This window comes from Lepus europaeus, chromosome 3 (genome assembly GCF_033115175.1).
Source record: "Lepus europaeus isolate LE1 chromosome 3, mLepTim1.pri, whole genome shotgun sequence".
Taxonomy (NCBI): Eukaryota; Metazoa; Chordata; class Mammalia; order Lagomorpha; family Leporidae; genus Lepus; species Lepus europaeus.
Genome location: NC_084829.1, coordinates 47,093,451 through 47,237,629, shown reverse-complemented (window position 1 = coordinate 47,237,629; position 144,179 = coordinate 47,093,451). Strand labels below are relative to the sequence as shown.

At 42.3% G+C, this 144,179-nt stretch overlaps 1 protein-coding gene across 1 annotated transcript; it reads left to right on the top strand.

Moving 5' to 3' along the window:
* Positions 1-54,276: 54,276 nt before the first annotated feature.
* On the top strand, positions 54,277-131,326 carry TNFRSF21 (TNF receptor superfamily member 21). The gene is made up of 6 exons (XM_062186243.1): positions 54,277-54,808; positions 80,749-81,400; positions 82,929-83,423; positions 106,680-106,945; positions 127,574-127,802; positions 129,074-131,326. The coding sequence occupies exons 1-6, from the start codon at positions 54,713-54,715 to the stop codon at positions 129,301-129,303; spliced, it is 1,968 nt and encodes a 655-aa protein (XP_062042227.1). The 5' UTR covers positions 54,277-54,712; the 3' UTR covers positions 129,304-131,326.
* The last annotated feature ends 12,853 nt before the right edge of the window (positions 131,327-144,179 follow it).

The following is a 144,179-nucleotide window of genomic DNA, read 5'->3' as shown; positions in this document are numbered from 1 at the left end:
TTCACATTTAGGTGAGGATGGCTTTGTCAGATCAGTACTTACAGAAGATCAATCTGGGGCAACTGTAGAATGTATCAAACGTAATAGCACCTCTGTGAGCCTTTCAGACTTGTTCTCCATAAGGCCCACAGAATATCCTTACAAAACATAGCCTTAACCAAGTTAAATGCTTCTTTAGTTCTTCATTACACACATAGTAAATCAAATTTCTGAACCCTAAAATGGAAGATTGTACCTGCTGTCTATGTCTCTGCCTTTCAAAGTAAATTTTTAAAATTACATTAAAAAATAGATTGAACATACTTAGAATAATTGCATAAAAGAACAACACATAATGCATTTAAAAGATCTCTGCCTAAATGGTTAATGTAGGAAAAGGTTTTATTATTTTAGCCCTTAAACACTAACCTTCCTTAATAGTTTCAAAGAGGGGGCCGGCGCTGTGGCGCAGTGGGTTAACACCCTGGCCTGAAGCTCCGGCATCCCATGTGGGCGCCGGTTTGAGACCCGGCTGCTCCACTTCTGATCCAGCTCTCTGCTGTGGCCTGGGAAAGCAGTGGAGGATGGCCCAAGTCCTCGGGTCCCTCCACCTGCGTGGCAGACCCGGAGGAAGCTCTGGCTACTGGCTTCAGATCGGCGCAGTCCAGCCGTTGTGGCAAAATGGGGAGTGAATCATCAGACTCTCTCTCTCTCTCTCTGCCTCTCCTCTCTCTATGTAACTCTTTCTAGTAAATAAGTAAATCTTTAAAAAAAATAGTTTCAAAGTGGCATTATTTTTTAATTGTATTTTTCCATGAGCTTTTGGAAGTATACTCATATTCAGCAGAACAGGTTAGTACTAATACACTGAATGTTATATAAAAACAGAGTGAATTCCATCAAAACACAAATGAAATATTTAAAATACAAGAACATGGCAAGCCAGTGTTTGGCCCAATGTGGAAAAAAGAAAAGAAAAAAGCATAGCAGGTAATACACAGAGGTGAGAACAGATAGTTCTGATAAAGACAAACAATACAAGCCAAATTATGTTCTTTTTATTCTTCATGTCAGGTAGATGATTAAGAATAAGTGACTGAGGAGGTGCTATAAAACCCTCATCCAAGGGAAGAATCAGGGACTCACACAAGACTGCTCACTTTGTGGTTTAGCTTGTGATTAAATGTATTATTTTATATTGTGATTATATTGTGATTAAAATATCTTAATAAAATGGGCATTCAACCAAACTAGAAAAGTCTAGGTTACAGCTACCTGCACAGAGAACCCAAAGGTATGCAACTCCCAGATGTCAATTACAAATGCCAATCATGAGCATCACAGCCCCATCACCAGTCCATGCCTCTCATACTTTAGAGGTAAATGTCCCAAACCAGGTAGAAAGGCTGTCATGCTCTTTCTCAATTGGGCAGTTCCTCCCTTGAAGCATACTTTAATAAAATCTGCTTTAGTATCCTTTTTTAAAAAATGATTTTATTTATTTATTTAAAAGTTAGAGTTACAGAGAGGCGGGGGGGGGGGGAGGTCTTCCAACTGCTGGTTCACTCCCCAGATGGCCCAAAGGCTGGTTTTGAGCCAATCCGAAGCCAGGAGCCAGGAGCTCCTTCTGGATCTCCCACTTGAGTGCAGGGGCCCAAGAACTTGGGCCATCTTCTACTGCTTTCCCAGGCCATAGCAGAGAGCTGGGTTAGAAGTGGAGCAGCTGGTTCTTGAACCAGTGCCCATATGGAATGCCAGCACTGCAGGCAGCAGCTTTACTGGCTATACCACAGCTCTGGCCCTTTGTTTTACCGTCCTTACAGGGAACCATGTGCTCTTTCTACTGGCCCATTATTCCTTTGGAATGTATTCTAATAAACTTTGCTTTACCATCCTGACTTCCAGCTCTCTGAACTATAATTCATTGCTGTGTTGGCAAAAAGGAATAAGGCAAGCCAGTCACTACTGGTGACATTCATAGTGTTCATTAAAAATTATTTATGAGAGGTAGTGAAAAATGAGAGAGGGAAAGACAGAAAGAGCTCCCATCTGCTAATTCACTTCCCAAGTGCCTGTAAGGGCCACAGTCTAGGAGTCAAAGGCAGTGTTGTACCTGAGCGAGTGCAAACAAAGGAGCTCCACACATTGATAAAATTTGATGGTCCTTTATTGCCGGCGGTGGAGAGTGGGCTCATGCCCTAAAGAACTCTCGACCCTGAAGCCCAAAGCAACAGGGTTTATAAAGGCAAAAACCACAAAATCGGGAGGGGAATACATGGTTGCTAGGATCGGGGGGGAATACATGGTTACTGGGGTCAAGCTGACCTAAAACCTATGCGAAACTAGTATCAATTATAATCTTGACAATACCAGTTACAATCTTAACAATTCCAATTATAATCTTGACATTAATCCAGGTATTGGTTTTAATCATATGTTTTATCATTAACCCAGGTGTAGCCTATCCACTTCCAAGCTTGAGCGATCATGCTGGGGGTTTCTATGCTCTGCCAAGTATGATGTAGTGGACTGCTATTGTTTAACTGTTTTAGATCATAGTTTCAGACCAGAGTCTCATGGTGTGGGGGGCACCTTCCCAGAATGGAGTCTCAGGTTCTCCAAAATGGAGTCCCGACTGTCAAGGTGCTACTTCAGCAGGAGACAAGAACTTAATGCAAGTCTCTCACGTGGATGGCAGAAACATAATCACTTGAGCCATCACTGCTGCCTCACAGAGTCTCCAGGAAAGCTGGAGACAAGAGCCAGAGCCAGATATCAAACCCGTACCTTCTGAGATGTGGCACAGGTATCTTAACCAGCATCTTAACCACTAGGCCAAATACCTGTCCATAAAGTGTCTGCTGTTTACAGTAGAAACACATAGGACTTTTCATCTATGTAGAGAAAATTTAAGATGTGGTACAAACTACTTTTTTTTTTTTTAAGATTTATTTATTTATTTGAAAGTCAGAGTTACACACAGAGAGAAGGAAAGGCAGAGAGAGAGAGAGAGAGAGAGAGAGAGAGAGAGAGAGGTCTTCCATCCACTGGTTCACTCCCCAATTGGCCGCTACAGCCAGAGCTGCGCTGATCCGAAGCCAGGAACCAAAACCTTCTTCGGGTGCAGGGGCCCAAGGAGTTTGGCCATCTTCTACTGCTTTCCCAGGCCATAGCAGAGAGCTGGATCGGAAGCAGAGCAGCCAGGTATTGAACCAGCGCCCATATGAGATGCCGGCACTGCAGGCGGTGGCTTTACCTACTACACCACAGTGCTGGCCCTGATATATATTTACATCCTTCTGGCTTATAGCAGAGTCCTGGAGCATTGTCTAGAGCTCATAAGATGGGGAGCCAGATACTATGTAATAGGGCCTTTTCCCACTGCTATTAGGTGGCACTGGATGTAGAAACCAGCCTTTCTGAAGCTTACTTTTTCTTTTTTTAAAAAAAGATTTATTTATTTATTTTGAAAGGCAGAGTTACAGAGAGGCAGAAGTGGAGAGAGGTCTTCCATCCTTTGGCTCACTCCTCAGATGGCTCAACGGCCCGATCTGAGCCAATCCGAAGCCAGGAGCCAGGAGACTCCTCCAGGTCTCTCACATGGGTGCAGGGACCCAAGGACTTGGGCCATCCTCTACTGCTTTCCCAGGCCATAGCAGAGAGCTGGATCAGAAGTGGAGCAGCCGGGATTCAAACCAGTGCCCAGATGGGATGCTGGCATTGGAGTCAGCAGCTTTACCCACTATGCCACTGTGCCGGCCCCATTGAAATTTAATTTTCTTATTTTAGGTACAAGTGTCACACATCAAATGATTATTGCCTAAAAACTAAATCCCCAAATGAATCAATTATGAGGGTAAACCCTAAATACTAACTGGATACTGAAAAGTAGGGACCCCTACTGCCTACCAATGTGAGAGATTGGAGATAAGAAACTGGGGGAGGATAAAAGTCCACACTTCCAAACCGAAATCTCCAGTGCTGCTCCTATAATTAACTCCATTAATGGCAGGCTATGACACATGCTTTTAACATCTGTTCTGCTCTCACGCTGTTAAAGCAGTATCTTTTGAAAGAACTGGAAGGGGAGTGCAAGGGAATGAATACTTGAAATATGCAGCTCCTGGTCATGTGCTGGCCTTTGGGTTGAACTCATATCATAACCTAAGATGCTCCTATCACATTGTCCCCTTTGATTCCCCTCTGTGCCCATTGTCTTCGTTCTGGTCTGAAATGCCAGTCGTGCTACATTTCCTTGGTCTCCCTTTGGAACTCTCTTTCCCCAGTTATTCTCATACAGTGTACTTCACTTAAGTCTCTGATCAAAATATCCTCTCCTGGGACATTTCTGGCCTAATGATTAATATACTGGCATCCCATATCTGAGTGCCTGGGTTCATTTCCTGGCTTTGTTCCTGACTGCAGCTTCCTGATAATCCAAACCCAGAAACAGCAATGGTGGCTCAAATGATTGGGTCCTGGTCATCCGTGTGGAGACTTGCATTGAATTCCTGGTTCCTAGTTTTGGCCCCAGTTGGGGATTGTTCTTGCCTGAACGACTGTTGAAAACATAAATTTGTGTTGTTTTAAGCCACACAGTTTGTGGTCATTTGTAACAGTAGCCATGGGAAATGAATACACTCCCTTATAGGGTTTTTCCTTAGACCAATATGTGGTTTTTGACCTTGACACGGAAGTGAAGGACTTCTCTTGATTCAGCATTCAGAACAGCACACATTCTGCCTTTATGCCATTCTTTATTCACAGGCTGTGTCATCACTTTTTTATTTAAACAAAATTTGAAAATAGTTTGTTTTATTTGGAGTGGACATTTGGCACAGTTGTTGAGACCCCCTCAGGACACCCACATCCTATATCTGAGTGCCTAATTAGAGTCCTAGCTCCACTTCTGATTCAACTTTCTGCTAATGCACTACCTGGGAGACAGTAGGTGATGGCTCAAGTACTTGGGTTCTTGCCACTCATGCGTGAGATCTGAATTAAGTTCTGAGCTCCTGCTTTGGCCTGCCCTAGCCTTGCTGTTGCAGGCACTTGGGGAGTGGATGGAAGTAATTTCTTTCTGTCTCTGTTTCTTTGCTTTTCAAATAGGTAAAAATAAATAATAAACCATTAAGAAATTTAAAAACATTTTTTGAGAAGTAGACACACACACACAGAGAGAGAGAGAGAGAGAGAGAGAATGGGGTGGGGAGAGAGATGGAGAGAGCACCCATCCAAATGTACATGAAGCAGGGAGCCAGGGATTCAATCCAGGTCTCCCACACGGGAGGCAAGGACCCAAGTACTGCCTCCCAAGGTGCACTTTAGTAGGAAGCTGTAGTTAGGAGGAGAACTGACATTTGAATCCAGGCCCTCTAATAGAGGATGTAGGTGTTTCTATTTCTGGCTTAACTGAACTGCTGAATGTCTGTGCCATCACTCTCTTTGAAACTGCGCTGTACGTCCCCATGGATCCCCAAATGTTTTGTGGAAGGGTTTCCTCACCTACCTTTATAAATTCTCCAATGCTAGTGATGCTTCTAGTTTCTTTGCAAAAAGTGTATATCCAGACTGGTGCTGCAGCCCACTTGGCTAATCCTCCACCTGTGGCACCAGCACCCCGGGTTCTAGTCCTGGTCGGGGCACTGGGTTCTGTCCTGGTTGCTCCTCTTCTGTGGTCCGGGAAGGCAGTGGAGGATGGCCCAAGAGTGCTTGGGCTCTGCACCCACATGGGAGACCAGGAGGAAGCACCTGGCTCCTGGTTTTGTATTGGCACAGCACGCCGGCCTTAGTGACCATTTTGGGGGTGGACCAACGAAGGAAAGACGTTTCTCTGTCTTGCTCTCTCTCACTGTCTAACTTTGCCTGTCAAAAAAAAAAAAGTGTGTCTCCAAAGTTCCCTTCATGAGTGAAGAATGCATTATTTGCCAGGAATGGGAGCATTGAATCATATTCACCAGCTCTTGAACAGTCTGGGTTAGGAGGAAGAGCCCATCTGGCCCAGATAATTTATTCTTCTAGAAAAGTACCAAAGTATACCTCTCTAGATCCAAAGTTGTAGAGTAGTAACATTATCTCAAATGTAATCAAGTGAACCATGGCATTGGGCCAAAGTGTTAGGCTTTTCTTCTTACCTATTTGTTTTGAATAGGAATAGTTCATTCCTTAGTCCTCTGTTTGCCTAGCTGATCTATGAAATGGGTGTATAAGCACCACACCTTCCCACAGGACTATAACTTTGACGTCAGCAAGCTTCATTAGCTGCTGTTTGTCTAACCAGAGAGAACACGGGCAGGTGGAAAGTGTCTTTTAATTATCTGTCTGCCCACATGCCAGGTGCTGCTCACCCAACATTCAGACCGAGATTGGCATCATGTAAACTAGTCAAACAAGGAGGCATGGAACAGTAGAAACCAAAGGCAGAAAAGGAGTGCAAGAGAGGCTGCTGAGGTTCAGGGAAGTTTTCCTGTGTTTAAGGAAAGTGTGGTGGATACACACGTGCTTGGAAGTTAGGCAGACCCAGGTCATTTCCCAGTTTTGTCACTTATCAACTGAGGGTCATTGTAGAAGTTACTTAAATGTCAGAGCCCCATTTTGAAATTAAGACAAGGGTAATAATGCAAGGCTTCTAGGGTTGTAAGAATGAGAGACATGTACTCCAACACAAGGAAATTATATATGTCTAAAGTGGAAGATATGCTAACTTCCTTTTTCTGATCATGGCATACTGTATACATGCTTGACATGCCATACTATATCCAAAAACATATAGGATTACTACATGTCAATTAAAAATATACATTACAACACAAAGAATGAGAGGCATGTATGTTAACCACATGTGCCATTGAACCACTCAATTAATGGCAGGACTTATTGTTTCTGAGACTCTAGGGAGAAAGAGGGCCAAGCTTAATTACTACTGTTGTACCCTCAAGCAGAAGAGAAAAGACAATTTCCCCTTATATTTTAAAAGTAACCATTATTTACTTGTTGGACTAATAAGTAGATTGTGAAGGTGGAATTTTGCTTAAAAATAGTTCCTTGCCTCTTCATCCATCAATTTTGTTTTTTTTAGTGTTGTTTTTGCCCTGAAGCATCTTCTCTGCAGCTTCATCCCTGGATATAACTGACACTACTGGAAATGAATTAAAAATGAAACATAGGGGCGGGTGCTTAGCCTAGCAGTTAAGATGCCTGTTAAGATATCTGCATCCCACATCGGAGTATCTGGGTTTGACTCCAACCTCCTGCTAATATAGACCATGCACACAGCAGGTGATAATCAAAGTAATTGGGTTCCTGCTACCTGTGGGAAGACTCAAATTGCACCCCAGCTGTTAGCTTCAGCTGTGGCCCTGCTTTGACTCTTACAGGCATTTGGGAAGTGAACCAGCAGCCAGGAACTAATTCTTTCTGTCTCTCTTTCTGCCTCTATCCCTCTCTCTTCTCAAATAAATAGAAACAATTCAAAAACAAAGTATCAATTTGTAACATCCTGATGAGTTTCCACTTCTCCTGCCAGGTAAATTACTGATGATGTCTTAATTATGCTTCCTACTGTCACATCAACATTGACAATGGACACAGCTTACAGAAGGATGCCCTAGAGCTAGAATGAGCACACAAACACTTCTATTTACACTCACAGAGAGTATCTCAGCCCAGCCTCCAGCAGGTTTCTGTTCTGTGGCAACCAGAAAAACGTACAAATTCCTCTGATTCAGGACTTGAAGCTATAGGAATCTTTGGTAAGTCAAGCTGGTGTGACCTAACCTGGGAGCATTAGAGGAGCTAACATTAGAATCACAGTCCAGGTAAAAAAGAGGACTTTTACCAACACCAGAAATGGAGAACCTAAATATATAGAGTTGAAAAGTAAAGGAGAAGCAAGAAGGTCAGCTATTAATCATTAATGTAGTCAAGGTATAATCCCACATATTAGCTGGTAACCTGGGCTTATTACCTAACCCAAGTCTTATTTTACGCAACTGTAAAATTATGATAATTAATACTTACCTCAAAGGTTTATTATCATGATTAAATAAAATAATGATGGTGGAGCACCTTGCAGATTATCCAGTACTTAGCAAGTGCTCAGAAATATCAGTTACTACTACCTCCTTTCTACAAATTCTCTTTCTCGTATAGTGAAGTGTTGGAATTGGCTCAAACTAGAGCTGCATTCAATTGTGTACATCTCCCCCTTACTTCATGTACAAAGATACCATGTTTATAGCTTGGAATTTGCTATGGTGAGAGTATTTATATAGTAGAACAGACAAGTTCTATACATTAGGGCTTTCTCAGTACTCAGTTTTTGTTGTTGTTGTTGTTGTTGTTTTGTTTTGTCTTGTTTTTTGACAGGCAGAGTGGAAAGTGAGAGAGAGAGACAGACAGAGAGAAAGGTCTTGTTTTGCTGTTGGTTCACCCTCCAATGGCCGCCGCTGCTGGCACACTGCGGCGCTGATCCGAAGCCAGGAGCCAGGTGCTTCTCCTGGTCTCCCATGGGGTGCAGGGCCCAAGCACTTGGGCCATCCTCCACTGCACTCCCTGGCCACAGCAGAGAGCTGGCCTGGAAGAGGGGCAACCAGGACAGAATCCGGCGCCCCAACCGGGACTAGAACCCAGTGTGCCGGCGCCGCAAGGCGGAGGATTAGCCTATTGAGCCGCAGCGCCGGCCTCTTCTCAGTTTTATTTATTTATTTTTATTTTATTTTATTTTATTTATTTATTTTTTTGACAGGCAGAGTGGATAGTGAGAGAGAGAGACAGACAGAGAGAAAGGTCTTCCTTTTTGCCGTTGGTTCACCCTCCAATGGCCGCTGCGGCCGGCGCATCTCGCTGATCCAAAGCCGAGCCAGGTGCTTCTCCTGGTCTCCCATGCGGGTGCAGGGCCCAAGGACTTGGGCCATCCTCCACTGCCTTCCCGGGCCATAGCAGAGAGCTGGCCTGGAAGAGGGGCAACTGGAATAGAATCCGGCACCCCAACCAGGACTAGAACCCTGTGTGCCGGCGCTGCAAGGCGGAGGATTAGCCTGTTAAGCCATGGCGCCGGCCTCTTCTCAGTTTTAAACATTTCTCAGATACCACTGGATATTGATCACGGAATTTAACATCTTTGAACCTCAGTATTTTATCTTTTTTTTAAAAAAAAATTTTATTTATTTATTTGAAAGGCAGAATTAGAGAGAATGAGAGAATCTTCCATCTGCTGGTTCACTCCTCAAATGACCACAATGGCCAGGGCTGGGCCAGGCCAAAGCCAGGAGCCAGGAGCTTACGCTGGATCTCCCACATGGAGGCAGGGGCCCAAAGACTTAGGCCATCCTCTGCTGCCATCTCAGGTGCATTATCAGGGAGCTGGATAGAAATGGAGCAGCCAGAACTTGAGCCTGTGCCCATGTGGGATGTCGGTGTTGAGGTGGCGGCTTAACCTGCTGCACCACAGCACCAGCCCCTCAGTTTTTCATCTTTTAATGAGGGGCAATAAAAAAATTTTACAAGTCTCACAGAAATTTGTGTCAAACAGCAGAATGGCAAAATGGAATAATGGTTAATATTACTACTAACTAGAGAAGATACCAATAGTACATTTTTCTCAACAGAAGTGGACACAAGTCCCAGTTTTTCAGAGGAATTGGCGATGTAGAAGACCACAACCAGTTTAGCATACTTGCCTTCTAACTCATTGTACTCAATAGGCAAATATGCACTGGGAACTATGTTATATGCAAAGCTTTACCACCGATGAAGAGTTTCTGCCTTCAGGGGGCCTACACTCTAAGAGGAGACTGCTTAGTAGGCCAGAATGAGAAACCTGAGAAGTAAGTGTTGTGACAAGGGGCGCATAGGTTGCTATGGAACCATGCTGTCTAATACAGTAGTCACCAGCCATATATAGCTGCTGAGCACTTGAAACGTGACTAGACAAATTTATGCTGGAAATGTGAAATGCATAGCAGATTTTGAAGAATTCAGGCTATCTCATCCATAATTTCATTATATTATTTATGTTGAAATATTAACATTTTAGATATATTGGATTAGATAAAATATATTATTAAAATTAATTTCACTGGTTTCTCATTACTTTTGAAAATATAGCTACTAGATAATTTGAATTACATGTGTGGCTTGCGTTACATTTCTATTGGCCCTTTGTATGTCTTCTTTTAAGAAATGTCAGCCGGCGCCGTGGCTTAACAGGCTAATCCTCCGCCTTGCGGTGCCGGCACACAGGGTTCTAGTCCCGGTCAGGGCGCCGGATTCTGTCCCGGTTGCCCCTCTTCCAGGCCAGCTCTCTGCTATGGCCCGGGAAGGCAGTGGAGGATGGCCCAAGTCCTTGGGCCCTGCACCTGCATGGGAGACCAGGAGAAGCACCTGGCTCCAAGCTTTGGATCAGCGCGATGCGCCGGCCACAGCGGCCATTGTAAGGTGAACCAACGGCAAAAAGGAAGACCTTTCTCTCTGTCTCTCTCTCTCACTATCCACTCTGCCTGTCAAAAAAAAAAAAAAAAAAAAAAAAGAAAAGAAATGTCTGTCAAATTCTTTGCTCATTTTTTAGTTGGGTCACTTGTCTTTTTGTTGTGAAGTTATAAGTATTTTTGTCTGTTTTGGATACTAGATCTTAATCAAATAAACGATTTGGAAAAAACTTTCTCCCAGTCTATGGGTTATCTTTTACTTTCTTAATAGTATACCTTTAAAGATTGTTTTGGCTATTTAGAGACACTTGCATTTCCACATAAATTTTAGGATCAGCTCATCCATTTCTATAAAAAAATGTAGTTGGAATTTTGATAGGCATTACATTGAATCTGTAGATCAATGTGGGAAATATTTTCACATTAACAGTATTGTCTTCCAATATATAAACATTTACTTAGATCTTGTCTAATTTCTGTTTTCAATGTTTTATAGTTTCAATGTATATAAGGCTTAAATACTTTCCTGGGGCTGCCGCTGTGGCATAGTATTAAAGCTGCTGCCTGCAGTGCTGGCATCTCATATGGGCTCCTGTTCAGGTCCTGGCTGTTCGACTTCCAATCCAGCTCCCTGCAAATGTGCCTGGGAAAGCAGCAGAGGATAGCCCAAGTGCTTGAGTCTGTGCACCCATGTGGGAGACCTGGAAGAAACTCCTGGCTCCTGGCTTCGGTGTGGCCCAGCCATTTGAGTAGTGACGCAGCAGGTGGAAGATTCTCTCTCTCTCTCTCTCTCTCTCTCTCTCTCTCTCTCTCTCTCTCCTTTCTTTATAACGCTGCCTTTCAAATAAGTAAATAAATCTTTAAAACAATTTTCCTAAGAATTATATTTTTTATGTTATTGTAAATGGAATTGTCAAACTGGGATGATAGTAAGTTTCTCAGGACTCATTCTGACTACTGCTTGCCTTCATTTCTCAATTATGCTACTGCTTCTGCTGGTATTACATTCAGCTTGTGGACCAGTTATTCTGTTGTTCTAGTCTAGCTTATGCCCTAGATGTTAGCTTGTTCCACAATCTGATCCAATTAACTTCGGGCCCTGTGCAGAGGTAGTTTTGCAGGCAAGTCTTTGATATTTGTTCTGACTCCTGGAGGGATTTCCTTAGTTTTTCCCTCCCCTAGCTCTTTTTGGTAAACCAGTTGACCTATGGTTTAACTTGTTACTCCAGTGGAGCTACCAGCTGTCTCTTAATTGCTCACCACCAAAATCTTTGTTTTAGAGAGCTGTAGGCTTGAACTTCCCCACACCTAAATAAAGTCGATTTCTTTTATTTTTAAAGATTTATTTATTTTACTTGAAAGTCATATTTACAGAGAGAGAAAGAGAGGCAGAGAGAGAGAGAGGTCTTCCATCCACTGACTCACTCCCCAGTTGGCCACAACAGCCAGTGCTGTGCCAATCCAAAGCCAGGAGCCAGGAGCCAGGAGCTTCTTCTGGGTCTCCCACATGGGTGCAGGGGCCCAAGGACTTGGGCCATCCTCTACTGCTTTCCCAGGCCATAGCAGAGAGCTGGCTCTTCTGAAGTGGAGCAGCTGGGATTCGAACCAGCACCCGTATGGGATGCCAGCACTGCAGGCGGCGGCTTTACCTGCGATACCACAGCACCAGCCCTACAGTCAATTTCTTTAGAAAGAGTTTGGAACTTTGTATTCTAACAGATTACTTCTCTCTCTGGAAAAAGTCTCTGAACCCCTTACCTGGACCTGGAGAAGGAAACCATGGCACATTTCTCTTGGAGATATACCCCTACATAAGCCGGACCCTGGGTGTGATAACCCCTGATCTTTTTCTTGGCTTTCCTCTCCCAACATAGAACACTGCCCCATAAGCAAGCTGGGGCAGAAGCGATCAGAGCTCTGTTATTTTCAGCCTGACACATCTGGGGCCACACCTGGGCCTCTAAAAGAGTGAGACAAGTGTAGCATGGCTGCCAGCTGGGAGGACAAGGAGCTTGTTTTCTCAACCACATCCTCCCAGTGTGGAGCTACAATCATTGTACTGAGATATGAGTGAGGGAGGAAAGGACAGGTGAGGCCCCTGGTATTCTTACTGATATTTAGTAAATTTTCTCTAAGAAATATTTTTTGCTTGCTGTGTGCCCTTAGCACAATTTTTAGGGAATTTAAATTTACTGTTTTTATACAATTTCATCCATTATAGCTGTTTCCTGGGGAGAGGGTTCTCAGTGCTCCTTCTTCTGCCATTATGAAGTGGAACTAATAGTGCATTTTGAGACAAAGCTGCAAAACCATATAGAGGTAAATGTTTTGGTTTCCTGATGTGTGAAAATGAAAAGAATTTGATCAAAATAAGTAGCATACAAAAAGTTAATCAGTAAATCTCAAGTGACAGGCTGAGATAAAGTATTTACAAAGTACATTGATAATAAAATATTGAATATTATTAATTGATGCATACCTAGAATGCATATGAATTCATCTAAACCTTCAAGAAAATGATGGGCAAACAATAGAAAAATGGACAATGGATTCAGTTCACAAATGGTAGAAACTTATATCCAATAAATTCATAAAGAGAGGATTTGTTTCATTAGTAGTCACTTCAAATGTTGTTAAAAAGGAAATTTCACTGTACTCTTAACAAAAGACCAAAAATAAGTTATATGCTGTCATATGCTGAGGAAAACAGGAAACAGAAAGCCTCATGTACTACTGGTGAGAGTTTAAGATTTAAGAAATCCATCTGATATTTAGTGAAATTAGATAACATTTAGCCTATAACTCAGAAAATTTCATGCTATATTAAGTGCTAGAAAATCTTTCACAAGAAAACAACGAAGGGCCTGCCTTGTGGCATAGTGGGTTAAACCACCCCTTGTAACACCAGCATCCCATGTGGGCGCCAGTTCGAGTCCAGGCTGTTCCACTTCCAATCCAGCTCCATGCTAATGCACCTGGGAAAGCAGCAGAAGATGAGCCAACTGACTAGGCCCCTGCACCCACATGGGAGACCTGGAAGAAGCTCCTGGTTCCAGCCTGGCGCAGCCCTGGTTTGTTGTGGCCATTTGGGGAGTGAACCAGGAAGACCTCTCTCGTCAATCTCTCTCTCTCTCTCTCTCTCTCTCTCTCTCACCCTCTCTCTCTAAAGCTATGCCTTTCAAATAAATAAATAAATCTTTTTTATAAAAAAAGAAAGAAAAAAGAGAAGTGATTGACAGTGGCATTGTTGCTATTGACTGTCAGACAACCAGCCTAAATAGATGAAAATAATGTGGCACTTGCATATTATTAAGTAAAGTATATGAGTCAAGAAGAAGAAACTTGATCTACCTGTATCAAAAGAACAGTTCACAAATGTAACACAGAGTATAGAAAGTAAATAGAGGGGCCGGTGCCATGGCTCCCTTGGTTAAGCCTCCGCCTGCGGCGCCGGCATCCCATATGGCTGCCGGGTTCTAGTCCCGATTGCTCCTCTTCCAGTCCAGCTCTCTGCTGTGGCCCAGGAAGGCAGTGGAGGATGGCCCAGGTGCTTGGGCCTCTGAACCCACATGGGAGACCAGGAGGAAACACCTGGCTCCTGGCTTCGGATCAGCTCAGCACACCAGCCGTAGCAGCCATTTGGGGAGTGAACTAACAGAAGGAAGATCTTTCTCTCTGTCTCTCTCACTATCTATCTCTGCCTGTCAAATACAAAATAAAAGAAAAGAAAGTAAATAGAGCAGTGAAATGCTTAGTACAATGCAATTTATGTAAAACAAAGTAATACTTTATGTTGCTTAGTACACAAATATGTGAAGGATGATGGAAAGGCATGCATTAAATATGTGAGCATGAGATGGAAATGCATTGAGGTAGGAGATGAAGCTGACAAAAATGCATAAAATTAAATTGAGAAAGTGCTGCACAGGTAGTCCTGTCAATAATATGGCACAAACTGTGATTGGTCCTCTCAGTCAAATTCTGTGTATGGGAGCCTTACAATTTTAGTGATGATGATTAAACAAGGCAATGTACATATGCATAACTAGCAGTATACCTAGCCACTGCCAATTCTCCTTTATTTTCCGACTACCTTAGAGTGCTAGCAACAGAACTAGGAAAATAGATGAACTTTGAAAATTCCCCAAAAATTATAGTTTAAATTACTTTTGTAAAAATTACTCAAAAATTAGTTTAAAAATATTACTATTTATTTTTTAAACTGACCAATGTCTCAATCAGGTAGAGACCAACTGGGAAGGCAGGATCTTTTAAAAATTATTATTAAGTGTTTTAGAGATTTATTTATTTATTTGAAAATCAGAGTTACAGAAAGAGGGGGAAAGACAGAGAGAGAGAGAGAGAGAGAGGCCGGCGCCATGGCTCAATAGGCTAATCCTCCACCTGCGGCGCCGGCATACCAGGTTCTAGTCCCGGTTGGGGCGCTGGAATCTGTCCCAGTTGCCCCTCTTCCAGGCCAGCTCTCTGCTGTGGCCTGGGAGTGCAGTGGAGGATGGCCCAAGTGCTTGGGCCCTGCACCTGCAAGGGAGACCAGGAGGAAGCACCTGGCTCCTGGCTTCGGATCAGTGCAGCGCGCTGGCCACAGCGTGCTGGCCGCAGTGCGCCGGCTGCGGCGCGCCAGCCACGGCGGCCATTGGAGGGTGAACCAACGGCAAAAGGAAGACCTTTCTCTCTGTCTCTCTCTCTCTCACTGTCCACTCTGCCTGTCAAAAATAAATAAATAAATAAATAAATAAATAAATAAATAAATAAAGACAGAGAGAAACAGAGATCTATCTGGATTTATTTATTTATTTGAAAATCAGAGTTACAGAAAAAGGCGGAAAGACAGAGAAAGAAACAGATCTATCTGCTGGTTCACTCCTCAAGTGGCCATGATGACTGTGGCTGAGCCAGGCCAAAATCAGGAGCCGGGAGCTTCATCTGCATCTCCTACATGGGTGACAAGGGCCCAAGCACTTGGACCACCTTCTACTGATTTTCTCAGGCCATTATCAGGGAGCTGGATTAGAAGTAGTGCAGCTGGCACCCAAGCCAGCACCTATATGGGATGCTGATGTTGCATGAAGTGGCTTTACCTTCTATACCACAATTCTAGCCACTAAAAATCATTTTAAATTTTTTTGTCTTTTATATATTTAAAAAGCAGAAGGAGGGAGGGAGGGAGAGAGAGAGATGAGAACGCCTCCAACCACTGGTTTGCTCCCCAAATTCCTGCAAATAGCCAGGGCTAGCAAGGCTGAAGGGAGGAGCCAGGAACTGCATCCAGGTCTCCCATGTGAATGGCAGGAACCCAAATACTTGGGCCCTCTTCTGCTGCTTTCCCAGGGTGTGTATTAGCAGGAAGCTGGAATCAAAAGCAAAGCTGAGGCTGGCACCGTGGCTCACTTTGCTAATCCTCCACCTGTGGCGTCCATACCCCAGGTTCTAGTCCCAGTTGAGGTGCCGGATTCTGTCCCAGTTGCTCTTCTTCCAGTCCAGCTCTCTGCTGTGGTCCAGGAAGGCAGTGGAGGATGGCCCAAGTGCTTGGGCCCTGCACCTGCATGGGAGACCAGGAGGAAGCACCTGACTCCTGGCTTCAGATCGGCGCAGCGTGCCATCTGTAGTGGCCATTTGGGAAGTGAACCAACGGAGGGAAGACCATTCTCTCTCTCTCTCTCTCTCTCACTGTGTAGCTCTGCCTGTCAAAAAAAAAAAAAAGCAAAGCTGAAACTCAAACACAGGCCCTCTAATATGACATGCTGGTGTTCCAAATGGTGTCTTAAAATTCTGTGCCAAAAACCCACCCAGGGCAGTTTAAAAAGAAAATACTTCAGGACCGGTGCTATGGCGCAGCGGGTTAAAGCCCCGGCCTGAAGCGCCGGCATCCCATATGGGCGCCGGTTCTAATCCTGGCTGCTCCTCTTCCTATCCAGCTCTCTGCTATGGCCTAGGAAAGCAATGGAAGATGGCCCAAGTCCTTGGGCCCCTGCACCCACGTGGGAGACCCGGAAGAAGCTCCTGGCTCCTGGCTTCAGGTCAGCCCAGCTCCGGCTGTTGTGGCCATCTGGGGAGTGAACTGGCAGATGGAAGATCTCTCTCTCTCTCTCTCTCTCTCTCCCCCTACCTCTCCCTGTAACTCTGTCTTCAAATAAATAAAATAAATCTTAAAAAAGAAAAGAAAAGATTTCAACAGGTCAATTTTTGAGGTTCATATTAATTATACTCAGAAAATGAAAATTTTAGCCGGCGCCGCGGCTCACTAGGCTAATCCTCCGCCTTGGGGTGCCGGCACACCGGGTTCTAGTCCCGGTCGGGGCACCGATCCTGTCCCAGTTGCCCCTCTTCCAGGCCAGCTCTCTGCTGTGGCCTGGGAGTGCAGTGGAGGATGGCCCAAGTGCTTGGGCCCTGCACCCCATGGCAGACCAGGAGAAGCACCTGGCTCCTGCCATTGGATCAGCGTGGTGCGCCGGCCGCAGCGCGCTACCGCGGCGGCCATTGGAGGGTGAACCAACGGCACTGTCTCTCTCTCACTGTCCACTCTGCCTTTCAAAAAAAGAAAGAAAAAGAAAAAAAGAAAGAAAATGAAAATTTTAAATCCTGGACAGGATCGGAAATTCTTGAAATATGTTACAAGTTGTGCCATGTGCTCATAAACTCTTAGAGGGACTGTTGGAACTTTCCAGCACTGGATTTGATGGTTTCCACAAAGCTGTCTGGGCAAAATCCTGTGGTACCAAGTCATCTGGTGAATTTTCAAGGGGAGAAAGCCACTACAATACTTTCACACTCCTTGCTTTATATATTTCTGCGCAACAATTCCCAAAATAAAATGAGGATTTACCCTTATAAATCAATACTCCACACTATATTTCCTTATGGCGAATAAACATCCAGAACACACCACTTTATTACTGCCACATACCCAATTCATCACCATTCTTCAAATCTGAAGTACAGGAGAGAGTAGAATGCGAAAGGACATTGGGCAAGGACCAACCTGGGTATGAATCTAGACTCAATTTCTTACTTACTTTATGAGTTTGGACATGGTTTTAAGTCCCACTGTGCTATAACTTCCCAAGTGAAAAGGGGAAAGTAATATCTGACTCTTGAATCCTGAGAATTAAAGGAAACATTCAAACCAGTTTTTCCTGTCATGTTCCTTGACTATTCTTGTATCCAGTGATCTCTTCTGTCTTTGAACTCCCTCAACACATATAAGTGCAATTCAGTAAGTTACTGACTTGATGGTGATCTCATTTCATGATAAGGGTACTTCTTAGGGTGCTTCATAACCACACAATCTGGTTCCTACTAAGCTGAAAAGAAAGTGGAAAAGTCTGAAAATCCTCATCAGAAGAAAGGTGCTCTGTGTCAAACAAAACCAAGTGAAACGTTCATCTCCACAGAGGCTGTGACCCTAAGGAGAAGCCTCAGCAAAGGCACTAAGTCCTTTGTTTCACCCTCCACAAGCACAGGGGTGACCCAACCTCTCTTGATTCTGAGGCCACCAAGGAAAGTGCACAATTGAATTTTCCCATGACAAATCTAATGTAGTACTCCTTTTTCTCTCCAAATAGCAAGGCAGCATCCGCTGTCCAGAAGGATTCTCTTTTTCTAGCTTGTTGAAGCTCACGATCTCACATAGGCTTATAAGGATATACACTAAGTCACAAAAATAGGTCAGTTTCACCCTCCTGCATCTGATCAGAAAAAAAAAATACAGTTTAACTGATAAGAAGAGTTTTGAAAGCTAAGTTTGACATCAAATCACCAAGTCATGATGGATGATTTCCTGGGTATATAACAAGCTCATTTCCCCAAGATTCACTGGGAAAAGAGGTGTGTCTTATTTTTCTAGGTGCAGGAACTGAGAGCCTTGCATGAAGGGATTCATGTGGAGTGCCCTTTCAGCTCCCACCTCCTCATGGTCCCCAGGAAGTCAATCACTGAGGCAACCGGAGGATGTTCACACTGCTCAGGCTCTTGAGCCAAAAGCTTTTGCCCCTTCTAATGTAATACAAATTGCTATGAAGAACTTAGAGCCTTAAGGGGAACTTGGAGTTACTCTATTCTGGCTATTATACAGAGCCATTTGTTCCACACATTTAATGAGCACAGTGACATTTAGATTTATATAGTTAGCATACCAAGTGGCTGCTATGAACAAAGGACTACAACAGACCTTTAAGAACGGTCTTCTCATCAGTAGAGGAACACAGACGACCTGGGAAGTTTTTTCCCCCCTTTCTTCTTTTTAATAACTTTGTTAAGGATTAATTTACATACCATAAGCTACATCTATTTTAAGTGTGCAATTCAGGACTTTTCAATAAACTTACAGAACTGTATAAACATTGCTCCAATCCAATTTTAGAACATTTCCATCACCTCAGGAGCTTGAAAAAATATTAATTCCCAGGCTTTACCTTAGACTAAGGAAGTCAGACTTTTTGAGAGAATTTCAAGCAGCTTCTCAATTGTCTATGAAATGTAGCACATACTGAGGGTTGTGATCAAAGATACAGATGTGAGGGGCACCAAGTTCCTGCCCTTAGGGAATGTGTATGTAAGCAGGGCTTCTCAGCCTTGGCACTACTGACATTTGGGGCCAGATAATTTATTCTCATTAAGGGCTGAACTGTGCACTGTAAGATGCTTAGCAGCATCTTTTTGGCCCCCCTCCCCCAAATGTCAGTAATACCTTTCACCTACTCCTGTTTCCACCAGAACTGTAATAAGGAAAAAGGTCTGTAGTCATTGCCAAATGTCCACTGGGGGTGGAGATCACCTCCAGGTAGGAACCAGCAGTCTGCAAAAATTGTAAAACATATTATAAATAAGATGAAAACTTCGCAGAAAACTATTAATACTGTGAGATGGACAAAAACAATGGTATAGCAACTAGAAGAGTAGGAGAAGGAGGAGTAAGAGTAGACCAGGAGGAGGAGGGTGAGGAGGAAAATGTGGAGGAGGAGGAAGAGTGTGGTCTAATGACAAGATGAAAGGCTTTGAAGTAACAAAGGCTTAGATGATATCCTGGTTCTGCATTAGCTGGGTTTTATCCTGCTCGGTAAGGTTGCCAAATTTTATGAGCCATTCAATATATGTTAGAGTTATCTTTAAAATGAGGATAGTAATATATCGCTTGCTAGACCCTTGGCAGGGTAAGCAGAAACATTCTGCCAAGTATTAGTTAACACGCTAACTAATGGCCACTATGCATTTGAAAAAGCCTTACATTGATTCGGCTTTTACTCTGTTCCAAGTGATGTTGTAAGTGCATTACATAATATTCCATTTCATCCCCACACCAATCCTATAAAATAATATGTATTATCTCCATTTTATAGATGAGGAAATTGACTTGGAGAAGGTAAATGATTTACCCAAATTGTGGAGCTTGGTAAAGATGGGAATTCAAGAGGCAGATTGATCTGATTTGAAAACTGGTATACTTGACAATGCTTTTTAAATATGTTCATCATAAGGACCAACTGGTACATTGTTTTATTTTTTATTTATTTTTTTGCTACAAAAATAGGTCTTTATTCTTAGGAAAATATAGTCAGATCTAGCTTCCTTATGCTATACATAAAATCTTAACATCAGAGGCAGTACAAATAGTACAGATAGTTTTGAACTGATCTCCAAACAAGCACAAATCCACTACGTTGAAAAGAACAGTTAATTCGAGGTTTTTGGCAAAAGACAGTACTTCACACATCTAATCCAAATCAAAGAGCCTGCAGACAGTTTTCATTGAGATGAAAGGAATGAAATAAATATAAATTCTATGGATAAATAAATGTCAGACAATTTAAATAAGCTAACGGAACTAATATTTTTAAACAAAAATACTAGTCAGGTAACAAGCTTTTGTTTCTCAATATCAGACTCTAAATGTTTACCAGACTACTGTTAATATCATTAAAAACCTAATCTTTGACCCAGAGTGTTAGTAATACTGATTTGCATTTGCAAAAAGATTGTTTCTCTAACTGAATGCTTCTGGTCCTCAAAGGTATTTGAGGACCTCAAAGGTGCTAACAGAATTTAAGTCTCAAGTACTTTTTTTTAAAAAGTGACAGACTCTAAAGTCTATCTACTAATTTGCCCAGGTAAAAAATGCAAGAATTGGTTCATAAATAGCATATTTAGTGGCATGCCCTATTGAGTGGTATGGTTACTAAATAATAACTACACCTAAAACACCATCCCACTCTGTTTCTTTTATGTATTGCTACTTATTCATTAACTTCATACCCACCACTGAGTTCCTATGGTCAGGTAAAAATTTTATGGTATGCATGGAAAACTGTCATGGTGGTGGTACATTGTTTTAAATGCACATTTTAGGATTCAGAAATTCTGGGATAAGATCATGGACTTGTATTTCCACAAGCACCTCAGCCAAGTTTGGCAATGATTGCTATAATGCTTCTCATAAATACTGAATAAATATTAAATAAAACCAACCCAGCTAAAATTCCCAGTTTGGAAGGTTAGGGAAACACCTAGGATTTTGATAGGAATAGAAAGAAAGACAGCACTGCCATATGTGGGAATAAAATGAATAAAGTAAGAAGCTCAAATATATGTAATGCATTTACTATGCTGCAATAACAAGGGCTAACATTTATTTTGAGCTCACCGGGACAATACTAAGCTCACAGGTATTAGTACTAAGCATGTTTTATAGATCACCTCATTTAGCCTTTGCAAACAACTTTGTGAGGTGGCTGCTCATTTTCTTATTTATGGATGAAATTGCTGAAGTTAAAAGTGATGGAGCAACTTGTATAGGATGCCATAACAGTCAAGGCAGCTTAAGAAACAGGACAACCCGACTCCAGAGCCTGCTCCTCCTAACCCTCATGCCACATTGTGAGGGGAAACCATGGAAAGACATTGTGGAAAGGCAAACTGGGACCAAACTTGTAATATTAGATATCTATTCTGTTAGAACCACTTTCTGTGGGCCGACCTCTCTGCATGCCCTGAATCCAACTCGCATAACAACTGAATTAAAGTACTTGAAGATCAGTGAGTAGATAGAACTTGTCCAACATAGCTGCTCTGTCACAGGGATTAGATTAAAATTTTAGCTTGTTCCCAAATTCTTCTTTTAAACTATCTCTTAATTTTGTTAATCAAAATTTTGGGGAGCTTTGTAGACAGTGGCTTCATAATGACCTTATAACTATTTATTTCACACCTGTATTTCATTCAACAAGTTATTATGTATGTGCATAAGCGTGTGTGCATTAGGTCAGAGCCACAGAGCTAGCAAAAACTAAGGCATGGTTGTGTCCTGGAGGTGACCACAGTCTTGTGTGGAAACAGACTCATACACAATTAATTCTAATAGTAGGAGAGTATGAAAAATACTCCATCTAGAGAAAAGGGAGGATGAAATACTACCTGAGGAATTAGAGAGTTGGCGATGGCAGTTGAGCGGAGACTTGAACAGCTCAAGTCATACACCAGGGGTGATTGGCGATTCCTTATTTCTTCAGAGAAATCCTTAATTCTTCAGACACTAGCACACAGGTGACTGCAAAATCAACAAAGCATTTTAAGATTAGTTGATTCTGGGATGGAAGAGTGTTTGGGAGGAGATCAATTGTTAGCCTGGTGGCCTGGGAATAAGACAGGGAAGATCTTAGGCACCCATGAGATTAGGAGCAAGAGAGCAGAGAAGGAAAGTTAAGGAAAGATGGTAGAGAATGTTGTGCACAATGAACACTCAGTGATTAGATCCATCTATGTGCTTTATCCTGGAAAGGAAAATTCATAGAGGGAGAGGGCATGGGGGTATAAGTTTGAATTTTTGTAATTTACTCCCTGATCTAGTGGGTTGATTTCCTGTGCATAAAACTTTTTCTCCCCTTTCCCACACACATAAATTCTTTCATTTAGAGATATTTTAGGCCTATGTTGTTGTTTTAACAATATTTGGCTCTTCAGCATGCAGATATTTAAAACTCAAAGTCATAACTTAATGGTGCTCAAAAGGGCCGAGGCTTGATCCAGTTATGGTGTCTAGCGGGTGATGGCCTAGTGGAGGTCATTGGTCCTTGGAGATGTGCCCTCAGAAGGTGGTTCTCATGACAGGGTTGGTTATAAAACTTGAGTTGGCCTAAATGCTCTCTCTCTCTCTGCTAGTAGCAAGCCATGTGATCCTTCCTATGCACTCGTTCTGCCATTCACTTCCTTCATCAAAAGCCAAACCAGGGGCCAGCACTGTGGTGTAGTAGGTTAAGCCTCTGCCTGCAGCACTGGCATCCCACATGGGCACCAGTTCTAGTCTTGGCTGCTCCACTTCTAAACTAGCTCTCTGGTAATGGCCTGGGAAAGCAGTGGAAGATGGCCCAAGTGCTTGGGACCGTGCACCCATGTGGGAGACCCAGAAGAAGCTCCTGGCTCCTAGCTTCAGATCAGTCCAAATGCAGCTGTTGTGGCCAATTGGGGAGTGAATCAGTGGATGGAAGACCTTTTTCTTTGTCTCTCCCTAAATCTTTCTGTAGCTCTACCTCTCAAATCAACAAATAAAATCTTTAAAAAAAATGCCAGTCCAATGAGGTCTCCTGATCTGGAACTGTGACCCTCCAAAATCACAAGCAAAAATAAACCTCCTCACTTCAAAGGCAACTTGTCAGGGCATTCCAAGCTGGCAGATTAGGGAGCTATGTGCTGCACTAGGCTAGGAATAAACAGTAAGGGGGAGAATTGGAGGAAAACCACACTGGAGGTCCTACAAGAGGAAGAGGAATGCTGTGGACCTGTGTGGTGGGTGCAGACTCGCAGCACAACATGAACACAACTGCAGAAGCCAAGAGCCAGAGCAGATAGCAGTTTGGAGATGGAAGTGAGGCTGGACTGTAGCAACCCATGGTATAGCCAGAGGGAGCCCATGGTGTGAGTCTGGACTGGAGCCCTGGGGGCTGGCAGTTGCTGGTGGTTGCCCTTGGACCCAATGTAAGTAGAGGGCGCACATTCATCTCACCTCAATTTCCCCATTACAGTGCCCGCTTACTAGCTGAGAAAGGGAGAGCACCATTTTGGGTTTGGGTGTAAGCATATACAACAACTGGCTGAGAGAGGATGGCTTCTCAGCAGTACTGGTGGCAGTGGCAGGCAGGGAGCAGCATTCGACTGGTGGCACTTCTGTATGTGTGTGATCTGGAGATTCTAGAGAACAATCATAGTCCCCACTGACACTGAACCTGACTGGGAGGTGGCTGGGCAACCATGTGGGATGGTGAGGCACCTGCAGCCTCCCAGGATCAAGAGGCCTAGGCAGAGCTGTCTTGAGGAACATCTGCCTCTCTGTTGACTGGACAGGCTGGCAAGGCAGAGGGAAGCCTCTGGACCCAGTGACTTTGGGAACCTTATGTGTTGAGAGCATGGGGACCATGAGAAGGTACAGGTTGTAGCTGGGTATTGAGATCTACCACACCCAACTGGGTTGTTACCCTGGATACTTGCCCCACTGTGGAGCACTGACCAAAGCTCCCTGACCACACCCACCACACCCCTCTTGGTATTTGCTGAAAGTGCAGTCATCCCACTGAGCCACAAAGGCATAGCTCAAAGATAAAAGCCATCAGAGGAGAAAAACAAAAATCAATTCCATAAATGCCTAAAACAATCATAAAAATTCAAGAAACAAGAATAAGGAAGAGACCATGAGCGCCCCCCACCAAGGAACATAACAACATTTCAATATTAGAATGCAAAGATGAAGAGATTGAGGAAATGCTGAAAACAAGCAAATCCACAAACTAAAGAAAACCGTACATGACATGAATGAAATTTTTTTTCTTAATATTGAGATTTTAAAGAAAAATCAAAATGAAATATTAAAAATGAATCAATAGATCAAATAAAAAATGCAGCAGACTTGGCGAGGCAGAAGAAAGAATAATCGAACTAGAAGAGAAATATTTGGAAATCTTACAGTTAGACCAAAAAATAAAAATAAAAAATAAAAAGCCAAGAAGAAAATAGAAAACTTAAAAACAGTGTTGGAGGGGCCGGTGCCATGGCTTACTTGGTTAATCCTGCGGCGCTGGCATCCCATGTGGGTGCCAGGTTCTGATCCTGGTTGCTCCTCTTCCGGTCCAGCTCTCTGCTGTGGCCTGGGAAAGCAGTGGAGGATGGCCCGGGTACTTGGGCCCCTGCACCCGCATGGGAGACCAGGAGGAAGCACCTGGCTCCTGGCTTCGGAACAGCGCAGCGCAACAGCCATGGTGGCCGTTTTGGGGGTGAACCAGCGGAGGGAGGACCTTTCACTCTGTCTCTCTCTCTCACTGTCTAACTCTGCCTGTCAAATTAAAAAACAAAACAAAACATGGTGTTGGAGATTTATGGGGTACTATCAAATGACTCAACATACAGGTCTTAGGAGTTCCTGAAAGAGTGGAAAGAGAGAATGGAGTAGAAGTCCTATTTAATGAAATAATTAGAAAAAACATCCCCAATTTGGAGAAAGAAAGGGACGTCCAAGTACAGGAAGCACATAGAACTCCTAACAGACATGACCAGAAGAGATCTTCACCACAACACATTGTAGTCAAACTTTCCACAGTAAAGCATAATGAAAAGATTCTACAATGTGCATGAGAGCAATGCCACATTACTTTCAGAAGACCTCCAATTAGACTCACAGCTGACTTCTTTCAGAAACTATACAGGCTAGAAGGGAATGGTGAGATATAGTCCATGTCGTAAAAGAAAAAACCCTGTCAACCCAGCATATGAAAAAGTTATCTGTACCCCCATGTTTATTGTGGCTGAATTCACAATAGCTAAGATATGGCATCAACCCAAATGTCTGTCAGCTGAAGATCAGTTAAAGAAATTATGGGATATGTACACCATACTGCACAGTGATTAAAACAATGAAATCCTGTTGTACTCTTTTACTTACTCTTCTCATTAATTATACTAAAAATAGATCTTAGTAAAAATTAAGAGTAGGAATGAAAGAAGGAGGGAGGAAAGGGTTGGAGCATGGGTGGGAGCGAGAGTATGGGGGAAGCATCAGTGTGTTCCCAAATCTGTGTATGTGAAATATACTAAACTTGCATAACTTAAATAAAATTAAAACAAATACAAAAGACAAAGAAAAAAATGCTTCTTGTCTAATCTAGAAGCAACTAGATATATAGTCAGAGTAATGAATACCTGACATACAGGTTAGGAATTTGCCCTTTGGCAGCGCAAATGTTTTTTGAGAGCACCTGATATCTGGAAGGTAACGAATAGGAGACCAAGACAAATTTCCCCAATTTTCTAAGTTTGCTAAAGGCTTTGCTGACAACTTGTGAAAATTCTAACTTTGAGAATTTCTTATTTATTTTAATTGTACATTTTTCTGGAATACTGTGACACTTTTTTGAAGATTTATTTTAGGGGCCAACTCTGTGGCATAGCAGGTAAGCTGCCAACTGCAGTGCTGGCACCCCATATGGACACCAGTTCGAATCCCAGCTGCTCCACTTCCCATCTAGCTCCCTGCTAATGCATCCAGGAAAGTAGTAGAAAATGACCCAAATGCTTGGGACCTTACAGCTGTGTGGGAGACCCAGAAGAAGCTGCAGGTTTCTGGCTTCAGATCGGCAGAGCTCTGGCCACTGGGGCCATTTGGTGAGTGAACCAGAGGATGGAAGACCTCTCTCTCTCTCTCTGCTTCTGCCTCTGCCTCTCTGTAACTCTGCCTTTCAAAAATTTTTTTTAAAAAAAGATTTATTTTATTCATTGGCGGGGAGGGAGAGAAAGAGAAAGGAAAGTATTTTCCATCTACTGGTTTACTCCTCAGATGGCTGCTATGACTGGGGCTGGGCAAGACTAAAGCCAGGCACTCAAGTTCTTGGGCCATTTTCTACTGTTTTCCATCACATTAGCAGGGAGCCGGATGGAAAGCAGAGCTGCCAGGACTTGAACCAGTACTCTGATATGGGCTTCTGGCATGGCAGGCGCTGGTTTAACCCACTACACCATAATGACAGCCCCACACTGTGATATTTTAATACATGTACAGTATGTAATTACCAGGTAATGTTAGTTAGCATTTTCATCCATTTAAAGATTTTTTCAAAAATTTCTGATTAACACCTAATGACTATATATATTTCTGGGATACAGTGTGATATTTCAGTACATATGTACAGTGTGTAGTGATCAAATCAGGGTAGTTATCACTTCCATCTCCTTATCATCACTTTTGTTTGAAGTGCTTGAACTCCTCTCTGATAGTTATTCATATAATGTGTAGCAGGTCACTGTGACTACAGTCACCCCAGTGTGAGCAGCTCCTCTTATTATGCTATTTTCTTTTCCATGATTGCATTAAGTAATCAAGACTCAATTCTGACATTTAGGTGTTTTTAGTGTTCAGAAATAGTTACATCTTTCCCTTTCCTCTATCTTCATTTCCTCTCTTCCTCTTTTCCAACAGATTTGTTCAGAGTCAAATGTGAGTTAGACATTGACTGAGCTTTCCCTGTTCCTGAATATCTAGACTTGATTGTCTTGAACCTGCGTTCCATGCCCTATAAGATTCCAAAGGCCACCCTAAGATGACTGCATTCCCAGGAGACTCCCAGTCCTGTTTTTCTGAGTTTGATAGTTTAATTCAGCGATTGACAGAACTCTGTACCATCCCTTATTCCTGCTCAAGAGGGAGTATATATCACTCAAGCATGTGATATAATATTCACTAAAGACTAAGAGAAGCAAAGGGAGGATGTAAACTGCTGGAAGACAAATATCTTCAAAACCAAAAAGTCATCAAGCCTTACCCTTAACAGCAACTTTCCGTTGTTGTATTCTCTCACCCAGAACAGATTCCCAAGCATGCCATCTTCCTCCCCTCCCACTTAAATTCTCAAGTTCTGGGAAGACATCCAGATCCCAGCAGCCCTATGGTCTCACTGGATATCAAAATGATTCAAGTCTCAACAGAACAGTAGGAGCTCTTTAAATAACAGAATCCAGCCTTCTTAATAGAAAATTTATGTTTGTGTATAGCAGTTCTTCTCCAAAGTTCTGTGCCCCTACTGTTAGGGCATAAGTTCCCTTTAGATGTTGGTCTCTTGAAAATGAGGCCTGATAAAGATGCGTGCAAAAGGCTGAAAGGACATCCAGAAAGGAAAAAGCTGTACCCAAAAGACTTGTGGTGAATAAAGGAAAGTCCATGTATTCATCCATTCGTTATCCATGGACAAAGATTCTCTCTTTGACCAAACTCCCCTGCACTCTTTTTCCAACTAAGCCCTGACTTTTGGGCTTCTGTGTTCATTTCTGCATTTTCCAACTTCAGCAAGAATCCTGCTGAGTCAGTTTAACCAGACTCCTTACCCTTGATATCTAATAAAGTTCCTCACTCCACACCATGCCCTAGGTAATGCCTGACCACTGTGGCTTACCTTCAGAAAGAATCCTGCCAGGTTGGTTTAGCCGGAATCCTCCCTAATCCCTTATGTTTTCTCTTTGTAATTTTCCACCTACTGACCTCCACCTTGATCCCTGGCTATAAACTCTCACTTTTCCTTGTATTTGGAATTGAGCCTCATTTCTCTCCACCCCATTGTAGTAGCCCATCGTATACCAATCACAGTAATCCCATGTGAATAAAGTCTGACTTACTGTTCTTTAACAAGTGTCAGAATTAGTAATGTTTTTCTTTAACACTCTCCATCCATCCAACTAACAAACCCTGACTGAGAGCTGGCTGAGTGCCAGACACTGCTCTAGCTGTTGGATTTATAGTCATGAACAAGACAGAGTTTATCAGGGCTTATGTTCTAGCTGGTGAGAGAGTGTGACTTTTGTTCATGTCTCGAAGGAAGAAGAGGAATTCACTGTGCAGATAAGGGAATTAAGACTCTCCCAAATGGAGAGAAGAGATATACATAAAGGCACATGGAAGAAAGAGCATGAAATATACCTAAACTGCCAAGAAATGTAGTATGTTTGGCTCATATATTGTGCATTGGGAAGTCAAGGATGGCGGATATGAGGTAGAAGGGATCGTGTACCATGCACACAGCCGGTGCTTTGCTATCATCCTGTGTTGAGGGTAAGGTTTGGTACATTGTTCAAAATTTCCTGATGCTCTGTCATCTCCTGCTGCTCCACTCAGCCTGTATGCTTGATGTTCCCACCAAATGAGTCAGTGGAACTGGGAACATTAATTTATTTGAGCAGACATGTGTCAACATCATTTGGAGAAAAGGCACCAGGCCCATTACATACACTCAAATAACGTGATTAGGACTAGTTTGAAAGCAGCAAAGCTCAGCCCCTTCTAATTAAGTCTTGGCTGCTTCAGCCCACTCTACTTCTCAGCTTGTCTTCATAGCTAACCCCTTCCTCCCTATCCCCTCTTTCCTCATTGCCTTACCCCCAACACACACACACACACACCATATTTTATACTTGCTCTCCTGTCGTCTTGTTATGGCAAGTTAGAATATTCCCTAGATTTCATAACAAGGAAGGAACAGATTCTTTTATTTTTATTTTGACAGGCAGAGTTAGACAGTGAGAGAGACAGAGACAGAGAGAAAGGTCTTCCTTCCATTGGTTCACCCCCCAAATGGCTGCTACGGCCAGCGCGCTGCGCCAATCCGAAGCCAGAAGCCAGGTGCTTCCTCCTGGTCTCCCATGCGGGTGCAGGGCCCAAGCACTTGGGCCATCCTCCACTGCCTTCCCATGCCACAGCAGAGAGCTGGACTGGAAGAGGAGCGACATGGACAGAATCTGGCGCCCCAACCGGGACTAGAACCCGGTGTGCCGGCGCCGCAGGCAGAGGATTAGCCAAGTGAGCCGCGGAAGGAATAGATTCTTAAAACCTATCTCTCTTAATGTGAGCGAAGTTAAAAAACTCAAAAAACTGGATCTCATTTCTCTGTCTCTTCCCCTTATTGCCTCCCTCCCTTTTTCCCTCCTCCCTCCCTCTCTCCCATTGCCTTTCTTTTTCTTTTTCTTTTTAATATTTATTTCATTTATTTGAAAGACAGAGTTACAGAGTGAGGTAGAGACAGAGAGAGAGGTCTTCCATCCACTGATTCACTCCCCAGATGGCCACAACAGCCGGATCTGCACCGATCTGAAGCCAGGAGCCTGGAGCTTTTTCCGAGTCTCCCACACTGGTGTAGGGGCCCAAGGATTTGGGCCATCTTCCACTGCTATCCCAGGCCACAGCAGAGAGCTGAATCAGAGGAGGAGCAGCTGGGACTCGAACCGGCACCCATATGGGATGCCGGTGCTTCAGGCCAGGGTGTTAACCTGCTGCACTACAGCGCTGGCCCCTTTCTTTTTTAAAAAATATTATTTATTTACTTGAAAGAGTTACACAAAGAGAGAAGGAGAGGGAGAGAGAGAGAGAGAGAGAGAGAGAGAGAGAGAGAGAGAGATACCTCCCATCCGCGGTTTAACTCCCCAGTTGGCCACAATGGCTGGAGCTGCACCGATCCAAAGCCAGGAGTCAGGAGTTTCTTCTGGGTCTCCCACGTTGTGCAGGGGCCGAAGGACTTGGGCCATCTTCTACTGCTTTCCCTGGCCTTAGCAGAGAGCAGAATCAGAAGTGGAGCACCCGGACTCTTACCAGCGCCCATATGGGATGCCGGCGCTTCAGGTGGCGGCTTTACCTGCTATGCCACAGCACCAGCCCCTCTCTCATTGCCTTTCAAGTAAATAAATGCATATTTTAAAAAGGCAAAGAAAAAAATGTAAGACCTCATCTGTCTTTCCAATGGCATCTTCTGGCTTGGCCTTGTCTAATGATGGATTCTGCTCAAGGTTTGCTCAGCTTGTGCTCGTTGATGAGTCTGTCCTGTTTGGCCTTAACTAGGATAGAGGGATAAGTTCATTGCATTGCATAGTTTCTTCCTTTAAACAAAATTCGTCTGCTAGTCCTTCTTAAAGACCATCACCCGGCTTGGGATCAGCTCTTCTCAGAGCCGTTATCTGTGACCAGAGTGGCAGTAGTCTGCTTTCTTCAGGAGGGACTGTGGAGGTGGTGGTCACTCCTCTCCAAGTATACACTTCCATAACTAATAGCGACTAAGTGGAGAGGGACTTAATTCCAACATTCTCAATCCTAGTTTAGTGTTTTCCCTTTATGCTTGACTCACCTGGATTCTCAGAGGTTCTGAGCATTTCTTCCTCGCCAGCTTTCTGCCCCTTAGCATCTCATGAGCTGAGTAGCATCCCATGACTCTAACTGTACCATGGATCAAGTCTTTCTCCCAGATCTTGGTACTGTTGAAAAAGACCTGATCTTCCAATTATAACTGAGAATGCCATTCTATTTACATTTTAAATGATGCCTTAAGCTGAACAAATTATATCCATTATATGACATTTCAGACTATGCTAAAAAAAAATAAGAGATTTGGGAGAGAGCAAATTCCCAAGACTACTCAAATTATAGAAACAGAAACATATTCTGTATGCCAGTCAATACAGTTCCCAATCTCTTTTAAATACATCGTCTCCTCTTTCACCACCATCTTTATCTCCTGAGAAGCTAATACATTTTCTAGGCACCACATAGAATGAGGATGTTGAGACTGGCACAAATTAACACATTTTGTGCCCTAAAAAGTACCACAGAAGACACAAGGTAAATAATAGGAAAGTTTTTTTATAAAAGGAAAAATGTCCTAAAATAAGAATTTCCATCAATTGCTGCACTTAGTTGCAAACTGACTGGAGTACATTCTCCTGTATACATGGGGGATAGTCATTATGCATTAATCAGTGAGAATTACCCTAGTGCTTACCACAGACTGGGCAATATTTAAGAAATGCAGTATTGCTCAAACTGGGTCCTCTGAAGCTCGAAGCGGAGAATCTGTTTACTTGCTGTTTTCAGCTTTTGGAAGCCACCTGCATTACTGGCTTTCTGGCCATCTTCTACCTTCAGCTTCATCTTCATATCACCTTCATGTTCTTTTTATCTTTTTTCCTTCTCTTAAAAGGACTCTTGTAGTTACATTGATGGCCCACTAGGTAGCCCAAGATAATTTCACATCTCAGAATTGCTAACTTAGCCATATATACAAAATCCCTTTATCATATAAAATAATATTCACAGATTACAGCAATTAGGATATGACTATTTTGGGGACAAATTATTCATTCAACCCCAGCCATCCATGACCTGCTCCCACTTCCACACATACCCAGATAGATCCAAAATCCATCTCTGTAAGGCCTCCGTGGCATCCACCCTCAACACCCTTTGCCCTTCCCCTCCCATGGTAAGCTTCATCCCTGGGTAATCCAGCCTTGAACTACTATGTGCCTGAAACTAAGAAGCTCAGTGAGTCTGGAGTGAAACACAATTGTGTCATTGAATCCCATTTGATTTTTTTTTTTAAGATCTTAAGCAAGACCTCCGCACTAAGGCAAAGCTCTTAACATGATCCAAAGTATAAATAGGCAAGGGTGAGATATGAAATAATTCATGCTTGAAATAATCCATAATGCCTAAGAAAGATAGGAAGGGTTAGAAAGGAATAAGACAATGAATTGTGAGGAACTTTTAATCAGATTGTGAGGCGTTTTAGTGAAGGCTTTTTGGTGATGGAATTCTAAGGCATTACAAGGCAAAATGTAAGTTGTGCAGCTAAAGATAGAACAAAGAGATCTTTCCAGTTTGCTAAGAAGCTTCAGAGAAAAGGCCTTACAAGTACAGAGCTTAACTTCTTATGGGGAACACAGAAATGATAAGAAAAACACATTAAGGTAAAATATAACGCCAGGTAGAAGAAAATGAGACAGAGGTAAAACAGGGAAGTGGCTGGACAATGACAGGGATTGCTGTTTTAGGAAGGGGACATAGAGAGGTACCGTGTTCAGCAATGCCTTGCTCATGTATCACCTCCGCTCAGAAGTTCCCTTGGATGCCCTGGAAGCATAACCGATGGGCCTCCAAAATACCGCTATGGCTCTGATAGTATAAGAAGAAAAACCAAGTGCTTTTTCTACTCTCACACAATGTAGAATATTTCACCTCTGGTCACAAAAATGTGATTTGCAGGGCAGGCATTGTGGTATAGTGTGTTAGGCTGCGCTTGGGATGCCCACATCCAGTATTGGAGCACCAGTTTAAGTCCTAACCACTTGCACTTTCAATCCCAGCTCTCAATTAATGTGCCTGGGAAGCAGCAGATAAAGACTCAAGAACTTGAGTTCCTGCCACCTGCAGGGGAGACCCAGTGGAGTTTCTGGATTTTGGCTTTAGTCTGGCCTAGCTCCAACTATTGCAGCCATTTGTGGAGTGAATCAGCAGATGGAAGATATCTTTCTCTTTCTGTCTTTCACTCTCTGTCATTCTGCCTTTCCAATAAATAAATCTTGCTTTAAAAATACGATTTTCTCCCCACATACCAAAGAAGCAATTTTCCAGTTGATATCAACATGGTACCTTATATTTAAGTCCAATTCTGACACTGTCTATCTGGAGTTGGAGTCACACCCCCCAGGTTAAGGGCTGTGGCCCATAAGATTGTGCCCCAATTTCAGATGCTCATCACAAGCAAAAGGTTGTTACCTATATGTCTAGTTGACTGGCTATCACTAGGAGTTCTCATGAACTTCCCCTTGGGCTTGATCAATTTACCAGAGTAGCTCAAAAAACTCAAGGAAATACTTTACTTACACTTACTCATTTATTATATAGGGCAATACAAAAGGATATAGATAAAGAGCAAGAAGGAAGAGACATTATATGTTGGAAAAGGCACAGAGCTCCTGTACCCTCTCTGGGCACATCACCTTTCAGGCGTCTCCACATGTTTAGCCACCTGGAAACTTTCTGAGCTCTGTAGTTTGGGGTTTTAATGAAATATAGACCTCATTGATTATGTCATTGGCCATTGGCATCAACTCATTCTTCAGTCCCTCTCCCCTCCCCAGAGATCAAGGGGTAGGGCTGAAAGTTCTTGGGCAAGCATCCCTCATTTTGAGGCTATCTGGGTTCCCACCCAAAGTTGCCTCAATAAAACCAATGATGCTCCTATCACCCAGGAAATTCCAAGGGATTTAGGAACTTTGTGTCAGATGTTCTTATCACTCAGGAAGTTACAAAGGATTTAGGAGCTCTGTATCAGGGACTGGAGTCAAAGAACAAATATTGGAACAAATGATTCTCCTAGCATACCTATCTATAAAGGTAATTAGGAGCTCTGTGTCAGGACCAAAGGGTAGAATTTTCCAGTAAGTTATCACTTCCCAAGATTTTTAGCTTGAGCTTATCTTCCTCTGAGAGTTGAAATGACCCATCCCTTCCTAAGCCCTCATATCTGAGTCATCACATTTAGAGGATTTGCTTCTTCCTCTCACATTTGAAAAGAAAAATTGCTTTATTTTTCTATTATATTCTTGTGTTTATATTTCAGATGTTTGCCTTTTTACATAATGAACATTCTTGGCATTTAGGGTGAAAAGGGGCTCAAAAGTGTAGGAGGTGTCAGGATAGGGGAGAATTAGGGGAAGGTGGGAGGAGCTGTGGAGAAGTTGAGACCCTAGGACTGAGGAAGGGTAAAGACACAAAAGGGAGCAAAGAAGAGGCAGACTGACCACTCCTGGGAGTCAGCTCTCAGGCATCTGCTGCGCATGCATTCTCCATGATCCTGGCAGGCCCTTTCTTTTCTTTGTAGTGTCCTTTTCTGGCTTTGGTATCAGAGTGATGCTGGCCATGTGAGATGAGTTTGAAAGTGTTCCTTCAGTTTCACTTTTTGGAAAGAGTTTCAGGAGAATTTGGTATTAGTTTGGGGTTTTTGTTGTTGTTGTTACTATTGCTTTTATTTTAATGTTTGGTGGAAGTCAGCAGTAAGCCACCAGGTTCTGGGATTTTCTGTGATGGGATATTTTTTTTCTTATTGATTCAATTTCCTTACTTTAATGGGCTGTTAAGATTTTCTTTTCTTTTCTTTTCTGATACTTTATTTTTCATGTTAATGTAATAGTAATACAAAGAGGACAGGTTCAATGTGGTACATGGGTACAATTCTAAGAATATAATGATTTTCTGTTTCTTCCAAAGTCAGCCTTTTTTAGCATTAATATTATTTCTTTTATTAATTTTTTTAATATTGGTCATTTGGGATCCTTGCAAATTTAAAAAAAAACAAATGCAAGTTGGACACTTATGGGAAAAACAAATCACCATGATCACATTGGAGCTAAAGATTAAACTATTTCCAGATCCATCTGCCCTGACAGACATAAGTGGTTTTTCCCCTCAGAAACCCTTTATTTAATGAATACAAACTTCATACAATTCATAATTACAACTTTAGGAACTTGGTGATTCTTCCCAGCATGCCTGCCCTTCCACACAGTCTCCCACCCCTCTTCTTCCTCCCTCTCCTAGTCCCATTCTTATTTTTAACTAAGATCAATTTTCAGTTAACTTTATACACATATGATTAACTCTATTAAGACTTCAACAAATAATATGAAAAAAAAGCTGTTCCTCAACAGTCGAGACAAGACCTGTTCAAAGTCATTACATCTCTAAGTGTCAATTTCACTTCTGTAGATTACCTTTTAGGTGCTCTATTAGTTATCACAGGTCAGGGAGAACATATGGTATTTGTCCTTTTGGGACTGGCTTATTTCACTAAGTATGATTTTTCCAGTTTCATCTATTTTGTTGCAAATGACTGGATTTCCTTCTTTCTTTTTCCCTTCCTTTTTTTCTTCCTTTCTTCTTTGCTTCCTTCCTTCCTCTCTTTCTCTTTCTTTCTTTCTTTCTTTCTTTCTTTCTTTCTTTCTTTCTTTCTTTCTTTCTTTCTTTCTTTCTTTCTTTTTGTCAATTATGCTTATCTTTTCAAAAAGTCAACTTTCAGTTACATGGATCTTTTGTATTGTTGTTATAGTCTCTTTTCATTTATTTTTGCTCTTATATTTATTATTTCCTGTCTCAAATTATCTTTAGACTTAGTTTATTCTTGCTTTTATACCTCTTCAAGATGCAATGTTAGATTATTTATCTGAAATTACTTTTCTTTTTTTAGTGCAGGCATTTATTGCTATAAATGTCCTTCTTTGAACCAATATAAGAGTACCCATAGGTTTTAGTATGTTGTGTTTTCTATTTTCATGTGTCTCAAAATTTTTTAGATTTACTTTTTAATTTCTTCATTGAGTCATTGGTTGTTCAGAAGCATGTTGTTTAATTTCTATGAGTGGATTTTCCAAAGTTCTTCATATTATTGACTTCTAGTTTTTAATGGTATGATTTTCATCTTCTTAACTTTTTTTGTAAAGATTTATTTATTTATTCAAAAGGCAGAGTTACAGAGAGGCAGAGACAGAGAAAGAGAGAGAATCTTCCATCCGCTCTTTCACTCCCTAAACGGCCATGGCCTCAACTGTCAGAGCTGGGCCGATCCAAAGCCAGGAGCTTCTTCCAGGTCTCCTATGCGGGTACAGGGGCCCAAAGACTTGGGCCATTTTCTACTGCTTTCCTAGGCCATAGCAGAGAGCTGGATCAGAAGTGAAGTAGCCAGGACTCAAACCAGAGCCCATATCAGATGCCGGCACTGCAGGCATTGGCTTTACCCGCCACGCCACAGCCCCGGCCCCTCTTAACTTATTAAAGACTTATTTTGTGGCATAATGTATAATCTATCATCTGTGGTTGAGAAGGATGTGTTTTCTTCAACTGGTGGGTGGAATGTTCTCTTTATGCCTGTTAAATCCATTTGACCTAGAGTGTAGAATGTTTTTTAAAGTGCTTATTTATTTATTTGGAAGAGAGGGAGAGAGAGAGAGAGAGAGAGAGAGATCTTTCATCCATTGGTTAACTCCCCAAATTCCCACAACAGACACGGACAAGCCATGCCAAAGTCAGGAGCGTCAAAAATGCATTCGGGTCTCCCATGTGAGTGGCAGGGACCCAGGTACTTAAGCTATTATCTGCTGCCTCCAAGGGTATGCATTAGCAGGGAGCTTGGTCAGAAGCAGAGGGGCTGGGACTTGAACTGGCTTTCCAGTGTAGGATGTAGGTGTCCCAAAAAGCAGGTTAACCCACGGTGCCACAACACCTGTCCCTAGACTGTAGCTTAATTTTGATTTTTCCTTACTGTTGTTCTGTCCATTGCTGAGAGGAAACTATTGAAGTTCCCTACTATTACTATACTGCAGCCTTTATCTCCCTTCAGATCTATATATGCTTACATGCTCCAATGTTCGGTGCATGTATATTTACAATGGTTACATCCTCTTGCTGAATTGTCTCCTTTATTATTATATAATAATCTTTTTTTTTCTTGTTTTACTTTTTTTTTTGCCTCAAAGTCTATTTTATCTGTAAATATAGCTTCTTCTGCTTTCTTTTTTCCTTTGCTTGGAATATCTTTTCCTATCCCTTCACTTTAAATCTATGTGTACCTTTACAGATAGAATACCTTTTAAGTAGTTGGGTTTTTTGACAATAATTAATTATTCTTGTCGGAGGAAGATAGAGAAAGAGTCAGAGAGAGAGAGAGAGAGAGAGAGAGAGAGAGAGAGAATACTTCCATCTGGTGATTCACTCCCCACGTGCCCAGGAATCAAGAACTCAATCCAGGTCTTACACATGAGTGGCAGGTATGCAACTAGTTGAGCCATCACCTGCTGCCTCCAAGGGTGTGCATTAATAGGAAACTGGACTTGAATCCAGGCATTTTGAGCATTCCAACTGATGTCTTTACCACTGTACAAACACCTGTCCCTTGAGTCTTGCTTATTCATTCAGCCACTCTGAGTTTTGATTGAGGATTTTATAATTTGAATTAAAGGTTATTATTGATAGTTAATTGTTTTCTAGTTATTTTGTATATCCTTTATTCCTGTCTTGCTATCTTTATTTGTGGCTACGTGATTTCCTCTAGTGGTGTGTTCGGATTCTTTGCTTTTGTGTGTGTGTATGTGTGTATTTGTACAGGTTTTTGCTTTGTGGTATCCAGGAGGTTTACAAAAACATGTTATGATTATAACTTGTTACTTTAGACAAATAAGAACTTAACTTTGACTACGAAAAAAACTACGCTTTTATACCATTATCGATTTTGATGTTTTAATATTTTTCTGGCCGGCACCGCGGCTCAATAGGCTAATCTTCCCCACACCGGGTTCTAATCCCGGTCGGGGTGCCGGATTCTGTCCCGGTTGCCCCTCTTCCAGGCCAGCTCTCTGCTGTGTCCCGGGAGTGCAGTGGAGGATGGCCCAAGTCTTTGGGCCTTGCACCCCATGGGAGACCAGGGGAAGCACCTGGCTCCTGGCTTCGGATCAGCGCGATGCACCGGCTGCAGCACGCTGGCTGTGGCGGCCATTGGAGGGTGAACCAATGGCAAAGGAAGACCTTTCTCTCTGTCTCTCTCTCTCACTGTCCACTCTACCTGTCAAAAAAAAAAAATATTTCTATACCTTCATTTTCCTCTTCTCTCTCTTGAACTCCAGTGACTCATATATTTGCTCTTTTTATGCTGTCTCATTAATCTTAATCTTTTTCATCCCTTTTCATACATTTTTCCTCTACTTGTAAATTTTAAAAAACCAATCACTGAGCTCACAGATTCTTTTTTCTGCTAAATCAGCTGCACAGTTGATGTTCTGTATTGCATTTTTTTCATTATATTCTTGGTATTTTTCAGCTCCAGGATTTCAGAAATTTTTATTCATATAGTATTGCAATCTATTAAATTTTTCATTCTAGTCACATTCATTTCCTCATTTCCTTGAATTATTTTTTGTATTTTCTTGAAGTTTGCTCAGCTTCCTTAAAAATTATTTATGTTCTTTTCCAGGCAGTTTATACATCATCATTTTTTTAGGGTCAGGGACTGGCATCTTATGTTATACATTTGGTGATGTCATGTTTCCCTGGTTGTTCTTTTTTGTAAAAGATTTAATTTATTTTATTTGAAAGGTGGAGTTACAGAGAGTGAGGGAGAGACACAGAGAGAGATCTTCCAGCTCTTGTTTCACTCCCAAAATGGGGACTGGGACAAGCCAAAGCCAGGCCAGAACTCTATCCTAGTTCTACATGGGTGGCAGGAGCCCAAGTACTTGGGCCATCTTCAGTTGTCTTCCCAGGCACATTAGCCGGAAGCCAGATCAGAAATGGAGCATCAGTGGCTGGGACCAGTGTTCATATGCTGGCATCGCAGGTGGCGGCTTACCCAGCTGTACCACAATGCTTGATTCTGACCCCTGGTTGTTCATTCTTGTGCTCATGCATCAGTGTCTGCACATTTGAAGGAGTAAGTACTTCTCCTAGTTTTCCCCGACTAGAAAACCCCTGCATCAGATGCAGTGTTGGGACACACCAGGTGCTCAAGGCATCTGTGGTTAGTGTGGTACTTCTAGAAGTTTGGGCCTGCTGGGGCAGGCATGTGCTAGGATGTGCCAAAAGCCTGGAATCCACTGTAACCAGCACAGTGCTGCCAGAAGCCTGGGGCAGGTTTGATTGGTGAGCCAAAAACCCAGGGATGTTGAGGATTGTCTGTCAGGGAGGGCAGGTGAAAGCTGGGGGCCATTGAATTTGGTCCAGTGTTGGTGAGGGTCAGAGGGTGAGTCCACTGTATGAGCGTGAAGCCTGACTCTGTGTGGTCATTCCTGGCACTTGTATGGGTCTAAAGACTCAGTCCATGGATACTGGTGTGGGTCATGTGGCCATGGGGATGGTGCTGGCTTTTACTGTGGTGGGCCCAGTACTGGGATCCAAGGAAAACTTCCATGCTCATTTCCCTCTTTTCCTCTGGAGAGCATATTATCTTTCCCCATGCTGTGAAAACTCAACTGGGTGAATGGTGACATGGGTCATGTAAAACTGTCCTTCCTGCCCTCTCAATTCTATCGTTGCTTCTTATTATACAACAACCAGGTACTGTGATCTCTCACCTAGTTTCCTTAGCTCTTCTGAAGGTACTTTTTTCTTTTTTTTTTTGAGTGTGGATAGTTGTTCCAATTGATGTTTCCCAGATTGCTGGAGATTCCCATTCAACTATCTTGCCCTGTTTCTCACTGGATTCAGGTCTTGATTCTTTAATTTTGGGTATATAATTACATTTCTTCATACCTGAGTTTTGCTTTTGTGTAAATGCAGATATATCTAAAAAAGACACTTCACAAATGCATTGATTAACTAACAGAAAGTATCTACAAATTGCCTAACCTGTTGTGAATGTTTTTCTCTTACCTTTTTCCCTTCACTCCTTCCTTCCTTCCATTTATCTGTTCCTTCCTTTACCTTTTTTCTGATTTTTTTAAAGTGCTATTTTGCATTCCAAACTTATTTAGAAAGTTCAAATAAGTATAAAATAGAATTTTATGATACCAGTCATATCAAATTAGCTTTCCTCTAGTAAGTTCATTTTACATTAATAAAAACTGTATCCCCAAACACAGTTACATTTTGAGATGCCTTTTTTTCTTTTTAAAGATTTTTATTTATTTATTTGAGAGGTGAAATTACAGACAGAGAGAGGGAGAGACAGATAGGTCTTCCACCTGTGGTTCACTCCCAAAACAGCTGCAACGGCTAGAGCTGGGCAGATTCGAAGTCAGGAGCCAGGAGCTTTTTCCTGGTCTCCCACATAGGTGCAGGGGCCCAAGCACCTGGGTCCTCTTCCACTGCTTTCCCAGGCCATAAGCAGAGACCTGGATCAGAAGAGGAGCAGCCGGGACACAAACAGGTGCCCATATGGGATGTCGGCACCGCTGGTGGAGGCTTAGCCTACTATGCCACAGAGCCAGCCCCAGGGGAGTTAGCATTTCAACATATGAATTTTAAAGGGACCAATTCAATCTACAACAATATCATTATCTGTCTTATAATGAGTTCAATGAGGGTGGGATTTACTGTCTGTTTTATTATCATGTGCTCAGTATTTAGCATAATGTCTAGCACATAGCAGGTGTTTAATCAATATTTGAAATGAATGCATAGTAAAAAATGTAAAGGAAAGCAAAACAATCTTTCAATAGTGCACATAACAAAATTAGAAGGTATTTTCAGCAAGGATCTGCTGGTGAGAGAGAGATGGATTTGAGATTTTCCTGTGGTCTCAGCTGGATAAAGTCGTATTTCTCAAACTGTTTCTTTGTTTATGCCATCAACTGGTTTCATCCCAAATGCCTAGGTAGGAATTTAGCTTCATCACTTAGTTATGTGATTAGGGCCAGTTGCTTGAATCTCTGAAAATGTATTTCTTCATCTATAAAATATGATTAAGGATCTCTATCCCACAGGACTAACAGGAGATACTTGTGAAAATGTTTGCTATAATCACTCAAAGTGGAAGTTTCTGACCCATGAAATTCCAACTTATACCCTTCTCAGGCTCTGTGAGATAATACTCCATCCCTGTCCCTGGTCTTCCCCTCCTGTTCTTCACTCAGCTCACCAGATAGGAGAATTTGAAAAGGAAGTGAGGAAAATTAAGGTGCAGCTACTTTAAAAAAAATTTGTAAACATATATAATTATTTTTATTAGGGAAATAGTAATTTAATGTCTGAAAATTAATTTTCACAATTACTTCTAAGGAATAAATTCATAAAATACCAATTTAGCAGCTAATAAGTTCAATTGTAACCCTTTTTAGATTAGTAAACAGCTCTACATTAAAGGCAGTGTTTAGCTTATTTGTGGGGTAGCAATGTGCATAGGACCAGTTTTCAAGCAACACTGTTCAGAAATCAGTCTGACAAAAAGGCATCTTTAAGACACATTTGCATTGTGCTGCTCATTATGAATTCCTTATTCAATATTAAGTTTAATGTTGTGAAGAGAGATGGTTGACAACTTTGCAAAGTGACAACCACAATGCTGGCTAAATCTGAAGTTTTTAAATATTTTAGATATTCCAGTGAGCTGATTATTTCCAAATGAGCTTTAGTGTTTGTGTTACTCAAAAAGTGACTTCAGGTGCAGGCTACTTGTTATTCAGCTTAAGACATAATAGTATGTGCAGGATATCCCAAAAACCTATTGCAGTTTTCAACTTTAATTACTTCAAAAGTATATATGGTACAGGGGCTGGTGCCGTGGCTCACTTGGCTAATCCTCCGCCTGCAGCGCCGGCATCCATATGGGTGCTGGGTTCTAGTCCCGGTTGCTCCTCTTCCAGGCCAGCTCTCTGCTGTGGCCCGGGAAAGCAGTGGAGGATGGCCCAAGTGCTTGGGCCCCTGCACCTGTGTGGGAGACCAGGAGGAGGCACCTGGATCCTGGCTTTGGATTGTCGCAGCGCGCCGGCCGTAGCGGCCATTTGAGGGGTGAACCAATGGAAGGAAGACCTTTCTCTCTGTCTCTGTCTCTCTCACTGTCTATTGCTATCTGTGAAAAAAATATATATATGGTACAAACAACAATAAAAGTTCTTTGAAAGTTATTTAATTTTCTTTACTTTTATGCATTCTGATGAATTTTGTGTTCATCAATGTGTGCCATCTTTCATCAGAAAGACAAAAATCAGCATGAAATATGCATCATTCAAAAATGTAGTAACTGTTGATGGGGTTTGGGAAATAGACCCCAAAATATGACATCTTAGCATCTGAGAAAAAAGGCAGAAGCAGGAAGTTCTCTCTGACCTTCTCCTGTCACTCTCCTAGGAAGCAGACCATAAAAGAGGTCATAACATCTTTATTCCAGAGGTGCCCACCCTATACCCAGAAGCAGGGAACACCCTTATCTTTGAAGACACGGGGACACAGAGAAGAATCTGAACAAACAGGAGCATTGCTAGGTTCTCCCCAGTTTCTAACCATTAGGGTCACATCCTTTCCACAGTCATACTTCTGGATGCCTGTCTACTCTTCATCAAACCGAAGCACAGCACGCACAGGTTTTCCTGTTTCTTTAGGTATTCGTTTTTGGAGACTCTCCTGTCACATCAAAACTCTCATTCAATAAGTGTGTATGTTTTGCTTTTATTAGTCTTTCTTTTTATTATAGGTACCTCAATCAGTGGGTGAGGAAAAGACACCATGTTTTCTCCCCTACATTGTACAAAAAATTCAAAACTTAAATTTTCAAGAGTTTTTAGTAAGTTTGTAACATGCATAACTTTGAAGGTATAGAAATTTAAAATTGCACCAAGACCTTTGGGTCATCTCATGTAGAAGATTATATACAGTAAATGTTGGAGGAATAAAAATGAACAAGATTTAATCAGAAGGGAAAATTTCCTCTCAAGAAAAGAAACTCCTGGCCGGCGCCACAGCTCACTTGGCTAATTCTCTGCCTGCGGCGCCGGCACCCCGGGGTTCTAGTCCCAGTTGGGGCGCTGGTTCTGTCCCAGTTGCTCCTTTTTCAGTCCAGCTCTCTGCTGTGGCCCGGGAGGGCAGTAGAGGATGGCCCAAGTGCTTGGGCCCCTGCACCCACATGGGAGACCAGGAGGAAGCACCTGGCTCCTAGCTTCAGATCGGCGCAGCACACCAGCTGTAGCAGCCATTTGAGAGGTGAACCAACAGAAAGGGAAGACCTTTCTCTCTGTCTCTCTCTCTCACTGTCTAACTCTGCCTGTCAAAAAAAAGAAAAGAAAGGAAGGAAGGAAGGAAGGAAGGAAGGAAGGAAGGAAGGAAGGAAGGAAGGAAGGAAGGAAAGAAACTCCTTTGATCCCCCATCAGATGATACAGGCAGGGTGCCAAGAACTAGTCACCCCCCAACAAATCTAAAGATCTTCGAAAGGATGAGGCAGGGTGTCTGTGAGGGGAATAAGTTGGGGAATCAGCAGTTATACTACCTATCTTTTTGTTGGTTCAATGATACTGGATCCAGTATCTTCTTGTTAATGAAGTTGTTTCTCTGTCAGAGGCTTCAAATGTTGCCTTTCTATTTACAAAAGCTAAAGACAATGCTCTCGAGGAGCTTAGAATACCTTTTATATCCAAAGGATCTTCAGCAACAATCAACAATTGATTATTTTGAGGCAGTTCCCTTTGTATGAGACATTTCCCTGTGTATTGGCTAAGGAGGTGAGTTTGAACCCACAAGAGTTGGTTTCAAATCCTGTTTGCACTAGTGGCTGAGTAGGTGAACACAGGAAGGTTACCAAAAAATAACAAACAAGCTCTTTAAGCTTCAATTTGCCCATTAATGGAGATAATAATACCAACAATACATATTGTAGAACTTTATTGTTTGGATCAAATGACTTAATGTACAGAAAGGACTTACATGGTGCCTGGTACATAGTAAATGTTCCATGCATGTTACATGTAGTGTTACTTATGATTACAGTGTTCCAAATCCTCTCTTGGCTCTCATCATAAATGGAATCTAGTTCCTACATTTGGAGTTGGGAAAAGGAGAAAACTGCTCCTCTGTCTTTCAAAAATGCCTACTTTCTGAGACAGGTGTTTAATGCAGTGGTTAAGATACTGCTAGGGGCACCTGCATTGCATATTGGAATACTGGATTTCAGACCTGGCTCCTCTACTTCTGATCCAGCTTCCTGATAATGTACACCCTGGGAGACAGAAGATGATGGCATAAGGACCTGGGTTCCTGTCACCCATGTGGAAGACCTGGATTGCATTCTAGGCTCCTGGCTTTAACCTGGCTGAGCCCTGGCTGTTGTAGTAGGCATTTGGGAAGTGAACAACTAGAGCATCTCTCTGTCTCTTTGTCTCTATTTGCTTTTCAAACAAAGTGAATGTAAATAAACAAAAACTCAAAATGCCTAATTTCTGAAAGGCAAGGGCCATGGTTTCAACATAAAGGGAGTTAAAAGGGTCTGCAAAGCAAAGAAAAATCTGTCTTCAGTAGGATATGAACATTTTTGCCCTATGCAAAATAACTTGAAATTTTCTTGGGACAGACCCTAGAAAGGTTTGGAGAAATCTTGAGATGTGGGAAAAGGAAAGATGTGAACAAGGACTCTGTAAAGAGAATAGGCACCAGAAACAAGGTGGGAATCTTCAGGAGAGAGAAGGTTATTAGCAGGCAAATGACTTGCAGAACAATGGCGTCTAACCTAACCTTGTGTTGAGCTCATGATCCTAACCACTACACTGCCGGGTTTCTCTGCTAAAACTCTAACTCCTTCTTTAGGCTTTCCCAGGTGGGCTTCCAGATTAAATGAATTCTTACTTCATATACACTTGAATTGCATTGTTTGCACATCATATGGCACTTAATTATTCAGTCATTTAATGAGTGTGTATTATGGAATATGTGTGTCAAGCTCTAGGTCAGACATTCATTACAAAATGTAAAAAATATGAATGCATGTATATACATGGATATCTTCCCAATATTGCTAGGGTCCAAAGGCCAAAGTCACCTTTATTCACCATAGTAGGTTCATACAGCCTAGTAAGTCTTCAGTAGATGTTTTCTGAGCTGAATGGAATTAAATAAGCAAGGTGGAATAATAAGATGTGTCTTGATCGATGATTTCAACTGGTAGAGATTCCATGAAGAAAAAATGGAATAGACAAAATTACCTAGTAGGAAAATTCAAAGATTGGTGCTCTGGAAACAGTGAGAAGTTAATGTTCTTTGTAACTGAGAGTGATAGATGAATGAAATTATAAAGTAAGCTTATTTTGGTATAAAATTTTTTTGAAATCAGGCATAATTTTTTTTGTAATACATGTTTTCCATAAATTCTTTGAAGTACCCTTTCCTTGAGTACCAAATTGAGTTTTCAATTGATGGGGAGCTACCAAGGGTTCTTCAGCAGGTATGAGAAATAATCAAAGCTGTGATGTAGGAACATTAATTTCACCATGATGTTAAGGTTGTTAGAGGGGAGAAATAAGTAGCCAAGTTATGAAGCTAATGCATTCAGCTAAGCAAAGATGTTAAAAAGTTCAACTAGATTATTGGTACAAAGCAATGGAAACTAGAACCCTTGTTAAAATACTGATCTTATCAGCACAATACAGGTAGGAGGCCTGTGTGAGAGGAAAAGAAAAAGAGTGGGAAGGGTCAGGGATGATTCCAGGAACTAGGCCAGTAGATGAGGAGGAAATGCAGTGCCACTAAAAATGAACAAACAACAACAAAATAGTGACAGCAAAAAGAGCTGTTGGCTTATTTAGGAAGTGGAGAATGACTTCAGAAATGTTGAATTTGAGAACCAGTTCTACATTGAGGAAGAGGCACCATGGAAACTGCTGAAAATAAAAATGGATCTCAAGGATTAAGTGTTTGGCACAGGGATTAAGACACTGCTTTGGATGGCCACATCCCATGTTGGAATGCCTAGATTTGGGTCCTGGCTCCACTCCCAGTTCGAGCTTCCAGCTAATATGCATTGGAAGCAATGGATGATGGGTCAAGTCATTGTGTCCCTGTCACATATGTGGGGACCCAGGTAGAGTTCCAGCCTCCTGGCTTCTAGCTGGCTCAGCCCTGGTTGTTGTAGGCATTTGGGGTAGTTAACCAGCAGATGGAAGCTCTCTTGTCTATTCTTGACATCTCTGTCTTTAAAATAAAACAAACAAATAAATAAAATTTCAAAAAAAAAAAAAAAGAAAGTGGATCTTGAGTGAAAGAGCCAGAGTTGAGGAGCTGAGCATTAACAGATTATAAACAGTGCTGAAACTATAATAATTACAATTAAAAAGGAGAAAACATGGAGAGAAAAGGAAAAGAACTAAAGAAAGACATCACAGAATATCTGCATATTTACATATGAAGAAACTGAAGCAAAAAGGTTGAAACAAAGAGAAATCAGAAAGTTAGACATTTTAAGGTAATAATGTGGCATGGAAGCCACTGAATCTCTGAAAAAAAGCTAGATTCAACTGTGCATATGCTAAAGGATCTGTGGAGAGATGTGCTGGGAACAGATGGACATTGTGATTTGATGGAGAGGAAAAATCAAACAAAAGACAGATAAGAAAGTAGATATAGAAGAAGGATTTTTTTTTTTAAAAAAAGCTTTGATAACAAGAGAAAAGATCGAGTAGTAACTTGAAGTAGCAGGACCAAATGTATGGGTTTCTTTCATTTGCTTATACATATGTTTATTTAAATATCTAAGGATAAAAGGACTCAGACATCATATATACAAGAAAATGAAAAAAGATTTTTAAGAGGCAGGAGAAAAAGAGGAGGCAGGAACTGTGAACTCAAGATCCTAAAAGTAAGCATTAGCTTTGGCAAGAAGGACTGGTGCTTTGATCAGTGACATGGAAGTAAAAAAAAGAAAAGGAGAGGGAAGATAGGGAATGACTTAGACTTGTGAAAAAGGAAATGGAAGAAGCTTATAATCCATAATCATGATCCTCCAGAATATCTAATGAGACTGAAAAAGCCAAGATGCAGATAGAGGAGTTGAGAAAAACAGAATGATGTTGAAGATGTGTGATGTCACTGAGCACTGAGGACCAAGTTGAGGTTAAATGGCAAGGAACTCTTTGAGTGTGGACAGGACTTGTCCACCAATCTGACAATATAAAGGAAGGGCCATGGCAAACTGGATGGTCCTTGTAGGATGGGAATGGCAGGGTGAACACTCATAGGATGAGCCTGGCGCCAAGTGTTGTGATAAGGGGAGAAGAGATGGTGGGCTATGAGAGCAGGGAGAAGTAGATAGAGCAGAAGCCATGGTAAGCATTCAGGCCAAGCTCAGCAGGCCTGAAGGAAAGAAAAAAGAACAGAGTGTTAGGTCAGAAGGAGAAGATCTCTGACTAGAGCTTCAAATGGCAAGGGGATATTTCCCTTGTTTCTGTGCCATTGCTTGTTTGGCTTTCATAGCTCAGAAGCCTAACCATATTCTTCCAATACAAACTTTCCCCACATACAGGGAATAACACATGCAAACTTCCCCAAGTACTCTAGCCCTCAACAATCTTTTTCTTTCTCCTATACTTAAATAGCTTGGTCGATATATCTTAGTACCAAATTCCAACCTGTGTTGTATGCTTTCATGAATGTTCATCTCATCTATCAGATTTTATTGTATACTTTTGGAAGGCACAGCTTGTTTAAAATTATTCCTGCAACCCTGCCTCTTGCACAGCACCCAAAGAAAATCCCCAGTAAATACCCAGTAATTGAGCAGATAACAGAAAATCAGATATAGAGAACAAGTGAGAGGATGAAGAATACAATGACTTGCTAAGTCCCGAACTAGACAAGCAACTCCTAAACAGAAGCTAATTACATTCCATGATCCTTAGACACTTCTTGGCGTTTGCTTGGAACTCTTTTTCCCCCAATAATTCTTCCTTCAATCTTCTCTCCCTTCCTATTTCAAACAACTTATATGCCTCATAACCAGGAAAAAAACATACCATATAAGCCAATTAGTATCCTAGAATTTTGGATATAAAAAGATCACTTAGCATGTATTTATCATTTTGCATAATGATAATGAGCTTAAGAAACAGATAAATATTAAGTGCACTAACTTGTCCAAAGTCGTACAGCTGGTTAATGCCAGAGCCCAGAAACCAGGTCTCTGGGCTATTAAACTTTCCATGACACCACATCACATCATATCTAAGTTAGCAAATTTCTCTAACTTTTAATACATCTGAAGAAGTTTCAAACTTAAAAATTCAATGTGTCTTCTATAATTGGAGTAGTTTATGTAAGACTATTCTCTGAAAAAAGAATCCCAGAAAAGCAGTTGATTTATTGAGACATACTAAGGGACAAGCCCTGTGTTTAGAACTTTATAGATTTTGTCTAATTTATTTCTCATATAACCCCTACCAAACAGTTTTGAAGTATAAGTGAAGAAACACAAATAGATTAAAATACTTGCTCAAAGCTAACCAGTTAGTAAGTAGTATAATGGAGATTTGATTTAGTATCTGGGCACTTGCCCAACTCATTGTCTTCTGATTAAACAATCACATCTTCTGACTTTTAGCAAGGGGAGGGAGACGTGGAGAATGAAGTCTATTTTTTCACCACCTCTCCCTTTAAGTGAGAAGTGATTTAGGGCTGTGAGAGAGGCTTATAGCAAAATGGAAACATTGCAGGTGCCAGCTCCTAAGCACAGCTGCCAGCTTCTAAGGTGATGGACAATTCAACCTCTGCTTTTTTCATACTGCTGTAACATTTGCAGGTTCTTTCTTCAGAGAAGGAGAATAATGTAATCACCTCATTGTTGGAAGTGAGACATGGGTGTCATACCTTCAAGGGATTGGTCACCTTATTTTTCAAACCATCCATTCTTTATTATTCAAGAAGGAAGCCTTTGGAATGGTGCCTGCTTTGCAATTCTACTCCCATTTGATCTTATCCAATAGTGCTGTCATTGCAGCATGTCTCCCTGGAAACATGACCAAACTAATGCCCATGCACTTGATCTTGCAATCTGTTGCTAAATGGTTGGTATTACTTCTTAGGTCAAAGAGCACCAGGTTCTTAAATGAATTTTTTTGTTTTTAAATATTTTATTTATTTATTTGAGAGTTAGAGTTACAGACAGTGAAAGGGAGAGACAGAGAGAGGTCTTCCATCCACTGGTTCACAAACGGACGCAATGGCTGAAGCTGAGCCAATCCGAAGCCAAGAGCCAGGAGCTTCTTCCGGGTCTCCCACATTGGTGCAGGGGCCCAAGAACTTGGGCCATCTTCTACTGCTTTCCCAGGCCACAGCAGAGAACTAGATCTAAAAAGGAACAGCCGAGACTCGAACCAGTGCCCATATAGGATGCCGGCACCGTAGGCAGAGGATTAACCTACTACACCACAGCACTGGCCCCTCAAATGAATTCTTTTAATGAAACAGAACTGCAAGTAATACACAAGATTAAACTGTTATTGTTGGTATAACACAATCCAGGATGTTTGAATTAAGGCTTGGAAAAAAGAAAAGACAACATCAGATTTGTTAACTCTTCTATCACTTGTCAGACTTTTCAAGTCTGTCTCTCAGCAGATATTTATTGAGTTAGATAAATATCCCAGATCTTGACTGTGGGGATATGAAGATGATTAAGATACAGACGTTACCCTCAAAGTTTGGCCAAGGACACACGCACAGGTACACTAAATATAGTATAGTGTCATACGTTATAACTAAATCACGTGGACGGAACTAGAGGAAGGAAGAGAGGAAATCAGGAAGGCTTCTCAGCCGAAGTCTCACTGAGTTTAGTCTTCCTGGGTGGATTCATAGGAATTCAACAATCAAAGAAAAGGAAATGAAAGGAAAACAAAGGCTTGGAAATCTTGACAGGGATAAGGTAGTCAAGCAACACAGTGATTTAATGGGATTACTGTGTAGAATCTGGGATCAGGATTTGTATGGGTAACTGGAAGTGAAGGCTCTGTGTGCTACATTTGTGCGTGTTTACTCAATCTTGTACCCATGGGGAGGGTTGAATCATAAGCAGTAAACAGAATATCGATTGTTTTATTAGAGCTTTGACTTCAAGTTGAGAAGAACAAGGGAGCTTTGCTGGGTCTTGGTGAAGGAAGGACATGATCAGATTTGGATTCTAAAAGGCTCATTTTCCTTAGCAGATGAAGAAGAGATTTATTGCAGGACTAAGAGGTGAGAGGTTCAGGTAAAACTAAAGGCAGGGACACCAAGCATGAGGTTTGTGTAACCAACTGAGCAAAAGATCTAAGATTAAAGCAAGATGGATACAGGTGGGGGTCTGGAGACACAACTGGTATAGAGAGACTTAAATTAGAATTGAGATACCAATAGCAGATCTTGTTGGTACGCTGAATGAGAGGGATAATTAATAACTAAGTCCTAGTCACTGGGAAGTCTTCCCATAGGTATATATAACAGACAATCCTATCTGGCCAGAATTACAAGTCTATAGCTGGCAGTGTAGTCTTTTATTATTGGCAGTCACAAGATCAACAGAAAATAAGTAAGTATTTACCATGAGGGACAATGACAATCTCTACCACCCTTACCCATATTAGAGGGTCACCATTTTTGTCATCCTTTTGTCTTTCTCTATAGTTGAGGAAATTATGAACTCTTCACAGCCAAGATTGATTTCTTCTTATTCTATCTACAATACCCAAGAGAGCCTAATATATAATAGGAAATGAACAGTCTTGCTCTTGCTTACATGTGTCGTGTTCTCACTCCCATTGAGCTTGGTTCAGTCAACCTTTTGCTTATTCATATCCATTACTCTCAGATTCCTGCCATTCCTTCATAGATTAGCTAAGGATGTTGCCCCTACAGCAGTCACTTCTTAGAATGTGGACAAATGTATTTTCATTGTGAAAAGAGGGGGCTAAAATAGCACACACACACCCTTATAGTTTCAGTTACATGTGGTTAAAAAGCATCATCAAAACTTGATAATCTTCCTTCGGATGTATGATCACAAGGTCAACAGTAGCCTAATGCCACAACAGAATGTCTCTGTCGTTCACTTTATTTCATCACATCATTTAGGCATTGTATCATGTCACAAGAAGAGTGAACATAATTTAATAAGATATTTTGAGAGAGGATAACTTTTGCTAAGTATGTTGTTATAAATATTCTATCTTATTATTAGTATTGTCAGTCTCTTACTGTGCCTAATTTATGAATTAAATTTTTTGTATGTTTAGGAAAAAAACATAGTATATATAGCACTCAGGAACATTGGTGGTTTCAGCCATCCAATGGGCATCTTGGAATGTGTACCTACATTTTTAAAAATAAAAATTTGTTAATTTTAAAAGATTTATTTTATTTATTTGAAAGGCAGAGTAGCAGAGATAAGGGAGAGAGCGGGAGAGAGGGAGAGAGAGAAAACACAATCTTCCACTCGCTGCTTCACTCCTCAAATTGCCACAATGGCTGGGGCTGGCCAAGCAGAAGGCAGGAGTCTAGAACTCCATCAGGGTCTCCCACATGGGTAGCAGGGGTCCAGGTACACAGGCCATCCTCTGCTACTTTCCCAGGCATGTTAATGGGGAACTGGATTGGAAGTGGAGCAGCCAGACACAAGCTGCGGTTCATATGTGATGCTGGTGTTGCAGCAGCAGCTTAACATTGCCACAATGCTTCCCCACCCCCAATCAAATTTAATAGAACTTCCAAAGTGTGCAGGATAAATAAATCATGAAGGTAAAAATCAAAATGAAACTATAATATGTATCAAGCATTTTTATTACAAAGATGGAGGAAATATTTAAAAAATGAAAAACAAAAAGCATGGATTTATTTTAAATGTAATAAGGAAGATGAAAAATTAGCAATTTCCTTCTATTTAAGGAATACAAACTTCATGCATTTCATAAATACAACTTTAGGAACATAGTGATTTTTGAAGCTGAACATCTATGATAATTGTATAGTTTAGATAGAAATTTTTAAAAAGTCTGAATTTAGGATGGTGGTTGGAGACAACACAATTTCATTGCAAGAATGAGATTGGATTTACCCATTTAGGTCTTGTTTGATTTTAGGACCTCTTGATTTTAGCTATAACTGTAATTTATCAACACTTATCTTCTATTTGCTTGGACCTTGGGAATCAACTTCTTTATGCATCATGAATTTTTATCCTTTTCCAGAAAATAAACAGGTCTAAGTGAACACATTATAAATGTGACAGTGAGTTTATAAATGGTTGAAACATTTTTACAAAGTGAAATGGAAGGCATTTATATATTTTAATTCAAAACAATAAAGTTTCTTACCCCACTCGGATTTAAATTATCCATAATCTACCTACAAAGAGTGATATTTATGTAAATGTGTGTAGTAAACACTATTGAGTGAATTTTTCATCTTTCAAAATGTATATGAAAAAAAGTATATGAAATTTCTACTTAACGTAATAATGCCATACCAGAAACCAATGAAAATTGAAAGTGATGTAAAGTTCAATTTTTTTAGGCTTTAGGAAGATAAATAGTTGAGAAAGAACTCTTCACAAGTGCTAGTAACCCAGTCTCTAGGCTCACCCAATTCTATAAAGCAAACAAATCAGATATTAACTTGAGAAATACAAGTTTAGCCAGCGCCGCAGCTCAATAGGCTAATCCTCCACCTACGGCGCTGGCACGCCGGGTTCTAGTCCCGGTCGGGGTGCTGGATTCTGTCCCGGTTGCCCCTCTTCCAGGCCAGCTCTCTGCTGTGTCCCGGGAGTACAGTGGAGGATGGCCCAAGTCTTTGGGCTCTGCACCCCATGGGAGACCAGGAGAAGCACCTGGCTCCTGGCTTCGGATCAGCGCGGTGCACCGGCCGCGGCGGCCATTGGAGGTTGAACCAACGGAAAGGGAAGACCTTTCTCTCTGTCTCTCTCACTGTCCACTCTGCCTGTCAAAAAATAAAAATAAAAGAATAAAAAAAGAAATACAAGTTTAGATGGATGTAAGGCACTAAATGGACTAAAAACTTCTTCACATAGTCTCCCTTCCCATTTAACACCTATGTAACTTCCTTAAAAAAGACTTATTACAGTATTGATCAGTCATTTGAATTTCTGAAACAATGAAATTACTGTGCATGAAGACACAGCATATATACCTCACACTTCAAACTTCTGGAAATACTCATATCTAGAGAGTTTTAAGTAAAAGAATCATTCTATCCCTAAAACTCTATAATTAGTAGGAATGTATCCTAGAACTTCTTCGAATTTTTCCAGAGGTTACGTAGGATGGTGTTTTCTTTCCAATACATATGGACAATCTTTTTATGACAGCTGTTTGAAAGAATAGATAAGAATGCATTCTCATATAAATTTTTAGCTTCTTCCAAGGTGTGTACAGAGCAAAGAACCAAAGGACAACATGGTAACTATTAAGAAAACAAATAGTTGGCACTCCTGCCATTGCACGTTACCTATGAGAACACTGGGTGTTGGGTCTTGAAGCAGATAATTGAGAAAGTGTGTCTGTTTTGGAGTAGAAAGAGGCAAGGAATGCTGGAATAATTCCAGCACTCAGGACTCACTATTGTGTGGTGTGGACCAGATGGCTGGCAAGGCAACTTAAGCACAGTGTGCCCTGTGTCATCAGTACCCAGGTGCTAGACAGTCACAGGGAGGAGACTCTGCCCTCCCAGGTGAAACCAAGAAAGAGCAAGTCCTCATTCACATTCAGGTGTGAGAGATACCAAGCATCCAAGAGAAACCTCCTGGTGTTCTTAGTTCTGAGGCAGAGCTACCTCTCTTCCATACACCCATATACTACCAACGCATTTGAACTTAACTCAAAACAATTGTTCTCAGTAATATTTGGAGGGGGTGGAAGGTGTCTCTTGTGCCTGTAATAACCTGATTTAAACCTCTGGATCCCTAATTAGGAAAATTCATCCAGCAAAACATTTCAAGGAGTTCCAAGGCCTCTGGAGACTATCCACAAACCCAAGCCCAGAGACCCTGGGTTTGGAATCCTTGGTCTGGAAATCTCTACTGCTTTCATCAGCTCAGAAGGTCTCCAGTGTTACCCCATATTAAAATGAACTGGAGAACTTAAAAAAAAAAAAAAAAAACTTTCCAGGAAAATTCCTTTTCCAATTAAATCAGAATGTCTGGAGGTTGGACCCAAGAGTCAGTATGTGTGTGTGTGTTCCAAACTCTCGGAGAGTTTCAAGGTGCAGCAAAGCTTCAGAATCAGCACACAGGTCTGTGTTCGTCATGCAGTTGGTCTAAGCGCTCTGCGGTCATTGCTGTTACAAAATCATTGCGTCAAAAACAACAAGAGGACGTCTGCCACAGAAGTAATTTGCCTAGAATTATCTTACCGAAAAGAAGTAAGGTTAAGTCAGGGTGCGCGTGACTTGGCCACGCTTTCCTTAATGGACAAGCAAGTGTAATTCCTTCCGCGAACGCCAAGGGGCGCCCTCTGTCTCCTCGCCGTACCTGGAACGCCTGCCCTTTTCCGACCGCACAAAGAGCCCGGCCTCCTCCCGGGTGACATCACAAAGAGCCGGTCCCCCGCCCCTTCGGCGCCACCACGTGTGTCCCCGCGCCCGGCGGCCACTCGACTCAGTCCCTCGCCGGCGGGTCTGGGCAGAGGAGGAGGGTGGTTGGCAGTGGCTGGAAGCTTCGCTATGGGAAGTTGTTCCTTTGCTCTCTCGCGCGCAACCCTCCTCCCTGCTTCTCCGCTGCCGCTGTCGGAGGAGAGCACGGGGAGGCGCGGGCTGCATCCGCGGCTGCTTCTCCCCGCCCGGGCAGCCGCGCCGCTGGGCAGGTGCTGAGCGCCCCCAGAGCCTCCCTCGCCGCCTCCCGCCTCTGCCCGGCTGCCCGGCTGCCGCAGTGCACATGGGGTGTTGGAGGTAGATGGGCTCCCGGCCCGGGAGGCGGCGGTGGATGCGGCGCTGGGCAGAAGCAGCCGCCGATTCCAGCTGCCGTGGGGCCGCGCGCCCCGGGCGCCCCTGCGAGCCCCGGGCTCAGCCATGGGGACCTCCGCGAGCAACAGCACCACCCTCGCCCCCTGCAGCCGCGTCGCCGGCCGAACTAGAGCCACGATGATCGCGGGCTCCTTTCTCCTGGTGAGCGCTCGCGGGGACCGGGGGTGGTGGCCGCGCCGGAGGTGCTCTCCAGCAAGCGGGGCGGGTCCCTGGGCCGGGGCTGCGGGAGGTGTGGGGCCGGGCCCGCTGGGTTGGGGGTTTGCAAGGGAAAGCAACACAGCCAGAGGGCTCTCTGTAGGTCGTTTGAGGGAGTCTCAGAGCCCGGCAGTGACCCGGGAATGAAGGCGACTTGTTTTCCTTGCGCTGGAGGTGTGCGCCAGGCTTCCTGCGCATTTCAGGGCTTTCGTCCTCCTTCGGCCTACCTCCCACTGCCAACACCTACTCCCACGCCCACCCCTCACCTTCACGTCGCTCGGCCGACGCCCCGCGAGCGGTGTGGGGCCGCGGCTGCGGTGCGGGGCGCCAAGGCTCGCGGCGGCCCCGCTTTGTTGCACTGCAGTGTCATGTCGGGATGCTACCGCAGCGGGCACAGCGGCACCGGTGCGCGCCTGACGCCGGAGACCCTTCCTGAGCGGGGCGCGAGCCGCCACCGCCTTCCTCCGGCCTTCCACCATCCCCCCCCTCCCTCTTGGCTCGGGTGGGTCCCAGTCTCTGCACGCCAGAAAAGAACCCGTAGACCCACTCCCAGGCGCCTCTAAAGAGCGGGCTGCCAGCCAGCCAGCCAGCACGCTGGCACTCCCGTGGGGGGAGGGGACAAGAGCTCCGCCTAAAGAAAAATGAATTCTCTCCAGTTTTTCCTATCCCTTATGTACCTGTGACCAAGCAGGTGATCCTGCAAGGTGATGTGGGTGCTTAAGCACCCCAGCTGCATGCACATCTGGAGCCGTGCTCTGTACCTAGCCTTCCATCACTTACCTGGCCAAAGCCTGAAACCACCCTTGACCCAAAATTTAACCTCAATTTCCCCTAAATCCTTTTCTCTTATTTCTGAATGTTGGAGGGAGGGGCGCAGTTTGGTGGAAGAAAATTTGAGATCTAGCCCATGCTTTTTATCTCTGCAGAGAAGGTGAAGATTGCTAGTTAAAAACCAAGCAAAAACAGAACAAGAGCCTGTTTTCACTGCAGGGCTGTGTAAGGGAAAGGCCGGCTTGCTGTCTCTTTATCTACAGGGCTGAACGCTTGGCCAGCCAAGATCTGCTTAGATCCCAAGGCATTGCAGTTGCCATGGCCTGGGAATTCATCCTACAGACACTCTGGTTCCTTGTGTGTGTTTTAAGGGGATGAGAGAGACTAAAGAAAAGTTTGTTGCTGTTAGCATTTATAATGAGGCAAGTCCCAGTTTCCCTTTGGAGACTCTTTTCTGCCCATTTATTGTAATGGCAAAGTCAAGATTTTGTATCCTTGGAATAAGTGTGGTGGTGTAAGCAGTAGTGAGGTCTCTCTGGGACAGTGAACCCAGTTTGGCAGTCTTGGCATACAAAGAAATGCACCAGGGTACACAGAACCTTGCATCAGTGGAGTTAAATCTATCATGAGTTCCCACAGCTCTAACCCACAACATGTCTGTTCGGTGCCTCCAACTCATCTGATTGTTCTACTTTTCGTAGACCCTACTCTCAGATTAAATCTTTAGTCATTGTGCAATATTTTACCTTTTAGTGTCAGAAGGGTGCTTAAAGGAAAACCTCAATGTAACCAAACAGTAGGTTGCTTTATCTGAGAAAGGACCCAGCTCCTTATTGTAAATCATCAAACTCAGTGTATCCCAAAACTGTGCACTGGATTTGGAACTGAAGACCTGAGAATATATTTGGCTGGTTTTTTTTTTTTTAAGTGGAATTTATAATAGGGCTTAGAAGCGATGTCAATGTGATAACCAATACAGGATTCATTATTTTTCTGCTAACTCTAGTAAAAAGGCTTTGCTTAAATATAAAGAAATGCCGTGAGATTGAAGCCATCATTCTGAAAGGTGACTGAGAGAATGTGCAAGGATCATCAGGGACTATGTTGTCACCCTCCACCAGCCTGAGGAAGAAGCGCTTTTGTCTTTCCCATCCCCACTCTGCATGCCTTAGTCCTCAGAACAGGTGTTGCTAATGGGTGAAATGATGATCTGGTTGTTCGAAGCAGGATTTATCCCACTGGCACTCTTTCTTGGCCACTGCTAGGGAGTTGGTGCTGGGCACGTTGGCTAAGACTCTGTTTGGGATCCCATATCTCGCATCAGAGTGCCTGGGTTTGAGTCTTGGCTCTGCTTCAGGTTCCAGCTTCCCGCTAACATACACGCTGGGAGGCAGCAGATGATGGCTCCAGGTACTTGGGTTCTTGCCACCTACATGGGAGACTCAAAATTGGATTGAAGTTTCCTGTCTTTGGCCTGGCCTAGCACTGGCTGTTGCAGGCATTTGGAACCAGTGGCTGAAAGAATTATTTCTGCTTTCCAATAGAATAAATGAATATATATATATATATATATATATATGACAGGTACCAGGTACTAGAGTCTACATAAAACATAGTAGGATACCTTGAGCACTTTTGGGGAAAGTGGAGAGATTAGTGATGTGTCCATGTATTGTAGTCAGATTGAAAAAATGAAAATTTCAGTAAAATGCTCTGTTGATTATGGCTTTCAGTCACTTCCCTTCATCAAGTATAACCTTTTTTGTGAGACAATTTTTTGCCATCATTTTTGTGACACTCTTTTGGGTCATGATAGGCTAACTACATGAAAGACAGCTTACTGTAAGCTTCAAAATACTTATATGTCATTATTTACACAATATATATAATATATCTAGCACACATATTTGTATATATGGGGAGAGAGCACAATTTTATTATATTCTGTTTTAAATAAAATTATTATATTGCTGTGTTCTAAGTGCTTATACGTAGTACATCATTTATTCACAACATGCCAGTGAAGTAGGTGGTATCGTCTCCATTTTTGCAGATGAGAAAACTAAGGCTCCAGGAACTCCACTGGTTTGTCCTAGGTCACACAGCTTGTGCATGGTGGCACTGGGGGCTGGAACCTGGGGCCTCCTGACTTAGTTCATGTTCCCCTTCACTTCCGTGCCACAGTGCCTATTTCACAACTCCAAATTGCTTGATAACAACATGTAGAAACCAAGAAGGCTCACTGGGGGAAAGTTGAGATGGTGTTGGTTTGCTGCAGAACATAAATGAGAATTACACGAGAGCCTCTGGAAGGAGGTATTCCTGCCACTCTCACTTCTGTTTGTATTGAGTTGAAATGTCTGTGTAATATTAGCAAGTAAAACACAAACTGAAAGACAAGGTTTGTGTTCCAGGCCAAAAGTCTGGAGACAAAATCAGTGAGACCAATAAATTTATGCTAGTGTTAAGGAATGCCCTAGATGGGCTTGTTCAGTGTGACACTGGACAGTTAATTGCCTCTGGCCCTCAGAGAGCTTCCTTTGCACAGAGAGATTGCTGGCCATGGGACAGTCAGAAGAGATCGGAGCCATAATTTGTAAAGAGAGTGGGTCTGAGGTTTTAGAAACTGCTACTTTGCATGCATTATAGATTCCAAATAGACAGTGATTTGCTGTAATAGCCTGTCCAGTTTGCCTAGAAAGTGTCACTGTCATTGATACTAGATACCTAGTTCAGTGCTGCTTCCTGACTTTCACTTATCACAATTTCCTGTTGTTCTGGCATTTTGGCTATTTAACTAGGCAGTTGTGGGTGGTCTGATGGGGGCTGAAGTCCTGAATCATGTCCAGTCTTGGTGGCAAGTTCAAGTAGAAATTTTAAGTACAGCCGATATTATATCCAAAAGATTGTCTCCTTTCTAAAGCTTTATGCCTTTTCTCTATGATCTTAGAAAGTGAAAGCTGGAAGGAAGCATAAAGCTCTACTGTTTAACACCCTATATTTGTTGGTTGAGGGGAAAAAAACGTCTATATTGAGGAAGTGCCTTATTCTTCATGTTAACAAACAAATCTACATTGAGCACCCTGTCTGAGTGAGGTGCTATCCTGGGGATGAATTGGGATTTGGTTTTGCCACAAACGTTAAATTGTGTAACATATAAAATGTTGTATCAATGGTATATGATACATAAGTGGCATATAAAGTGTCCATGATCATCAGCAATACTGGTTGGTTTTTACTTGCTCTTATGGGATCAGTGGATGAATTTGTTTTCTTCAGGGTAATACACAAAATGTGGCTGATGTAAAAATCTTACCTGAAATCACTCTGAAAGTCCGAGAATGAAAACACTTCCAAGTCTCAGAACAATATACATTAGATTCCATGGAGAAAGTGACTTATGGGAAGTCGAGAATGGGGACCCAGAACCTGGACTGAAATGAAGGATTCCTGACATACCCCATGAGTCATTCCTATAGTCAAAATGTATAGAGTTGGATCAGATTTCTCATCATAATTGTTTCTTAAGGCATATGTTTGAAACTGCCTCAGGTTCAGTCTAGAACAAACAAATGAACCTCCAATGTAAATAAACTATACAAGTAAACTAAATCAGCAAGAAAAAACTTCCTTGTACTGGAATTTATACTAACTTAATTTGAGAGAAAAAAAGAAGACTAAATAGGCATAGATCCACCATCCACCAATTGCCTATGCTACACATTTTAGCATAGCTAGATGTGAACAAAGCTTATCATGCTGGACATTGTAAGCACGGTTAATGCCATATTTTTCAGGGTAGTTTGCAGACAGTTCCTTTCTCCCTGTGTGTCCTTACTGGATAGGAGCAAGCAGATGTGAACGCCTGTGTACTTTCTACCTGGTAGATCAGAATGAGGAAACAGCACATTTCAACTGTGTGCCTTCTAAGAAGATGTGCAATAAAACCTCCGGAGGCTCCATAGGCAAATTGCAAGCTGGTTTTGTGCTTGCTTAGCCAGCCCTTTGTAAAGCATGCAAACTATAATCGGCTTAGATAAAGTTGATTCACATTTCTGTTGTTGGTGGTGATGGGAAATGGTCCAGTGCATCATCAGACTATTCAGAGGTTGAAATGAAGTGAGTGACTTTTCCTAAATGACTATGTCTCTTTTCCAGTAAGCACTAATACTCTGATGGCCCTCTTCCCCAAGGCAAACCTGGCAAATTCCGGCGATGCCAGCTCACCGGCACTTCCTGGCAAACTCGGTTTCTTCTCTAATGTGACAACAGGATCCTAGGGTATCTCCATGTGCCCAGTGATCATTTGGAGCAGACGCAATCTGAACCGTTAGACACAGATATGTGTATTGGACAGAACAACAACTGAAGCCAAAATGCATCTCCAAAGTTGAATCCTTGTGTAGCATTAGGTGGAGACCAGACTTTGTTGCTGCTGCAGTAGCAGCTGCTGAGCTTTGATTCTTTAAGAATAGGGGCAAGATCATGAATAAACACTGACTTTGCCCCAGTATTTGTATTTGCCAAACACCAAAAAATCAACAGGAATCCTAAATTGGCTTGTATGCTGCCACCTGGCTTTCGTACCACCTCCCACTTCCAGCCTGATCCCAAGAGTAAGGGAGTTTGGGCAGAGGTTATAATGTAGGAGGAACCTGGCAGCTGTGCGTATGGGCAGGACTTCAGTCTGTACAGTGGGGCGCTCACAGCTATTTAGGCTGTTGATTCGGAGCTTTAGTGAACTCACTGTTCTTGAGGGGTGCTGAAGGCCACCAGGAAGATTTTCATGTCAGTGCCTCGGCATTGGAGATGACAGGTGTTTTCAGTGGTGGGGAGGTTGTGCTTGGGGGAATCTTAGGCAGTGTGTGGGCCATTATGGGTACATTATACATGGGGTTGCACTATAGATTCATCTTCTCTTTAGAATTTTGAAAATTATGCCCAAGATTTTATTATAAATGAAAACAAAGAGAAAACAGAAAAAAAAGGAGGTTTTTTGTTTTTGTTTTTTTTTTTTTGTAAGCTAAGTCATAGCAAGGCTCATTATCTAATCTTTATATAATTTTCCATTTGCTCCTCTGCTGCCAGAACTGTTGCTTGGTGCCATTTGCAGATCTATCTGCTATGGGAGAAGGACATGATCTTAATGGATTTGAGAGAGAGGAGAGAAGTGAAACCATGAATTCTAGAATCAAATGAGAGTAGCTGTGGATTTAATGGGGCTTCAGCACTGAGAGCCCAGAGGGTAGGAATAAGAAAATGGCTGTTAATATTGATTATTTATATTGATATTAACAGCTTCTTCTTATTGAGCACTTACCATTGCCACTGTGTTGAATACCTTCTACAAATGATTTCAGTAAATCTTCCAGGTCTTCAAGGTAACAGCAACAGCCCCATTTTACAGATAAAGGAATGAGATTTGAGAGTTTATTATTATACCATTGCCAACTGCTGGAGAGAGGATTCTAATCTAGGTCAGTGTGGCTTCATACCCACTGCTCTCTGCCAAGTTGTGGATAGGGAACAGGTCACCTTAATTTACCAGAATTTTATTTTATATAAAAGAAATAATTTTACCCAAAAATTGAACATTATGTTTCCTACTGATGAGCAGTTCTGCCCCATGATGGTGTCTGGAGGTTTAGCCAAAACTGTTGGTTCTAAAGTAAGAGCAACCTGTGTGTATTGAAAAGGGAGGGCATGGAGTCATTGGCAAGCATTTTCCTATGGTGTGACTGTGACGGGCAATGGGGCCATGGCTAAAATGGAAAGATACTCCTGCAAATTGAAATGTTATAAATAGGGAATGGATACTTTGCTTTCTTGGTCCTTGGGTCATTTTGAAAAATATTTGCTTAGTGAGTAACAGTGCAACATGGGTTCTGCTTAGCAATGTAGTTTCAACTCATTTATCCTGGGAACTTGAGAACCTGTTAGGGTTTTCTTTGCTACCAGCCTAATTATTTGTGTAGGGTAAGTGTATGGACATGTACCATCTATTACTAGTATTTCCTTTGTTCACTTTTCATTTCAGATTTCTTAGAAGCTGATTTCACTCTAGGATTTGAGTGGTCTCATAGGAGATGTGTTTATGTGTGTGTGGTTTATGACGATGATTGGTAGCATTCTCTTAAGCTAGCTTTTAAACATATCTCCTCATAGATTATAGACTCAGTAGACTAGAGAAAGGCAAAGGGTGAGAAAAAGGTTTCTAATCATTGGTCCTGGAAAAAATATTGGAATTCTCATCTCCCTAAGAACTTTTGGGATAAAATTATTATCACATTTCATTCTAGCTATGGCCAAGTGTGATTAACTAGAGTTAGAAGAGGCAGAAAGTTTGGGAAGCATTGAAAAAAACAAATTATGACAGCTTCTCAGAACAACTTAAATGTTTTTTATCCAATCTTTGCTCTTTCTTTATGTCCAGAAGTCCATGGGTTGTCCCTCTGTTGCATTTAAATCTTGGGTACTCATTCAAGAAAAATTACAAAATAGTTAAGATTTGTGTGTCTCCTCATTTGAAATGCTCAGGGTCAATGTTGCTATTCCAGTTCAGCCTCTCAAAGACAACAGGCAATGTTACTGTTCATCTTTGTGTTTCTGGCTCAATGCCCTGACACATAGTATTTGAGAAATAACTGACTGTTGTGTGAATTTCTGAAGAATAATACTTTAAACTAACTATTGTTCATTCTAGACAAGTTAGAGGGCAGTTGGAGCTTCAGCTACCTCTGATTACTTCGCATTATAGCTAAAGGGTAGTCAAGCTATTACGAAAGAACTTCTAGTTGGCTGACTAGAAGAATCCTGGTAGATATAGAATTCTCTTTATATGTCTTCTGTTTTAAATTATTTTTCTTGACAGCATTTATGAATGCTTAAAATTAATGTTTATGTACTTGTTTTAGTTCTGCTTTTCTTTGTGCAGATATTTTGTTATCTTACAAAGATATATTTACTGTTATCATTTAATAAAATTTATGGAACATTTATTAAATATCAGGCATTGTTAAACTCTGAGACTATGGTAGTGAAAGGTGGCTATTCATGGTCTTTCCCTCTTGGAGTTCATAGAAGAGATGATGTTGAATAAGAAGCAGCCATTGAAAGAGCAGAAGGAAGAGTATACCAGAAGGAGGGAATTGCATATGGGATGGTCCAGAAGTGGGGAAGAGCTCACATGTTCAGGGAATATGAAGTCCATTGTAGTTGGTGCTCAGTGAGTGATGCAAATGGGAGCTTGGATTGAGGTTGAAGAGCAGGCATGGGTCAGATCATGCAAGACCTTTAAAGGTATGAAGCCATCAGAATATTACTCAAGAGTATAGTGGGATGGAATGTAAAAATATGGCTTTATTTCAATTTTGAAAAAAGATCCCTCTGTGGAGACTGAATTAGAGGGAAGCATAGGAAAAGAGGGCTGTTTGGGATCTTTCATAGTAATTCAGGTAGAGATGATGGCAGTGAGGATGGGGACTACTGGATAGAGATTTTTGGGAGAGTTTACTGATGGTGAGATAGGAGGGAACAGGTGATGTTTATTGAAAGCAATTATCAAGGCTGGCTCCCGGTTTCCAAACTGAGAAATCTATGATAGTCTGATCATTTTGAAAGGGAAGGTTGGGGAAGGAGTGAATGGATTTGGGAAACTCAAAGTTTGAACATATATTGAGTAAGTTTGAGGTGCCTGTAATTCTTCAAGTCTTTATGCCTACCATTTTTAATAGCTGTATCCCCTCTGCTGGTCATGTGTTGAATCATCCTACTGTTGCTGGGTGCTTGGATAGGCTGTCATCATTCTTCCACAGCACGAAAGTAGCTGTCTCTGTACGAACCAATTATTCTTTTTCCTTTCGGGTTGTTTCCCCAGGGTGTTTTCTCCAAAGCGGAATTACCAGGTCAAAAGAAATGAATGAACAACTTTACGACTTTTGCTGCATATTGCCAGATTGTCTTCAGGAAGACTGAATTTAGAGTGCCACCAGCCATCTATAAATGTGCTTTGTGCTCCACATACCTCCAGCATTGGAGTTAATAATTTTAATTTACTAATGCTCTTTTACTATAGATATGTAAGAATCCTCAGTTGTGCAAATTTGCATTTTTAGTCATTGCCAGGGATGTCATAAATTTATGCATAAGGTGATTATCTTTGCAGTTATCATGTGGACCTGTCTCAATTATTTGGTAGAATCGTTAACCATCTTTCCATTAATTCTTTATACATTTTTTATAATAAGCTCTATTTATTTATTTTGAAAGGCAGAGGGACAGAGAAAGAGATACAGAGAGAGACACACACAGATATCTTACATTTACTGATTCATTCTCTCAATGCCCACAATAGCCAGGGCTGGGCCTAGCCAAAGTCAAAACTCGGTATCTCAATCCAGGTATCCCATGTGTGTGACAGGGACCCAAATACTTGATTCATCACCTGTAGGCTTCCAAGGTGAGTATTAGAAAGAAGCTGGATCAGAAACAAAGCTGGGACACAAACCCTGGCACTCCAGTATGGGATGTGGGCATCTTAATTGCTATTGCCACTCATTCACCCCAATTATCAGATTTTGTTAGCTGTGTATGGCATATGTTTTCCACCCTATTTTTAACATTATTTATATTTTTTAAAGATTTATTTATTTGAATGGCAAAGTTATAGAGGGAGAGACAGAGAGAGCTCTTCCATCTGCTGATTCACTCCCCAAATAGCCACAATTGCCAGAGCTGGGTGGAGTTGAAACCAGAAGCCAGGAGCTTCTTCTGAGTCTCCCAAGTGGTGCCAGGGCCCAAGGACTTGGTTCATATTCCTCTGCTTTCCCATCTGCTTTCCCAGGCACATTAGCAGGCAGCTGGATCAGAAGTGAAGCAAATGGGACTTGAACCAGCACCCATATGGGATGCTGGCATTAAAGGTGGCAGCTTTACCTATTATGTCACAGTGCCAGCCCCTATTACTATTTTTTTTTTTTAAGATTTATTTTAGGCCGGCATCTCGGCTCAATAGGCTAATCCTCCGCCTGTGGTGCTGGCACACTGGGTTCTAGTCCCGGTCGGGGCACCGGATTCTATCCCGGTTGCCCCTCTTCCTGTCCAGCTCTCTGCTGTGGCCCAGGAGTGCAGTGGAGGATGGCCCAAGTGCTTGGGCCCTGCACCTGCATGGGAGACCAGGAGAAGCACCTGGCTCCTGGCTTCGGATCAGCGTGGTGTGCCGGCCGCAGCGCGCTGGCTGCAGCGGCCATTGGAGGGTGAACCAACGGAAAAGGAAGACCTTTCTCTCTGTCTCTCTCTCTCTCACTGTCCACTCTGCCTGTCAAAAAAAAAAAAAAAAAAAAAAAGAAAAGAAAAGAAAAAAAAGATTTATTTTAATTTATTTGAAAGACAGAGTTACAGAGAGAAGTAGAGACAGAGAGGTCTTCCATCTGCTGGTTCACTCCCTAGATGGCTATAACGGCCGGAGCTGCACCGATCTGAAGCCAGGAGCCAAGAGCTTCCTCTGAGTCTCCCACGTGGGTGCAGGGGCCCAAGGATTTGGGACATCTTCCTCAGCTATCCAAGGCCATAGCAGAGAACTGGATCAAAAGAGTAGCAGCTGGGACTAGAACCGGCGCTCATATGGGATGCCGGTGCTTCAGGCCAGGGTGTTAACCACAGTGTCAGCCCGCCTATTACTATTTTTAATAACATAAATTTAGTCTTAAATATTCCAACCAATTTTCTTTTTTTGTATGAGAATATTTTTTGTTGTCCATTTTATTTTAATCTTCAGAAATTTATAGGCTAAATAAACTGTTCTGATAACTTTGACTTTTGTATTTGATCTTTTTAATGTCTGGACTTCAGTGTCATACTTGTAATTAGAACAACACCAGTGTGTTTTGTAGGATAATCATACACACTGTTTCTTTTTTTTTCTTTTTGACAGGCAGAGTTAGACAGAAAGAGAGAGAGACAGAGAGAGAGAGAGAGAGAGGTCTTCCTTCCATTGGTTCACCCCACAAATGGCCGCTACAGCCGGCGCGCTGCGCTGATCTGATGGCAGGAGCCAGGTGCTTCCTCCTGGTCGCCCATGCAGGTGCAGGGGCCCAAGCATCTGGGCCATCCTCCACTGCCTTCCTGGGCCACAGCAGAGAACTGGACTGGAAGAGGAGCAAACAGGACAGAACCCGGCACCCCAACTGGAACTAGAACCTGGGGTACTGGGGCTGCAGGCAGAGGATTAGCCTAGTAAACCACAGCACCGACCCATGCACACTGTTTCAATAAATAATTGGTTAGACACATTTAAGAGATACTGGGTTCAACATTGCTGTCAGCTCTCCTGCAGGACCTGCTGGAGTCATCAACAGGTTGATAATATTCACTGTGCCTTTCCAAAAACAGGCTATAATTAGTAGCATTTCCTAAATTTTTAGACAAGGGGCTGGTAAATTATATCTGTAAAAAGCCAGGTAGCATTTTTGGTTTTGTGGTCATGTGATCTCCAAAGAAACTTCAGTTCTGTCTTGGTGTGACAAAAACAGATCTAAGCAATACCTCAAAAGAATGGGCGTGGCTGTATCAATAAAAGTTTATTTGTGGATGCTGAAATTTGAATTTCACATAATTTTCATACGTCACAAAATATAGCATTTTGTGATTTGATTTCTTTCCAACTATTTAAAATATAAAAATTGTTATTAAATCATGGGCTATATAAAAACAGGAAGGTACTAGAGTCTTCTCACTCTTTTTTGAGACCATAGACTCAATAACATCTTATGGGACTAGATTTGCGAAATTCACTCTGGAACATGTTTGCTTCAGGACTCCAGTTTTCCAAAGTGTACTACTAATAGTAGTAAATCTGTTCTCCTCTCTTGTGTTTTCTCATTTGCTGTACACCACATTTTTTCTTTAAACCCATTTAGAAAATACCAGGTGGCCCTTGTTTCTTTTGTACTCAGCCTTTTTTTCTTTTTTAAGATTTATTTTAGGGTGGCGTTGTGATGTAGCAGGTAAAGCTGCCATCTGCAATGCCAGCATCCCATATGGGTGCTGGTTCATGTCCTGAACTGCTCCACTTCCGATCTAGCTCCCTGGTAATGGCCTGGGAAAGCAGCAGACAATGGCCCAAGTGCTTGAGCCCCTGCACCCACGTGGGAGACCCAGAGGAAGCTCTTGGCTGGCTCCTGACTTCAGCATGGTCCAGCCTCGACCTTTGCAGCCATCTGGGGGAGTGAACCAGCAGATGGAAGATCTCTGTCTCTTCTCTCTCTGTAACTCTGCCTTTAAATAAATAAATCTTTAAAAATTCTTGAAAGGCAGAGTTACATAAAAAGAGAGAGGGAAAGATGGAGAGGGAGAGTGAGGGAGAGAGAGAGAGAGAGAGAGAGAGATCTTCCATCGTGGTTTACTCCCCAAACAACAGCAATGGCAGGGGCTGGGTCAGGCCAAAGTCAAGAGCTAGGAGCTTCATCCAGGTCTCTCATGTGGATGCAAGGGCCCAAGCACTTAACCATCTTCTGCTGCTTTTCCTAGGCCATTAAAAGCGAGCTGGATTGGAAATGGAGCAGCTGGGACATGAACTGGCACCCATATGGGATGCTGGTGTCCCAGGCAGTGGCTTAACCCGCTGTGCCACCACACTGGCCCTCTTTCGTAACTCTTCACTGTGCTGAAAATATTTTTGTTTTGTTTTGTAGTATGCTGTAAATCCAAGGGGTTACACATCGGGATTACAGCTTTTATACTGTGTGTACATATGTATTTATATTTTATTTATTTTTAATTTTTTTTTATTTTTGACAGGCAGAGTGGACAGTGAGAGAGAGACAGAGAGAAAGGTCTTCCTTTTGCCGTTGGTTCACCCTCCAATGGCCGCCGCGGTAGTGCACTGCGGCCGGCGCACCGCGCTGATCCGATGGCAGGAGCCAGGTGTTTCTCCTGGTCTCCCATGGGGTGCAGGGCCCAAGCACTTGGGCCATCCTCCACTGCACTCCCTGGCCACAGCAGAGAGCTGGCCTGGAAGAGGGGCAACCGGGACAGGATCGGCGCCCCGACCGGGACTAGAACCCGGTGTGCCGGCGCCGCAAGGCGGAGGATTAGCCTAGTGAGCCGCGGCGCAGGCCTGTATTTATATTTTAAAGACAGACTGACAGGGCCGATGCCGCGGCTCACTAGGCTAATCCTCCGCCTGCGACGCCAGCACCCCGGGTTCTAGTCCCAGTTGGGGTGCAGGATTCTGTCCCGGTTACTCCTCTTCCAGTCCAGCTCTCTGCTGTGGCCCTGGAAGGCAGTGGAGGATGGCCCAAGTGCTTGTGCCCTGCACCCGCATGGGAGACCAGGAGGAAGCACCTGGCTCCTGGCTTTGGATCGGCACAGCGTGCCGACCACAGTGCACCAGCTGTAGCGGCCATTTGGAGGGTGAACCAATGGCAAAGGAAGACCTTTCTCTCTGTCTCTCTGTCTAACTCTGCCTGTCAAAGAGAGAGAGAGAGAGAGAGAGAGAGAGAGAGAGAAAGAGACAGCCTAATCCCAAGGGAGTGGAGTTAAGCTAGAGTAAAATGGTAAGTCAGTGGGAGTGATAATTAAAATAATTTACACTTATGGAATACTGACAATGTGTTAGGTGTGTTCTCTCTGCTTCCTCTGTGTCAACAATTAAGAGTAGATATTACTATTATCTTCTGTATACTATTTTGAGAACAGAAATATTTAGAAACACTCAGTGATTTTTGCCCTCACAGACCACTCAGCCCAATACTTCTGACACCAGAATGTCCAAGTGGACACCAAACTAGGTGTCTTCTAATTCAATTCACTTCTGACATTATCTGCAGACACCCAAGGCATCAGGCACCCAAGGTTAAGGGGTCCGTCCCCTGAGACTGCCCCCCATTTCAGATGCCAATGGAAACCTCAGGTTGTGCCCTGTGCTTCTGAGTGACCAACTGTACATCGAGATCCCAATCACCTCCTCCTTGGGTTTGATTAATTAGGTAGAGAGGCTCAAGGAATCCAGGGAAACACTTCCCTCATATTTACCAATTTATTCCTAAGGGACGCAGTAAAGGATAGAGATGGACAGCCGTGTGCAAGAGATGGGGAGGGTGTGGCACTTACCTGCCTCTCCCGGCACATCACCCTCCTGCCACTTCCACATGGTCAGTTATCAGGAGGCTCTCTGAGCCCTGCCCTTTTGGGGTTTTATGGAGACTTCATTGCATAGCCAGGATTGATTATATCATTGGCTACTGGGGATCAACTCAGCCTGAATTCCTCTCCCCTCCTCAGAGGTTGGGAGGTAGGGCTGCCGGTTTCAATCCTGTTACCCTGCCTTGGTCTTTCTGGTGACCAGTCCCCATTTGGAAGCCATCCAGGGGCTCCATCTACCAACAATTTCAGTAGTACTACACAAAAGATAGTCTGAAACATTTTAGGAGCTATGGCTATGAACCAGTGACAGAGACCAAATATGTATTTCTTATTATATCACAATATCATACCCAGTTGGTAGCTGGTTTGGCTGGGCCTGCTTATCTTGCTCCAGGCTAAAATAGGTTTTGCTTATAATTTCATGTTGGAGTTGTTGGTTTTTGCCTCGGTTTATATGCTCTTTGCAAATCCTTTAGCGAGTACAGAGTAGCGTTCTCCCTGTACTTAGCCTATTGTCTTGTGTGTTATGCCAGTTCATTTACTACTTCATGACTAAATAAACGGGCAGCTTGCTCTTGGCTTCTGCATGTAGGTGGAGGTCTTCAGAACAACTGTTGTGATAGAGGGAGACAAAATTTTGCGGTCCGCGGGTGGCTGAATGCACACACTCTTCGGCATTTCGGGTCACAGACAAAACAGTGTGTGGGTGAAGAGTTGCCTCCCCTACCTGCATACTCTTTTTACCTGGTGTCCCCTGAGCATGCTCCCTTCTGATCCTGTAACCAGCACTTTCTAGCTTTGGCATTCTCCATACTCGTCATCTTCTAGAACAGTCCTTGCATCTGCCCCCACGACTTTATTTTTTTTTTAAATCAGAGCAGCAAAAGCTGACCAAATTTATATAACATAACTGGACCTATTTCTGTGATTTGTGGAAGCTCTACCCTTGAAGCATTTTTCTTCACGCATGCTTTTTCTCCCTTCAAATCTTGAGAATTCCAGACAGCTAATATCTTATTATTGCAGATCTAGCCTAAAGTGAAGAAGAAATTTTGAGGGTGCCCAGCTTTGCCTCACCTTTGCCTTTTGATCTTGTTAGCGTGCTTTACAGTTAGCATCTCAGGAATGACTTGCTTGCCTCGTTATCTCTGCAGTAACTGAGCTTCCTCGCGAAAATATCACGCAGCATTAGGAAAAACTACAACAACTCACAGCAGTGTCTCTGCTTGCCCAGTGTAAACAGACAAAAGTGTGTCACCATCTTGAGTTTGTTCATTTTCCATTAATGTTTACTAGGATTTGACAGGGAAAAAGAATGACATAAATTGATAGGGAATTTGATAGGGAGGAAGAATGACATAAACATGTTGTAACCATAAGCTCCAAGGAATTTTTTGCTTGCTGGAAGGTGAGATCATGGATTAAAATTGTTAAAAAAAAGAATAGTCAACAACATTCTGACCGGTATTGGCACATTCAGGTGCTTCTTGTCTTTGGTCAATCTTTGTGCCTTAGAGAAGTTACAACAATACAGGTGTCATGTGGGTCACCCGGGTGAACTCTACGACCCTGGGAGCCTCTACAGCAGGCTACTTTGTCCTCTTTTGAAGTTTGATTTATCCTAGTTTTACCTTTAATTATGCAATAAATATTTATAGTACACCTACATCCTGTACAGTTTGGGAGGGCACATTGATAGCTCTTTTTCCCATTACTGCTGATGAAATAAGTGTTCTGGATGAATTAGATTTTCCAAATAACTAAAACTCCAGCTGAGATGGAGCATAGATAAATTTTGGAAAATCTCATCACACTACTTAAAATTCTAAACCCCAAGTTAGTATAACTTTTACATTTTTTTAAGGGGGGAATGTTTTAATTGTCAAGTACATTTGCTTGTTTGTCTTAAGCACCTTGCAGGGGAATAATTCTTTTTTTTTTGTTTGTTTTTGTTTTTGTTTTTGTTTTTTTGACAGGCAGAGTTAGACAGAAAGAGAGAGAGACAGAGAGAGAAAGGTCTTCCTTTTTCCATTGGTTCACCCCCCAAATGGCTGCTACGGCCGGCACGCTGCGCTGATTCAAAGCCAGGAGCCAGGTGCTTCCTCCTGGTCTCCCATGCCGGTGCAGGGCCCAAGCACTTGGGCCATCCTCCACTGCACTCCTGGGCCACAGCAGAGAGCTGGACTGGAAGAGGAGCAACTGGGACAGAATCCTGTGCCCCAACTGGGACTAGAACCCGGGGTGCCGGCGCTGCAGGCGGAGGGGAAATAATTCTTGAAAGCTGGACATAAGGTGATATCCTCAGGGTCTTTGCGAATTATTTGCCCTTACACAGAGAATTCCAGAAGGCTTTGTCTCTCTCTCTCTCTCTCTCTTTAAAAATTTATTTATTTATTTGAAAGGCAGAGTTATAGGGAGGCAGAGGCAGAGAGAGAGAGAGAGAAAGGTCTTCCACCCATTGGTTCACTCCCCAAATGGCCATAATGGCTGGAGCTGCGCCAATCCAAAGCCAGGAACAGGAGCTTCTTCATGAGCCTGCAGATGGTGAATTTACCTGCTATACCACAGCACCGAAGGCTTTGTCTCTTGATATATTGTGGCTACATTGTAGAGGGTTTGGGTTTTCCCATTCTTGCTTTAATATGCATGCTCATCTTCAGCAACTTCCTCCGCCACTACTCTTTAATTTGTTGCTTCTAATTAATTGTGGTCTGCAAATCCATTCACTCATGTTGTCAACGTGCACGTTGTCAGTTACACCATCAGTTGGGTCCTTGAGGGCTTGAATAGCATCACTAAAACAGACCCAGCCTTTGTCCTCGGGGAGCTTGTGGTCCAGAGGGGAAGACACAGAACAGAGAGATGTGTTAGTACAGAATTATGGTAGTCCTATATGAGAACAAAAGGTAATATAATGAAACTTGTTTTCAGTTGAGGGGTTGACAGGGATGGCTTTCCGGAAGAATCCTGTCTCTGCTAAAGATTTTGAAGCATCTCATCCTAAGTCACAAAGAGCTTTAAACACATCATGAAGGGATCAGATTTGTTGTATGACTGGAAAGGATGTCAGGAAAAATAGCCCAGAACCCAGTATTCCTTGCTGGACTCTCAGAGGAGTTCTGAGGGTTTCTCTGAGTGAGCTTTTGGTCTGTGCATTTTTTGACACTTCTGTCAATTGCTCAGCACAGGTGTCAGCAGACGTTTTCCATAAAGGGCCAGATAGTAAATATTTTAGGTTTGTGGGCCACATGGTCTTTGTTGCATCCACCCAAGTCTGCCATCCTAGCATGAAAGCAGCAACACAAATTTCTAGATTCCAGTTAACTTAGTTCGAAGAGCAGTTGGTATATAAGATATATTTTGCTGACCCTTGGCTCAGAGGATGCTTTGCTTATTATTTTTATGATCTTCATTATTGAGGTGCTTGGGGAAGGAAGGAAATGCAATTTACATGGTTGTCCCTGGCCTTGAGCTGCTTACAATCATTATGAGAAGATAAGTATATACACTTACAGGGCCATCAGTCAACATTAGGAGACAATATGTAATTAGGCACCAATATGATGAGCAGAAACAGGAAATGTGATGGAGGGACACTCATCTGCTTGGAATCTGGGTGTCTAGGAACAGTTTTTATTTTTTAAGATTTATTAATATTTATTTTTCTACAGATTTATTTTATTTCTTTGAAAGATAGAGTGACAGAGAGAGGGAGAGGCACACATACAGAGAAATCTTTCATCTGCTGATTGGCTCCCCAAATCCCACAACAGCCAGGGCTAGGACAGGCTGAAGCCAAGAGCCCAGAACTCCATACAGGTCTCCCATGTGAGCAGTGGGGACACAGTGCTTGATTCATCACCTCCTGCCTCCCATGATGCACATTAGCAGGAAGCTGGACCAGAACTGCTGAGTAGCTGGGACTCAAACCAGGCACACGGGGAGAGGGCATCCCAGGCAACAGCTTAACCTTCTGTAGCACAGCATACACCTGCAAGGAATAGTGTAATTCACAGAGAAGGCTGTATTTAATAAAATGATTACAAATGCTCAGAAGGCCAGAATGGGATACAACCTAGTTCAGCCCAATTTTAAAACTGAATAAAACAAGGTATAGCTGGTTTTAAGACAGAGCTTGGACAAGAATATAAGTCTTCTGTTCTCTAAATCTTTGCCTAAATATTCTTTCTATTCCAGGTATGGGTACCCTTGGGCTGAACATACATGTTTAGTAGATTCATATTAACAAAGGATAGGTTAGAGTGAGAGGTTCTTAGTTTGGATTACTTTGAGATTTTTGTCCCAGAAAAAAAGCCATTCTCAGAAGACTGAGGGCAGCATGGTTATATCTGTCACTTGGAATGGGATAGAGGATAGTATGGGAAGGAGGAAGGGGTAGAAAAATATAGAAAAAAAAGATAGAAAAATGCATACACTGTGATATGGACAAGGAGGTAATCTACATGGCCTCAGTAGGAAGAATCTCTAAATTAAGGCACATCCAAACTATTAAAGAGAACTTGACTGTTAGAGAGTATGAAGTAGCTCATATGTTCTGAAATAGAAAGATTTCAATGATACAGTATTAGAAGATGAACAAAGGCAAATTACAGACTAACATGTATGGCTTGTCCATCTTAGATATGTGAAACAATTCCAAAAGCAACAGTAACAGCTGTCTTACAGTATGTATGGAATGCATCATATAAAAATGCTAAGAAGAGTCTAGAAAGACACACACCAAGATTCACAGTGAGTCCCCCTGAATGAGTGGATTTGAGCAGATGCTTAACATTGTACTGTCTGTATTTCCTGATAAGTAGAATTCTCCCAAAAATGTTTGTTTTGTTGAAAAATATTAATAAAGAACACTATTCAAATTATTAAAACTTTCAGGCTGGGCAAGAGACAGAGGTAGGGACTCTTGCATTGGGACTGAGCTCTCATCAACATGTACGTCAGAATCAGAGGAGTTTAGAGACAGAGGAGCCCTGGCTTCTAGGGGGTTCAAACCTTGGTCAGGCCTTAGAGTCACTTAGAGAACTTAAAAGCAAAACAAACCAAGGCTGGTGGTGTGGTGTGGCGGGTAACACCTCTGCCTGCAAAGCCAGCATTCCATATGGGGATGCAGGTTGTTGTCCCAGCTCCTCCACTTCAAATCCAGCTCCCTATTAACAGCCTGGGAAAAGCAGCCAAGATGGCCACTGGAGCTATCTGGGGAGTGAACCAGCTGAGGGAAAAGAAAAAAGAAAACCAAAGTGTAAACAAACCAGATTCCTGGCCGTCACTACAGGAACACAGTGATCTCAGAGATGGGACCAGGAATGGGAATTTTTTAAAAAGCTTCCCAGATAATGTTCACACTGTGCATGAGATCCGAGGCTTCCGTGAACCTTAGAGATCTGAGGCTTCCGTGAACCTTAGATGTTGTGGTGGATTTGTTCTGAGAGGAGGAGCGTGGTGGGGGCAAGAGGCGCAGAGTCACCACACAGACTCTGGGAGTTGGGTGAAAGCAGGCCAGAGGCAAGCAGCCCTCAGACTCATTTATTTCAGTTGGTACAGCAGCTTATATAGCCAAGACAGCCAATCTGGTCAAGGGGCAATCTATGCCTTAGCCAATCACAGCCTGTTGCCAGGCAGTTTCCGAAGCCATCCAGTCACATCTGTTGCCAGGCAGGCTCCATTTGCCGTGTGGTTTCCAAAGCCATCCAATCACAGCCTGTTGCCAGGCAGGCTCTGTTGCCAGGTGGTTTCCCAGGGGGGTTCTGAAGCCACTCCTGAGTAACTGATGCTCGCTTGCCAGCGGCCATCTTGGCATGGCCTTCTCATTCCACCACATTTCTCATTCCACCACACTTAGATTTGGTTCATCTACCACTCTATAGCTGAGAGGATTAAGACTCTTGATCAGGTCAAGCCAGCTCCGGGTTTTCTGACTCCTGGTCTTTTGCACTTTTCAATGACTATGTCTCCTGATTCAGGTATTTTCCTGGCATCAGCATTAGGTGCCATCTCAACTTGCTTTTAATTTATAAAGGGGCCATATTTTTATTTTTCAATTTGTATGAGTCTTATAAATACAACATTTGGAACATGGTAATTCTTCCCTCCGTACCCTCCCTCTCTCCCACTCTCCCACCCTACTTCCTCTTCCCTCTCCTGTTTAGTCTAAGAAAAAGAAAGAAGAGAGAAAAATGAAATGAAATGAGATGACAAGACTAAGAAAACTGTTCCTCAACAGTCCAGACAAGGGCTGTTCAAAGTTATTGCTTCTTGAAGGTGATTTCATCTTATTTTTCCTTCCTCCTTTCCTTTCCTTTCTACCCCTTCTTTCCTTTTAGAAACTTAATTATCGGCCGGCGCCGTGGCTCAATAGGCTAATCCTCCGCCTGCTGCGCTGGCACACCAGGTTCTAGTCCCAGTTGGGGCACAGGATTCTGTCCCGGTTGCCCCTCTTCCAGTCCAGCTCTCTGCTTTGGCCCAGGAGTGAAGTGGAGGATGGCCCAAGTGCTTGGGCCCTGCACCTGCATGGGAGACCAGGAGAAGCACCTGGCTCCTGGCTTCGGGTCAGCGCAGTGCGCCGGCCACAGCAGCCATTGAAGGGTGAACCAATGGCAAAGGAAGACCTTTCTCTCTGTCTCTCTCTCTCTCACTGTCCACTCTGCCTGTCAAAAAAGAAAAAAGAAAATTATCTTTAAAGAAGAACCCAAGAGTGATAAATCTTGCGAGCTCTTAGACACAACTATAACTTATGAGACATAATAATATCTTCCACTTGAATACACTAAAAGGAAGTGATTCTTTTTTTTTTTTAAGACTTATTTATTTATTTAAAAGGCAGAGTTACAGAGAGGCAGAGGGAGAGAGAGAGAGAGAGAGAGAGAGAGAGAGAGAGAGGTCTTCCATTTGCTGATTCACTCCCCGGATGGCCACAATGGTCAGAGCTGGGCCAATCTGAAGCCAGGAACCAGGAGCTTCCTCCGGGTCTCCCACGTGGGTGCAGGGGCCCAAGGACTTGGGCCATCTTCCACTGCTTTCCCAGACCATAGCAGAGAGCTGGATCTAAAGTGGAGCAGCTAGAACCAGCACCCATATGGGATGCAGGCACTGCAGGTGGAGGCTTTACCTGTTACACTGCAGTGCCAGCCCCAAGGAAGTGATTCTTGAGAACAAGTTTTACTATTGAGTCTCATGATAGAACTCTTTGGAGACAAAGGTCCTGCATGGGAAGTTAGTTCACAGGGACTCTTGTTGTTTATTTAACAATTAAAAATCTTATGTATGATGTCAGTGATCATCCAATGTTCTTGACATGAGCTGTCTTGGCTATGGAAGCCTTTTGGATCCACTAGCTCAACAAGGCAGTGAAGTGGAAGTTTACTCCTACCTTCAGAGAAAAGTACATCCTTCTTTGGTGGAAGGGGCCATCCTTAAATGTTGTTTTTGAACTTGATCCACCTCATCCTCACTTATTGTGAATGATATTTGCTGTGTTTTAGTTTTCTTAGAAACCGAGTGGTTGCCACCAGACTTGTAGGAAAAGCTCTAGTTTTAGTTCTTGAATCTTCAGTTGACTAAGAGGCCTTAGGAAAATAGCTTCTCTTGGGTACCATCTGGGTCTCTGAAAGAAGAGAGGGAGGTCACCACCTTCTTCCCACAGCAGGGTGTCCGTCAGGAAAAAGAGCCCACAGAGCAGTTCTCCAGCTTAGTAGCACAGATGGATGGGTTTATCCATTAACCTCAGAATTGGAAGAGATCATAGCAGTCCCTCTAGCTTGGGGATCTCCAGATTTATTTTAGGAATAAACTCTCCTGCAGGTGAATCCTTACTCAGAAGCTACATTAGAAAATGGGTACAGAAGAGCTGTTGTGTTTGGGCTTTTAACCCCTCAAGCTCCTTGGCCCCAGGCACAAACTTGAGAGTGATGCTACACCCTGACTTGGGCTCTTTGGAGTCCAATTTGAAAACCATTGATTTCTTCCTCTTTACTTTTCTTTAGGTAATTATTCACCTAACCCTCAAGTCTGTCTTCTCTGGATATGGAAAACCAACACCCTAGTCCAAGTCACCACTAATTTCCACCTTGGCTTTCACCTTCCCATTGGATTTTCTTATCTACTCTCCCCTGGGCCACCTTTCAATGACCACTCTCTGGTCAGATAACCTTTTATTCATGAATGTGGTTATATGCCTCCCAACTCTTCACCATCAAGAAGGAACATAATGAGTTGTTATTGTATTTTGGATTAAGATCACAATGTGGAACTTCTGCAGATACAATGGTGGTCACTGTTGTGTCTCGTGGTAGATCTATATGCTTTTTGGTTCCTGTGCTAAGCTTCCATCTGCTTCAAACTTTTGTTTATGGATTCCCTCTGCCTAATTTATTTCTCCATTTCTCCCTGCCTGGCGCTGATTTCTGCTTCTCCATCCTTAAGAGTTTTTAAAAAATGTTTCTCCACCTCCCAGAGATAGGAAACAACTCTTTAACCCCCTCTCAAAGGACTCTATTTCTTTTTCTCAGCACTAATCTCACATTTTTAATATAGATTTACTTATTTATTTGAAGGCGTTACAGGGGAGAGGGGACAGAGAGAGAGACAGAGAGAGAGAGAGAGATCTTCCCTCTGGTGGTTAACTCTCCAGGACTGGGCCAGGCTGAAATCAGGAGCCAGGAGCATCTTCCAAGTCTCCCATGTGGATGGCAGGGAACCATGCACTTAGACCATATTCTGCTGCTTTCCCCAGGTCATTAATTGGGTGCTGGATTGGAGGTAGAGCAGCTGGGACACGAACCAGCACTCAATGATGTCAGTGTTGCAAGCAGCAGTATCTGCTATGCCATAATGCCAGCCCCAGTAATCTCAATTTTAATTGAATAGTTACACCTGCCTAAGAATGTAAGCTTCATAAGTGCTGGAACAGAGTTCTTAAAGTTCTCTCCTCAGCGCATGGCACTGTACCTTGTGGACATATGGTAGTTCTTTTGTCCAATGAATTCATAGTGTGTATTTTTTTTCACAAATCTAATTTCTAGTGTTCAGTTCAGGCAAGCACAACTTGCCTGAGACATCTGCTAACCCTGTTTGTAGAAGCTGGAATTGCTTTCTTTAGCATAAAGTAATTTAAAGGTACATCTTCAGTCTCTAAGGGACTGAAAAATTTACTTAAAGTGTTAGAAAGAGTGCAACAGGGTTTGGAGGTGAGTTTTGTGTTCTGCCAGGGAGACCTCTAGAAATTCAGTAATCAGAAGACTGATGCAGAACCTACCATCCCCTACCTAGCATTACAAGTGTGCACCTGGGGAGGTAGAGGAAGCCCAGCTCCCCATGCACACCTCAGACACACACATGCAGTGCCATTCATGATCCCCTGTGCTCATTTGGCAGAGCCAACCTCCTCAATGTGCTCCATGTGTGTGTGGCTCGTTGCCCAGCTTCCCACAGGGGTAGGGAGGTGAAGTTAGATCACAGAGCACATCAGAATGATGTTCGTCCCCCCCACCACTCCCTGGCTGGGAATCTTATTCTGTCTTCTGTTTTAAGTGTAGTAACCTGTCATTTGGGTTACTTATACATCGCTCAAACTTCTAGAACACTATAGCTAACTCAAACCCATTTTGCATGTAGATAATAAGGAACCCCAAGAAGTACAAAGCAGAGCCACTTTGCAATCTGTTGGATTGGGTCTCTTGTGTTGGAGAGATTGGGTCTCATCTTGTCCTGGGTATACTTGCCAAATGGATCTTGGGCTGCACAGGACAATTCCTTCTACCTGATGCATTTTGCTGTGCTTAGGGAAGGGTGGCTGGGGCTGATTTTGCAAATGAAGGAGCAGGGAAACGAAAGGTCAAGGCTGAAGAGAAAAGGGACGGCATTACAGAATTTATCATTATCGAGAAGAAGGTTCTTTTTCTTTGGGTCCCAAGATGAAGTTAAGCTTATTAATGAGAAAAATCATCCATATCCCTTTCTCTTTTTTCTTTTTTGCTGTCAGATTAAAGAAAAAAATGAATATATTCTCACAAGCTTATTAGTTTTCAATGCAGTATTGATGTTAAACTGCAGGCAGCTTTGGGATAGGGTAAAGGACCTCAAGGGAAATATTTTAGTTAAAATATTTAAATTTTAAGATTGGGAAGGAATGGAATCTTGGATTAAGCTTTAAGGTGCTAAGACAGAAAGTCTTATCACTTTGACACAATACTTGCTTTATTCTCTTTAATTATTGGTACAGCAACAAATTGGGAAGGAATTTGTTCTGTTGGGTAGCAGATAGTTTGTGGCAATCATTATTTTCTTTCTTTCTGTGAACTATATCTATTTATTCATTCATTCACTCATTCATTCAGAAGGGAGTGCTGGGGGTGGGGGAGAGAAATCTTCCGTCTTCTGGTTTACTCTCCAAATGCCTGCAACAGCCAGGGGTTGGGTCAGGCCAAATCCAGGGATCAGGAACTCTATCCTACAGGAACTCAGGTACTTGGACCATCATCCTCTGCTTTCCCAGGTGCTTTAGCAGGAAGCTGGGTGGGAAGCAAAGCAGATGGGACTTAAACAATTGCTCTCATATGGGATACTGCTGGTATCCCAAGTTGTGGCTTGAGCCCCTAAATTTTGTTTTCAGTTTATCTGTTTTGAAAGGAAGGGACACACACACACACACACAGAGGGAGAGGGAGTGAGAGAGACAGACAGAGACAGAGACAGAGAGATCTCCCATCTACTGGTTCACTCCCTAAATCCCAGCAATTTCCTGGGTTGAGTCAGGCTGAACTCAGGAGCCGAGAACTCCATCTGGGGCTCCCATGTGGGTAGCAGACACCCAACCACTTGAGCCATCACCTTTTTCTTCTCAGGGCATGTATTAGTAGGAAACTGGAATAGGGATGGGAGCCAGGACTCAATTCCAGGCAATCCAATATGGCATGTGGTCATCTCAAATGGAAACTTAAGGGCTATGTCAAATATTCACGCAAATCATTATTTTCTTGATACATAAAGCTACTGCATTTTGTACAATACAGTAAAAACTGTTGGAAACTCTGAATCTTTATAAAGCAGGCAAGCCTTCTTCTAATAATCTTCCTCTACTCTGCTTTCACCTCAAAGGACTGCAGGATTGAGTATCACAAATATAATTTTCCTTCTTCAACTTTCATTCTGGAAGCTACTGTAAAATCTGGTTTAGCTGATAGAAGTTTCTTCTCTGTGAATGAAATTTAAATGTGTATTGAGTCTCTTTTAGTGGACCACCTTTGTGCTTGAGTTTTTTTGGTAGCTGCAGGTCCATGCTCTATATAGCTATGGACTTCTAAGGCTGAACAAACAAGGTGTGAAACTAAAAACATCAATTGCTGATTAAAGCACATTCACAAGAATGCCAAAGGCCTCCCTCTATTTCCAAAAACAAACAAAAAATTTAGCCTCATAAAGACAAAAGATCTGAAAAAATGTTGCTGTGCGTATGGGTTAACCCCAAGTAGGCAATCTGGTGGCATGGTAGTGAATATGTGTCTCCCTGGTTCTCAGTTGCTTTTGTCCTGGTATCAAGAAATGGCAGCTTACCATTTGGATCAGGTAAAAGAAGAGAACTGATCAGCAAGTTCTTATCTTCTTGCATTAAGATTTTGTCTTCTAGCTATATAGTATTTTCAGTGCTAGCTACAAAGTGCTTTTACATACACATTCTCGTTTGATTTTTATAGTCAATCTGAGAAGTGTGTGAGCTTCATTTTACAGATGGAAAAACAAGAAGCTGAAGCAAAGGTCAGGTGGCTCAACCAAAGCTTCACAGAGGTCGATCCAGGGCTTCATTTCCTTCTACTGTGTTGCAGCAGGAGTGTCAAGAGGATACACTACCCCCAGGCCTTTAATAGATGTGTGATTGTGGTGTTGGTCCTTTCTTCTTCTCCCCTAGATAATACCTTCTTGGTTTTTGATTTCTCCCTTTCCCCTTTTATTTCTTTCAGCTTGGATTCCTTAGCACCACCACAGCTCAGCCAGAACAGAAGGCGCCAAATCTCATCGGCACTTACCGCCATGTTGACCGTGCCACTGGCCAGGTGCTAACCTGTGACAAGTGTCCAGCAGGAACCTACGTCTCTGAGCATTGTACCAACACAAGCCTGCGCGTCTGCAGCAGTTGCCCTGCGGGGACCTTTACCAGGCATGAGAATGGCATTGAGAGATGCCATGACTGTAGCCAGCCATGCCCATGGCCAATGGTTGAAAAATTACCTTGTGCTGCCTTGACTGACCGAGAATGCACTTGTCCACCTGGCATGTTCCAGTCTAATGGGACCTGCGCCCCCCATACAGTGTGTCCTGTGGGTTGGGGTGTACGGAAGAAAGGAACAGAGACTGAGGACGTCCGGTGTAAGCAGTGTGCTCGGGGTACCTTTTCTGATGTGCCTTCTAGCGTGTTGAAATGCAAAGCATACACAGACTGTCTGAGTCAGAACTTGGTGGTGATCAAGCCAGGGACCAAGGAGACAGACAATGTCTGTGGAGTGCACCTGTCCTTCTCCAGCACGACCTCACCTTCTCCTGGCACAGCCATCTTCACAAGCACTGAACACATGGAATCCCATGAAGTTCCTTCCTCCACTTATGCTCCCAAAGGTAACTTACCCTCATGAAATATTTATTTGAGGACAGCTTTGAGCCCTTGGGAGGTACCAAGAGTGGTCGCATACCAAAGATATTTCCTTCATTATGTGTATTCTAAAGCCATCCTTTTGAGAAGGGGCCTTTTTTTTTTTTTCCCTAATTAAACCTGACTTCTTGGGACCTATTAGAAACATTTAGACTGAGAATTTTTCTATTAGGAAAGATCAGATATTTAGAAACTAGGTCATATCAAGCTAGAAAATAAAAACCAAGAGAAATAAGGACAGCATGTGACCTTATATAAATCATTTAACCTCTTTAGGCCTTGATTTCAAACTCACCCATTAAATGAATGATTTAGATGTTTAACATTACTTTCAGATTAAATTTTTCCAGCGTGGAGTCAATCCTGAGTTGATACAGCCAGAAGGAAAGAAGGAAGGATAAGGGGAGAAAATCCCATTACTTCTGGATGGGAGGGATAGATAGTGAGTCTAAGGTGGAGTAAAGCAGGGAAAAGAAAGAGAGAAGCTTCAGGGTGGAAACATATTTGTATCGGGTTTAAAGTGACTAGCATTCATATCTGGGAAGCAATCATTTTATTTTTTCCAATTATTGTAATTTGATGCCCTTTAAATATCCCACTTTTCCTCAGAATCCCATTTTAACTTCAGATAAAGTAAAAAATTTATCCTTTATTTTCATATCCTTTCTGATTAAATTCAATTTCCATGAGATGATAACCAACTTGAGTTATGCTTCTAAGTGCACTGTCGTATATGATTACATTTTACCTTCATTATGACTCTATAAAGACAGCCTTCTTACAGTTTCAATTTTGAAATGAAGAAATGGGGCCAAAGAACTCAAGTGGTCACTCCATATTTTTTTAAGGGCTGAAACAGGCCATGTCCTATCTGTTGAGACTCAAAATTCTGATCTCTCATGATCATCTTAGTTATGGGAGCTTTTCTAAAAAGAAATCAACTAAGTCAACTAAACTGCTGGCCCAAATCTTGTTTAATCTCTTGGTAACCATATTTGGTTCACTGACCTGTCCCACCATACCTTTTACTCATCAAATTTGGATTTGCATTTGAACTCTTTTCTTTATTTTAATCACATTCTGAGTTTTATCAAAAGGTGGGAGAGGAGAATGAGCTTCAGCTCTACATTTGAACTAGATTTCTGAATACTAAAAATAATGAAGGGCTGACTAGAGTACTGAACATACATGTGTCTACTCAGTGCATGAAGTACAGAAGACGCTGCCGTGCGGCTCAGATGTTGGGTCCCTGATGGCTCTTGGTTTTGGTACAAGCAGTGAGTTTAGCTATTCAGTTCAGTTCTTACCTTCCACATAAAAGTGCTGTTAGAGCCTTTATAAAAATGTGCAATATAATTTTATTTTTTCTTAAGCTCCAAAGGTCATCTCTTCTTTGATTATCTGGCCCAGTTTAGAGATGACCTGAGAGAGAAGGAACATGTGGATCCCCAAATACGGAAAAGCTCTTCCCCGCCTCCTTACTCTTTTTTCTAGGCATGAACTCAACAGAATCCAACACTTCTGCCTCTGTTAGACCAAAGGTACCAAGTGGCATCCAGGAAGGGACAGTCCCTGACAATACGAGCTCAGCAAGTGGGGAGGAAGGCATGAATAAGACCCTCCCAATCCTCCAAGTAGCGAACCACCAGCAAGGCCCCCACCACAGACACATCCTGAAGCTGCTGCCATCCATGGAGGCCACTGCAGGTGAGAAGTCCAGCACACCCATCAAGAGCCCCAAGAGAGGCCATCCCAGACAGAACCTGCACAAGCATTTTGACATCAACGAACATCTGCCCTGGATGATTGTGCTTTTCCTGCTGCTGGTGCTTGTGGTGATAGTGGTATGCAGCATCCGGAAAAGCTCAAGGACTCTGAAAAAGGGGCCCCGGCAGGATCCCAGCACCATTGTAGAAAAAGCAGGGCTGAAGAAATCTGTAACTCCAACCCAGAACCGGGAGAAGTGGATCTACTACTGCAATGGCCATGGTGAGCTTTCTCTTGTTTTTCCTTACTTGCAGATCTCCCTGCCTTTTTCCCCAGTCCTTATTTTCCAAAGGACTGAGAAATTGAGCTTGTGGAATCTCTCTTGTAGGCCAAGTGCTACTTGATCTATTCTTATGGAAAATGAGATTGATGATCTTGTTAGAAATAATGCGTTCAAAAATAATAAATTCTCCTACCCTTACCCCCTTTTCCCTGGGATCTTTAAAACAGGAGAATCTTGGAGAATCAGAGACTGAGTGATCCTTCGGGAATTTGTTTGACCTTGTCATTTAACAATGAGGAAATTGAGATCAGAGAGATTTGGCTGCATTGACCCAAACAAGAGCTAGTTGTTTGTTCGTGACAGATGGGGCTAGACTACATGTCTCCTGATGGTTGGATCCCTTGCTTTTTTCTGTGTCACTAGGCAGCTAAGAAAATAGAAAGTGGCAAAATTCATCCTGTCCCAAGTTTGCCTTTTTGAATCTAACCCTTGGTTTTAAATTCTTATAACTTTCCTCACATGAACATTTATCCCTCTTAAGTTTTAAGGATTCCATTCCATCCGAATGAGAGGTCTTTTGTATGATAGATAACCCACAGCATAATATAGTGGTCATCATCTGAGCTGTGCCTCCCCCTTATCCCTTACCTAGTAGACAGTATATGTTTATACAGGCTGGAATACTTTGGAAGCCAGGAGTTATGGTTCTTACTGTTAATACAGAAAAATGCTTATACTAGGTTAAGGGGAAAAAAAGATACATACTTTATATAATAAAATCCTAGTTTGCTTAAAACCTTAAAATAAATGTGCCAAAATGCCAGTTGTTGTCCAGTGTGTTGGGATTTACTTATGGATTTTTTTCCTTCCTTTTTAGCTTCCTGTACATTGCCTAAATTTTCTGTAGTAAGGATTTGTTGCTTTTATAATAAAAATTTAGAGAAATTTTTTTAAAAACACTTCATTTTGCTTCCCCTTGAGGATCTGTGTGAATGATCAAAAGCCAAGTGAAAACCAGGCTGAAGCAAACATCCTACTGGGATGGACTTGCAGGTTTCATACCCAGCACACTAACTGTGTACTAGAAACCCAGCTCAGGAAAGTTTCAATTCCCTTTCCTCCTTTTTACAAAAGAAATCTTATTTGCACATAATCTCAAACTAAATGAAAAGTTGCAAGTATAGAACAAAGAATATCTATATACCTATGCCCAAATTGACCTTTTATTAATTTTTTGCTCTTTTGCTAACTTTTTGCTCTTTTGCTTTATCATATACTAACTCTATAAAAACAGATTTATGTATTATAAAATATGCTCAGAGTAATTTATTATATATAGTATAGTGCTATATATAAAATATATACATATGCATACATATAAATATATACAAACTTAAATACACCAAGTAATTTTTCTGGCTCAAATCAAAGCCCTTTTTCCCCTTCAGACTTCACTGTGGTTTTCCTAGCAATAAGGATATTCGGAGTACAGTACATAGTTCAGTTTTCAACTATAGTGAATCTAACATAATTTCAATACTTTGCCATCCATATTCCAGTATTTTACATTGACCTGGTAAGGCACTTGAAAGATAACACACTTTTTTGTTATTGTACAAGATTGTACTTAGGGTCAGATAGTGCATTAAATTGCCCTGTGACTAGTTAGAACACTTATTCTATTCTAGATTTACTTAATTAGTAGTAAATAATGTGAACAAAAATGTTCACAACTGACCTCTCATTTTCACTTTATTAAAGAATCAACTCCACTCCAAAAGTAATTGCATGGATTGATTAGATTATGGTCAGTTACATTTCTGAACTTTTTTTGTAGTGTCGTTTTAAATATTCGTAAGAATACAGCAAGCTAGAGAAGCAAAAACTGGTCTAGCAGCAGAAAGAAACTTAATACCATGACCTTAGTCATTTCTATGGCCACAGTAACCTTGAAAACTACTTTGCCTGTGTTCTTAAAACAATATCCTGTTTTGTAAAAAGAATGGAAGTGCCAAATCCAACAAGGCCTGATCATCCCTGTCTTGGAAGCAGTACTTCAGCAATGTGCTCTTCAAACAAAATCACAGTAGTTTCATTCAGGTGTAACCACCTTTTCCAATAGTTTCGCCTTTTCCCCCAGGATTTTGTTTTGGGATGTTTATGTTTAAACTGAAGAAGTCACTTTCATCCCTCTCCCAAAGTGATAGTCTTAAAGGTACAACCAGGTAAAATCCTACTACAAAGAGAGGTTCTGTTAAATAAAAGCCATTCCAGGTGCTGAGAGGCCAGGAGAACAATGTCTTGTTGATCTGATTGCAGTGAGTTCTGGCCAGCAGTTGGTTCTGTATAATAAGACCTTTTCCTGGCCCTTCCTCATCTGTTTCACAATGAATTGTTCATGTGGATGAGGGTGGGCTCTGTGTTACTTTCTATCTGAGATCTTCCAAGAGCTCACTTAGCCCCGCCCACCCAAAAGAGGCATGCCTTGCTCCTGAATGCCATGGAGACCAATCAGTACTCTGAAGCTAGACCACTAGCTCTCATTTATCTTGCCAAGAAGGACCTCTTTTATCAGCCATCTCCACTCATCCCTCCCTGTCTACCAGACTTACAGGTTTTAAAGTTGAACTCCACAAAACTGCAATCCTAATTTCATGGAATCCTAGGGTTGGTAACACAGGATGATGTCTTAAATGGCTAGAAGGATGGAAGACTGGAGTGCTGTGGTATTTTGTATTCTTCATTCCTTTATGAAGCCAGGAAAATTTTATGTCTGATAGATTGGGACTGGACAGTAGTTTCTTTCTTTTTTTTTTAATATTTATTTATTTATTTGAAAGAGTTACACAGAGAGGAGAGGCAGAGAGAGAGGTCTTCTATCTGATGGTTCACTCCCCAATTGGCCACAATGGCCAGAGCTGTGCCAATCCGAAGCCAGGAGCCAGGAGCTTCCTCCAGGTCTCGTACGCGGGTGCAGGGTCCCAAGGACCTGAGCCATCTTCCACTGCTGTCCCAGGCCATAGCAGAGAGCTGGATCGGAAGAGGAGCAGCCAAGTCTCGAACCGGCACCCATATGGGATGCCGGCGCTTCAGGCCAGGGTGTTACCCCGCTGAGCCACAGCGCCGGCCCCAGTAGTTTCTTTCAATATGTCTGTTTCAGCAATAGAAAGGGATTTCTTTCAAAATTTTTGCATAGAAACATCTATTTTAAGAGTGTATTACCTAGTCAAAGTCTTAACAAGATGTAGGCCAATGACTGTAAGTCTGTGGTGTTAACACTCAATTTGTCATGTTTTTGCCATTCGTGGTGGTTGTTTTAACATAGCTCCAAAGCAATGGGCTAAGTCTGGGGGGAATTCAAGAAGTTCAGTATAATTTAAAATTAAGGTTAATTTGGGGTCACATTAATTGGGAGGCTACAGAAAAAAACAGTGTTTTTTATTTGATCTATTTTGTCACATAAGGCACAAAAGTAAAAAATAGTCCCACACAATGGTTCATGTATTACACTGAGGAAGTCTCAGATGATCCAAACACAGTCACTTTGTTCACTTGCTTGTATCTCTGGAAGATACAAAATGGTTTTTCAGTCCCAGTCGAGAATGGGGTGGCTGAGAATAGGACCACGGGCTGTTCTCTCATTGCTGGTTCTAATTTGTGCCCTTGCTATGTGTTTTTCCTACCTTCCTTTCTTTCTCTCCTCTCTCCTTTCCCCACCCCAAAATCCATCCATCCCCCTTCATTTTCCTTCCCTCTTTAACTATGAGGGTATAGCAAACAGTTTGTGGAACATGAAATTACAAGGTAAACTTGTTTTGGTGCAAAATTTTTTTTGAAATCCATAGATGTGAGGTTTCTTCACTGGGTTCATTGAAAATGCATATTTTGAGCAAACCATAAATGGATCTCGAAGGGTTTTTTTGTTGCACCAAAGTAAACATATCTTTCAATTCTATTTTTCCATGAATGTTTTAAGGTTCTCTTGCTTTTGCAAAAAAGTGTGGTTGCCCTAGAAATGTTGAGGGGAAGTTTGCAGAGCAGGTGCAAAGTGGAAAGGTCCCTGAGAGTTCTCAGGAAGTATATTCTGCAAAGTGACAAGGGGAGTAAAAAAAATGGGCAGTTTCTGTCTTTACCCAAACTTCCTTTTTCTTTCAGGGTTTAGGCTGTGAAGAAAAAAATGAGAAAAAGAGGGTGAGAGACAAAGGGTTTGGACTTAACGCAGTGTAAACTGTGCTCAGTTTCTGGTTGGCACATTCTTCATGCTCTGCTTTGGAAAGATAGTAAACATTTCACAGGAAAGGTGCTCCCTCTCCATGTAGGCACTTAAGGCATATGACATAATGATAGCATCTCCTTCAGGGATTGTGAAAGCAACTGGGACACTCTTTCTCAAGCAAACTGTTTTGGATCCATAGTAGCAAAAGGGCAAAGTAGAACAAAGATGATAAGAGGCTATTTCTTAATACTTTTGGCTCTTATATTTGTCACTGTTTGTGGTTGTGTGATTTGTGTCCCCACCTATGTTGTAAGAGTTTAGAGAGCAGACCCTGGGTCTTAAGTTCCTTCCTTACCAAAAGTTCCATTGCATGGCGTTGGTCTAGAGCACCCACAAGCTAATGAACATATTTTTCTGCTTTAATGATGAAATGTTTTAAAGCCATTGCACTATTTAGCTTTTTCCCTGTTGACTCACAGTGATATTGGTGATAGAGATTTTTTTTTTTTTTTTTTTTTTTTTTTTTTTTTTTTTGACAGGCAGAGTGGACAGTGAGAGAGAGAGAGACAGAGAGAAAGGTCTTCCTTTTGCCGTTGGTTCACCCTCCAATGGCTGCTGCGGCCAGCTCATCGCGCTGATCCGAAGCCAGGAGCCAGGTGCTTCTCCTGGTCTCCCATGCGGGTGCAGGGCCCAAGGACTTGGGCCATCCTGCACTGCACTCCCGGGCCATAGCAGAGAGCTGGCCTGGAAGAGGGGCAACCGGGATAGAATCTGGCGCCCCAACCGGGACTAGAACCCGGTGTGCCGGCACTGTAAGGCGGAGGATTAGCCTGTTAAGCCACGGCGCCGGCCAAGAATTATTTTTCAGAATTAAAGGATCCTTCCATGATAGCAGTGGCTTAAAATACAGAAATAAAAACTGACCAGAAAAGATTACTTATATTCCTCATGTGATTTGCTTATTTCTAAGTGGAATAAACCCATAGACACTAGAGAACAGGATGATGTGAGAAGAGAAAATGTGCTAATTCAAAGGCCATGGCACTATCATAAATACTTAGGTGCTGTGTTTAACTAGTATGGGAATGTGTTAGTCTTGTGGGTGGCCTTAAGCGGAGAAGCAGGAGAAGCTTATGAGAGCCATGTGGTTGGGTCAGAGGTGGCATGAGGGAGGCAATGGAGGTAACGACTTTAGGGAAAGAAGCAGCGGCAAAGACTTGAAATTGTATCTGCAAACTTGGGTTCTAGAATTTTAGGTCTGGAACCTGGCATTTAGCCTAGCAACTGAAATGCTTGTGTCCCACATCAACACCTGCATCCCATATCATAGTGCCTGAGGTTGATTCCTGGCTCCAGTTCTCCACCTTCCTGATAATGCAGACCCTGCGATGCAGCAGTGATGGTTCAAGTAGTTGAATCCCTGCCATCCCATCCATGTGGAAGACCTGAATTGAGTTTCTGGCTCTCAGCTTTGGCCTGGCCCCATCCCAGTCTTTGTGGGCATCTAGATAGTGGACCTGCAGATAGGAGCTCTGTCTGTCTGTCCATATGTCTCCTTCTCAGCCTCTAAAATAAATAGACAATAAAATTATAGATTTGCCCATATGGGATTCTAGCATTGCAGGCATTGGCTTTACCTGCTACGCCACAGGGCCAGTAAGGCCTTTTACTTCTATAGGTCTGTTTATAAGCATAGAAAATTAGAAAAGGGCCTTATAATATGCAATTCAGAGCATAGACTCTGGAGTCTACCTGCACCTCGAGTAGGGAGTTAGACCAAGAGGAATGATAGACAGATGCACTTAACTGTAGTCTCCAGGTCAACCCATTTTCCTTGTAGGGAAATGGAGAGGATTGACTGAGTCACATCAAATATTCTAGCTCATTTCTCATGCAGTGTTGCTTGAGAGTTGGGAGGAATGCAAGGTATGTCCACAGGAAAAGGACATCGGCAATGCAGCTCCTTTAAAATGTATGTAATGGTTGAGCAGAGGCAGGACTTCATTCTTGGAAGGTTAGACTGTGGTCCTGAGTAGCAGTTGTGGGCCAAAGAAATTGTGTAGGGCTGGGAGAGCTGATATCCAGATCTGTTTTACTACTGAAAGGCTGGATGATCTGGGCAAGGCACTTTCTCTCTTTGGGTCTTTGCTGTCTTTGAAAATGGAGAGACACGAATCCATCACAGTGAGGTAATCAATGCGGCAATTTATTTTTGCCTTAAGTGGGTATTCCTACTACTCACACTCATGTCTGACAGGGGAAACACTGGCCCATGATGAGTCCTGCAACTAGGAGTGGAGAACAATGTGCTGCTAGTCAGAAGGAAGAGGGCAGCCTTAATCCAAACCGGGTTCCAAAGAAGGACTGTGTCCTTACTGCAGCGTGGAAGAGATTTCCCTATTTCTTTGAGCTTATGTTAGAATGAGAGCAGGGTAGAGGATGTGCAATAACTCCATGTGCATTGAAGGAGATATTTTTGTAGTCATAGATATTGAACATAGTTATTGAACAGTTGTTAAACTCATTTTAAATTGTTCAATCCCATCAAATATGCCACCAGAAATTATGCTATTCCAACATCTGCATTTATTGCAGAGGCATTGAGAAGACCTGTCTGATGGTCTTATCCATGTCTCCAGGAGTCTCAGACACTAACAGAACTTTTGACAACAGCCTTGCATTGGTTAGAGGTGGAGGCTGTGCATCTTACCCAGTAAATGCTTTATTTGCTTTGGAAAAATTGCTCCACTCTTGTACTGGCTGAGAAGTCAGTCCCTCCTATCCACCTGGAAGGAGCATCCAGCTTCTGGGATGCATGTGTCCCAGCAATATCCCCTGCCCATCTAGCTAAGTTTTAATACCCAGGTCTGACTTCAGCTGTACTGAAACTTTCTTTAATATACTCGTATCATGGCTCATTAGTGCAACCATTACTGCCCCCAGGAAAGGGATTCTTAAATTATATGTTTGCCAAGAGTAATGCACCTTTGTGCTCATCCAGAAATAAATTTTCAAGATGAGGGAAATTGTCACTCATATAAAGGTGGAAGGCTAAGCTTATAGAAAAATTTATTTCACTTTCAGAAAGGCAACACCCAACTCTAGTTTCAACTGCAGGTTATATAAGAAGGGCTGTGCCAGGAAGACAGTGACTCTCCAGGGGCCCAGGCAAAGCTCTTGTCCACAGAGTATATCTTTAACCATGACAGCTATGTGTTTCTTCAGGGAAAAGTGCTATGACAACTGTTGGGTTAGAGAAGGATTATTTTCTTAGTTACATTTTCTCTCTCTTTGTTTTGTTTTTTATTTTTTGCTGTATTATCTCTTTTTTGAGAGTTATTGTTACCTATATGTTGAATTATTTTCCTAAACAGAAATCAAGTAGTCAATCTGCATGACTCTGAATTAATTTTTCTTTGGCATAATTAAATATTTGAAGTAAACTTTCCCTGTGTAACTTATGCTATCCTACTCTGAGATGAAGAGGCAAAGTTTACGATAAATTTGTAACTAGGTTCAATTTTTTGGCAAAGCAAAGACTACAGAATTAAAAAGAAAGCAAGGACTCACTATTAAACTGCTTAACCTGTGATGTTTTTACTTAATTTTGTGTATTTGAACACCGAGTTGAAAGCTCTGTTCTGGTGCTTACTAGGCTCAGTTCTAATGCTTACTAGGCTTTAGTAACAGAAAAAGTATTTGTTTAGGTTGCAATCTGGAGAGCAATGGACATCATGAGGGCATGAGTGTGTGTGCATAAGGCATTTAGAAGTAACTTACATAGACTAGTATCATTTTTCAGAAAATGAAATTGAGGCACAGGGAAGGATGACTTGCCCAGCAGGATTAGAGGAGAGAGAAGACCTGGGTCCCCTGAACCCTGTAACAGTGCTCCTTAAAATTTCCATGGTGTCTTTCTGCTCAAATGATTGCTTGGTACACATGACTTTGTGGTTTCCAAATAAGTTACTCAAGCTCCTCGAGTGAGAAAATGGAGAGGTCATTTGCCAATATGGATCCTGGAAGCTGAGGTTGGGAAAGTAAAAGAATTTAGCTCTTTGGCCTTTCTCAGTGATGTGAGGTAGCTGAGGAAGAGGATGATGGAAGATGTGTCTTGGAGGAGGAACATCCTCTGACCTTCCTTCTGTCTGTGGTTTGCCTTGATGAGAATGGTGATGGTTCTTACATAATAATAAGTCAGAGGTCAAAGGAGTCTCCTTTTGCTGAGCACCTGAACTGGTTTATATCAGGCTCTGAGAGGTGAAAGAGCAGTGGCTATGAAATTAATTAAGAGATCTTGGCTTATGTGAAAGTAACTTGCAGAAGTTCTTAGAGAGCCTGCATTGTGATATAGCTGGTAAAGCCACCGTCTGCAATGCCAGCATCCCATGTTGATACCCGTTCAAGTCCAGCTGCTCCACTTCCTATATAGTTCCTGCTGCTGTGCCTGGGAAAGCAACAGAAAATGACCCAAGTACTTGGGTGAGATCTGCATGAAGCTCCTGGTTCCTGGCTTTGGCCTGGGAAAGCCTTGGCCTTACAGCCATTTGGGGAGTGAACCAGCAGATGGAAGCTCTCTCTCCTCTCTCTTGTTTCTCTCCGTCTCTCCTTCACTCTGTATAACTCTGCCTTTCAAGAAAATAAATAAACGTAAAAAAAGAAAGAAGGAAAATCTTAGAGCTCCTACAATCTGAATAAAGCCTTCCCACCTTTACTTTGAAGAGGCAGAGGCATTTCCCTTCATTTCTCCTTTGCTTACTTGCTCCTGCCCTGTCCCACAGAGACTCAAACACCTTTCTAACTGCTCTTTTTTTTATTTGACAGATAGAATTAGACAGTGAGACAGAGAGACAGAGAGAAAGGTCTTCCTTTGCCATTGGTTCACCCTCCAAATGGCTGCTATAGCCATAGCTATGCCTATCCGAAGCCAGGAGCCAGGTGCTTCTCCTGGTCTCCCATGCGGGTGCAGGGCCCAAGGACTTGGGCCATCCTCCACTGCCTTCCCGGGCCATAGCAGAGAGCTGGCCTGGAAGAGGAGCAATCAGGACAGAATCTGGCGCCCCAACCAGGACTAGAACTGAGGGTACCGGTGCTGCAGGCAGAGGATTAGCCTAGTAAGCCACTGCACCAGCCCCTCTAAATGCTCTTGACATTGACGTTAACTCAATTTCCTTTGATAATGTCCTTGTCCAGGATAAATATATATATTTTTTTCCTAAAGGAGGCATATTATTGATGCATTATTTTGAAGGGAGTGAGAGAAACAATAATTCATGTTATCGATGGCTTACTATGTACCAGTCACTGTCTTATGTGATTTTTGTGTTTTCTCATTTAATTCTCAGAACAGCTTTATGATATGAGACTCATTCATTTTACATATAAGAACAGAGACACAGAAAAAGCATACCCCACCAGGCAGTAGGGAGCCTGGACTAGCACTTAGACATTTGACATTGGGTTCTGAACTTCTTCTCACTCTTCTCTCTTTATCATTTTGAGATGGAGGGGTAGGTGTGGACAGACTATTGAAACCTAGACCATCACAGGTGTTTGTTATAATATACTTGTCCTTGTTTCTTTTTCTGTGAGCCAATGATGGGGACTGGGGTCTGGCAGGGAGACATATTCAAAAGATTTAGATTCAGAGAAGAAATGGGATTAGGAACTCTTAATCCTGGAAGACTGCATGGTGCAGTGAAAGGTAAGGCTGATGGGTCAGACTGACCCACATTTTGAATGCTGGCTCTAATTATGTGACCATGACAGACTATGGAACCTCTCCTCAGTTTTTGCATCTGACATGCAGACATGACTCCTAGTTCATGGGGCTATTCATGCAGATCATATGAGCTCACATGTGACATTGATAAACCTGCTGTGTAATTTCTCTGTCTCTTACAAGAAGGATGGTGAGGATAAGCCATACTGAAGCAATGATACAGAACATAAGTCCGGGCAGAGGGACTCAATATAGGATCAAATGTAGTGAGTAACATGGCCCAGGAGAAGTGTCTGCAGAGAAAATATCTGAATTGGAACACTGGCTATAAAATGTGAGAAAAAGAACTACAAAAGAAAATAATTGTTATCCATGCATTCTGATTCTAATTGTTCTAGAGGGTAGAAGAAAGGAACTTTTTCCTCTCTTGCAGTGGCAGGAGTACCTGCTGAGATAATAGATGCAGGGAAAAAGGGAGAAGCCAACACACGGTATACGTGTAAGAATGGAAGTCTGATCAGTAGCAGCTGTGTGGAGTGGGCCAGCATTGGTTCAGGGAGGGTATCTTTCCATAGGAAAGGCCTTTGGGGGTCTGATTTTGCTTACTTGTATCATGGAGACATTAAGTTCAAGTATCTATCACATCTTTCATCTTAATATCCCATATTTCAGTGATGCAAAAAATCAAAGCATGAATTTAAAAACCACCTATAAGCAAACTCATTCCATATCTGAGGACTGAAACTCAAAAGCTAACCTAAAAAGTATAAACCATTGACTTGGTGGTTAAATCTTTTATATGCATGATTTTCATCTAATCTGTATATAAATACTGCTCTTAGGAGAAATAATGCTGTTCAAGAAATAAGACTTAAATTGCTTAATGCAATTATTTTAAAAGTTCAGTCATGGAACCAAGTTATACTTTAGGCCTTGGATTTGTGATGACAATATTTTTTAAATATTTATTTATTTATTTGAAAGAGTTACACACAGAGAGAAGGAGAGACAGAGACAGAGAGAGAAAGAGGTCTTCCATCTGCTGGTTCACTCTCCAATTGGCCACAACAGCTAGAGCTGCGCCAATCCAAAGCCAGGAGCCAGGAGCTTTTTCCAGGTCTCCCACATGGGTGCAGGGGCCCAAGGACTTGGGCCATCTTCTACTGCTTTCCCAGACCATAGCGGAGAGCTGGATTGGAAGTGGAGCAGCCAGGTCTCAAACCGATGCCCATATGGGATGCCGGCACTGCAGGTAGCAGCTTAACCCACTATGCCACTGCGCCAGCCCCAGTGACATTTTTTACTTCTTCCATTCTGCTCCCAATCTATAGCTTATTGCTCAAGTAAAGCAAAATATGACATCATCCCACTATCTAGCAAACAAGCAAGAATGGTTTTTACTCAATACCAGCTTCCTATACAGTTCTAAGTCTTTATGAATCCACCAACAAGCTTAGAGAAAATGTATCCTTTCCTCCCAAAGTATGGCTTCTCCTTTAGGATTGGTCAAGGGTGATGGAATTAGTCTTTATTAGGAATTATGAAGGAATCATGTCTCCCAGACTCACATCTCTAGACTTCTCCTTTTCCTGGTTTGAGCAGTAGATTCAGCCCAGTGATGGAAGCAGATTTACAGAGCAATGCAACTGTGGGGGTAGTGTATGGGTTTCTTCTATAAATACTTCCCAGAGGTTTCAGTGGTTCAGTAACAGAGGTTGAGCAACTGGAAACTGCACCCTATATATTTTTGAACATCATCAATAAACGCTTGAATCAGCGTTCAGCAATGACTTAAGAAAACATTTTCCCTGATTATTAAACCTGCCATATGCAATGTTCACAAATGAAGAACAAATTAAGTGAGTTAGGAATTTGATACTAAGGTAGTGTTCCTCCACTTCGTTTTTGTTTAAAGTGAGTTATAGGGTGTTCGCCACCACCAAAATAAGAAAAATCGGAAGGCAATTTATGGATGCAAAGATAACATACTAAAATATGTTTCTAACATTGCAAGAAAGGTTTCTGCTACCATTAAGTTTTTGTCTACTTTAACAAAAAATTTTATCATGCATACTGAGTGACGAGTTCTGTTCTGTTTTATAAATATTAATTTTCAGAGCCCTACCATCCCCATCTTACAGCAGAGAGATCTGAGGTGAAGAGTAACTTGCTGCAGGTCACATAGCTAGGAAATGACAGTGTTAGAGTTTTTAAATTATTTTATTAAAAAATTGATTCACATTCAATTTAACTTGTACATTTGTATGAGTGACAGTATAATATTTCAACACATATATGTAATATAAACCAATCAAACTAGTCAATGAGCCTTTCCATTTCCTTATCTTTTTTTGTGTGTTTGGCTCCTGCCAGTTCTTCTTCTTCTTCAGTTCTTTATGTGGTATATAATTCATTATTGTGAATTGTGCTGTGGAACACTAGGACTTGTTGCTTCTCTTTTTAAAATTTGATTAATTTGATTTTTTAAAAAGTTTTTGCTTTATTTGAAAGGCAGAGAGAGCAAGCAAGAGAGACAGAGACAGAGGTCTTCCCTACCTACTGGTTTACTCCACAAATGCCAACAACAGTTGGGGCTGGACCAGGCGGAAACCAAGTCTCTCAAGAGAGGCAGGGATCCAAGTACATGAGCCATCATCTGCTGCCTTCCAAGGTGTGCCTTTGGAAGAAGCTGGAATAAGATCTCTGACTCAAACCAATCCCTCTGATGTGGGATGCAGGCAACCTAACCCCTGTGCCAGATGCCCACCACTAGAACTTGTTACTTCCACCTGACAGTATCTTGGTACTCATTATCCAACCTGCTTTATCCTGTCAACCCAGGTTTCGAACTCAGGCACCAAACTGATTTTAGACACTGTCTCTTGATCATCAGAATCTGGATTGCCCATCAATTACTTGGTGCTAGAAACATTTAAGCTTTTGTGGTTAATTTTTTTAAACCATACTCAATCGAGAACAAATTTTCTCCTTAGCAAAACCTAGCTTCTTCTGAGTTAAAACATCTACAAAATTGTTAACGACGACTTTTCCTCTGTAGAAGTCCCTCTAGTTTCCTAGTTTTTCATAACTTGCTTGGAATGGAAAAATTCTAAAGCCTGACTCCTAAATGACTGAAGACTGCGCAGGACTGTTAAAAAAAAAAAAAAAATCAAAAACCTAAAGCTGGCTTCAAATCAGTCAGAGGTGATGGAGTCCTGCTAATCTGAACTCACATCTGTTTAAGTTGGGGATTTTCTCAGCACCAGACAGCAGCAACAGCTGCTGCACCCAAAGACGCCCTCCCTGCTTTGCCAGGTAGACTCCTTGACTAAAAATTCCAGACACTCATCCTGTGTGTCAGACCCGATTTCCTATGGGAAGTAAACCTGAAGTATAAACACCAGGAAGCCTGGCTGGAGGGAGCCGATTATTCCATTGAGGAGGCTCCAGGGTCCTGGCGTTGTAGCTCCAGGGCTGCAAGCGACCACAGTCATTTTACAGGGCGGGAAGAGTTGGCTGTTCCACTGGCATACCCTCTGGCCCCACTGCCTTTTCCACTTCTGCTTCCAATAATGCCGTTTCCAGCAGACAGCACCTTTCTGTTTAACCTCTTTAAATGACTGAGGATTGTAAAGCACACAAAACCTTCGCAGGAGAAAAGCTATAGCAAAAGAATCATTATTTCATGCACACAGTGGCTGGAGACAAGGCCTTAGCCCTTGGGGTCCAAGACTGCTGTCCTACCCCAGCCCACCTACCGATGACCATATTCAGGGAAAATATATATTTTAAATGGCTATTTAACTCTATAGTTTAGGTACCAGCTTTTGGATATAAGTTATTCAGGATATTGAAAAGCGAATCAGCATTTTCCCCACAGAAGGCTCAGATACAGATGGGAAAAAAAAGCCCCTGAAAGTCTGTGTTCTTAAATCAACATGGTCAGGTGTTATGTCAGCAGATTTGGCAGAGGAGAAAGAATTTCTAGAATCTTGTATATCGTTCCTCATGAGTATTTTATGGTTAATGTTGCAGTGTACATACAAAATTCAGTGTGCTAGGTTTGTTGATGATATGTAAAATTTTAACGAATAGGTGGGCTCGTGTTCATAAACTGAAAGAAAATAGACTCTTGCTGTATTTCATCAAATCAAAGACAGAAATGATTGCGAAACATACTATTATTTTGAATACTGAAGAAAAATAGATCCTGCAACTAAGCTATCAAAAGGCATAGGTTAAAATATGCCTTCCATGTATTAGAATTAGTGGAATATGTCAATATGTTAGCCATAATCTCACCTTTTTTTCGTATTGCCTCACAGCACAAATCTAACTCCACTCAATTCTCAATTTTCCTCCTCTTGGCCTGTTGGCAGTGTTTGGCAATCTTGATTCCCTTCTGCTTGACACATGTTCTTCCCCAAGCCTCCAAGATACCCCACTCTCCCAATTCTTTTTTTTTTTTTTTTTTTTTTTTTGGACAGGCAGAGTTAGACAGTGAGAGAGAGAGAGAAAGTTCTTCCTTCCATTGGTTCACCCCCCCCAAATGGCTGCTACAGCCGGCGCGCTGCACTGATCTGAAGCCAGGAGCCAGGTGTTTCCTCCTGGTCTCCCACGCGGGTGCAGGGCACAAGCACTTGGGCCATCCTCCACTGCACTCCCGGGCCACAGCAGAGAGCTGGACTGGAAGAGCAGCAACCGGGACAGAATCCAGCGTCCCAACTTGGACTAGAACCCAGGGTGCCGACGCTACAGGGGGAGGATTAGCCAAGTGAGCCAAGGCGCCAGCCCCCAATTCTTCTAAGTGAACTGTTCCTTATTTGTCTCTGTGACTGGATCCTCCTCATCTCCCTGACCTCTAAACAGTACTTGTACCCCTTTTCTACCTACGTGCTGTCCCTCCCTTGGTGACTCATGGCTTTGAATATCATATACCTTCTGGGAGTCCCAGGTGCAGACTGGACTTTGAACCTGGACTCAAACTGAAACTATCCTCCTGCCTGCTTGGCAGACCTGGATTTCCAACAGGCAGCTCACACAGAAGATGTCTAATGCTGACTCCCACACCATACTTCCAAACCAGTTCCTCACTGCAGAAAGTGATCCTCCTGTCTTCCAGTTGCTTAGGACAAAATTTTTGTGAAACCCTTATTGATTCCTTTATGTCTTTCCACCTCGCATTTTATCTATTTGCAAAATCCTTCCCCCTCTACCTTCACAGCAGATGCAGAAGTCAATGACCTCCCATCACCTCCATGACTACCTCTTTGGCCAAACCACTGTCACAGCTCCTCCTGGATAAGTTGCCATGGCCTGTAACTGGTTGCTCCATTTCTGTATGTGCCCCCTTCAGTGTATGCTAGGCACAATACCTGGAATGATGCAGTTTAACATGTTAAGTCAGATTGTGTCTTTCATTTCTTCAAAGTCCCAATGCAGTCCGTACTCCTCCTCATCCTTAATTTTCTCTCTCTCAGTGACTTCCACCACTCCCCCAGCTTACTTACTGCAGCCACATCAGCCTTCCTGCTCCTTGGATGGGCCAACACCCTTCCTTCCTTTGCACCTGCTGTTCCTTCTGTCTGGAACTCCCTTCCTCCAGATAACCACACAGCTTGCTTCATTTAGGTCATGACTCCAGTGTTCCCTCAGTGATCCGCGCCCCCCATCCCCTTTCCCTCCTTAGCGCTCCTCGTGATCAAACACTTTATATGACACCTACCTTAATTAATCTTCCCACTTCCTCTCAATAAGACATAGGCTTCATGAGGAAAGGGATTTTGTCTCACTTTGCATTCATTCACTGCTGTATACCCACTGCCTAGAATAGTGTCACACACAAAGTCGGTGTTCAATAAATATTTGCTGAATGAGTCAATTCATAGCTTCAAATGCAGACTAAGACAAAGAAGAAGGAGGCATTTTTTTTAATTGTTTTTAGTTTTTCCTCTGTGGTGGAATGAAAGATTATTCATTTTCCTCACCGAATCAGTAATATTGATTCCTTCCCTTTAGAAAACTGTGTACTGTTTAGATGGTTTGTCATTGAAAAACATTCTATTAACTTCAGAGTTCATTGCAGAGTGTTTTCTGAGAATCAGCTCAGTTTGATAGTAAGTAATTGTTTCAGAAATCCTTTCAAGAAGAGTTAACATAAAGTCTAAACTATTCTTCCAACTTTTTTTTACCTCAACTGGGGAAGAGTACTTTTAACATAGGGTGTACCACGTTCCCAGCACTCATAAAGCAGTTTCCTGTGTAATGAATGCACTCAGAGTTTCCCTGGATCGTCAGATACCAATTCTTTTTTTTTTTTTATTAAACTTTTATTTAATGAATATACATTTCCAAAGTACAGCTTACGGGTTACAATGGCTTCCCCCTCCCAAAACTTCCCTCCCACCCACAACCCTCCCCTTTCCCGCTCCCTCTCCCCTTCCAATCACATTCTTAACCATCTTATGATTTGCTGGCTACTACAAAATACATGTACATGTAGGTTTGCTGCTTTTAAGAGCATTTACTCTATGTATCAAACCAGAGAGACAGTGGCTTGAATGATGGATCTTGGCAGGAGGATTCCACTGTGGTGGGGGAATCAGGGAGACTTGTCCTACTTGTGACCTCTGGTCTCAGTGGGAAGAGGATACTGGCAGAGGCAGAGGATCTTGCACAAGAATTGGGTTCCAGGAAACCCGGGTTCCACCCATTGGACATAGAATGGGATGTGGCCCTTTCTTCTCATTATTGTGAAGATCTGGCAAGTGTGTGAGGGGTCTGTGGACACTCATGTTCTCAGGGGCTTAAGTGACAGCAGCTAATGAGATGACAGATGGTGAGGAAGCTCAGACAAAAGGGCAAGGGTGACATAAAAAACCATACATTAAAAAAACACTCATACATTGATTCAAAGATACCTGTTGTATCCCTATTATGTGCTTGGCTCTGGTAGGAGCTGGTGATACTAGTAATCAAGGCAGATACAGCATCTGGACAGAAGATGGTCAGAGGGAGCATCTGAGAGGATGTGGCTATTGGATGGAGTAGAATTCTGATTCTAGGAACACTAAAGCCAATTTACTCTGATTGCTGAACTTGGCAGATGCTGATCTATACACAAATTGTATATTGTGTCCACCTTTGCCTCTGTATCCACAGTTTGAAGCCTGAAGTTACATAGGTTGTATCTACTAAGAGCATATCTTTTAAGGAGGGTCAGCTTGGTGTCTGAAGGAAGTCTTTAAGCTCATGTCTCATGTTTTTCACATGTACATCTCATGGGACCATTGTGACTGTGTGTGTGTAGAAACTAGCTAGGGGATAACTGTGGAGTCATCTGTCCTGGGAGGAGGTTGTGTATTAATTGCGTCCTTGGGAATTTCCTCATTATTTATACCTTTACCTCTCTTTCTAGAAGAATATTGAGAATTAACATACATTTGGTGAGTAGGAGAGATGTAGTGGCCTCCATTTTGTTTACTATACACTCATATTCAGTTTGGTAATTGCACTGGGGACTTTGTCATTCAGTGCAAGTGTTTTGTTCTTTCAACAAAAATACGTTATGTTATTTTATTTAATAGTTTAGCCCTGGCCTCTTTAAATTGCTATACTTGTGGGAATTGGTGAACTGCAACTTCTGGTTCATATCCACTCCTCTTTCTGGATTTGTGAAACAAGCTTTATGAGAACATAGCCATACTCACTTGTATTGTCTACGGCTGCTTTCATGCTACAACACAGTTGAAGGGTCACAGCAGAGACCATATGACATAGTCTCAAATTAAGCCCAAAATATTTACTATTGGTGCTATAGAAAGTTTACTAACCTATTCTTTTCTTAAAAAAAAAAAATTTAGGGTACTTTGTTGTTCTATTTCCTGTTAATAGTATAAACTACCTAAAGCTGGGTGGTAACTTTTTAAATTCTCATTTTTATTTAAAGATTTATTTATTTATTTATTTATTTGAGAGGCAGGGTTACAGAGAGGCCAAGGCAGAGATGGAGAGAGAAAGGGAGAGGGAGAGAGAGAAAGAGAGAGAGAGAGGTCTTCCATCTGCTGATTCACTCCCCAGATGGCCAGAGCTGGGTGAATCCAGAGCCAGGAGCCAGGAGCTTCTTCCACATCTCTCATGTATGTTCAGGAGCCCAAAGACTGGGCCATCTTCCACTGCTTTCCCAGGCACATTAACAGGAAGTTGGATGAGAAGTTGAGCAGCCAGGACTAGAACCGGCACCCCTATGGGATGCTGGCACTGCAGGTGGTGGCTTTACCCACTACACCACAGCACTGTCCCCTGGCTGGGTAACTTTATAAAGAAAGGTTTATTTAGCTCACAGTTCTGGAGGCTCAAGGACACAGTGATAGCATCTACCTGACTCAAGTGAAGGACCTCATAGCGGTGGGCATCACGAGGATGGGAGCACGAGAAAAGGAGAGATCACATGGTGACCCAGGAGGCCAGCACTGGGGCAAAGGCCAGTTTTGCAACCCACAGCTAGGCTCCACCTCTTAAAGGTCCTGTTATCTCTGAACACCACCACACTGGGGTCCACACTACCATAAATGCACCTCTGAGAGACACTTTCAAACCATCCAAACTACAAGAAGTGTGATAATTTTAAAGAAAATAAATGAACTTGTTAGCCCCAGAGAAAACTGTTCCAACATGTACGTGCTCAGTAATAACAGGCCGGGAAGAAACATACACTGCATGGCCAGCCTGAAGGGTATTTGTATATAGACTAGAGGAGCACAAGTCTAGCAAATAGTAATGTTTCCCTACCACACCGCAGTGCCTGCTAACCACAATAGAGGCACCACTGAGTGGATGACCTGGCATTGGCCATCAACCTCTGTTAACCTCTGTACCTGAGATTTCCTACCAATAAAAGTCAACACTAAAAGGTGTTTGTTTATGAAGTACATGTCCGCAGCCATGTATATATATATATATATATATATATATATATATGTGTGTGTGTGTGTGTGTGTGTGTGTGTGTGTTTTAAAATTTCATGGGTAGGGGTCGGTGCTGTGGCATAGTGGGTAAAGACCCGGCCTCCGGCGCCAGCATCCCATAAGGGTGCTGGTTCAAGTCCCAGCTGCTTCACTTTTGATCCAGTTCTCTGCTATGGCCTGGGAAAGCAGTAGAAGATGACCCAAGTTCTTGGGCCTTCTTACCTGCATGGGAGAACTGGAAGATGCTCCTGGCTCCTGGCTTCGGATCAGCTCAGCTGATGACCATTGTGGTCATTTGGGGAGTGAACCAGCAGATGGAAGACCTCTCTCTCTGGCTCTGCTTCTCTCTGTAAAACTGTCTTTCAAATAAATGAAATAAATTTTTAAAAACAAAAAATTTCATGGGAAGTGTGTATTATAAAAGAAACTATGCATGGATTTTAAAAAAAAAATCCTGTACCAAAATTCCATTTTTCATGACATTTCTGAAGTCCCTTTGTGTGTGTTACATGTATAGTTTCAAAAGGAATAATAAAACAAATATCAAATAAAGTAATAACATAAAAAGGAGAGCCATTTCACCACCGTCATCTTTGGAAATAGACCTTTGAATTCCCTTCTGTGCACAGTCCCTTTCCTCACCCAAGAGATAATTGTCTCCGTTTGATTAATTAGCTTACTACTTTTCTCTATAGTTATTTTATCTAGTTTTTTTTCTAAACAAAGTACACTTTCAAAAGCCCAGTTAATGTGTTTCCTTGTTGTTGTTTCATTTTCTTGATGGTGACCTCTTCTTATCTTAAAATCGCTTACAGTTATCAGTACAGCAAGTACAGACTGAATAAATACTCTTGAGATACTCCAATGGGTTTTTCTTTTCCCTGCCATGCTAGTGGTGGAATGGGGACACGGAGAAACAAATTCAAGAGCCAGTTTAGGCTCATCTTCTCGTCTCCTCTCGGGTTCTGTGACAGTGCTGGGATGGAAGTGTGGCTTCACTCAAGGGAGCCCTTGTCTACTCCGTGTTTGGTTCATCAGCTCCAGAATGAGAGAGGCTGTGCTAAAGAACACTGCTGACTGAGGCGGGCTGTGGAGTTGGATTCCATGTTTTCATTGTAGGGAAATCTAGATAAGTGAGAGAAAAAGATGAAATCTGATTTGCAAACCTTAAATTTAACTCCCAGTCAATTTTAGTTGAAGACAAATCTTATTGCATACTTGTGTTTTTCTTTCTACCTCCCTCCGCCCTTTATTTGTGGCTTTAAAAAGTATAAATATTGGCTTTTGGAACAAGGAGTTGTTTTTAGACCTTTTAGACTCTGTAATTACTTCTTTGAAGGCTATGTATTTGCCTCTGAAATGCATTGAACCTTAAATTTTATTACTTAGCATACGGAGCACTTATAATGATGAGAACACTTCCAAAAATAAATTAACTCTATAGAAAATGTTAATCAGCCCATCCCCAGAAACCACAGTGAGTATCTCCATTGTACAGTGAGGAAATGGACATGACAGTTAGTGGTTTGCCCAAAGCCACACTGTCATTGGCATTATGAAGATTTAAGCAAAGGTTCTACTTACAAGAAAACGCAGTCATGTTTTCATGTAAGACGCTGTGGGCCCTAGTCAAATTAACCTAAATTAAGATTCAGGGACTAACAAGCCTTTTGGTGTTTGGAAGAGTCTACACATTAACCGCAAAGAGCTGGCTCATTCCTTAAAGGTACCTACGGGGTTTTAAATAGGACTTGGGTTTTTTTTGAGGAGTCTATTTGCTTGAAATCAAAAGTTCTGTATCTGACTGGACATTGAAAACTGAAAAGCAACTAGTTCAAGTACAGCTTAGACTAGTTCAAGTACAGCCACGGAAAAGTGCATAAGAGGTATAGCAGTGTCTGTGGCATTCTTTTTTTTTTTTTTTTAGTTTTTATTTTTACATGCAATTCTACTTGCACAATTGACAAAAATGCAGTCTTCTACTAGGATCTTATTTTTTGAAAACAACTTCAGGGGATTCAGGGTGAATTTTCCCAAATCATCTGCTACAGTTGCCTGGCACCTAAAGGATAAATGTGGAAGAACTAGCAGGTCCTCCATTTTCAGAGAAACTTATGCCATTAAAACTATTCTTTGTTGCTCATGAATATCTTCCTCAACAATTGGAGAAAATAAAGTGTTATTCTCATTGTTAACTTCTAGTCAATTGAAAATTTTGCCAACTCCTAACACTGACCTCCACTTTATTCTTCCCTTTTCCTTTCTTCTCTAAACCTCTTTTGGGCACTTGACCCTATTTTTAAGTAGTGAATATTTTTAATTTCTGTTAACCATAGCAACTCCGGTATCAGGTCATGTGAATATAGCCCCATTCAAAGACTTGTTATTGATTCAGAGGACTCACTGGCCTATTGATGTAAAATACCAGAGCCCTTTTACGAAGCAGGCTATTCATATCTACCTTGTGTATAAATTCAGGCACAGACAACTTGTATTTGCAGAGAGAAGATGTATTGTTAAGTGAGAGACACCAACTGGCTACTGGGGGAGAGCCCCACCTCATAGAGGGTTTGTGCCAAGTGCTTGTCTTCGGCTTGTGGATGTTTAGCTTTGATTTTTGGCATTTTCCTCTACATTCACCAGATCTGGGAACTACACACACACACACACACACACTCACTAAATTTAAGTGACTGATGAGCCGCCAGAATGTCAATACAGTAGTCCCCTCCTTATCTGAAGTTTTGCTTTCCTCAATTTTACGTATTACCTATGGTCAGCATCAGTCTGAAACATATTAAATGGAAAATTCCAGAAATAAACAGGTCATGAGTTTTAAATGCATATTGTTCTAAGTAGTGCGAGCCATTTCACAGCTTCCCAGTGCATCTCACCTGGGATCAGAATCATCCCTTTTTACAGCAGATCCATGCTGTATATACCACCTGCCCATAGTCACTTAGAAACCATTTGCATGATCAGATTGACTGTGGACTGTGGTATCAACTGTCTTGTCACAGTGCTTCTATTCAACCAATCCTTATTTTACTTATTAATGGCCCCAGAGACAAGAGTAATGATGCTAGCAATTCAGATAAACCAAGGAGAAACCACAAAGTTCTTCCATTTAGTGCAAAATTGTAAGTTCTCAGTTTACGAAGGAAAAAACTTCATATGCTGAGAATTACTAAGACCTATGGTAAGAACAAATCCTGTCAGTGAAACTGTGAAAAAGGAAAAATAAATTTGTTCTAGTTTTGCTATTGTACCTCAAACTGCAAAGAATGGCCACAGGGTGTGCTCAGTGCTTAGTTAAGAACGAAAAGTCACTAAATTATAGAGTTCAATACTCTCTGAAGTTTCATTCACCCACTGGGGTCTCAGGATATATCCCACATGAATGGAAGGGCCTTCCATATATTAAATTATGAGGGACAGAAATACAGGAGAACCAGCCTTGGCTATTTGCTCAAGGCATTTCCTCCCTCTTGGAAAGCAGCATGTACTGACACATTTAAATGTGATTACACATGGATTTTGGTTAACAACCATGTGACTTGAGGTCAATACCCAACCCATCTACTTTTGCAATATAGAGACAGTTGCTTAACTTTTCTAAGTGTTTTTCCTCCTACCTGTGCAGTCAGAATGTTAATGTCCTATAAAGCTATTCGATGAGCTAAAGCCTTCACCTAATACCTGGAAGTTATTAGCTACTATTATTATACTGTCATTTGGCTGTAGTCTTCTTTATAACCATGCAAATAAACTTAGAAGACTGCATAATAAATAGTTCATAAAATTGCTTGTTGAGAATGGAATTAGAACAAAAGAAGTTAGACATTCTTAAGGAATGCTTCTATCAGCACATCATCAGTTGACATAAAGGAATTATTTCTAGAATCTGCAATCCTTTACTGAGAAAGTTCTGGGTAAAGTCCATTATAGTTTTAATTTGTCACTAATGTTTTTCTAAATTCCATAGTCACTGCTTTCTTAATCGGAGAGCCTCTAACTTATTGGGTATAAGTTATATTTAGTTCTAACAATGACTTCACTCTGATTACCTTGTTTGAGCTTAGCTTTCAAGACATCCTTTGGGGATGATTTATTATATTTCCTCTGTGATTCCTTCTTCTGGTCCTGCATACAGGAGGAAGTGATATTGTAGGAAGGCACCTAAAGAGTCTCCAGGACTCTTGGGCTATGTGCACCAAATGTTTACAGAAGGCAGTACATTCCTTTGGCATGGAGCAATGAGAAAACTTGCTTCCTCCAGTTCATTGAAGCAGAGTAGCCTTACATAAAGACCTTCCTTCATATGCCTTTGTTTGTTTTGTCTCTGTTGTAGGTATTGACATCCTGAAACTTGTAGCAGCCCAAGTGGGGAGCCAGTGGAAAGATATCTATCAGTTTCTATGCAATGCCAGTGAGAGGGAAGTGGCTGCCTTCTCCAACGGGTACACAGCAGACCACGAGCGGGCCTACGCCGCTCTGCAGCACTGGACCATCCGGGGCCCTGAGGCCAGCCTTGCCCAGTTGATCAGTGCCCTGCGCCAGCACCGGCGCAACGATGTTGTGGAGAAGATTCGTGGCCTGATGGAAGATACCACCCAGGTAATGTACCCTGGCTATGTGTGTTTTTTCCAGGAACCTTGTCCCTGTGCTTCAGATTTTATTGGGTATAATTTAACAAGAACACACACACACACCACACCCTTACCTTTCAGGTTAGCCATTCTCAGTAGTTGTCCATTTGAATCATTTAGGGAATGTTTTCACAACTCTGATGAAGACAGGTGTTTGGCACAGTGGTTAAGAAGCAGCTGGGAGGGGCCAGCGCTGTGGCACAGCGGGTTAAAGCCCTGGCCCGAAGTGCCGGCATCCCACATGGGTGCTGGTTCTAGTCCCAGCTGCTCCACTTCCAATCCAACTCTCTGCGATGGCCTGGGAAAGCAGTAGAGGATGGCCCAAGTCCTTAGGCCCATGCACCCACGTGGGAGACCCAGAAGAAGCTCCTGGCTCCTGGCTTCGGGATCAGTGTAGCTCCAGCCGTTGCGGCCATCTGGGGAGTGAACCAGTGGATGGAAGACCTTTCTCTCTGTCTCTATCTCTTTCTGTAATTCTGTCTTTCAAAGAAATTAAAAATTAAAAAAAGAAAAAGAAGCAGCTGGGGACTCCTGTGTCCCCCACCAGAGTACCTGGGTTTGAGTTCAGGCTCCACTTCTGCTTGTAGCTTCCTGCTAATGCACACCCTGGGAAGCAGTATGTGATGGCTCCAATACATCAAGTCCCTGCCACCCACATGGGAGACCTGGATTAAGTTCCCAGCTCAGGCATGGCAGTGGGAATTTGGGAGTGAAGCAGTAAGTGGAAGAGCTCTGTCTCTCTCTGTTATCCTCCATTTAAATGCAATGACCGCAGTGTGAATAACGGAGCCTAGGGGTAAACCATTATTGTGCTCTCTTGGACTGCTGGCTTTCAGGCAAGAACTGGACAAGCAGTGTGGGCATTTGGGCAGAGAACCAGCATATGGGCGTGCTGTGTCTCTTCCCTAAAAAATGAGTTTTTGAAATAAAAACATTTTAAAAAATATTTGGTTAATCCAAAAGAAGTGTTTAGATACTTTATAATAAGCCAGCAGATCTCTGGGGTGATGTTTATAAGATAACGTGATAGATGCAATGTTAGGATAACCAAATCGATGGTGCACCCATGAGAAAATAAGGAGGAGATTATTTATCAGGGAGAATAATTTATAGCCAAAATCAGTGACTTAGTCAATGACTAAGGAAGCAAAAAGTCACTTCTATCCCAGGTGCCAAACACCTTTCTTTGCTTCCCATATCTCCTCTTATAAAAAATATTATCAGTTCATGGTCGTTTATCGTTTGAGAAACAGTGATATCCAAGGATCCTATAGCTTCCTATTTGGTTCTGCTGTAGACAACGTGTGAGGTTGGAGGCTGAGCAGACAATACTAAGAATGAACATCAAGGTCTAGCAACATTCTGGACCCAGTTCTGACTCTTAATTTTTATAGCTAATGTGCATGGATTTCTGGCTGCTGTTTCTTAGTAATTGTACAGTATGTAACTGTCCCTGGTTCATCTCTGAGACTTGTCAAGTCAAACAAGAGAAGCAGAAGGCAGAAGGCATCATTAGACACATTCTTCCTACCTGAGGAGGGATTTGTACACTCTGTGTATCGTGGTGCCACTGAGAATTCAGGACTTTGCCTCCAGGAAATAATGAACCCTTCATGTGTAAAAAAGATAATTTTTTTTAGAATGGTTAGCATTTTTTTTTTCCTCTTCAGGAGCCTGAGAGCCCCTGTGTCATGTTCCACTTGAAGCGTTAGCCCTGGTGAGGCTGTTAGTTGCCTCTGTCCAGAACAGCTGGTCCATTGTTTCCCACAGTGGCCTATTCACCGTTTTAAAATTAAATACATCCAGAATCTGACTCTGTATCTGAGGTATGAGGTGTGTTTCTCAGCGCCCCCTTCCTTCAAGGTCAACAGCGAAACCAAACCCAGCTTCCCGGGCCCTCTGTTGTCTTCCCTTTCTGGGCATGAACGTTTGGAAGCAGCAGCAATGCACCAGGATAATAGTTGGAAGTTACTGGGATTTTCCAAAGCTATTAAAAGACCAAACAAAAAAGCACCTAACACAGCATTCCAAATTCCATGCTATCTCATTTCCCATCCCTCTTCCCCTCTGTGTCTTTTCTTAAAGAATGTGTCTTGCAAAGAACATTAACTTAACCTTTTTTTTCTTACATCTAGTCAGATACTTTTTGCCATTTAATTACGGAATTTCTCTGTAATTACATTTTTAATGTGATTACTCATATATTTTGGTTTAAATCTACCTTCTCCTTATTTCTTTCCTCTTGTCCTGTCCTTTCTCTTTTTTTCTTCTCCTCTCTTTCAGATTGAGGCTTCTTTTGGCTTAAACAAATGTTTTTTTAAAATTTTACTTATTTTAAAGACTTAGTTGTTGGAGAGGAGGGATGGGGGGCAGAGAGAAAGGAAGACAGAGAGAGAGAAACATTGTTCCCATCTGCTCGTTCACTCCCCCAAATGCCCACAAGCACTGGGACTGGGCCAGGCTGAAGCTGGAAGCCAGGAAGTCAGTCCAGATCTCCTACTTGGATAGCAGGAACCCAATTCCTTGAGCCATAATGACTGCTTCCCAAGGTCTGCATTACCAGAAAGCTGGAGTCAGGAGCTGAAACTAGGTATTGAACCCAGGTACTCTGATATGGGACATGGAGGTCGTTTATTTATTTGTTTTTTAAGATTTATTTATTTGAGGCCGGCACTGCGGCTCAATAGGCTAATCCTCTGCCTAGTGGCGCCGGCACACCGGGTTCTAGTCCCGGTCGGGGCGCTGGATTCTGTCCCGGTTGCCCCTCTTCCAGGCCAGCTCTCTGCTGTGGCCTGGGAGTGCAGTGGAGGATGGCCCAAGTGCTTGGGCCCTGCACCCCATGGGAGACCAGGATAAGTACCTGGCTCCTGCCTTTGGATCAGCGCGTTGCACCGGCCGCAGCAGCCATTGGAGGGTGAACCAATAGCAAAGGAAGACCTTTCTCTCTGTCTCTCTCTCTCACTGTCCACTCTGCCTGAAAAAAAAGAAAATTTATTTGAGCTATCACTGTGGTGTAGTGGGTAAAGCTGCCTTGTGCAGTGCCAGCATCCCCTGTGGGCGCCAGTTCAAGTCCCAGCTGCTCCACTTCTGATCTAGCTCTCTCCTATGACCTGGGAAAACAGTGGAGGATGACCCATGTCCTTGGGCCCCTACATCCACTTGGGAGACCAGGAGGAAGCGCCAAGTTCCCAGCTTCAGATCAGCCCAGCTCCAGTTACTGCAGCCATTCGGGGAGTGAACCACTGGAAGAAAGACCTCTCTCTCTCTCTCTCTCTCTCTGGAAGGAAGACCTCTCTCTCTCCCTTTGCCTCTGCCTCTCTGTGTCTCTGCCTTTCACTCCTCAGATGCCTACAACAGCCAGGGTGGGGTCAGGCAATAGCCAAGAACTAAGAGCTTCATTTGGGTCTCCCACATGGGTGTCAGAGGCCCAAACACTTGGACCATCTTCCATGGCTTTTCCCAGGCCATTAGCAGGCAGCTGAATTGGGAGTGGCGCAGCCAGGATTCGAACAGGTTCCTATATGGGATGCTGGCACCACAGGAGGTGGATTTACCTGCTAATGCCACAGCAACAGCCCTGACATGGTGTCTTAAACAGTGTCATTACCATGAGACCAAACACCCGCCCCATAAACAAACTGTTTTATTATTTAATTTTCCTTTTTTGTTAGCTTGTTAGTTTTACATTGTGTGCTTTACTTTTAATGGATACCCTAGGGATTACAACATGCATACTTAGATTGAAAGATGCATGGTATAAATGTGTACATTTTACCATTTTTCATATAGTAAAGCAGCCTTAGAAGACTTTATTCCTATTTACATTCTCCTGAATTTTGCTTTGGTGTCCTGAATTTTAATGCTACACATTTAATACCCCCAAAGGCATAGTTAACACAGTCTTATACAGGCTTTCTCTGCAAATATTGATCTTTTGTGTTGTTCTTCATACTTCCTGCATCTCGACTCTCTCCCTGGAATCATTTCTCTTTGACCTAAGAATATTTCTTGGTGTTGGTTTCCAGCAATAAACTCTATGTTTTCCTTGTGTAGAAAATCCCCAAGAAAATAAACAAATAGCACTGTTTCACCTTCGTTTTGGAAGGAAAGCTGGAACCAGACCTTTAGCTTGCTGGTTACTTTCTTTCAGTCCATTGCCTGGGTCTAAGTTTTCCCTGATAAACAGCAAAGGAGTTGATGTGATTTTATTTTTAAGTCTTGATTACATAACAAATTATGTGTGCAGCATTGTACCAGGCACTTTGTCAATGTGAAGATGAGTAAGACAAAGTTAGTGCTGTCAAGGAAGCTTACAATCCAATGAAGAAATGTATACATACTTATGTAACCTAAGGGAGTGACTCCAAGAGCTTGGAGGAGGAATGTATTAGGTATTCAACTACATAGCCATCAGGGGTTTAATTGGATCGTCAGGGTGGAGATGTGTGCCACCCTGTATGTTCGCCTTGGGGACTCCACATAAATTATCTGGGCCCCTTAGCCTCTGTTTCTTCATGAGAAAGTAGAAAAACTTGGGTTCTTGTCCTACAGTGGCTTTGAGAATTAGAGGGGATGTAATCCCCAGGGAGCACTTGGGGAATGTTTTCTAATAGTTGTAATCATTTCCAGGCTGGAGAGGCTGGAGAGATGGAAGAATGTTCCTAACCGGCTTTTCAGCTCACATAATACCAGGTCACTTAGTGTCAGGTGGGGAGGGTCTCCCAAGTCCAGGGTTGCTAAAAGTAGACGGTGGAGCAGGAAGGTTGTTCTCCAAGTTCTCAGTGCCCAGAAACAGGGAATGCTGACTAACTGTAAATATTTATTCCTTACTGCCTGAGCAAGTGTTCTCAGGCTGGCTGGGCTGAGGTGATGGTATGTGTGGGGATCCTGGGCTGCTCCCTCACAGGGCCATCTGGAGAGTGGAAACAGCTTGGAGCTGTTGAGTTTCCAGGTTTCCTTTCGGTTTGCTTTTTCATGTTTTTTTCCCCGTCCCTTTTAAGGCATCTGTATGTGCAGACGGACTCAACTAATACAGTCTAGTCCTTCTTTTTCTTTTCTTTTTCCCAGTATGGATGGGGTATGGGAAGAGGACTAGCAAACCCTGGGCAACAGGAAGTCTTTGAGATTTTCCTATTTAAAATGTGACTTCAAGGACCTGCTCTTCACACCCTGTGAGTGGTTATCAGAACTAATTGAGGTAGGGACTTGTTTAAACCAACCGTGTGACTTAGAAAAGTGAGATATTGGCCGGAGCCACGGCTCAATAGGCTAATCCTGTGCCTAGCGGCGCCAGCACCCCGGGTTCTTATCCCGGCCAGGTTGCCGGATTCTGTCCTGGTTGCCCCTCTTCCAGGCCAGCTCTCTGCTGTGGCCAGGGAGTGCAGTGGAGGATGGCCCAAGTGCTTGGGCCCTGCACCTGCATGGGAGACCAGGAGAAGCACCTGGCTCCTGGCTTCGGATCAGCGCGGTGCACCGGCCGCAGCGGCCACTGGAGGGTGAACCAACGGTAAAGGAAGACCTTTCTCTCTCTCTCTCTCTCTCTCTCTCTCACTGTCCACTCTGCCTGTCAAAAAAAAAGAAAAAAGAAAAGTGAGATATTAATGTGATGCTTAGTGGCCAGGTTCAGAAAAATTGTAATTGAGGTTTCATCATCCCTTTATTGTTCCATGTTGGAAAGGGGAAGAGAAAGAGGTTTTGTGCACACTTAAATTTGATAATATTAAAAGCAACTACGATTTAAAGTTTTATAAAATGTTACCTTAGCTGTTTTTTTGACTAGAGATTCACAAATTGGAAGGACTTGTCAGGCATACTTAAGCTTAGGTTGATTAAAAGTACTTCAGTAAGGGGGCTGGTGTTGTGGCACAGTGAGTTAAGCCACAGCCTGTAACGCCAGCATCCCATATGGACACCAGTTCTAGTCCCAGATGCTCTACTTCTGATCCAGCTCCCTACTAATGCACTTGGGAAAGCAGCGGAGCATGGCTCAAGTGTTTGAACCCCCACACCAAAATAGGAGACCCAGATGAAGCTCTTGGCTCCTGCCTTCTGCCTGGCCCACCCCCTGTTGTTGCTGCCATTTGGGAAGTGAACCAGTGGATGGAATCTCTCTTCTCTCCTTCTCCATAACTCTGCTTTTCAAATAAATAAGAAATAAACCTTTAAAAAAATTACATCAGTAATGTAACAGTCAGTGAACCCAAAGAACTGGTGGTGGTAGAAGTTGGTGGTATTGACTTGTGTGTAGTAAGATGATGCTTTGTGGTCTATCTTAGTTTTTTCTAGAACCACAAAGAAGGTTTACTATCATACTCCAAGAAGTTTGTAGAAAATGGGATAAATGGATGAGTTTATTTTTTAAATCCTTGCATGGATTTTTCATAATATGTATTTTCTATCTACTATTAAGAAAAATTTTTTTGCATCAAAAAGACTCATACTTTTCATTCTATTTTTTTTTTTTTATGAGCTTTTTAAAGTACCCTTGTGTATCTCAGGAACAGAATGGTTGTGCATTCTCTCTGTCTCTCATAGTAGGCTCTGTGTTGGAGACGGGGGGCTTTGCTCTGTGTAATCAATTCGGCAACTGGGAGACTCCTAAAGCTAGAGAAAGCACTGGGTCTTCTATTTGGGCGAGAACAGTGCTCCTGATTCTGCTGCAGAGAGGACTACAGTTACTGAATTTTTGCTTACCAGCTGCAGGACGCAGCTGTCCTTATCTATGGGTCTGAGACCAGCTATTTTCAGAAATTTAATATAGCTAGGGTGAATTGAGGCGAATACCAGCTGTACATTTAACTGTTGGCTTCTTGGCTATTCAAATCAGTCTTTATCTTTAATTTTCCAGTTTGTCGCCTCCTAGAAAAATAGGGACTATTATCTTAAGACTAAGGACGTACGACCTAAGAGGTTAACTAAAGTTGTGTGTATGTTTACTACAACATAGAGTCATTGCACTTCTGTGTTACAGCGTGGAGGGTCATTTAAGGTCAGGTTATCTAATTCGTGGGGTGTGGCTGCAGGCCCTAGAGAATTTCTGGGGTGGTTGAGAAGAGGACATCGTATTGTAAAGGCATTGCTGACACACAAGGGTGCAGGTTCATTCAGTGACGCTTGTGTTTAAGGTTGTTATTGTGCACAAAGAAGTCATGTTTGTGACTAGCCTTTTGCTTTGTAAAGAAATTTCAGGCTATTCTATTTATTATCATATTTAAAGGTCTCATTCAGTTAGTCAACAGCCTTTTGTCAACTACCAGCTGTGTTCCTGGTAATCGGTAAAGAAAAAGATGATCCCTGCTTTTCTATAGCTTATTTGCCAGGATGGAGACCAATGTACAAATAATTACAATAGAGTGGGATAAGCACGTGTCATAACAAATACGTGCATGAGGAACTATAAAATAGCATCAGGAGGAAGGAGTACTCGACTCACCAAGAATACATAGAAAAATAGAACCTATATATATTTGTCCATTGGAAAATCATTTTAAAAAACTGGATGGTGGTTGCTTTCACCATTGTATTTTAATCTTCTTCCTGAGACCTTCCCATTCAGTTTCTGCCAAGGGAACCCCATCTGTTTTTTCACTCTAGGGGTTTCCCAAACCTTTAACTCTTCAAATGACATCCATTTTCCTTACGTCTTTGTGTTTCATTTCTCAGTAGCAAGCTTTTCAGAAACCTTTGGCTTTGTCCATCTGGACTATGTTTGAAGCTTGCTTTTGTCACTCATTGTGTGACCTTGGGCAAGTCCTGTAACGTCTCCAAGTCTCAAGTTCTTTGTGGCTGCTTTGTAAAGATCTGGTGAGAACTAAAGATAAGGAACACAAGTGTCCAGTCCAGCACTTGATTAGGGGGTGGGGGCTCAGTGGGTCTTAGTGACTATTTTCTATGTTGGAATTTAAATTCGACAGTGTCCTTTCTTGACTAGCGAGCAAATGCACTCTGCTTTCAGTGTATTCACATTAAGGAGAAAATGGACCAGCATTTGATGAGTATCTGTTATGTTCTAATCACTGTCTAGGTGCTTCACATCTGTGCTGATTTAACAGACTTCACAGTCCTGAGAGGAGTAGACAGGTGTTATAATGAATATATATATATATATATATATATTACAGGAGCAGATGCTCAGCCTAGCTGTTAAGATGCTGGTGAGGATGCCGGTACCCCATAACTGAGTACCTGAGCTCAATACTTGCTCCTGACTCTAGCTTCCTGCTAATGCAGATACTGGGCTGCAGAGGTGATGACTTAGGTGGTTGGGTTCCTGCCACTCAGCCACTCATGTGGGAGACCTGGATTGTGTTCCCCACTTCCAGCTTCAGCTCCCTGGCCATGGTGGGCATTTTTGGAATGAGACAGTGAATGGCGGATCCCTCTCTGTCTCTGTCTTTCTCTGCTTATCACATGAAAAAGTAAAAAATGTAATAAAGATCTATTATTATATGTTGTTGAATCTCATTTTCAGTTGTAAGATGTAGCATTATTATACATGCCACTGAGAAAGAAATAAAAATACTGCTGATTATAGTTGTAAGAAACATCCCTATTTCAGAGATGTTAAAATGTGAAAAATGTGCTTCATAACACCAAATAAATGTGATAGTTGAGCTTGATATATACATGTTATGAGGAGAAAAGACTGGGAGACAGATTCTTGGGTCTTGATATTGATGTAATCTCCCTCTCCAACTCACATTCTGTTAATTGGCTTTGAGATTGTGAGCTGCAATTGTGGTGCTGCCGGTTAAACTTCAGCTTGCAACGCCAGCATCCCACATTGGACTGCTGATTTGAGTTCTGGCTACACCCCATCCAGCTTCCCACTAATGAGCCTGTAAAGGCAGCAGAGGATGACCTAAGTGCTTGGGGCCCCTACCACCCATGTAGGAGACCCAGATGTAGTTCTTGGCTCCTGGCCTCACCCTGACTTGACTGTTGTAACCATTTGGGGAGTGAACCAGTCAGTGAGTGGAAGATCTCTTTTTCTCTTCCTCACTGTCTCTCTCCCTCTCTCTATCACTCTGCTTTTCAAATGAATAAATAAATAAACCAATCTTTAAAATAAAAAAAGGGGTGAGATGGTTTAACACAGGTGATTTTTTAAACATTAATGGGGCACCTATTATGTATTGAGTCCTGTACTATAGGGCATTAATATATTAAATTGAAACAAACCAAACCAGGGATCATCCCTTTAGAAAAGGACAATTTTATAGGAGAGGTAAACTTATGAGTCAGGCTTTAGAATATATTCTGTGAAATTGCTACCTAGTGGAACTGAAGTTCACTCTTTATGTTTTCCTGAGACACGGCATTGCACTATTCAGAAAACAGTCTATTTGTTAATGACATTTCCACTCCTTTAATCCACACCCTAACTGGCTTTCTCAAAGACTGCATTGGGAGAAAATCAGTTACCAGTGCAACATATTTTCATCACTTTTAAAAACAAAAACACATCTCTGATAAAGCTCAGTAGCTTCCAGTTTGGGCTTTTCTTTTCCTCCCCATGTTTGTGAGACTGATCCTTGATGTGTTATAACCAAGTGTCAACAACAGGTGCACTTGCTGAAGAGGAGTTGCACCATGACCAGCAATAGGTTTTATTATACGCTTGTTAATTTCACTGTTTTAATGGATTATTTGTCACCATTTCCTTGTCACTCTGATTTTCTAATTAAAAAATTGTTACCAAAAAAACTTTCAATTTATCTACAGACTCAGTAGACAGAAGAGCCAACAATTAAAATGGTTTTTCACCAAAAAAAGTACTAGAAGAAAATATGGGGGGATTTTTTTAAAAACTCATAGCAGTAGTTAAGACTTATTCAAAGAATGATATAAAACCTAGAAACCATACAAAGAAAGATTCAACTACTTAACAAATATATAAGGCAGAAAGAACCATGTGCGAATGACAGAATAATAACTGGGGGAAATTGTTTGCAATTTATGGTTAATTTTCTTAAAAATTAAAGAGCATTTACAAGTTAATTATAGGAACAATGGACAGTCTTGTGAATAAGCCATTCCACAGAAAAGGAAATAATGAACACTTGTAAACACACACAGATTTTTTTAACCTCTCAGCCTGGCAAAGAGGAAAAAATCTACACTGTTGTTTGTAAAGGAATAAGGAAAGAACAGCATTCAAGGTGATGGGCATGTAAGGAATCCAGCTCCTGTGGCGGGCAATCTGGTAGTATCTATTGAAGTATATGCCAGTTGACCATGATTCCACCACTAGGAATGCATCCTGCACACATTCACATATATTCACAGTGATCAAGAACTGTAATATTCAATGTATGTTACTTGTAATAGCAAAAGAGTAGAAGTCACACGAATGCCCTTCACTAGAGAACTGGTTACGTAAGTTATGGAACACTCATACAGTGGAACAGTATGCGCTTCTCAAAAGGAGTGAGTCAGCTCTTTTGTGCTAATCTCAAGAGTGGTTTTCAAGATGAAAGGGCAAGGTGAAGACCAGTGTTGTCATTGTGCTACCATTTAAAAAAAACATATGTACATAAAAATATGGTTAATCAAAAGGGGGACAGGGTAGAGTATCTTTCATGGTGTGAGTACAGGCTGTGGAAGAGAATGCAAGGAATTGGTAACAACAATTACCACCAGGAAGGGGACCTAGCAGCTGAGACCTGGAAATCCGAGATATTTCTGGAATTGTCTCCCAGGTATATTACAACACTACTAGCATGAACCCATTTCTTAAGCCATGCTAACTTAATCAAATATGGGAAGTTCAAAAAACCCGAGTCATAAAGATAAACTCAAACCTTTCTACCTCAAGAATTCTGAATTTCCTACGAACTTGCCTTCCATCCTCCACTGAATCCTAAGGCAAGCTTTGAGGAAGTTTACAAACCTTTCTTATGGTCATAATTGTTTAAATGCTTTTTTGATGGGGAACACTTCCTAACAGACATTGAGTGAAGTTTAGGGAAACTCAAGTGCTCTCCAGTGGAGTGTGATCTCTCCATGCTCCAATGGCGCTGGGCTCTGAAGCTCGGTGGCATGGTCAAGCGTGAGAGGGCTCCAGCTCTGCAGAGAGCCCACTTACTCTCCTCACTTCCTTTTTTGAATCCAGGCGGTGAGTCAGCACGGGGCGGCACAGCAATACCGTTGATGTCAGCAGCCTGGACAGCTTGCAGACACACGCGCTGGCAGCTGGGTGGAGTGCTCCCTCCCATCTCCCTCCCTCCCTCCGGAGCCAGCTGGTTCATACCAGCTTTGGCAGCTTTGAGCCGCACTACTTGTAGCTTCCTGTGCCTTTCTCCCCAGTACATCCAGGAAAAAAAAAAAAAAAAAAAACTGTTCTCTTGCTTAGGGCAAGGATTTGCCAGTGACACCTGGACTTAAATTGTGGGTGGATATATAGCCTTCGGGGTTCAGTTTTGAAGTTATCGCTTAGAAATGATCAGAATTCAGAGATGACAATAACCACAAAATTACAGCCAGCTGCCTTGGTGTGGGTTTGAGGGTATATAAAGGAGAAATACACCATGGCCAGCGAACCTGGACTGACTTTGAATGTGAGGTTGCAGTTGAAACAAAAATCCTTTCATTACCCTGTGCTTGAACAGATGTAGGATCAGTGCCTTTCAAGAGATTTCCCAGTGATTTGGGCCTGTGGGACGGAGTGGACAGGTGAGAGCTGAGATTCTCCTAAAGGGAGGTGAGTTCGTTCTGCCCATCTCTGCATGGGATTCCCAGGAAAGGTGAGCTGATCACCCTGGAGTAGGGATCCTGGTCCCTGCTTTGCACTTCCTGACTGCCAGTGACCCCAGGGAGATCTGAACAGTGAGAGGTCCCCTCTGTGCACTCGCCAGTTGACAACTTAGGTTGAAGAGTTGTTGCTCTTACCTCCTTGAGTACTAGAAGCACCTCCTTGCTACGATCTCTTGTGGTCTGTCCTGGGCGGGAAAGGAAGGAAAAAGGAAAGCAAACAAGAGGCTTTGGCTAAACAGCCAGAAGCCTAGGAAGTTTGGGGAAAATTTGTCTTCAGGTTATTTAGCTCCTGGGCTTTCTTTTCAATATTTTCATAACTTTTAAAAATAAGACTTATTAAACAAAAAAAAATGCTGAAATCATGGCACAACAAGTAGTCTGTCTCTCTGTGCCTCTCAAATGAAGAAAATTTTTAAAATGCATTCATAGACCTACCATCTAGATTAATAATTACTCAGTATGTGTGTGTATTTTTGCAACCTAGAGTCTCAGTTTTTAAACTTGCCCAAATTTCTTATATCTGATCATCTTTCAAAGTCTAGGGCTCAGCATTTTCCCATTTCCCTCTTAAGTTTTTTTCTTTCTGTTTGCAAAAAAAAATGTACTGAGTATATTTGGGTTATTCTTGCCAAGACTTCTTATTCTGAGTTGGATTTAACAAGAATTCTCACTCAGAAGAATAAAGCCTTTGTCTTAGAGCAGCCATTGAGGTACAGCACGTTAAACTACAGTTTGCATCCCATATCAGAGTGCTTGTTTGAGTTCCCGGCTTCTCCTTCTTTGGCCCAACTGCCTGCTAATGTATCTTGGGAGGAAGCAAATGATGGCTTAAGTGCTTGGGTCCCTGCCACCCGTGTGGGAGACCAGGATAGAGTTCTGGGCACCTGGCTTAGGCCTGCCCACCCTGCCTGGTGCAGGCATTTAGGAGGTTAATGAGTGGATGGTAGATCTCGCTCTTTCTCTTTCTTTAGCTCTTTCTGTCGTCTCTCCCCACCCCCATCACTCTACCTTTCAAGTAGATGAAAATAAAACATTAAAAACAGTCATTGTCTCCTTTTACCTGGGATTTTCAGGAAATCTACCCATTGTTTCTTTTTTTTTTCCCCCTAAGGATGATGTATTATTTTTTAAGAGGAACTTGTTATATTTAGGTATTCTCAGAATCTGACTTTAGGTATTTGATAGATTCAAGTAAATTTTTGCAATTAGGCTGTTTGGTCTCATTATCTGAGTGCTCATTTGCTTCTGAAATTCTAGAACCATGGAGACTTTGGATAACAAAGCATTCCCTATTATCTGAATTCTTGTTCTCTACACATAGGGATGAAATAGATTCACGGAAAACCTATATGACAAGGAGGATAACACTTGTTTTCCTTCAGAACCTAATCTGTACTTACCTATGCAGACCTAGGCCCATGAAGTCTAATTTGATCTTGCCTACGTGGGCAGCTGGGGAAGCTGGGGAAATAAGCTTGAAATCATATCATAATCCTTAAACAGCTGTAATTTTATATTTATTGTGACTATAATTCCTTTGAGATGAACCTTTAGTGGAAATTGAATTTGTTTGTTTGTTTAACCGGTCACTAGTCTGTTGGGACATGAAACATTTTCAAATAGAAAACAAAATTATTGGCTACAGCTGAAGGGTCTAGTATCTGCTATGTCACTCATTTTTATCCCAGGGCAGTCATCCAGCTAAGTTTAGGTCTACCTTTGACTTCCAGGTCTTTGAGACCTGGCTTCTAACTTCTTCACTTTAACCAAGGACCAAGGTAATTGCTTGTGGTCTTGGGATTGTAATGAGTTTATAGGGTTTGTGGAGTTTTCGAAATACTGTGGGGTCCAAATGGGAAGTGGCATGGCTTAGCAAGGAGGATAACTTTGAACTAGTTATATAACTATAACTATAACTATATATAAAACAACTTTAAACTATACAGACCTGGTCTTGAATCCTGGTCTGTGACCTTGTGCAAGTTACTTAAACCTCTTAGAACTTCAATTTCTTCATCTGTAAGTGGTGCTAATACCTGAGCAAGCAAACAGATTGCAGATATGTTATGCTGAATCATGTAGCACAGTATTGTTAATGGCTTATTTCATAAAAGTCCTTTTTTTTTAAAATTGGATCTGATTAATAAGCTGGTTAAATAAAATGGAATAGCTATGTTTTCAACTAGATTTAGCAAATGGCCTTTTATTTATTTATTTTCAGATTTTTTTTTTTTATTTGAAATGCAGAGCCACAGAGAGAGGGGGAGAGGCAGATAGATCTTCTATCCATTGGTCCATTCCCAAAATGGCCTCAAGAACCAGATCTGGGCCAGGCTAAAGCCATCAGCCAGGTTGTCCACATAGGTGGCAGGGGTCCAAGTACTTGGGCAATTCTCCCCTGCCCTCACAAGCATATTAGCCAAGAGCTGGAATGGAAGCAGAGCAGTTGGAATCCAACCAGTGCTCCAGTAGGAGATGCCACTGTCACAAGTGGCTATTCAACTCACTGTGCCACAACTCTGGCCCCAACAAACGGTCTTTTAGAAAACATTACAGAGTGATAGAGATACTCACAGATGTAACAGAACTCTTCCTTCTTTCTAAGTGTTAGATAAGGCTCAGAGAGAAAGTTAAGTCGAATGGGTGAATTTTGATTATGGGAGGTTTTCTTCTTCTGGGACCCATCAGGCACATGCAGCTACATTAGGGGGCAGAAGTCCTGAGGGCATCCAGCTGGGTATTTCTAGGCACCAAGGAGTTAAGTTGGGCCATGTTAGCAGGTTGGCCAGGAGCATTCAGGCTGAGTAATTAATGCTTCATTTCAGGAGGTCACTGATGCATCAAAGTTCTTAATTAGTTTTATGAAGACAGATTGTGCAACCACAGGGAGATCGTAATTGGGTAGTAATTGAAAATAACTCAGTAGTAAACTGTAGTTGTGTGAACCAGTTGGGGGTAACTGGGAAGGAGAAAGAGAGTTGGAGTTGGGGCCATGGGATGATGATAATGAAATAGCAATCGTGAGAAAAGCAGTAAGACATAACTTGAACAGAAGGAACTTAGATATGACCTTGTATACCATTTATAGTTTAGAAATGAGGAAATAGGTCTGATGAAGGAAGTGGCTTTTCTAAAGCCATGCATCTGGTTAATGGTAAGTCTTCTTTCTTCCCTTGCAAGGATTTTTCAGGCTTTTCACAACTTTGATTTTGGGGAGTTGATTGTGGGGAACATGAAAATGCATTCTGAAAAGGTGGTTACTTAGTCTGAGTTCTGGGCTGACCCTGCTTATAGATGTACTCAAGATTGCTGCCAGGTCACAGGGAAGAACAGTAGACATCACAAAATTGTGTTTTGTTTAGAGGTCACCCCCATTGTGAGCAAAGCTCAGAAGAATTTTCCTTTACCAATGGCTCCACCATCCCCAGTGACTCGGGAAACACTGCAGTCTGCTACAATGTGTCATCTCAGACAGGGCTAGTCAACAGGGAAGTAACTTTGCAGCTTGATATTGGAAGTGGAGAATTATTAGGACGGGCACCTGATGCAATAGTGAAGAAGTCACTTGGGACACCCGTGTGTCACATCAAAATGCCTGTCTCTGCTCCCAATTCCAGCTTCCTGCTGAAGCAGATCCTGGAAGGTAGAGAGTGATGACTCAAATACTTGGGTCCCTGCCATCAGTGTGGGAGATCTGGATTGAGTTCTGAGTTCCTGACTTCCACCTGGCCCAGCCCCAGCCATTTCTGTATGGCATCTGTGGAGCCAACCAGTGGATGGAAAGTCTCTCTCAATCTGTGTGTGTATGTGTGTGTGTGTGTCCATGTTTCCATGTCTCAATCTCTATAAGTCTTTTCTCTCAAACAAGTAAAATAAATACTGTTTTTAAAAAATGGAGAATTATTTTTGAGCTTCAGTTTCCAGTTATGATTTGGATGAGTATTTAGAGTGGAAACTTTGAATTTAAATATCTGGTTGGAGTGGAAATGTAGGCCTTACAATCACACAGCTGGTGAAAGGAAAAAATGAAGGCGTGTTCATTCTGGTATAGCTCAAATACAAGTTAAACCATTGTCTCACAAATGTTGCTATGAACCTCAGTAGCCTAGAAATGTTCAAATCCTCAGATTTCAAGCAACACTCCATTTATCTAACTCATTTGCTTGGCTCTTTGTCCTCCATTCTGGCACCATGAAAGGAAAACAGGTTGTGTGAGGAGCTATAGGTGTGACACAACTGTTGAGTAGCAGGACCATTCATTTCCCTTCTCTTATCAGCTTGGGCTAATAAATATCTGGAAAGACTATGTGTACTCACATGGATACTAATCAGGAGGACATTTGGCCAAAAGAAATTGCATGCTCTTCAAGTTCACACAATAGAACTCTTCTGGCTTTGGCTACTTGGAGAGCTCTCTCCTTATTTTTGGTCTGTCTTAGCTGTCTCCACCTCATTTCTCAAGTGAGTATTCCAAGTTAGCATGATTACCTTATGGTTATAAAGCGAAGAAACCATAGTTTCCAAGTTTCTCCAAAGGGGCTCAAAGATCTGGTAGTGCATGTCCTTGACATGTCAAGTTTCCCAGAAGCCTTTCTTTTAAGTCCTACTATCTGCCTCACTCCAGTAAATTGGGGGTGTGTACTAGGACACTTTGAAAAGTTTGCCGGCGCCGTGGCTCAACGGGCTAATCCTCCACCTAGCGGCGCCAGCACCCCGGGTTCTAGTCCCGGTCGGGGTGCCGGATTCTGTCCTGGTTGCCCCTCTTCCAGGCCAGCTCTCTGCTATGGCCTGGGAGTGCAGTGGAGGATGGCCCAAGTGCTTGGGCCCTGCACCCCATGGGAGACCAGGAGAAGCACCTGGCTCCTGCCTTCGGAACAGTGCGGTGCGCCGGCTGCAGCGCGCCGGCTGCGGTGGCCATTGGAGGGTGAACCAACGGCAAAGGAAGACCTTTCTCTCTGTCTCTCTCTCTCACTGTCCACTTTGCCTGTCAAAAAGTAAAAAAATAAATAAATAAATAAAATAAAATAAAAAGAAAAGTTTGTGGAAAATGAAATTAACTGCTAAGTTTATTTTGATGCCAAAAATAAAGACGCATGGGTATATTTTTTCTTCTATAATACACATTTCCCATGAGCTTGCTGAGGACCCCTTGCATGGATTTCAAAAAAAAAAATTAAGATTTATTCTATTTATTTGAAAGGCATAGTGACAGAAAGATAGGGAGAGACAGAGAGAGAGAGAGAGAGAGAGAGAGAGAGAGAGAAATCTTCCATCCTCAGGTTCACTCCCCAGTTGGCCATTACAGGCAGGGCTGGGCCAGCAGAGAAACCAGGAGCCTGGAACTCCATCCGGGTCTTCCACATGGGTGGCAGAAGCCCAAGCACTTGGGCCATCTTCGATGCTCTGCTTTCCCAGGTGGAGTAGCAGGGAGCTGGATCAGAAATGGAACAGGGGACGGCGCTGTGGCTTAGTAGGCTAAGCCTCCGCCTGTGGTGCTGGAATCCCATATGGGCATCTAGGTTCATGTGTCCGTTGCTCTTCTGATCCAGCTCTCTCTTTATGTCCTGGGAAAGCAGTAGAAGACAGCCCAAGTGCTTGGGCCCCTACACCTGCATGGGAAACCCCAAGAAAGCTTCCGTTTGGGGAATGAACCAGCGGATGGAAGACCTTTCTCTCTGTCTCTCCCTCTCTCTGTCTGTAGTTCTGCCTCTCAAACAAATAAATAAAATCAAAAAAAGAAGTGAAGCAGCAGGATTCATACTAGCACTCTGATATGGGATGCCTGCATCGTAGGCGGCAGCTTAACCTCTGTGCCACAGTGCCAGCCCTTCAAAACATTGTTGTACCAAAATTAACCTTATCTTTTAACTCCATTTTCCGTAAGTTTTTGAAGTCAGCTCCTATGAACACTGTTGCATCCAGGACCGCTTAACACAAGTATAGAGAGGAACTCAGCCTCACCAATGATTTTCCAGTTGGCCTGTTTCTTGGCTGCCAATATAAATAAAAACTGTTGTGGCCATAACATTTTCAAATTAGCAGAGGAAGATATACTTATCAGTGGTTACTGCTTTTAAAAATAACATCTCTTGTTTTTCTAATTATAAAAGTTAAAATGTCCCCATAGAGAATTTGCAAAGCTCAAAGAAACTGAAGGGATAAATCATGTTGTTGTTCTTTGAGACTATTTGGGTAAGTTTGTACTCAAAGCTTTTGTGAGAAGATAAAACCCCCTTCTGGGGGGGAGATCGGCTTTCTTGTTTAGAGTATTTGTCCTTTCATATCTAATCTTGGGATAGATGTTCTTCATTTGCTATAAACTCAGAATACTGAACCGTGACCTTTCAGAATTAATAAAATTAAGAATTTACTTCACATAGTGTAGTGACTCAATTTTCTGATTAGAGAGAGTTCACAGGCAACACATGCCTAACACAGTCGCAGGGTAGGAAAGCAATTTTCGTGGGTATTGAAAATATTAAGGTAAAGGGTGGATGAAGTCAGCTTCTCTGAGCAACTTTTGCTTCTTTTGGGAAAAATGCAAGTAACTTTAGACACATTTGGAATGCAGCAATCTGCCATTGTACAAAGTAAGGGAGATATATACTTAATAACTGAGTAGATTTTCTAGAAAGATGATTGTCAAATGGCCTCGGGCTTTAGCTATGCTTGTAGGGGCATTTTAAATTCACTTGACTCATTGTTAATTACAGAAGACCATCAGTTCAGCATTCTCTCTTTCCAGTTTATGTTAGAAACCATGTGATATTCATTTCCACTGATAGGAAGTCAAAAAAAATTGGCTGAGTTGGGGGAGGTATTAAATATTTAGTGTTTTGAAACGTTTTGAAACAAATTCAGGAAATGCGTGGGTGGACTCCTTAGTCTGTTGGCATGTGATATGTGGGTGGGATTTTTTAAAGCAAGAACAGTACACTATACTGACTGACCACATCTTCCAGTGTAATGTCCCTGAGAACTAGAATATAGACAAGCGCACTTTGTCTGGTTGAGTGAATAAAAGTGGGTTGGCACCAATGACCATGTGCATTTTCAGGGAGGAGGGGCACATGCCAGGGTCTGCTGAATTGAAATTTTAAATGCCCACACATGAAACTTGCTGTGGATCAGAAGTGGACCCCTGGAAGAGCAAGTCTGAAACCTACACTGAAAGCAGAAGCAGGGTGTAGGTGGTAGCTCAGAGGAAAAACGCTGTTAGAACATTAGATGTGTGCAGTCCTCACTGGTCTTTCCAATCTGTAATCAGTTATAAGAATTTCTCAGGTCTTGGAAGTTGCAAATGGCAATTGTGTTTGTGCCTTATATTAGTGTTCATTGTAATACTTTGAAATGGGAGTGAGATCTTGGTGCAAGAGCTTGAAAATGTATCACTTGAAGTGCATAAGTGGAGTGATGGGCATTTCAAGGAGTAGTGATTAGCAGCCCTGGGAAGAGTGCACAGTACTGAATCCTTGAACGCTTTAAAAAATGTTTATTTATTTGAAAGGCAGAATAATAGAAAGGAGAGAGAGTGAGAGAAAGAGAGCCTCCATCCACAGGGCTACTGCTCAAATGACCACAACAGTGTGGTCTGGGTCAGGCCGAAGCCAGGAGCCTGGAACTCCATCCAGGTCTCCCGGAAGCCCAAGTACTTGGGCATCTTCCACTACTTTCCCAGGCACATTTAGCAGGGAGCTGAATCAGAGTGTCTGCCAGGGTTCTGAAGTATTTTCTCAAGTGAAAGAACCAGGTGGAGATGTTAAACAGACCTAGGCTGAGTACTGGCTTTCTCCCAGCGGTTGTGCCCACTCTGGGTCTCAGTCATTTCACCCGTAAAATGGGGTTTTAGCACCTATCACTTTCCCCAGCTCTGCACTCCCCTGGTACAAGCCAGGATCATTCCTCACTTGGCCACATAGGAGCATGGTAGCTAATCTCCTGCTTCGATTCTTGCCTCTCCAAGATCCACCCTTCACACAGCAGCCAGCATGGTGGTGAAGCTCACCATTGGCCTCTGAAATCCTCTTGCTCTCTGCCTTCCTGGTGATGACCTCTGTCCCCCAGCCTCACAGGCCCCTCGTACCCTTTGAGCTGCTCTACTGCCTCCTGCTCTCTTCCCAGCTGAGCTTGGCAACACTTTTCTCATTGTTTTTAGCAGTCCCCCCTCGCCCAGAGGTAGTTTGAAATAGGAGTCAGGAAACCCGAGGTCAAGTTTGAGTGCTGCCACTTCCTGTTGGCCCTTACTTAAGAAGTCACTTCACTTCCCACCTGTGGGGAGAACATGTACTAGTTGCCTGGAGCGGCAATAGCAGAGAACCACCAGCTGGGTTTCTTGAACAACAGAGACATATCTTCTCGACGTCCCAGAGTGAGGCAGTGTGCGAAGTGTAGATCAAGGTCTCTGTAGGATCCCTAGCCTCTGAGGCCTGCCTGGTTTGTGGATGGCTGCATTCCCTGTGTCTTCATTAGTGCCTCCCTCTGTATGTGTCTCTGCCCACCCTTAGGGCCTCAGACCTCTCCCAGCCTTCACAAACTTAAATGTCCTAAGCCGAGCATGTGTCTCCTCACACCCAGGTGCAGTTCCACCCCTGGAGTGGTGCACTAGCTTGGTGCACCTGCTTTCCTGAGTTTTAATACTCAGACATGGCCACATATGTATTTTTAAAGGGTTGGAAACTGTGTCTTTGTGTGTATCTAACAATAACATACTTATGGATAAGAGAAGTTGGAGAATTTATAAAGCACTAGATGTCCAAGAAATAATGTCAAGAATTTTCACTGTGGTCTTCCCTATATAATTTTTGATGTATGTAATATATTTATTTTGTTTTCCCTCCCACAGCTGGAAACCGACAAACTGGCTCTCCCGATGAGCCCCAGCCCGCTTAGCCCGAGCCCCATCCCCAGTCCCAACACGAAACTTGAGAATTCCACTCTCCTGATGGTGGAGCCCTCCCCCCTGGATAAGAACAAGGGCTTCTTTGTGGATGAGTCCGAGCCCCTTCTGCGCTGTGACTCCACATCCAGCGGCTCCTCAGCGCTGAGTAGGACAGGCTCCTTTATTACCAAAGGTACAGATGGCTGGGGTGGGTTCCCCAAGGCAGCTCTGGGGCTTCGCCCTGGCCAACCCTGCAGTGTGGGTGTGGTTGAGTCATTTCGATGACTTGCCCAGGGAGACCCACCTAGATAAGGCTGGCCTCAGAAGCCACGTCAACCTCAGTGAGGACATACCCAGAAAATCTTTACAGCTCTGACTGCTGCCTGGTGAGAGCTGGCATGCAGAGGTACTGGTCACCCTTTATCCAGATGATGCTATCAAATGCGTTTCAGGAAAAGTCTGATAAAATGTAGTCAGGCAGGTTTTTTGAAAATTATTTACCAGGCTTGCTTTGAATCCTAGGATTTAAGGTATAACCTATGTTGAGAGTCAAATGTTTTAATCACTTAGAGTGACTCTAAAATTACTCAGTTAAGTTAAATTGCAAATAAAAATGTTCTAAATATTATGGACTGGGTATTTTTGGGAAATAATTGACTGCTTTAAATATTATAGCAGAGGAGAGATAAGCATGCATACTATGATGATGACAGATTTTTTTTCTTTAGAAATTTTTAGTTTGAATAATCCCAGTTACATTTCTTGTAAAAGGATCACAGTTTATGTTTATAAAATATGCTAGAATTTACAAATTTGTATAAAATATGTTAGAATTTATAAATTTACACTCTACATATATGTTTCACCTATTTTTCTATTTGTATATTTATATTTTATTACATATTATATTTTAGAGAAAATGTTTTATAATTAGTAATAAAAGTTCTAGTTTCTTGCTCCACTAAGGTATGACACAAGAAGCTTTATTTTCTTACTCATGGACTTTTACTCTCTTGGTAATTTATTTTTAAAATATTGCATTGTAACCAGAAAATCAGATAAGCAGTCTGCATTCACTTGGAAGTGTCAGTCATTTGGAAAGAGATAAGCTGATTGTATGTCTTTGTTTAGGAGACACACAATGTGGATGGGCAAAGAAGTATTTTGTTTTTTTAAGTTTCTCTAAGCAATTCAAAATTCTCCGTTTTAGCAAAATTTAGAAATCACTCAAGTCTAGGCAAATGTCACATTAGTGACATCAACAATCCACCGCAGCAGAACCTTGTCTGCATTAGGAGAACTTTCTTTGCCATTTTTTGTGCAATTCAAGTAAAAAACTCTTGTGCTGTGTAAAACGCGCCAGAGGGTCACTCACTGGCTCATTTTGGTGGAGGGTAAATGTCACTCACCTGCCATTGTCGCCCCCCTCTGACTGTCCCAATCCTTTGCCTGTCTTTCCCACAGAGAAGAAGGACACAGTGTTGCGGCAGGTCCGCCTGGACCCCTGTGACTTGCAGCCTATCTTTGATGACATGCTCCACATTCTGAATCCTGAGGAGCTGCGAGTGATTGAAGAGATTCCCCAGGCTGAGGACAAACTGGATCGACTGTTTGAGATTATTGGAGTCAAGAGTCAGGAAGCCAGCCAGACCCTCCTGGACTCTGTTTATAGCCATCTTCCTGACCTATTGTAGAACCTAGGGATACTGCATTCTGGAAATTGCTCAATTTAGTGGCAGGGTGGCTCTTTTGTTTTGTTTCTGATTTTTGCTTTTTGGTGTGTGCATGTGTGTGTGTGTATGTGTGTCAGAGAGAGAGAAAGAGAGAAAGAAAATATGGCCAGTGTTTGAGTTTTTTCTCTTCTTTTTTGTTAAACTTTTCTGGGAAGTTAGTTTATAAACCTTTTCAAGGTGTAACTGTTGCAAAATACCCACCACCACTAATGTTTTTTAAGTTCCTTATTTTCTCTGTTTTGCCATCTTAGGCATTTTCTGAATTGTCCTGTGCACTTTAAATTCACTTCACTTGCTGCCGATTCAGTGTGACTTTTCGTACACACTGGACCGAAAGGCTCTTAACTTCTTAAAAGTGTAATGAGATCTTGTGATTCTATAAGCACTCTTCATGTCTCTCAATCTCCACACCTATTTTATTATTATTATCACTATTTCTATTATTATTTGTCCTTTACAAATTTTCTTAAGGACTAAGGAAACTTCAGATCTTCTTGAGTTACTGTAAAGCAATTAGGCCTTGAGTTATCTTTTTACTGTGTCTTCTTGTATAGTTCATATTCATGGCTGAAACTTGACCCCACTGTTGCTGATTGTATGGTTTTCACCTGGACACTGTGTAGAATGCTTGATTCCTTGTGCTCCTCTTACACTAATATGCTCTAGCCTGGAGAAGAGAAATCCTCAAGGCTTCAGGACTTGCTGTTTAAGTGGCTTGACAAGTGGGCCACCAAAGAACTTGAACTTCACCTTTTAGGGAGTGAGCTGTCCTGGAACATATTGCTGCATTTTGGAAAGTAAAACTGAGTGCCATTGGCACCTTTTCCGTAGAGAATTGCCAGCTTTGCTTTCAAAGATGTCTTGTTTTTTATACACACATACTCAATAGATGCAGCCTGCCTTCAAGGCCTTGGTCTTGGTGGGTTTCCTTCATGATTCAATCACTTTAATTAAAAATGGCTGCAGCTGTAAGAACCTTTGTCTGATATATTTGCAACTATGCTCCCATTTATAAACGTACCCTCTAATGCTCAGTTGCCAGATTTCTAATGCAAAGGTGGTGTCCACTCCCTTTGTGTGGGCGGGGTTGGTGGGTTGTGGTGAGGGAACGAGATCAGAAAAATGCCTTCAAGTGTACTAATTTATTAATAAATATTAGGTGTTTGTTACTTGAGTATTCTGAGTATATTTAATCCTTCACTTTCTTGCCTTATACATGTGCTCATGTTACAACTTTTTGAGTAATCCCATGGAAAATATGTCTGTTCTAAAAACCTTGGCATCTCTAATCTGTAAATTGTGCAAATTAGCAAAGCTTTTTTTCTGGAAAGGTACCTGGAGGTTCATAGAGAAGGACTCTGTTGAAAATTAACAAACATATCCTAGTCTTGTGGACTAAACCTGAGGCTCTTGTTTTTGAGGGTGAGCCTGTTGCAAGGAAGAAGGGTTAGGAAGTAGAAAGAGAGCATGGGGAAGTTCAGTTAGTAACAAGGTCCTGAAGTATGTTCTTAGCAATTTCCATCTAGGAAATGTACCACTCATGGGAAGGCCTTTGCAAGTTCCCAGGCTTCCATATGCACCTCGTTGCCCCTGAGTAACTTCAAAGGGCTTTCCTGGAAGTGAGGCAGGGTGAGGCCTTATGTGGTGTGAGGTTTCTTATCATATCACTCATTGCATGCCCCCACCCCAAGCAGAACCTCAGCAATTTGAAGTTCCTCTTTCAGCCCTGCCTGAACACGCTGACACCCATGTCAGCAACATGCAAGTGTTTTTTGGTTTCATCCACTTGCGTGTGGTTGGTTTCTAGAGAACTGCCCCGGCATCTGGCTTCACTGGTTCTCACACCAGATTTCCTTCTGTCGACAGAAGACAGGAACTCTGTCACAGGAGAAGGCAAACAAGGATGGGGGGGTGGGGGGAAGACGGTAGTGGATGAGACAGATTTTGTTTTTCAGAGGATTTCAAAACTGCCACTTATTTTGTGTGTGGGTAAAAAAAAATGAATAAATAAATCAGCTTTATTTTCTTAAGTTTGCAGATTATTTGTAGCTTGGGGATGGATTTATTAATAACCTATATATATGGCTTTATATGTTCAAATTGCTTTTTATATTACCTTATTTTATCTCACAACTTTCCTATAAAATAGGTTCTATTATTATACTCATTTTACAGAGGACAAAATAGACTTGTAAAGGCTAAGGAGCTCATTTCAGTCTTTCTACCAAAGTTGGAGAGATGAGACCTGAACCTGGTCTTCTCTTGAATCCAAGACTGTTTTGCTCCATTCAGCAAAGAGAAATCCTTTCTCAGCTGAAGTAATGGGCAGAGATCATGCTTATTGGATTTTTCTGGATTAAAAGTAAAATGCCATACACAGGTTTAGTAAATAGTTGCAAAATATAGGAATAGGGAGAGGACTATTGCTGCCCCCTGGGGAAAGACCACAGGAATTGTGGTCAAACAGAAGTTTAATGTTGAATTGATATAATATATAGCTTTACTAATAAGTAAGTGCAACCAAGGCCAGCATCGTGGTACAGCAGGTTAATCCACTGCCTGCGATGCTGGCATTCCATGTCAGCACTTGTTGGAGCCCCAGCTGCTGCACTTCCAATCCAGCCTTCTGCTAATGTGCCTGAGAAAGCAGCAGATGATAGTCCCAGTATTTGGATCCCTGCCATCCATGTGAGAGACCTGGATGGAGTAGCAGGCTCCTGGCTTTGGCCTGGCCCCACCCCAGCCATTGTGACTATTTGGGGAGTCAACCAGCAGATGGAACATCTTTCCCATCTCCCTCCCTCCCCCCCTCTCTCTGTAACTCTGCCTTTCAAACAAGTAAATCTTGAAAAAAAAAAAAAAAAGTACAACCTTCAGCTGTGTTATTTAAAAGCACAAAGTTCTAGCACAGGCATTTGGCATGGTGGTTAAATTTCAGAAAAGATCACATCCCACATCAGAATGCCTGCGTTTGAACCCCAGCTGCACTCCTAACTGCAGTTTCCTGCTAATGCAGACCACGGGAGGCAGTAGATGATGGCTCATGTAACTGAGTCCCTGACACCCACTTGGGAGACCCAGACTGAGTTCCCTGGTTCCTAGCTTCTATTCCAGCTGGGGCTGTTGCAGGCATGTGGGGAATGAACCAGTGGTTGGGATATCTCTCTTTCTCTTTCTGTTTCTCTTTTTTTTCTCTCTCTCTCCATGTGGGAGTCTTTATGTGTCATCTCTCAAATAAGATAATTTTTTAAATTACAAAGTTCTGATCAGAGTCAGTAATTGTGTCATTTCTGTGTTGTGTTGCTCAATGTGGAGCTTTTCTCTGGTTTGGGCTGATGGAGGCGTATGGATCCACAGGGAAGTTTCCAGTCTGGGGAAGGGGAGGTGGAAGAGAGCCAAAGTAGCAAGAAACAGAAGCAGGAACAATGTCCAGATGCCGACGCCTGATGGTAAAGATCATGCAGGCAGGAAGAAGACTGGCTTCAGACATCCCAAGGCTTAAGGAAGAGGGAATTATAAAAGGTTTCTTTCCTCTGGACTAATTAAGGTAAATGCAGTTGGTTCAAGCTGCTTTTCAAGGAGAGAATGATTCCTACCCTGGGAAAAGGTTGCACATGGGTCAGTGGTTCTCAAACTTTCATGTAAATAAAGCTCACCTGGGAATAGGCAATCAGTTACAAAGAGGATTCCCAGGCAGGCTGCTGCAGGAAGTTTCCGGTGAAATCCAGAATGAGCTTCCCTCACAATGTTTTTGGACCACGCTTAGAAAAAGCACTTTAGATCCTTGCTACTGTGGCCTGAGGACCAGCAGAATCTGGAACTTCTGGAACTTGCTAGAAGTGCATAATTTGAAGCCACTTTGCTGTGCTTCTTTAACTTTCATGTACAAATGAAACACCTGGTTGCTTGTGCAAATGCAGCTTCTGTTTTGGTCATTCCAGGAAACCAGCCTGAAGGACCAGGTTTCTAACTAGCTCCTCAGTGATGGAGGTGCTGCAGATGATATGTGGGTTTGGTGCAAAGTGTAGCCCTAATATGGGCAATGATTACACAAATTCCACATGAGGGGATAAACAAATTCTGATGGCCTAAAGAGATTTCTGGAACCAGGCATTCTTGGTTGAAGTCCTTAACAGTTGTCCTCAATCCCAGCTGAGCTTTGAAAAATCCAATCCACAGGTCACAATAAGACAAGTGATGTCAGAATCTCAGACAGCAGCTTATTTTAAAACTCCCCAGGACATTCCAATGTGTAGTCGGCTTGGAGAACCACTTAAGAGCTTGGGAAGAGAGGACTTCTCAAGCATCATGTAAGAACTGATGAGCAAATCTTCCAGGAAGTTAACCTGGGGATCTCTAATTTAAAAGTGATTTAGCTGAAGTTTTACTATGCAGACTTGGCTTAGAACCCATAATTCTACCACAAAGATGTTTTGTGGCTGTGCTAAAAATTGATACAAGCACTGATGCAGCCAATACCTTAAAGTTTAATTGCATTAATAAACCCACTTTCAAGCCAGTAATTTCTTTGTGGTTTAAAGCATAACATATAAGGTAGGTTTAGTCCCAAGAATTTTTGAGAATTGATATTCTGATTTACTGTACATCTATTTGAGAGAAGGCTTGCCAATTTTCAAAGAGATGCAGTAAGATACAAAGAGTATCCATAAAGTCTCTGACATTGTAGCACCTGAACCATTTGGGGCATTGCTCTCACACAATACTGCAGATGCAACAAGAACCAGTGTTGGACTTTGACTTGGTAAAAGAAATGTGCTATTTACAATGAGATATAATCTCACTCCTGTTAGAATAACTACTATTAAAAAGAAAACAATGCAGGCAAAGAAGTAGGAAAAAGAATCCTAATAATACACTGTTGGTAGGAATGCAAATTAGTGGAGCGATTGTGGAGAACAACATGGAGATTCCCCAAGAAACTAAAACTAACACTTATTTATGACCCAGCTATCACACTTCTGGGTATATATCAGGAGGAAATGGAACCAGCATGTGAAAAAGATACCAGTACTCCCATGGTCATTTGAGCATTATTCACGATAACCAATGCGTAGAATCAATCTAGGTATCTATGGATGGATGGATAGGTGAAGAAAATGAATGCATACACAATAGAATAGTATTCAGCCATAGAAAGAACAAAATCCTGTCATTTGCAGCAAAATGAATGAACTGGAAGACATTGTTAAGTGAAATAAGTCAGACACAAAAATATTGCATCTTCTGTCTCATACATGGAAGCTTTAGAAAAAAATGTCTACATAAAACAGTTATTATGGAGGCTGGGAAGGAGGAGGGAAAGAAGGGTTAGAGATAGGTTGGATGATGGGTACCAAAATGCAATTTTGTAGAAATAAGTTCTCGTGCTCCGTAGCTTAGTGGGGCAAATATAGTTCACCATGATGTATGAGGGAGCTGCAAAATGTGTACGGAAAATGCAGTTAAAAGATAGTGTAGGCCGGTGCCGCGGCTCACTAGGCTAATCCTCCGCCTTGTGGCGCCGGCACACTGGGTTCTAGTCCCGGTCGGGGCACCGATCCTGCCCCTCTTCCAGGCCAGCTCTCTGCTGTAGCCAGGGAGTGCAGTGGAGGATGGCTCAAGTGCTTGGGCCTTGCACCCGCATGGGAGACCAGCATAAGCACTTGGCTCCTGCCAACGGATCAGCGCGGTGCGGCGGCCATTGGAGGGTGAACCAACGGCAAAAGGAAGACCTTTCTCTCTGTCTCTCTCTCACTGTCCACTCTGCCTGTCAAAAAAAAAAAAAGATAGTGTAAATTTCCTGTGAACTGTTTGGAGCCCCTTTATTATATATGGTAGGAAGATCTGCAAGAGAGGTGCTCATACATTCCAAGCATTTAAAAAACAAATAAATAAATAATAAGGAACTGAAAAGAGCTAATGACTCAATCTGATTAGTTTACACTATACAGTTGTGTTGAAATATGACACTATGCCCCATAGAACAGTACAGATATTCCATGATAATGAAAAAAGTATTAAATGAGAACCTTTAGCATCAGTAGCTCACACTTAGTAAAAACTACTAAGTGTTGCCTCTACTGTTAGCATCTATTAAAAAGAGGTTATTTTGTTTAGCAGGAACGTTGGGCATCACCTAGTCAGCCTATGGTTTGCTGGGGGGGTTGGGGGAATAGGCCTGCATCTGCCACCTAGAGGTGGCGTCTACTCAGTTTAGTCTATGTGCTCCCGAGATCCCAAGCTCTCTTTTTGCCTCTTGAAAATTAGCAGCAAATGAAATCTTCTCATTTAAGCAAGGGTGGAGTTTTAAAAGGTTTTTACTCTATGGGCTGGTGTTGCAGCACAGTGGATTAAGCTTCCACTAGGATACTCACGTCCCAGTTGCCAGTTTGAGTCCAGACTACTCTGCTTCAAATTCAGCTCCCTGCCAATGCACAGGAGGGGAGGCTGTAGAGGATGACCCAAGTACCTGGGCTCCTGCCACCCATGTGAGAGACTCAAATGGAGCTCCTGGCTCCTGGCTTAAGCCTGACCTAGTCCTGGCTGTTTCAAGCATTTGGAAAATAAACCAGTGGAATGGAAGATTTCTGTCCCTCTCTCCCTTTCTCACTCTCTGTCATTCTGCTTTTCAAATAAATAATATTTTAAAAGATTTTTGCCCTATTTGTTTTTTTAAAAAAAAATATGTATTTACTTATTTGAAAGGCAGAATAATAGACTGAGAGGGAGAAACAGAGAGAAAGAGAGAGATCTTCCACACACTGGTTCACTCCTCAAATCGTCACAATGGCCCAGGATGGGCCAGGCTAAAGCCAGGAGTCTAGAACTCCATTTGGATCTCCCATGTTGGTGGCAGGGGTCCAAGCACTTGGGCTATCTTCTACTGCTTTCCCAAGACATTTGTCAAGGAGTTGGATAGGAAATGGAGCAGCTGAAACTCGAACTGGTGCTCCTATGCAATGCCAACATCACTGGAGGTTGCTTAACCTACCACACCACAACCCTCTCCCCCAACCCCCAGTTTGGCTTTAGGTAGCCATCTATATGAAACACATTTTGGTGCTATCATCTTGATTTAAAATATAGATATTCTAGACTATCTCACAAGAATGTGCAAAAGTCAATAGGTGCCTGTAGGAAGGCGGTGAATTGTCTAGGAGATAGGAGAAGGAGAGGAAGGACACGTTGTTGGCATGATTTGCTCTTTTGAGCCTTTTATATTTTGTAGTAATTGATATATTATTCAGTTTAATTAATTGTAAGTCAAATTTCAGAATATTTCTATGGCATCCAGGAAATGTGCACCTGTTAAACCCAAGGTAAGAGTTCCAGGAACCAAAGTGCCAGCAATGCCTTTGTGAGAAGCATTTCAGGAAAATCTGTAAGGAGACCCTCCTTTTGCCCTTCTCTCCAGAGATATGGCAACTGTTCCCTAATTCTCCCCAACCTCTTCCTGACGATGTTAGATGCTTTCCTTGGGCTTGGCTTCTAAACCAACCCAAAAGTAAGGCAACGTTCAGATGGAGAGAATTCAAACTTAGGAATCCAAAGAGGTGGAGCATAGCAGCTATTTCTAGCTAAAACGTTTTTTGTTGTTGTTTCTTAGCACAGGAATCTCATGAATTAATATCTTCATGAAACAAAGACCAAAGATGTCTTAAGAGTCTTTCTGTAGTTCTTCTCTCCAACTGAGAGGTGTCTGCTCTGCACTGACAGTGTCTCTTTACAATTCACCTACTGTTTTATCCAGCAAAATGCCACACTGGAAACACGATAGGGGAGGAAGAAAAGGCAAAAAGACTATTTCCAAGGGTGCTACAACAATTGATTCTCATTGTTTCCAGCAGCTCAGAACAACCAATTTTGTATCATGTTTTACTTTCTTTTGTTTAAAGAAAGCTCCCACACCTGTGGAGACATTTCACCACTCCACTCATCCATCTGTTAAACAGTTGAGCACATAGCAGGAACTCTGCTAGGAGCTAGAAATACACCAAAGAATTTGATAACAAGATTTTTAACTACCAAGAACAGGGCACTTGTTTGTTTACTGCTATATTCCGATGTTCCAGAATCATGCCTATGATATGGTGGATGCTGAGTTACTAACATGTTAAATAAGAGAGTGAGTGCGAGCTCCTTGTTTTCAGAAGTTACAACTTCCTAAGAGAAATAGACACTTGGACATAAGAATCACCTGTATCCAAGTGAAGTCACAGTAAGGTAAAGGGAATGTTGGGGGAGTCAGAAACCAAACAAGGATAAAGGAAAAACATTGTAAGGTTCCCTAGTGTAAGCCTTCCTTCTTATTAATTTCAAATAAAATTGTGTCAGGAGCAAAATGCTGTTTGTTACAGTTCCATTCATTTCAAAGCTTTAGAAGCTTTAGGGAATGATGATGAAAAAAAAGAAGAAAACCAAAAAGAAAATATAGGTATGTTGTAGACATTGTTATATAAGCAAGGAGTTGGTGTTGTTGATGTGTTGTTTGTTCCCCTCACTTCCCTGGCTTATTGGTAACCGTCATCATGAGACATGAGACCTAGTCATGTGACTACTTTGCACATGTCATACATTCAGGAGACAGGATGCGTATGTCCTCATGGTGCATCCTCAAAGCACTTGACATTGTTTACTCTTCGGTCTTAACCTGGATCTTGTGACAGGGGAACTGTTGTTTCTACTCTACTGATGAGGAAGTCAGGTATAGATCATGGTTTTCCTAAAGTCACAGAACTGCTCAGGGTGATGGGAGCAGGAAGGCTAGCTGGGGCTGAGCAGGGCAGGCATGGTGGCAAATACTGGGGACAAAATGGCAAATTCAGCGGATTTGATTTCCGCCCTCCTGGAGTGTCTCATCTTGAGTTAAATGTAAATTGAATTTGGGGGACAGCTTTCTTATTGTAAATTTTGTTTAAAGGATTTATTTAATTATTTGAAAGGCAGAATTATAGAGGGGGGGGGGTGTCTTCCATCCACTGATTCACTCCCCAGATGACCACAATGACTGGAGCTGTTCTGATCCGAAGCCAGGAGCCACGAGCTTCTTCCAGGTTTCCAATGCAGGGGCAGGGACCCAAGGACTTGGACCATCTTCTACTGCTTTTCCAGGCCATAGCAGAGAGCTGGATTGGAAGTGGAGCAGCTGGGACTCAAACCAGTGCCCATGTGGGATGCTGGCACTGCAGGTGGTGGCTTTACCTGCTATGCCACAGCGCTGGCCCTGTAAATGTCTAAAAATTTGAAATAACCTAAGAGAAGTCTCAAAAAATAGTACAGAAGCTTCCCATTTACTCTGTAAAAAGAAGATTTACCTATTTATTTGAAAGTCAGAGTTACACAGAGAGAGAAGGAGAGACAGAGAGAGAGAGGTCTTCCATCCGCTGATTCACTCCCCAATTGGTGGCAATGGCCAGAGCTGTGCGGATCCAAAGCCAGGAGCCAGGAGCCTCCTCTGCATCTCCCATGTGGGTGTACAGACCCAAGGACGTGGGCCATCTTCTACTGCTTTCCCAGGCCATAGCAGAGAGCTGGATTGGAAGTGGAGCAGCCAGGACTGGAACCGGCACCCACGTTGGATGCCAGCACCACAGGCAGCAGCTTTACTACAGCGCTGGTCCCCTCATTTACTCTTCACTCTGCTTTCTCCAAGGATAATAACTTGCATAGCCATAGACATTCTTGAAAGCAGGAAACCAACTTTGCTACAGTATTACTGACGGAACCTCAGACCTTACATTTATTTTTTGGTGTAAATTCAACTTTACCATGTGTTTTAATACAAGTAACCATGACTATAATCAGAATATAGAGCTGCTTCACCAAAGAGAAAACTCTCCTTACAGTCATGTCTTCCCTTCCACCCTAAATCCTGGCAACTGTTCCCCATCACTGTGGCTTGTCATTTAGAGTGTTATATAAATGGAATTGTACAGGGTATAATCTTCTGAGATTGGCTTTTTCTCCACGCAGCATAATTCCCTTGAACTCAAACCACATTGCTGCAAGTATGGATAGTCTTTTTTTTTTAACTACTGAGTAATATTCCACAATATTGATGTACCACTGTTTTCTTAACACATTTTTCTACACATTGAAGGACATTTGTATTTTCTCCAGTTTTGAACTATTATAAATAAAGCTGCTACGACCACTCGTGTTACATAAATTTTCTTTTTGATTAAATACCAAGGAGTGGGATTGGTGGGTAGAATGGGCAGTATATGTTTAGCTTTATAATAGATGGCCAAACTGTTTTTACAGTGGCAATACTGTTGTATACTCCTATATTGATGTATAAGAAATCCAGTTTCTATATGTCCCTGCTAGTTCTTGTGTTTCAGTATTTTTATTATAGTCATTCTATTACAAACCTGAATTTGTAAAGTTATGGAGATACACAGTGAAGAATTTAAAATTGAAAAATATTAACTCTCTTATGCCCACTTCTCTTTAGTTGTTTTCTTTCTTTTTTCCTTATATATATATATATTTTTTGTTCTGGTAAGAATATTTCACATGAGATCTATTCTTTGAACAAATTTTTTAATTCACATTGCAACACTGTTGACATAGATACAGTACTTAGGGCAGATCTTTATAACTCATTAATCTTGCTTAGTTGAAACTTTATTCTCATTGATCAGCATTTTCTCATTTCTCTCTCCCTGTAGTCACTATCACCATTCCACATTTTAGTTCTATGAATTTGACTATTTTGGGGTTCCTTGTATGGGTGGAATGATGAGGTATTTGTTTTTTTGCAACTGATGTATTTAATTTAACCTAAATGTCATCAGGGTCCATCCATGGTGTCATATATTGCAGAATTTTAGTCTTTTTAGGCTTAATAATATTCTTATGTGTGTATAAGCCACATATTTATCCATTTATCTATCAATGAACATTTAAGTTGTTTCCATATATTAGAAATTGTGGGCCGGTGCCACAGCTCAATAGGCTAATCCTCTGCCTTGTGGTGCCGGCACATCGGGTTCTAGTCCCAGTCGGGGCGCCGGATTCTGTCCCAGTTGCCCCTCTTCCAGGCCAGCTCTCTGCTGTGGCCCAGGAGGATGGCTCAAGTGCTTGGGCCCTGCACCCCATGCGAGACCAGGAGAAGCACCTGGCTCCTGCCTTCGGATCAGCGCAGTGCGCCGGCTGCAGCGCACCAGCCGCGGTGGCCATTGGAGGGTGAACCAATGGCAAAAGGAAGACCTTTTTCTCTGTCTCTCTTTCTCACTGTCCACTCCGCCTGTCAAAAAAAAAAAAAAAAAAAAAAAAGAAAGAAAAGGAAAGAAATTGTGAAAATTGTTGCAAGAACCATGGGAGTATCAATTCTCTTTGAGATCCTAATTTTAATTGTTTTCAATAAAGACCCAGATGTAGGATTGCTGGACATTAGGATAATTCTATTTTTAATGTTCGAGGGAACTTTGTTACTATTTCCTACAGTGGCTGTGCCACATTGCATACCCATCAACAGTATAAGAGTTCCAATTTCTCTATATCCTCACCAACACTTGTTGCCTTTCATTTTTTGATAATATTCTGAAAGATGTGAAATAATATTTCATTGTGGTTTAGATTTTCATTTTTCTGATGATTAGTGGTTTTGAGTATCTTTTTGAACACCTATGTCTTCCTCAGATAAATGTTAACGTGGCCAGCCCATTTCTAAATTGGGATATTGGGTTTTCTTGGTATTGAATTGTAGGGATTCCTGTTGTATTCTGAAAAGTATTACCTGACCAGATAAATGGTTTCCAAACATTTCCTTCCTTGTTTTCCTTGGCTGTTCAGAAATTTTTTAGTTTGATAAATTCCTACTTGTTTGTTGTTGCATTCCTTGCCTGTGCTGTTGGTGTGATGTTCATGAAAACAGCACCAAGAACAATGTCAATGGGCTTTTCCCTATGTTTTATGCTAGGAGTTTTTGCAGTTTTAGGTCTTATGTTTAAGTTTTTTGGTTTTTTTTTTTAACTTTTATTTAATGAATATAAATTTCCAGTGTACAGCTTATGGATTACAATGGCTTCCCCCTCCCATAACTTCCATCCCACCCGCAACCCTCCCCTCTCCCGCTCCCTCTCCCCTTCCATTTGCATCAAGATTCATTTTCAATTCTCTTTATATACAGAAGATCAATTTAGTATAAAGATTTCAACAGTTTGCACCCACATAGAAACACAAAGTGAAACATACTGTTTGAGTACTAGTTGTAGCATTAAATCACAATGTACAGCACATTATGGACAGAGATCCCACATCAGGAGCAAGTGCACAGTGGCTCCTGTTGTTGACCCAACAAATTGACACTCTAGTTTGTGGCGCCAGTAACCATCCTAGGCTGTCGTCATGAGTTGCCAAGGCTATGGAAGCCTTCCAAGTTTACCGACTCTGCTCATATTTAGACAAGGTCATAAAAGACAGAGTGAGGATAGTAACCAATGATCCTAAGAGTGGCATTTACCAGGTTTGAACAATTATACAGCATTAAGTGGGGAAGAGGACCATCAGTACACACAGGTTGGGAGTAGAGCCATTGGTGGTAGAGTAGAGGTTATGATTACAAAGGAATGAGGCCCAAGCGCACTAGACAGGGCCTAGAACAAAGGACAGAGTTTTTTAATCAACTTTGAGTTTATTTAAATTTTTTTAAGATTTTATTTATTTATTTGAGAGGTAGAGTTAAAGACAGTAAGAGGGAGAGACAGAGAGAGAAAGTTCTTCTGGGGCCGGGCGCTGTGGCTCACTTGGCTAATCCTCCGCCTGCGGCACCGGTATCCCATATAGGCGCCGAGTTCTAGTCCTGGTTGCTCCTCTTCCAGTCCAGCTCTCTGCTGTGGCCCTGGAAGGCAGTGGAGGATGGCCCAAGTACTTGGACCCCTGCACCCGTATGGGAGACCAAAAGGAAGCACCTGGCTTCTGGCTTCAGTTCGGCGCAGCATGCCGGCTTTAGCGGCCATTTGGGGAGTGAACCAACAGAAGGAAGAACTTTCTCTCTGTCTCTCTCTCTTTCACTGTCTAACTCTGCCTGGCAAATTAAAAAAAAAAAAAAGAGAGAGAGACAGAGAGAAAGTTCTTCCTTCCATTGGTTCACTCCCCAAATGGCCACAATGGTCGGAGCTTGCCAATCTGAAGTCAGGAGCCACGTGCTTCTTCCTGGTCTCCCATGCGGATGCAGGGCCCAAGGACTTGGGCCATCTTCTACTGCTTTTCCAGGCTACAGCAGAGAGCTGGATGCTGGATTGGAAGAGGAGCAGCCGGGACTAGAACCAGTGCCCATATGGGATGCCGGATATGAGATGCCGGCACCGCAGGCAGAAGATTAACCTACTGCGCCATGATGCTGGCCCCATGAGTTTATTTAAATTTTTATTGTGCATTTGTGTGGGGTACAGTGTAATACTTTATTACATGTATACAATGTATAATGATCAGGGCATTTCAATTGTATTAAACATTTTGAGTTGATGTTTGAATATGGTATAAAGTAAGGGACCAATTCAGAGAAATTTTTTCAGGGGTCTCCAGTTCTGTGTCACACCATGAAGCATAAATCACTCGTCCCGCAAGGTGTTTTCAGGAACTTCAAGTGAGAGTGCTCCACAGAGAAAACTTCTACAGGTCAATAAATTAAAAAAAAAAAAATCAATCTACCACATAGTCTTCTCCCTTCAACTGTCCCTTAACTAGTATAAAGCTCATTCATAGCATATTAAAGGATCAGAAATTCCTGTCATGAAGTAACCTTTATAGCATTGTTATTACAGTATTTCCCAAATACACATGATCATTCAATACATTTTACTTACTATGTACTTTTTAATTAGTTTGCTTGCTTTTTTGCAAACGCCTGTTTTCTCATGGAATGACTGTCTTCTTCGGAGCAGATTCTTGGAGGCCCTGGGATAGATTGTGACATTGTGCATTCTGGAGAGAACACTGGATTTGGGGTCAGAAGTCCTGAGCTGTCAGTTAAGGCTAGGAAGGTCTGAGTGAATCCGAGGCAAATGTCAGAACAAGGCGACATTCCAGCAGATAAGGAGACACTGTTACCATGGTCAGGTCAAGCTCTGGGTCAGACACTAACCTTTGGACATAGGAGAAAGAAACCTAATAGCAGAGAAAAGCAACTAGAAGATAAGGTAGTGCTGCTAACTTAGGCCAGGCTTTGGCAGAGCCAGAGATTTCACTTCCACTTTCGCCTTGGGTCCAGGGTCATAAGTGAGGCCTCAGACAGGGGAACTGAGCCCAGCTGAGCTGTCATGGTGACAGTGTCTAAAGGTCCTTGTGGGAGCCCAGTTGGAAGATATGTGTGGCAGGTCCAGACGCTATGTGTCTCTGGGATCGAAGATCTGTAGGTCACAAGGATCATTCCAATGTCTCACAGTTTAAAATCTAGATGTAGTTACAAGCAGGAATAGGGTGAAAGATCATCGAATGCCTAGAGGACAGAGGGTGAGCATGGAGAACACTAGTGGCAGGTGTTGGGCAACCAGTCCCTAAAAGAGCTGGGAATAGGGGTAGAAACCCCATTACTGACAGTCTGAGGGAAGGGGGTTAAAGACAGAGATACTAGGCTTTCAGTATCTGAAAAGCAACTTTTCTTCTCTAATAAAAGATCCATCCTCAGAGTTGGGGGCACAGCTGAGCTTATAGATGAGGGTAAGAACTGGATGGATTCCATTCAAGGAAAAAAATAAAATCAAAGCCTGGAAAATCATGACTTCAAGTGAGAAGAATAAGAGAGCCCCTGACTCAAAGCTTGCTTAGTTGAAATGTGATATTCACTGATTCATACTTTCTCATTTCTCTCATTTCCTGGAAGCGATGTC

What these genes read in the sequence shown, in the direction of transcription:
- TNFRSF21 (XM_062186243.1), top strand. Translation starts at nt 54,713, where the DNA reads ATGGGGACCTCCGCGAGCAACAGCACCACCCTCGCCCCCTGCAGCCGC. An exon ending in TGATGGAAGATACCACCCAG is followed by an intron (nt 106,946 to 127,573) that starts GTAATGTACCCT and finishes TCCCTCCCACAG; the next exon opens with CTGGAAACCGACAAACTGGC. An exon ending in AGGCTCCTTTATTACCAAAG is followed by an intron (nt 127,803 to 129,073) that starts GTACAGATGGCT and finishes TCTTTCCCACAG; the next exon opens with AGAAGAAGGACACAGTGTTG.